Source organism: Argentina silus, assembly GCF_951799395.1.
Source record: "Argentina silus genome assembly, chromosome: X".
Lineage (NCBI taxonomy): Eukaryota > Metazoa > Chordata > Actinopteri > Argentiniformes > Argentinidae > Argentina > Argentina silus.
Window position 1 is genome coordinate 1056291 of NC_139653.1, and position 144179 is coordinate 1200469.

The 144179-nt window shown below is 42.1% G+C and overlaps 1 protein-coding gene across 1 annotated transcript; it reads left to right on the forward strand.

The window, feature by feature from the left end:
- Positions 1–36949: 36949 nt before the first annotated feature.
- On the forward strand, positions 36950–80296 carry LOC310823343 (inhibitory synaptic factor 2A-like; the record flags this gene model as incomplete). The annotated part of the gene is made up of 3 exons (XM_083696187.1): positions 36950–38175; positions 41967–42038; positions 80113–80296. 3 exons carry the CDS (start codon positions 36950–36952, stop codon positions 80294–80296), a joined length of 1482 nt encoding a protein of 493 aa, XP_083552313.1.
- Positions 80297–144179: the final 63883 nt, after the last annotated feature.

The following is a 144179-nucleotide window of genomic DNA, read 5'->3' on the forward strand; positions in this document are numbered from 1 at the left end:
TTGTAGCATTTGACTTACCACGTGGTGTGCAGGTGGGGGTCTGCAGACTAGATGATGTTATTGAACTGGAGGAGGGCTTCTGCATCTCCAAGCACACATGTTGTTGGGCAGTCCTCCATGGTCCTTAAACATATTTTAACCCAAAAAGGTGTAAAAGGAAAGGAATACCACTATCCATCTTGTCATGTTGCCATCAGTGTTTTAGGTAGACTTATGAATATGACATCTCATCACAGGTTGAGTTCCTGCTCACAGACACAAATCAGATAACCTCAAACTCCTACCCTATAGCCAGTAGTAGTCGAAGCAGCAGGAGTGAGATCCCTCACATCTGCTATCTCTTTCCCCACTCTGTTCTTCTCTTCTGGCTTTTCACCAGACTAGACGCTTTCCTGCGTATTGCTGCTTTCCACAGCCACATTTTAGGGTACATTCTCAGTCATATCCCAGCCTCACACCCGAGGTGCCATTGATAATAAATAAAGTGCCCCACGTAAGTAATGGGACAGTGAAGCATTTTTTCTTCTTTTGATTGTTCAGTCCAAAAGTTTGGATTTGAAATTAGTAGAGATTTTCATTTTTTATTTGATGGTATTTGATGATGATGGTATTTTATTCATATTAGTTTCACCATTTGGAAATGACAACACTTTTTATACATAGTCCCCTTATTTCAGTTTAGTATTTCATCTACAATTCTTTGCATGCAATAACTGCAATAAGTCTGCGACCCACTGACCCAACGAAATGCAGAGTATCTTTTCTGTTGATGCTCTGCCAGGCCTGTATTGCAGCCATCTTCAGTTGTTGTTTGTTTTGAGGTCATTGTTTTACTGTATGTATGAATGAATTTGGAGCCATTTTCTGCAGACAAGATGTTTCTGTACACTTCAGAATACATTCTGCTGCTGCCATCAGCAGTTACAGTCATCAATTAAGACAAGTTAGCCAGTTCTAGTGGCAGCTATACTGTACATGCCCAAACCATGTTTCACAGATGAGGTGGTAAATCTTGGGCAGATCCTTTTTTCTCCAAACTTTCCTCTTGCAATCACTCTGGCCCATGATAATGTTCATCTTATCTGTCCACAATAGCTTTTGCCAGACCTCTGCAGGCTTTTTAGGTACTTTATAGCAAACTGTAATCTGACCATCTGATTTGAGGTGGTGTGCACTTTGCATCTTGCAGTGAAGCGTCTGTATAGTAGGCTGGTGTTTAATACGAGTATACCAATATCGCAGCAGTGGTATACCTCAATGCCGCTGCAGCAGCAGACACACAGTGTGAAGTGCTGCCGAAAGCCGCCACAAAGGATGTTTGAAAAGAAAATGGTTTGCCTTATTAGATAGCTTGGCAAAATCTAGTTTTTTATAGTAACTCATGAATCGGTTTAAATATCTGGTTATTTTAACAAGGACCAAGCAATGGGACCAACTCTTATCTACTCTCATATCACTCCAAATACATTTTCTAAACAGCACTATGCTTTCTTAAAGCACCATCATTCCCACATGTAGTCCATAAAAACCTGGGCATTTTTTGGTTGAAGGTGGAAGTACCTCAGGGCTAGCTACTGTATGCTGCTACAGTACATTTGTCACTGAAAAGCCCGGATATTAACTTGCTCCTTACAGTCCAGCCACCCTCAAATATCAGTTTTACTCCAGAAATCTGCTCATCACACTCTAGACATCCTTACAGTCAAGTCCCAAGGTAAACTCTAGTATTTCACTGTCAATCTTCTAGAGCTACTTAGACTAACTCAGAGCCCAAGCAACTGTGAATTCTTCAAAGCTGAAACTCACTTCACCCCTATATACAACCGTGTGTACATATAAACCCCTAGGTCTCTGTTGCCACAATAACCTGTGAAGTCAAAGTACTTGCAGTAGCTAATTTTCTGTCTCCAAATTTAATGTAGAAGAATTGCTGTGAAATGAAGGATGTCGTTTTTGGAGGGAACCATCTTAATTTGTGAGATGAAAATGGCACATTTTCTTCATCTGCATGTCTTTAAATGTTCAAATGTGACAACATTGCAAATATCAGATGAAATTCTATGGATAGTGATAGCTGGCAGAAATGTATTGTATTTCATAAAAGATTAAATGATGATGATGCATTTAGTTTACACAGAGTACATAGTACCAGAAGCACTACACATGAGTATCCTTCTCAATAATCCTACTTAGTAACCCCCTGATTTCTATAGATTTCAACAGTAAGGGGATACCATTGGGATAGTGTGTGTGCCCTCCAAAGAGACAATGGATGTGTCACCACCATGCAGCTAAGCCCCAATCAACTGCCACTGCTTTAAAGCAGCTGAGAATGTAACCATGGTCCGTTTATGATTCTGATTAGGTAGAATGCAGAAATGTGAAAATGCAGAGTAAGGAAAAAAGAGAAACGAGGGAGAGGAATAAAATGAGACATGGAAATTAAGCAACAGTCTCCAGGGCTCTTCACAGATCACTCAAGACTCTGATCAAAGTTACAACACTAGTCAGATTTGTGTGTGTGTGGGGGGGTGTACTTCTAAGTAATTCTAGACAACAAAGCCAGGCGAATATGGAGCACTCTGTGAGGAATACTATATTGAATTTCATTAGTGGCCTCAGCAATGTGCTGAACACTTTGATGGGCATAAACGCAATTAACCCTGAGACATACACACCGCACGTAAACACTCTCCTCCTTCTACTCTCTTCATTAGCTAGTAATTGACAATCAGAACAGGAGAGCTTTTTCATGGACCCCCGTAATCAATGTTAGTGTATGTGTGTGTGTGTGTGTGTGTGTGTGTGTGTGTGTGTGTGTGTGTGTGTGTGTGTATCAATGATATTCAGTTTCATTGTTGCATAAGACTTATCATGTTCGAATAATGGTAACACTTTCCCTTTGTCCCTTTTGTAAATGGTTTCTAAATGGTTCATAATTAGTTAAGAAATCACTTATAACCAGTTTACCATTAGATTATAAACCATTTACAAACAGTTATAACTCTTTTAGATTGCTCGATATTCACTTGGTACTTGCCAAATAGGGAAGCTTCCGCTCCCATGAGCCTTGATGAGAATTGTTGATTTGCTACGCAGTTCTACTCAGTTGGATTCGTGCATTCGACTTTCACCGCTGACTCGTATGTGGAAACATTTCAGTATTATTATTATTTTAATTGTGGTGAAAACTGGGAGAATTTGGTAGTGAATGTTGAAAACCGGGACATTTTAGTGTTTTACAGATATTTGTCGGGACTCAGGACACCCTGCTTGAAACCAGGACAATCCTGGACAAACTGGGAAGTCTGGTCACCCTGTTGCTAGCACTATGTGATTTACATATTTCTTTCTTTTTTTAACGCAGCAGCTGTCCAGAGCCTATCGACCATTTTTAAATATTAAATATGATTTGATAGTTTTTACCAAATACTGAGTAAAGATAGCAACACGAGAGAGCTGGCAATAAACAGTTATCAAACCAAAAGTCCTTCAAAATAGGAGTTATTTTTCTCTTCAAAATAAGAGCATTGCCCTATAAAATGCTAGTCATGCTAACATAGAGTGACCTGTAAATTGTGTCCCAGTAGCAGCCATCCAAACCTAAATCCAGACCTACAGACCTTGACCATCATTGCTTCAGACTATGATTCTTAGGACAGCATTTGGCTGGCACCAAACCTCAACGCATCTTTTCATACAGTACAATGTGAAGATCTCCCAAAGTGCAGTACAGCTGTCACCATGTTTTTTGCCCCATGGCCCAGACATGAAATCCTGACGTCCTTGTCAACATGTCCACCGTGCAGGTTCACAGATGTTGTCTCATTATGTCCCTTTCATTCTATGGTAAATGGTAATTTAGACAACATAGGGCACATATTTTTCATTTATTACAGTATTAGAATTATCAAGAAATACTATTGTTGTTGTTGTGGAAGATTGTGATAATTGATAATCTGATTATTAATGCTATATTCATACTTTCAATTAATAATAGGATATATTGGATGCTGATCATTTGACCTTTATCCATCCTCTGAGTATATGGAGAGTATATTACATCTGGTTTAAAGAATGAGAGGGTAAAAGTTGGGAACAAAGAGGTAATTTGGGTATAAAAAGGCTGCCTACAGATGAGATCTTAGAATTTTTCTCTACCCTGTGTCGTGTGTAGAGTATCTCTCTCTGTGCATATGATTTCAGTGTATTGAAAAGTTCCTGTCAACTTGGCATAATAAAATGAGCTCAGAATTAACTTGGTTTAACAGGTTTCTTGATTACAGAACATGTAGTATGGTAGATTGTGACTAACCAAGGAGAACTCAAGTTTGGAGGGTTTTTCCTCCACTTTGTTAATGAATCAATTTTCTAAATGTTTTCAATTATTATAAAAGTGTACCCAGACAGGCTTGGAGAACCTGCACTGTCCTATTGTCATATTTGGGTAAACTTTGTGTTTCTCCTATTGAAAAGCAATGAAGAGAAAACTAGTCTGCTATTGCTGTTGTCCAATGAGTCCACATTGCGCCAATGAGGTCTTGCCATACTAGGAATGAATCAATAAGTGGAGGGTCTCAATAAGTGGAGGCATAGATAGATATAGTACATTAATTAAGAGTAATTACACCCATAATTACACAAAGTAAGTAAGTGTTACTAAGTGTTACCTAATGATATTAAGTCTGGACATTCAAAAGTAACATTGTTGTTATGCTTTGCTGCAGATAGGTAAATGGGACTCTTTCTCGGACCAAGCACCAAGATTAAGCTCAGTTCGTACAAATTTTGCGTTATGAATCAAGGTTGAATTTATTTAATTCAATCCTCTTGCAAGAACTTGTGCAATGTAAATATGCCCTTGCCCGTGCAGTAACGGTACCACTCTGTAACCACTGTTTGATAGTGCAACAGCAATGCTTTAACAGGGCTGCAGTGCAGCATACCCATGAGGTGAGTCTGTTACTATAAACAGCTATGATGTATTATGAAAAGCATGATGGCATGTTCATAAAAACCATTGTCGAGCATGAGAGGTTGCATCGCTTCCTGTTTTTCTTCCTCATCTCTGGGTCAGTTGACTATTGTAAATACAATATTTTTGGGTATTGTAATAAGTGTAATAGGCATACATAATAATAAATAAAATGAGCAATGCAATACAGTAATAAATAGCAGCAGTGATGGTAGTGAGTGTAAGTGTGTGTAAGTATGTGTGTGTGTACTACTCGTGTATATATATATGTGTGTGTGTGTGTGTGTGTCTGGTTGATGTGCATAGTCAGTGCAAACTGTCTTAGATGCAGGTGAGCAGCAGGTAGTGCAGGTGGGCAGCTAGGGTTAGCTGTTCAAAAGTCTTATGGCCTGAAGGTAGAAACTGTCTCATGACTGGTAGAAAATATGAAGCACAAAAAAATCATGAACTACTTGAGAATGAACTAGGTAACTGATTTATTAGTTTAATTGATTCGCAGTAAGAAGGGCACTCAAGATGCTGGAATGAGACCTGCTGTGAGACCATATATTTAAAACATATCTGACCTGGTAATCTCTCCATTTTGGACCCTTGAAGCTTCTCCAAAACAACCTGTTGGCCACCTTTGATGGTTTGGTTGAACTAACCCCCATGGTAGTCACCAAATCCATGTAAACTTCCCTAACAGCATCTGAGTACCTATCATATGCAAAAGTTATCTCTGTCCAGCTCATCTCTCTCCTCCCGGACACTCTTTCATTAACCTATTCCTGTCACCAAGTTACCTGCCTAAATCCTCAACAATCGTCAAGTCCACATTACATACATGTTCCAACAAAAGCATCAGCTATTATCACCAGTATGTCCTTCTCTTTCTACAAACTGACCCTTAAAATGCCTCCATGTCACTAGACTTCAACTTTCTAGTCTTAGACTTGGTTCTCACACATGCATACTACCCCCACTGTCTACTGCTAGATACATATACTTTAATTATTGCTATTGACTTCGTACTTGTGTTGCACCCTACTACATTGTGTATTGTTGTTATTTTTACTTCTGTGTTATTACTGCACTGTTGAGAGGAAGCTTGCAAAGTAAGTTTTCAGTTTACAACCTGTATACTGTATACATATGACCAATAGACTTGACTTGACTCAAGTGCAAACCTATCCATTTCAAACATAACCTTATTAGCCAACAGGTGTATATCCAACTTCAGTTTTCTCTACAAATACAGTTGAAGTCGGAAGTTTACATACACCTTAGCCAAATACATTTAAACTCAGTTTCTCACAATTCCTGACATTTAATCCTAGTAACCATTCCCTGTCTTAGGTCAGTTAGGATCCCTACTATATTTTAAGAATGTGAAATGTCAGAATAATAGTAGAGAGAATTACTTATTTCAGCTTTTATTTCTTTCATCACATTCCCAATGGGTCAGAAGTTTGCATACACTTAGTTAGTATTTGGTAGCATTGCCTTTAAATTGTTTAACTTGGGTCAAATGTTTTGGGTAGCCTTCCACAAGCTTCCCACAATAAGTTGGTGGAATTTTGGCCCATTCCTCCTGACAGAACTTGTGTAACTGAGTCAGATTTGTAGGCCTCCTTGCTCGCACACGCTTTTTCAGTTCTGCCCACAAATCTTCTGGAGGATTGAGGTCAGGGCTTTGTGATGGCAAATCCAATAACTTGACTTTGTTGTCCTTAAGCCATTTTGCCACAAATTTGGAAATATGCTTGGGGTCATTGTCCATTTGGAAGACTCATTTGCGACCAAGCTTTAACTTTCTGGCTGATTTCTTGAAATATTGCTTCAATATATCCACATACTTTTTCTTCCTCATGATGTCATCTATTTTGTGAAGTGAACCAGTCCCTCCTGCAGCAAAGCACCCCCACAACATGATGCTGCCACCCCCATGCTTCACGGTTGGGATGGTGTTCTTCGGCTTGCAATCCTCCCCCTTTTTCCTCCAAACTTAATGATGGTCATTATGGCCAAACAGTTCAAGTTTTGTTTCATCAGACCAGAGGACATTTCTCCAAAAAGTAAGATCTTTGTCCCCGTGTGCAGTAGCAAACTGTAGTCTGGCTTTTTCATGGCGGTTTTTGGGCAGTGGCTTCTTCCTTGCTGAGTGGCCTTTTAGGTTATGTCGATATAGGACTCGTTTTACTGTGGATATAGATACTTTTGTACCTGTTTCCTCCAGCATCTTCACAAGGTAAAGTACATTCATCTCTAGGAGACAGAACGCATCTCCTTCCTGAGTGGTATGACGGCTGCGTGGTCCCATGGTGTTTATACTTGCGTACTATTGTTTGTACAGATGAACGTGGTACCTTCAGGTGTTTGGAAATTGCTCCCAAGGATGAACCAGACTTGTGGAGGTCCACAATCTTTTTTCTGAGGTCTTGGCTGATTTCTTTTGATTTCCCCATAATGTCAAGCAAAGAGGCACTGAGTTTGAAGGTAGTCCTTAAAATGCATCCACAAGTACACCTCCAATTGACTCAAATGATGTCAATTAGCCTGTCAGAAGCTTCTAAAGCCATGACATCATTTTCTGAAAATGTTCAAGCTGTTTAAAGGCACAGTCAACTTAGTGTATGTAAACATCTGATCCACTGGAATTGTGATATAGTGAATTATAAGTGAAATAATCTGTTTGTAAACAATTGTTGGAAAAATGACTTGTGTCATGCACAAAGTAGATGTCCTAACCGACTTGCCAAAACTATAGTTTGTTAAGATGAAATCTGTGGAGTGTGTAAACTTCCGACTTCAACTGTAAATCCCTTAGTTCTATCACACTCTCTGAAAAAAAAAAAAAAAGTGCGGGTGGGGACTTTTTTATTTGAATAAGGGGAGTGACAAATATTTCTAAGGACACAACGGGCCTAGAATTCTAACAGCGTTTGTCTTGGCTGGCGCCATCGCTGCAGTGCTTTTTAAGGTTACTTGTTGACCAAAATAACCACTCTTAGATAGCGATTGACATGTAGTTCGTTTCAGTTATTTATTATGTAATAAATCACCAAATTGCTGTTTATAAATATGTGTTTATTATTCAACTTCGTATTTTGATTTGCTTGCTGCGTAAAGCACAGGCATTTATGCTTGCCAACATAGGCTACCTTCTTATACACTACTGTTTCTAAGAAGAAAACATCAACAATTTTCTGCAGTTAGTGTAATGATAACATTAATTGACAGGTAAATGTAGACTATTTAGCATTATTTGGGATATTTTTTAATGGTTTAAATAGTCCCAAAATGGCTATTTTGCTTGGTAGCTGACTGAGAACTCTTAATTTGTCCCTATTGGGATAGTATTGCGGCTAGAACTTTTGACCTGCCTAGTTATGGTTTGGACATGTATAGCTGCCACGAGACCTGGCTAACTTGTCTTAATTGATGATGTAACTGCCGATGGCCGCAGCAGAATGTATTATGAAGTGTACAGAAACATCTTGTCTGCTCCAGTACGGTAAGGAAATGCCTCCTAATTCATTGGATGGTGCTTCATCATACAGTAAGACAATGATCACAAACATACTGCCATAGCAACTAGGACGTTTTTCAGGACCTTGACTGGCCAAGTCAATCTTCAGGTTTAAATCCAATTGAACATGCATTTAATTTCCTGATGATAAGATTTTAGGCAAAAATAAATCAAAACACAAAACGAACAACTGAAGATTGTTGCAGAGCATCACCAGAGAAGATACCCAGTGTCTGGTGGGCGATCAATGGGTCGCAGACTTCAGGAAGTTATTGCATGCAAAGGACTGTTGACCAAATACTAAACAGACGGGCCGCAGCTTGTCAAAAATAGTAATATTTTCTCCGCCCATAAAAATAATAATAATACAAAATAATGATAATGATAATATCTATATATATGACAGGATTTTCAGAGCCACTGCCCAGGCGAAAATGCTCCATCAATGCCACAGCCCTCCTCTCTGTCTACTTGGCAGTGTAGGCTAAGGAGATGTGTGAGTCCCTGGTCCTAGGGGCTACGGTCGAGTGCAAGAAATAGCAGTTCATGAATTAGAGATGAAGAGTGGAAATGGTTTAAATATCAGGTTATTTTAAGGAGGACCAAGCAATGGGACCAACTCCTATCTACTCTCATACCGTCATCACACATTCTCTCACAGCGCAGAGAAGCGGGGGAAATGTTTTAGCGCAGTTATATTTCGTGAGGGGATGCTCCCTAAAATGCTGTGAGGTGGGTGATGATGTCTTTTGATGAACCTTAATTTAGAATAATGTCTTCTTGAACACTTCATAAAATGATGTCAGACATGGATATATGTGGCATTGTGTCCGTGAAATTGCATATTAATTAACTCATAGGATATAATATTTCTCAGTTGATTCTACGCATTTCAACATGGACATAACACTCAGAGCGGAGCCAGAGCGGAATGTTGAAATGTGAAAAATCACGTTTATTATAGCAGCTCATGAATTGCAGATCACACATTCTCTCACAGCACAGAGCAACACAGGAAATGTTTTAGCGCAGTCTAACATGAATATGAGGCTGGATGACTGTCATTCATATTCCATTAACCAGCTCAATGTAACATTGATAAGTAACAGTGACGCATTCAATATGTCCTGCACAACGTCCTGCATCCCAGTCCCTTTCTCTCACAAGAGAACAAGAAAAGACTACTCTCAAGAAAAGATTACCCTCCCCCATTAACGTTACATCAGCCTAACTTTGACTTTAGTCTGGAAATAGAGACGCGCCAAAATTGAGATTTGTTTCGCTCGGATCTCTGTTCTAATGACACAGATCTGTTTGATACAGTTGAGAAGGACTATCACCACTACGCTGAATCTCGATTTTTGTTAAAACATGGAGCAAATAAAATACTGTAATGTAATCTTGTTTTGTGCACACATTTTTTATCATAATGCCATTGTCTATTTGGAGGTGCCGTCAATCTTCTATGAACTGAAAACTTTTCTTGAGGAAAGCGGTAATTCAAATGATTCTTCTCTCAAATTGTGACTAGATAAATTGTCACACTTCTGTTTGTTAATGGGAAACGATTATGAATGCCAAATACGCTACAATCCGCCCCCCCCCCCCCCCCCCCCCTAATTTTATTGAAATGTATTTGAGCAGATTGGGCAGGTCTAATACAGTATGTGTTAATATTTGGAATTTGATATTAAAAGTATGTGAGGGCTATAATAACAGTCATGTAAAGAGTCAAGTCAAGTGAAAGTTTATTGGGCATACAGAGGATTGAGATTGTAAAGCACAATTGTAGACATGAAGACTGTGAAAATATAGTTACAAATTGCTAACATGCAAGGTGTTAACCTCTCACATTACATTGCTCTGTCTCACTACTGTATATGTGATCACTTTGTGTGGTGGTGCACGTTGATATACAGTAGGCTCTTGCTAGATTTTACATGGCATGTAAAGATTTGTGATTGATTCATGAAAGCTCTTATGTTTAACAGGTGATAGGCAACATTTTCGCTGGGTAGAGGTGCCCCCCCCAGACATCTTCTGACAACATGCTCTGGACAGGTGGTGACTACGAAGCCCCCCCCCCTTATACTTCAAGATCCCCGAGGCTCTGCACCCACCTTTGATAGCAGCGGTACAAGGACCAGCCCAGACTCCCCAACAGCCATGCCAGGACACACTGGGACATCGACAGCACTCTGCCTCTCACTCTGCTGGGACCTCCCCCATCCCATCGTGGGGTTCTCAGAGGAAAGAGCCACAGCCGTTCAGCCCTCCCAACCTAGACTGTTAGAATTGTCCAAATATTTCTGTATTCTATTTCCAAGTATTCATATGTGCCCCTCACCTCTGGCCTAGTAGCAACCTATCAAGTCAAATACACAATGCGAGAGACAAAATAACACCAGGTGCTAGGGAAAGGGAGTAGATTGACAAGGACCTGTATGTCCTTGTCAAGGAACGTCTGAAGAACCAAATGACGGCACACAGAGAGGGTAGTGTTTAGCCCGAAGGCATATTTAATAATAAAGAATAGGGAGAGGGGTAGGGGAGAGAGAGATATTCCAAGGGGGTCGTCGAGGTCCGGTCCGGGGGTCGATAGCAGGAGGTCCAGTGTTCGGGGGAAGGAAGAGAGCTGGGGGATAATCCAAAGGGGTAGTCGGAGTTAGGTCCAGGGGTCGTTAGCGGGAGGTCCAGTATCTGAGAGGGGTAGGGGGCCGAAGTTCAGGTCGGGGCGAGGTCCGTGGAATGGGTTGACGAGGGGGTCCGAGGAAGATGAGGGTTCTGGAGGGGCACAGGAAAACAGGGTAGGTCACAAGGAGAAAACAAGACACAAGGAATTCACTGGGATTTCTCTGGAGGGCTTAAGCGTCTGCGGGTCACGAGTAAGTTACCATTAGTCACAGTACGTTCTGGTACTGGAGTGATGACCGGGCAGGGTTCTTATAGGGTGCTGATTGGGGATGGGTCGCAGGTGCACTGCCGACTGGGAGCTGGACGCTCCAGCGATCTCAAGGTGGTGCCAGAGGGTTGGTTAGGAGGGGGAACTGTAACAGTACCCCCCTCCCTACGGGAGACACCGGGCGACTGTCTTGGAGTGTCTGGTTGGGCCCGATAGAAGTCGGCCAACAAGGAGGGGTCCGCGAAGTAGGAAGCCGGGACCCAGTCTCGATCCTCAGGCCCGTAGCCCTCCCAGTCGACGAGGTACTGGAAACCACGACCCCTACGGTGGACTGTCAGGACCTCCCTCATGGTCCACACAGGGTCGCCGTTGTCCAGTACTCGGGGCGGAGGAGGGGCTTCGACAGGGGGAGACAGGGGGCTGGAGACTGCAGGCTTGATTTGAGAGACATGAAACATGGGATTAATTGACATGGAGGCTGGGAGGATGAGATGTACCGCGGTAGGGTTGATGAGCCGGTCGACTGGGAAGGGACACGCGTAGTGGGGGATGAGCATCTGGGAGGTGGAGGGAAGGTGAAGGTCCTTGGCTCGCAACCAAACCTGTTGTCCGGGATGGTAGGATGGGGCGGGTCTGCATCTGTGGTTGGCGGTGCGCCTGGACAGCTCGGTGGCTCTCTCCAAAGCGGCCCGAGTGGTCCTCCAGACCCACCGACACCGATGGAGGTAGACCCTGGTAGATGGAACCGCCACCTCTATCTCCTGACTCGGGAACATGGGGGGTTGGTAGCCCAGGGAGCATTCGAACGGGGATGTTACCTGTGGCGTTGCTGGCCATGGAATTGTGTGCGTCCTCGATCGATGGCAGGTGTCGGGACCAGGAGGAAGGGTGACTGGAGGAGATGCAGCGGAGAGCAGCCTCTAAGCACTGGTTGGCCCGTTCAGCCTGGCCGTTGGATTGGGGGTGGTAACCGGACATGAGGCTGACCATGGCCCCAGTGCCCTGACAAAAGGCCTGCCACACCCGGGAAGTAAACTGGGGACCACGGTCAGACACGAGGTCCAGGGGGATCCTATGGAATCGCACCACATGGATAACTAGGAGGTGGGCGGTCTCAGCAGAGGAAGCGAGTTTGGGAAAGGCAATGAAGTGGGCAGACTTCGAAAACCGGTCAACGATGGTAAGTACCACGGTGTTACCCTGGGAGGCGGGGAGACCGGTCACGAAGTCCAGGGCTATGTGGGACCAAGGGCGGCTGGGGATAGGAAGGGGTTGTAGTAGTCCGGCTAGGGGTTGATGGGATGCCTTGCTCCGGGCGCAGATGGTGCACGCGGCGACATACTCCTGGGTATCCAGCTCCATGGCGGGCCACCAGAACCGTTGGCGGATGAAGGACAGTCAGGCCCACCCCCGGGTGACAGGAGAATTTGCTGGCATGCCCCTATGGTAAATTTAAAGACATATAAGGGTTGTAATCCCACACCTAGGGGAAAAGGTCACAAGAAAACAGATGGTCTTAAGAATATTTGAAGAGTGCAATTAAGGAGGGGTGAGGTTAAACCAAGGGCTGACCAGAGGGTATGAATACAATAAAGTACAATGGTTCAAAGGTGCAGAAACAGGATAGAGTGATCTAAGGACAGGATAGATGAGTAATAAACACAGTTGTAAACAGCCAGGACAAAAGGCTTTAGAAAACAGCCTAGGTCAATTGATCTTTCAACAGACTGACCGACACCAAGCCAGGTAGGTGTATCCCCATGGATGACGAAATGTAGTTCTTGAATGTCATTGGTGTATGTAGACAGGAATTAGAAGTTTGTTGAATGGAGGTCGTTGACCTGTGTGATGTTTATAAAAAGACAGGTAACGGAAGTGGAAAGGGGTTCAACTTTGCAAACCTGACCCGGCTTCTTTCTCTGTGAATAAAGTCTCTGAATGAATCAACAGCTCTGGTTAACAGTATTTTATTTCAAAATACTATGATTTAAATTCTACGACACCCCCACTCCAGGACTCGGGATCAAGCTGACGGGGGAACGAAGACACGTCCGGGGGGGCCGCCTCCTGGGCTCGGGTGAGTGCGTTAGGCAGCCTTCACCATGGAGTCGATGGCCGAGCTGACGACGCCAACCACTCGGGAGGGGGGAAGGATGGTGCCGGGGGTTGATGGAGCCACCTCCTCCGGGGCCAGACGGGAGAGTGCGTCGGCCTTGGTGTTGCTGGAGCCTGACTTGTAGGTGATCATGAACTCGAACCGGGAGTTGAGCCTCTTGGCCGACCGGATGTTTGTCAGATTCTTGTGGTCGGACCAAACCACAAATGGCTGCTGGGACAAGCCAGTGTCTCCACTCCACCAAGGCCGCATACACTGCCAGCAGCTCCCAGTTGCCTACGTCATAGTTCCTCTCCGCTGGTGTCAGACGTTGGGAGAAGTACGCACAGGGGTGGATCCCCTGGTCCTCCGCGGACACCTGGGAGAGGATGGCCTCGGGCCATGGTGGATGCATCCACCTCCACAAAGAACTGACGGGATGGGTCGGGGTGGATGAGCACCAGGGCCACCGTGAACAGACTCTTCAGGGTCGAGAAGGCGCCCCCGCCTCCGAGGTCCAGGAGTACGGGCGGAGCGTGGAGGTGAGTGCGGTTAGTGAGGTGGCCACCTGGCTGAACCCCCGGATAAACCGCCTGTAGAAGCCCAGGAAACCTCTCAGCTGTTGGAGGTTCAAGGGTTGGGGCCACTCCACCACCGCCTAGGTCTTCCTCCCATCCACCCGTAGGTGACCCTTCTCCACGATGTGGCCCAAGTAGTCCAAGGAGGCGGCATGGAATTGGCAGTTCTCTGCCTTCACAAAGAGTCTGTTCTCCAGGAGTCGTTGGAGGACCAGACAGACGTGCTGGCAGTTCTCCTCTTCGGTACTGGAGAACACCAGGATGTCATCCAGGTATACCACCACAAAGACGTTCAACATGTCACACAGCACGTCATTCACCAAAGCCTGGAAGACATCACCCGGTACTCGAAATGCCTCAGGTGGGTGTTAAAGGCCGCCTTCCATTCACCCCCCTCGTTTATGCGTACGAGGTGGTAGGCACTCCGGAGGTCCAGCTTGGTGAAGACGGCCGCGTGACTGAGAGGCTCGAAGGTCGAGCTGATGAGGGGTAGCGGATACTTTATGGTGATGTCATTGAGACTCCGGTAGTCTATACAGGGCCGGAGGTCTCCTCCTTTCTTCTTAACGAAGAAGAACCCCGCTGCCACCGAGGTCAATGGAACAGTTGTAGCGGCAGTGAGGAGGAAGGGATAGGGCACGTTCCTTGCTGAAGACCTCGGCTAGGTGGGGGTAGATGGGGGGCACGCCGGACAGGTCTGGGGACTGGGAGGTCCGGGTAGAGAGGAGGCGGAGCAGAGGAAGTTAGCATGACACCCCATACTCCATCCCAGGATCCTCCCAGTGGTCCAGCATATGTGGGGGTTGTGCCTCTCTAGCCAAGGTCTATCTAACACAAGGGGGGCCGTGGACTGGGATGACGAGAAGCCGGAGAGTCTCACGGTGGTTCCCTGACAGGGTGAGGGTGAGGGAGATAGTCCTATGGGTAATGGTACCCAGGGGTTGGCCGTCCAGAGCCTGAGCATGAATTGGGGTATTCAGGAGAAGCTGAATACCGGTCTGCCCGCAGTAGAGGCAACGCTGGTCCCGGAAACGCTGCTCGGACAGACGGGACCTGCCCACCTGCTTAGGTTCCTCCTCGACCCTGGGAACCGAGGTGGTCATGGGGGGCGCCGTGGGGACGTGAGCTTGGAGAGGTCCAGGAAGGAAGCTGAGGGGTACACGGCCGAGGGGGGGCGTCAGCCGGAGAGATGGAGTCCTGTCCTCCAAGGCCAAATTACATTGCAAATCTATATAGTTTCTCTGGGAGATGAGACTCAGAGAGAGAGACATAACCTGCTAGACAGAAACATAATGTCTTTGTAACATCGAATAAAGTACACTCTCCAAAAGATGTCGACCTTCAGATCTCTTTATTTCATCTCTTTGTAAACCTGAAAACCATTGTATTGCTGCGGAAGAAATTACACATACGTATATCTAACAGAGGACATCCTGTGACACAGGCACACTGTTTGTTTCAGGTGTAATTCACAAGCCCCCAAGCCCTGTTAGCCCCTGAGTAGGCAGGTGCACAACAAAGGTGCATGGGCCATTGGTGAAAGGAGCTTCTGCAAGAGTTTCTGCAAAAGAATAATTTGTTGCTGAACTCTCATGGGCAGGTCAGCCAGACCTTCGGGCCAGGCAGACACTGCGACCCCACCAAGGGGACTGTCACTACAGGTACCCCTTGTTCCCCATGGGGAAGGTGATGCTCTTTACGGAGTAGTGGCACATGTGCGCAGTCTCTCCCTGGGTCCTACAGTGGACCAGGGGTACTGATTACAGGCCCTCCACCGTGTTTCGCGGGTTTCGTGCAGTCCACTGCGCAAGGGAATGCGGCCCTCAGGGAATAAAGTGTTGGACAAGGGAGCTGTCTGTCCGGTGCCAAGGTGCTTCTACAGCCTTTATTGACAGGTCCCCAAGTAAGGGGAGGGTTGGTGCGCCTCCATCCTGGATATATGGTGCCTCAACGAGCACCTACAAACCCACCACTTCCAAATCCTCACGCATCACATTCTGTTGGAGTCTATTCGACCCAACGAATGGTTTACCACGATGGACCTCAAGATGCGTATTTCCACATCAGAGTTTATCCTGCACACAGGCGATTTCGGAGGTTCACCTTCCAGGGTGCTACTTACGAATATCTAAACTTACCGTTCTGTTTCTGGCCCCACAGCCATAGTCTTCTGTTACGGCCGCAGCCGATGCCTGCCCATGTCTGTCTCTTTCGCTCTGTGTTGTCAAGCAGGCTGTGTACTCCAGGGCTCGGAGGCTACGCCCACTTCCTGGTTGACGTCATCGGGGATCCTGATTGGAGCGATACATTCCATCAAGTGCACCTATCGGGACCGGGCGCCGGGAGCTTAAATGTTTGGCCAGCTTGTCAGTCAGGGGGCTGTGTGTTGTTGGGCAGTTCCCTTCTGAGACTTTGTTAGTAGACATTCAATGTTAGATGATTCGGTTCGTGTTGTGTATTGTGAACAAGGCACTAGATTATTGTTTAGAAAACTGGGCCAGGTATAATTCTGTTTTACTGATTTTCACCACACGTAGTGGATTCTTTTGTTTACACTCACGAGGAGTAGAGGTGGCTGTTTTTGAATGTATTTAAGTTTTGACCGCTGCAGTAGGACAGTGAGGTTTTATTTTCCCTTTGGTTTTGTTTAAACAATGAAAGTTTCGTTTTGCTCGCCTTATAGGAGCTCTCTTTTGATTATATTTGTTTGGTTGATTTGAACAGCACCCACAGGCCCTTTTTCCTTTGTAGTGTTGCATATTGTGTGTTACCTTTCTTACCTTTAAAAAAAAAAAAGACGTTCTAAGTTCCTTGGGTTGTACCATCTTCCTTTTCCTCACTTACATCAACTTAAGTGGGAGAATTTCAATTGTGCCCCAATCTTCTTAAGTTTACCATCCCCTAGAAAACAAATGGCTGTGACCTCTGTGAATGTCTTGAGGTGTCAAAACTGTGATGTCATCAGTTTAGATGCATGAATGATGGTTGGTGGTCTCCTTATCAACAGCTCCTAATCTAAATACTGTGGTTTTTAGGATGATATAAAAAGCAGAGGTCAGGGAAAAGCTCTCTCTCTTTTTCCTGTGTCATGTTGTAAGGTTCTCATCATGTTGTGAGTAGCATTGTTTTGTGATGACCGGTGGTCATCTCTATCTCTATTAGAATGTAACATTTTTCTATGAAGTACTTGTAATAGATGTATAAGTATACAGTATTATTAAAGCCTCATTTGATTCATTCTATTAGACCTTTCTTGCATTAAAAAAGCAGACTCAACAATTCTTTGCACATAGTGATAATTACATTGGAGTCAGATTATCAATATTAGATCTGCTTTGCTATCAACAAAATATAGCCAAAAGTCTCCGCCAAAGTTAAATGTGGAAACTGATATTAATATAAATCCGTCTACACGACTGGTTGAGATGTGCGGTCACCACGGTTCAGGCAGCAGAGCACACAACACTCCTGCTCGTCCTGGGCTTCTGGCTAAATAGTGCCAAAAGCTTGCTCACACCGACCCAAGACTCTGGTCTCGGCATCAGCTGCCCCCACGCCCTTTTCACCTATGCTTCAAGGTGTTCGTCCAGCCACGACAGTCTAGTACTGAATGTGTCTGAGGCTTCTTGGACCTCCTGATAGTGGTTGTCCCAATTGGCCTCCTTTTCGTGAGAATTCCAGCAGTGGATCGATAGCACTCCATCTGGATCCTTCTCTGCATCAGCATGGATGCCTGCTTATCTCCGAGATGTGCCTAACGACACGACAGCTGTGGAGGGGCCCCCTCCTGTCTACGGAGAGGCTGCCTCATGGGAGTCCTTTCACGCAGAGTTGTGACATCAGGTGTGTCAGTACAGGGATGGGGGGGCAGTTCACGAAGGATGTTCAATGAGAGGCATATGGTCAGACTTAATGAGCTCCGCCCATATCACATCCACCCGGATGCCACCATAGATCTTTACATTTCACAGGACTACGCGCATTGCCATCTGTCTTTAGTAAAATAAATAAAGGAACGTTCCATTGGGCTTGGATGCGCTGCCTCACTAGTAACCAGATGTGCTCCTTTATGCATTCCTCCTGTTAGCCTAATTTCTCCCACTCTGAACAGACTGGTTGCGCGGTCTATGTTTTTTTTCTGATTGAGGTATTAGCCTGGGAGACCTTGGTGGGTGGAGATAGCAAAGCTTCTTTACGCACAACTTTGACTATGCCTCCCATTGTGCCGGGACTTGCTATCCCAATCGCAGTGCCAAATATTCCACTGGCACAGAGGGCTTGGACCCCAACGTGCTTCAGCACGATTCAGGGTGCTAGAGCCCCCACCACAGCAAGTCTACACAACCTCAAGTGGAGGGCGTTTGAGGGTTGGCTTGAGAGGCGTGGTGTAGTGCCTTTTCAATGCTCAACTTCCACAGCTCTCTCCTTCTTACAGGACCTGCCATTAAGGGCTACATGGCCACCATCCAGCATGCCATGTTGGTCCTGGTCAAACGACTACTGGAGCTGAGCAGGGTGTACCGGGTACATTTCCATGTACTCAGGTTTTCTGTACAAGCTTTGGCAATCGGGGCGTCAAAATGTCCCATCGTGAGATGTCGAACCGGTTCGACTGAAAGAGAACTTTAGGTTACAGTATGTAACCTTGGTTCTCTGAAGGAGATAAGGATGACGTCTCACCAGATTGCCCCTCTTTTACGGCGTTGTGAAGAGGTGACTTGCAGAATAAAATGGCAGTGCATTGCAGCAGCCTATATAGGCTGGGCTGTTCGAGGCGTGATTGAATAGGGTTTCAGCGAATAGGGTACGCAGGGGTGCATATCCCATAGTGAGATTTCTCCCTTATCTCCTTCAGAGAAGCGGGGTTACAAACGTTTTTCTTAATTATGGTGAGCATTCAGCTTCAGTTATCCACTGCAATCTTCCTTGGCCGATTTCTGAGCTCACCAGTGCTTTCTTTTCTTTTAATGATGTTCCAAACTGTTGATTTTGGTAGGTTTAAGGTTTTGGGTATCGTGTGACGGAACACACCTATCAAACCAGAAACACCTGTTAAGCCAATTGTCCCATCATTTTTGGGTATTCTGAAATAGGGGAACTATGCATAAAAAGTGTAATTTCTGAATTGTACGCGAATAACATCAAATAAAAATACCATCAAATACCATATGTACGTGAATACCATCAAATAAAAGATGAGAATCTGTACTTTAACCTCATTGTAATTGTTTGATTTCAGCCAAGACAAAAAAAAAAAAAAAAGCTTCACTGTCCCATTACTTACGCAGGGCACTGTATATATCTGTCTATAGTTTCTTATTATTGCTTGTAATGGGCTTATAAGTGTATTGGTTAATCAATTCTGAATTCTAATTTAGATGCCCACAGATGAACCCATCTTGAAAATAAGGCATTCATCTAAGTTTGAGTAGGCCACTGTAACACTGTAATATTGAGCTCTGTGGAAGTGAGGCAAAGGCTGAGTATAGGCTGCTGTAATACCAAGTATTGTAATGATATGAGGCAGCTGTGGACATTTGTTTAGTTTTACTAACAAATGTATTCTTTTTTCCAGACCACATGAGGTTGCATTTGGTCCAATGCGCCTCCCGACCAAAACGAGTTTGACACCCCTGCTCTAGAGAGAAATTGACATTTTAAATTGATGTTTGACAGTCAATCCTGTGTGTGACCAAACTAAATTCATTAAACTGAGTACTGTGCTTTTATAAGATTGGTGTGGATCTTGGTCATCAAGAGAGATACTGTGGTCTAGAAATACTACTATGCAATTGGCATTGAAAGATAGGAGGAAAATGTAGAAGCAATACGTGGGAAATGATCACAACACACACACACACACTTTCTCTCCTGTCCTCCCTCCTCCCATTGTGAACGGTGGCCTTCAAGGCTCTTTTTTTTTTGGGGGGGGGGGAACATTCATAACTTGCTGTTGAGTTGTGCTGACAATCTGTGAAATGTTCCTTTAAGCAGTTTGTTGTATCCTGGTTTCAGACTGATGGGTGCTAGCTGTTGCTAAGAGAATGAGAGCTATGCAGCCATGCAGCAGTGTAATCCGAAGCTAGTCATAGCCTTATGAAAAGGCACAGCCAGAAGGGAAACAGACAATTAAATCAATAAGACACCAGTCAACAGATTAGCATTCTGCCTGCTCTCCTCAGCTTTCTAATTTGGAAAGCTTTTCTGCAGGTTGCTTACACAAGCAAAGCACGGCAAACTTTAGTGGCTGATGTTCTTCCCCTGGGATTTTACTGTCACAAAGAGCCCTTGTTAATCCCAAAGAGCCCATGTTAGTCCCAAAGAGCCCATGTTAGTGCATTGTACAAGAAGTGCATTGTTATCTTTTGGACTGTTTCCCAAAACCATTGTTACTAATGTTGCACTTGAAAATGGTTGCAAATTAAGGATTGCCTCAGACCACTTGTACAGCAGCAAAATCCATTAGGTGGAGTCACTTTACACCTACAACATGCCCATCAAACATATAATTCATAGGTTGGATAATTCATCCAGGTGTGGTGGGGAATTTTGTTTACACTTGTATAACCATCATGTGTGTTCATATAGTGATCTATGTAGAGTGTTAGTATATTACATGATTGTAAAGCTGATCAAATAACTAAATCATTTCTAGCTTTTGAAACGTGCAAATATGATGATGTTATGAGGATATTTTGTTTAGGCTTATATTTCAATCATGAATGTGTGGATAAATTGAAAATGTGATACTTTTACGCGATTGCAAGCTAACTAGGTCACTCCCTGCACGACTGCGTGTCAACAAAACAATGGTTGATGGTCTTCATTTGCGTGCAAAACTAATATTAATTGCAACCAAAAAGTGGCCCAAATTTTGGGGATCAGTTGGTTTCAAGAAAGAAATTCAATTTACTTTGATAGCAGATGACGTCATGTCTGAGGTTTTCTACCCCAGGCCATCTAAAGTATTAACCTCTCAGAAACCACAAAGACTACACCCCCTAAAATTTAATAAAATGAATTAACGTTAACATCTCCAATAATAATAATAAAAGTTTCTTAATTATGAAATTCACAAGGACAAAATAAGTTTAATGAATAAATATTAACCTAACATAGATCGGTTTATACAAAAGGGATTTAAATAACACCTTCATAAATGTTGTGTCAGCTTCTTATACCGTATTTATGTAACATCTATGTCATATATGATATAGATGTGGAACAGTATGTCAGATTAAATCGGGAATGGGTGTCAAAATAAAGGTCTCTCCAAACTATATATTTTTTTTTTTGTCAGAATTTGACTTTTACACACAACCAATAATTGGCATTTGCCCCTCTATCACAATGTGGGATTATTTAAATGCTTACTTGAATTAAATGTGTGTTGGATGGAGCTCTCGGATTAAAACGTTACATACAGTACTGTACATAGAGGGCCTGCATGTTAAAACCTCAGAACTGACTGTAGGCTACTGTGAAGATGCGGTTGGTAGCACAGTATTTTTGAGCATCTCAACGAAGTGGCCTGCTGCACCTATCGATATATATTTATTCATGGGATATGACTGAGGATGTTCCCTAAATGTGCCTGTGGAAGGCAGCAATGCGCAGGAAAGCGTCAGTCTGGTGAAAAGCCAGAAGAACAGCGTGGGGAAAGAGATCGTAGAGAGCCAGGACTGGTCTTCTGGAGTTGCTATCTATGCCTGTAAATTGCACGAACAACGATAACCTGTGAATAATGATACGCAGGCAAAAGTATTTGCTACATGTCTAAAATTAGTGTCGCCATTTAGCAAGGGCTACGTTTTAGCTACTTCTGCCCTGTTCTTGATAAGCAAGCATGTAGCCTTGTAGCTAGCTAACTACATAGCTGAGGTTAGCTAGCTGCAAAAATGGACATAATGAACCTCAGAACTGACAAGTTCTGACATGCTAGTTTTCTTAAGGTAAAATGGCTTTTAACAGTGGCCACCACTGTCTGTTTTTGGCTGCAGGGAAGCTATGGATCAAACATCTTTAAAACCATATAGAATCTTATGCCTATTTGTAGACAGGACAGATTACATTTTTATTATTTATTTATTTATTTATTTTTTATGACCAAATTTGGTATTTCTTTATTACTCACATGCCCGAGAATGAAGATCGGAAAAATGTATACACCTATGTTAAACCACTTTACTGTAATCTTCACTAAAGCGGGCATATTTTGGGGTAGTTATCGTCCTGGCTGCGCATATTAGTTCTATTGAGAACAGTGGTAAGGCAGAGTTAGTTGCTGTTCTACTAGAACGTCATTTTCTACGTCACAATCACAGTCTCCCAAGCGGCGCGGGAAATATGATTACTCATACTGATACTGATGGGCAACTATGGTGCTGTTCATGACCGTGTCCATCATGGTGACAATGATGTTTTTCACAATTCCATGCTATTTGGTTATGTCTGTTCTCACAATCCATAAAACAGTCACCTCCAATCCTAAATGGGCAAAGCATGCGGTTATACTAAACAATGAAGAGAGGATACCTCCTTCAAAATTCATACAACTACAAGGTTAACAGTGTTATAATTAAAAACATAGATACAGAACACATTTGTATTCGTTGTACACACTATTCTGCGTTTTTTTCTTTCTATGGCTGATCCACAAAACAATGACATAAGTTGGTTATGATATACGAAAAAAGAGTACACCAGAAAACGTTTAGGAAATCTAGTTTGAATCATGCTATATATGCAAATGTCTTGAGCTGACATTGTGTCTACTTAAAAAAACTGCAATGCAGCCTGTAGCCAAATTCGACACAGCCAAATTAAATATGTACTGTTCATAAAATGACCACTGGAAAATATGTATGAATATTATCTTTAATGTTAGTATTGCCTTTATTATTTTTGGGGGACCGGATAGTACAGTAAACATTACATTGTCATTCACAACTTGTTTGGAGTCGATTTGACCATTCAGACTTGAAACCGTCGACAATTTGGAAATGGCAAGAAGAGTAAAGCACTTTCCCTGCAGTAGGGCAACCTTGATCCGGCGCAGCCAAGGACATGAGCTTGAGCATGCTATATGGGTGGTAGCATCTTCCAAAAAATGTCACCACATTGCTACTTTAGGGGCCAGATAGTGCAGTAAACATTACACTGTTATTCACAACTTGTTTGGAGTCGATTTGATAATTTATAGTCTAAACCGTTGTTAATCCAACAGCTCTTTTTAGAGCCACCATCTTGTCAAAAAAGATTATTTTCCTGTGTAAAATCAGTGCTATTGCTGTTAATGAAGCGTATTGCAATTTAAGATGTAACCATTGACTAGTGGGAAAAAATAGAATTTTCACGACGAGACACTAGGTGCAAAAAAAAGGGGATATGACGCTGTCTATGTGTTCCTGCCATATGAGGGGATTGGTGAGGATCAACCCATCATATCTGCATGTACACCATGATACAAAGTAAAACATGTTAGAAATGGTTTAGCTGTAACCTACGTTGGGTGTGAAAGATTTAATGGGGCTTGTAACAAATGGTAAGCCAAGATATTGTTCTATGAGCATTTCGACCGATTTATAGCAACATGGGTACACACCGTGAGGGGAACTGTGCAAACTTGGATGGGGTTTAAAAGTAAACTGGTAAACTATCTAGCTTTATGTGGCTATGGGCATGTTAGTAGCGTCAGCTTATAATACATAGCATAGCATAAAGTACATGGTGCGAGTTCAGGCTACACTGGACCTCCCGCGTTACAATGCCTCTCTTGCGGAGTGAATTGCTGGTCTGACGGATCTTAGAGGTGATTATCTCAGAAGTCAATTAATTGATTTCTCTTAAAATACATCTAATGGATGCAGGACCCTTTAAGCTTTAAAAGACTGTAATATTGGATGGGGTCTTCCGGCCAATCAAAATATAACCCCGAAAAACTGACTATGGTGAATATCTTTCGTAGAATCTTGGAAAAGTCTGTTGGTTGCAATGGAAAAACCTTGCAAAGACATGACAACGTTTAAAGCTATTTATCAGAGAAGTCAATGTTTTAAATTTAACAAGCAGCACATCATTTAAACAGGACACTGTCTACTTTCAGATGAAAGTATTTATGGACGGGGTTTCAGTATCTCAATGGAAATAAATGCCGTAAAACTTTCTAACTGAATCCATATGTATGTCCTTGATATGCACGTCTTAGCTCAACTAGCAGTATGAAGGAGCTGTCTGTGTACTCTCAAATTATATTGATATTTCTTTAGTAACTTCTGAATACACCCAGTCACGTCAAAAAGAAAAGCAAGAGTGGCGAGATTTTTCAGTGCCACCAAGTGAAGTAATATTTGAGGTTGGAGAGGATGCAGTGCAAGTTCTAATTGGTTAATTTGCTTTTGACTCACTGCTGCGTTCCATGGCAGTTTCACCATCTGAGACCAAAATATTTGCGTTCTATTGTTCTGCCTACCATTTGTGCCCAGTTGTGCTGTAATATTGATGACTGATTGGACTGGACTTTGCCCTGACAGCCTGAGATGCAGAAATTATTTCTGCCATTTATACTTGATTCTCATCAACCACAAAACCCTGATTGAGATGTGAGATTGAATAAGTATATCTCGTGAATTAGTTCAAATTTCACCTGACCTATCAGAGAGTTAGATGAATGCCATATTACTTACACCCATCTGTTTCTCTCAAGTCTATGCAAGTGGCTATAGGGTAGGAGTTTGAGGTTATCTGATTTGTGTCTGTGAGCAGGAACTCAACCTGTGATGAGATGTCATATTCATAAGTCTACCTAAAACACTGATGGTAACATGACAAGATGGATAGTGGTATTCCTTTCCTTTTACACCTTTTTGGGTTAAAATATGTTTAAGGACCATGGAGGACTGCCCAACAACATGTGTGCCTGGAGATGCAGAAGTCCTTTCAATTCCATGACATCCTCTACTCTGCAGACCCCAAGTCGAATACTACAATGATCAGTTATATTATACGGTATGGAATCGCTTTTACTTGTTAAGTTAGTATGAGGACAGTGTGGAATAAGACCCTTAGAACTGTTGCATTTGAACTGTAGGACCCATTACGTCTTGCTAATTGTGTACAGTAATAATTAAGGAATTCATTTTGCATTACTTTTCTGCTTTATTTTCCTGTCGCTGTTCATGTGGCTGCTGCAGTCATGAATAAGGAGCCACAGACAATCGGTAATGAGATCGAGGGTGCCATGGTGAATCATACTGACATATATTCCTGAATTGACTCATGACTCTTTACGTCAGAAATTGTGGAGGATTAATGTGTAATTAGATCAAATTGGGTTGAAATCGAACCATTGAAACAACCTCAAAATGTCTTTTCAACTTTCACATATGCCCCTGAAATTAATGTGGCATCAATATCGGACATAGACGTCTTTTCAACGTTGAATCAACCACAACATGTTTACTGGGATGCCATGCTTCACCGATTGAAAAGGTGTCCTCATCTGTTCAGTAATGGAGGAGAAAATAACTTGCTGCATCTGTATAATGCAGTCTGTTTTGCTGGTTGTGTCTGAAAGTGAGCTTTGGTGTTTTGATTTTGTTTCATCATGGCATGTTAGAATATGAACTTGAAACTTGTTTTCTGGTGGTTTTTATTGACTCCCTTTATAGTCTTTTTTATGCTGCAACCCTGTAGTCTCAGGTCACATTCCCCTCATCTTTTGGAAGTATCCATAGATATAGAATTGTCGCTTTACTATGCAGTATCCAAAAACCTCTATAGGTATGCTATGAATTATTCATGAGTATTGCTTTACATGTCACTTTACTATAGGGGTGATACATGCTTCATATGTTTGTTATGAACAATAAATGAATAAATTGCTATAAATTATTTTGCCCTTATACAAGTGTGGTTGATGATTAATGGCCCTTAGCCTACAATCATACTAATAACAATGAACATTAAGGCCGCTTGCTGGGTTTTCACAAATGTTGAACATGCTGGCCCTCCATGTACTGTTAGTCACCTTTCAATCCAAGAGCTCCATCCAACTCGCATTTCATTAAAGTAAGTATTTATATCAATTCAGTTAATTACACAATTGTGATAGAGGGGCAAATTCTGACAAAAATTATGGTTTGTGGGGACTTTTATTTTGACATCCATTCCCGATTTAATCAGACATACTGTTCCACATCTATATCATATATGACATAGATGTTACATGAATACGTTATAAAAGGCTGACACAATGTTTATGAAGGTGTTATGAAGTGTTTGTCAGATGTTATGAATGTGTTATGCATACCCTTTTCATATAAAGTGTAACCCATTGATCCGTCGTTGGTCAAGGGATTAATTAAATAGATCATACATACATTATTGTAAAATATTTGCAGGTAGGAATGTGCATAGTAATTTGCCCCAGTGTTATCCGTCCCTGATGTGACATTAAGTAGGCAGCAAATTACAATATAGGGACGGTGTGGGGGAAGCTGAGCGAATTTGTCATCAACTGTGGGCTGATATTGTCTTATATAGCCTACTGAAGACTTTTCTATCCAGTCTCTATCTCACTGAAAACCCTTACTCCTGTCTCGCATGAAAATTCCTAACTTTATTTTGTAATCCATAGGTTGAATTATCAAAGCTGACTCGTGCTTATTCAAGTCAACTCACGCTAAAACATTTCCCCTGCTTCTCCATACGTCGGGTGTTGCTGTATGCACATATAGGGCCTATGAGAATGTGTGATGACGGTGTGAGAATAGATAAGGATATTTTAAAAACAGTTGGTCCCATTGCTAGGTCCTCGTTTAGATAACCTGATATTTATACCATTTCCTTTCTTTATCTATGTAATTCATGGGCTGCTATAATAAAATTGATTTTGCCAATCTATCTGATAAGGCAAGCTCTGATAAAGCAAACCATGACAAACCATTCTCTCTCTCATTTTCATTTGAGTTATTATTTGGAGGGAACACCAATAATGTAAGCACTGTCAGTAAATAATACCAACAGAAGGATGAATCTTTTCAAACAGATCTTGCCACCACCTTGTGGTGGCTTTCAGTGGTACTTCACACATCTTCACAACTTGTGTCTGCTGCAACAGCAGCATTGACATACATCACCATTGTGACGGCAGTTTGAACTTACTGTATGCGTCACTGCTGACTTTGAGGTGAGTCAGTTATTTCACCCTCATTCTGCTTCTCATGGACAGAATGACAGGTGTGTCTTCGTTCACTGACCTTGACAGCTGAGAAAGAACTGTACTATGCACCAAAATACAAGAAGACATATTTGAGATGTTGCTGGTATACAGTACAATGTCATTTCCAATAGACTGTGAGGAGAATGCAACTTCTAATACAGGTACCATTACTGAATAAAAGTAGTTTTGGATAGATAGGTTTGGTAGTTAGTGTAAAATCATAAGAAGACCGGGTTGGTTTTCACCTGTTTGTCTTTCTCTTACCTTATGCTCCCTCCTATTCTCATTCTCTCTATACACTCACAGAACGCTTTATTAGGAACATCTGTACACCTTCTCATGGTGGAGGTGGTGTAATGGTGTGGGGAATGTTTTCTTGGCATGCTTTGGGCCTGTTAATACCAATCAATATTCGCTTGAATGCCACAGCCTATTTGAGTATTGGTGCTGACCATGTGCCACAATTTACCCATCTTCTAATGGCTACTTCCAGCATGATAATGCACCATGTCACAAAGCAAAAGTTGTCTCAAACTGGTTTCATGAACATGACAATGAGTTCAATGTTCTTCAGTGGCCTTCCCAGTCACCAGATCTGAATCCAATAGAACACCTTTGGGATGTGGTAGAACGGGAGATTCACAGCTTGAAAGTGCACCTGAGAAATCTGCAGGAATTGCGTGATGCAATCATGTCATCATGGACCAGAATCTCAAAGGAATGTTTCCAACATCTTGTGGAATCAATGCCACGAAGAATTAAAGCTGTTTTTAGAGCAAAGGGAGGCCCTACCCAGTATTAGTATACTGCTCCTAATAAAGTGTTCGGTGAGTGTGTGTGTGTGTGTGTGTGTGTGTGTGTATGTATATATATATACAGTGGGGGAAATAATTATTTGATCCCCTGCTTATTTTGTTAGTTTGCCCGATTACAAAGAAATGAGCGGTCTATAATTTTTATGGTACTTTTATTTTAACAAATAGACACAGAATATCAACAAAAAAAGTCCAGAAAAACATATTATATAAAGTTATAAATTAATTTGCATTTGATCGAAGGACATAAGTATTTGATCCCCAAGCAAAACATGACTTAGTACTTGGTGGAGAAACCCTTGTTGGCAAGCACAGAAGTCAGACGTTTCTTGTAGTTGGTGGGATTTTGGTCCACTCCTCTTTACAGATCCTCTCCAAATCCTGAAGGTTTCAAGGCTTTTGCTTGGCAACTCGAAGCTTCAGCTCCCTCCACAGATTTTCTATAGGATTAAGGTCTGGAGACTAGCTAGGCCACTCCATGACCTTAGTGTGCTTCTTCTTAAGCCACTCCTTTGTTGCCTTGGCTGTATGTTTTGGGTCATTGTCATGCTGGAAGACCCATCCACGACCCATCCTCAGTGCTCTGGCTGAGGGAAGGAGGTTCTCGTCCAAGATCTTATGGTACATGGCCCCGTCCATTGGCCCCTCAATGCAGTGAAGTCGTCCTGTACCCTTAGCAGAGAAACAACCCCAAAGCATAATGTTTCCACCTCCGTGTTTGACGGTGGGGATGGTGTTCTTGGGATTGTAGCATTCAGCATTTCTCTCCCTCCAAACACGAAGAGTCGAATTTATGCCAAAGAGTTCAATTTTGGTCTCATCTGACCACATCACCTTCTCCCAAGCCTTCTCTGAATCATTTAGGTGTTCATTGGCAAACTTCAGATGGGCCTGTACATGTGCCTTCTTGAGCAGGGGGACCTTGCGGGCACTGCAGGATTTCAATCCGTTACGGTGTAGTGTGTTACCAATGGTTTTCTTGGTGACTGTGGTCCCAGCTGCCTTGAGATCATTAGCAAGCTCCTCCCGTGTAGTTCTGGGCTGATCCCTCACCCTTCTCATGATCATCCTTACCCCACGAGGCAAGATCTTGCATGGAGCTCCAGGCTGAGGGCGATTGATGGTTATTTTGTATTTCTTCCATTTTCTAATAATTGCACCAACAGTTGTCTCCTTCTCACCAAGCTTCTTGCTGATGGTCTTGTAGCCCATTCCAGCCTTGTGCAGGTCTACAACTCTTACCCTGATGTCCTTTGAATGTTCTTTGGTCTTGCCCGTGGTGGTGGAGAGGTTAGAATGGAAGAGATTGATTCTATTGACAGGTGTCTTTTATACCCATAACAAGCAGAGATTAGGAGTACTTTCTTAAAGTGACAGGAGTAATCTGTGTGCCTCATGGGCATATAACCGGTCTGTATGAGCTAGAATTCTTGCTGGTTTGTAGGGGATCAAATACTTATTTCCTTTGATCAAATGCAAATGAATTTATAACTTTATATAATGTGTTTTTTCTGGACTTCTTTGTTGATATTCTGTCTCTATTTGTTAAAATAAAAGTACCATAAAAATTATAGACCGCTCATTTCTTTGTAATCGGGCAAACTAACAAAATCAGCAGGGGATCAAATAATTATTTCCCCCACTGTATATATATATATATATATATATATATATATCCCCTTTCCAGTCTTCTCTCCTTCCTTCTCTCCTCTCACCAGCAGTGTCAGGTTTCTCAAAGTAACGTTGACAGGAAATATCCAATTAAAAACACAATGCATTATTATTTCACAGCTTTTCACCGACATATCGGAAGTCCCTCAGATTACATAATGTTTCAGGGACAGGAGGTGCCTCTGCAACAGCCAGTGCATGTGCTCAGAGGACGAGAACGAGATAAGGAGGTCTTTATTGTTGATGCATGAGCTCACCAGCTGTGGCGACTCTGGACTTTCCCTGGCTGCTTGTGCTCTCCCTCTCCCCCTTCCTCTCCCTCTCTCTCTCTCTCTCTCTCTCTCTCACACACACACACACACACACTCATTCACTCACAAATGCACAGGGATTGCAGCAGCAGCGCGAGATGGAGATCTCCGCTGTGTGTGTGAGTGCCTATTGCCGGTGAGCGAAGTAGTGTCAGTGATGCTTGAATGAGGTGAGAGAAAGAGAAGGGAGAGAGACAGGAGCAACACGGCAGGCTATCGCTGTGGACCTTATGGGTTCGAGGCTGGTTTATTTGATTTTTCTTTCTCGCTGATATCCTGAATCTTTTGCAATGTGCCATAACTATCCCAGCTGTCACTGCACAGGCTGCCTCTCCAGTCACCACTGCTCAGCCTCAGAGAGCTTCTCCTTCCACTGGGCAGATCCCTTCAATCCACTAAATGAATGGATATACAGCGGCTCTATGGGACATCTCGGCTTTCTTGTCCTGTCCTGTCCTGAACCTCTGATCTGTTTCTCAACGTAAGTGTCTTATAGACTGAAGTCTATTGTATCAATAGAGTTAATTTACAAAGCACACATAAACTTGTCTGTTGATGAGATGTGATTGTTCATACCTAAATGGTGTAATTTGCCAGGTACAGTGCCGTATGTGGATGTACTTTAATTGTAATATTGTCAGTTTCTCTGCTTTTTTTGTTTCCAGAGGATGATATGTGGATATATGAAGAGAATGGGGTTGCATCTTTGTACTCTTGCCTAGCAGTAAAGGGCTCATGATTAATCTGAAGCAAGCATTGACATTGTGTGTTCTGTTACAGTGCTGCGTGTTATTTGTTTTTCACTGTTGATGATTATTTATCCTGTTCCTAGTTTAGAAAGTGTAAAGAGCATATTTTTCAAAAGAAAAGGTTTGCAATCTATATAAGCTAGTAATCTAGTGATACATTTTGACTGGTAATCTTTTCAATTTAAGCCCTCTGAAACGCCTTCCTGACACTGCCTCATGCAATGCTAATTTGAACATCGAGAATGGTTTTATGAAAAGCATTGACACTAAGCGCTCATGAACATGATAATGAGATGCACTAGGGATACGGTACAGCACAGAGGGAGGCTGTGTTCCAATGCAATATCCACACTTGCATACTACTTAGAATGAATCAATGTAGTGGCCATGCATTCTAAATAGTATGGTAGTATGTATGCATGTTGGAACCTAGCCGGATACTGTATAATGTGTATCATGGGCATTAAGAGTGTTGCTCAAGGCTGCCGCTGACAGGGAGAAGAGGATCCTGTCAGGGATAAGAGACTTATCATGAATAATAACGTGTGATCTTGAAGCCACAGGGCACTACATTACATACAGGGGTGTTCATATGCTCAGTCTCTCTCTCTCTTGCATCTCTTATCTTTCTACAAAGCAATGTTCCATTCTCCACTTGCCTCAACTTCAGGGGTGCAAACTGGTGAGGGCCTAAAACGGCTCCACTTATTTTTCCCACATGAAATAATAAGAAAAATGTACTTTAAGTGGAAAACAAAGCTATACACAGTTAATCAAAATACAGGACTGCACATGTTTTATTTAGATGCCATGCAACAATAGCCTAGATGTATGTTTTTTTCTGCTCTGTTGTTGTCTGCCAAACAGGGCTAAATTAAGTACAGTATGAAGTGCAGAATATAAAAGATGGAACACAGGCTAAACAGCAATAGTGCTGTTAAATCAATATTGATCAATTCACTTATTCAGTACTGCATACACATTTACATGTTCACATGTGTATTGGCCAAAAAGGAATGAGGAATAATCAGATGTCATGCACACAATACTTTATCGGGGGCTCACAATGTAAGTGAAGAAGAGGGGATAAGTCTGAAGCGGGTGTAAGCCCCCCCTGGAAGATGGGAGCGTTTGCATTTATCAAAGATCCGAAACATGCCTCATTTTATGTCTAAAACATTTGACAAAATACAATGCTGGTTTAGGCTACACTGCATTGTCTGCTACTGCTTCATGGTGTAATGTTGCTACTGAATGTAAGCTACTGCAACATCTGTTTGCTTTTGCATTAAACCACACCAGCCTGTACTCGTAGTACACTTAATAAATTCACCTTTCAGAAGCTTATTTTTTTTATAGGTCATGTTTCTTTAACAACTCATGATGGAATATTAGGAGTTGTTGTTAGGTTGTTTTATTTTGCAAGTCACTCCCTAGTTTAAACCCAACAAAATGTAATTTAACCTTCATTTATGCAGGGGAGTCTCTTTGAGACCAGGATCTCTTTTTCAGGGGAGCCCTGCTCAGAAAGCCTAAAGAGAACGACATTTCAAACTAAATTAATAAAGAAATTATAAAATGTAAACCATACAATGAGCTATGTGAAACATATGCAGTCCCTGGAGGCACTAGAGACTACATTTTTTGAGAATCTTGGATGTTGTTCCAATATTGTGGTGCATAAAAACTAAAAGCGTTCTTTCCTAACTCAGATTCTACAAAGGGGACATCTATACATTCTTGTATATCGACAATTTGTATCTCTTAATTTCATGAGTGATGGAAGGTAGTGAGACAGCTTTTTATAGAAGCCCTTTGTAAATAAATAGGAGGCAATGCCTTTCTCTTCGGATGGTCAGTGATGGCCGGCCCACACCTTTATATAAATTACAATGATGCTCACGGAAACCGTCCCCAGTAATGAAACGAAGAGAGCTATGGTAAATTGCGTCAAGTGACTTCAGTGTAGTAGCAGCCGCGTGCATATATATCATGTCCCCGTAGTCTAGACTTGACAATTAAAACTGAAGCATGATTTATTTGTGTAGAAGAAGCCTAGCTTAATTCTTAGTTTATTTGCTTAGCTTATATATACGTTTTGAAAGATAGCTTGTCATCAATCCAGATCCCTAAGTATTTATATTAAGGAACTTGTTCAATTTGAGGGGCCATTTGACGTATATATCTGCGAGTCAGTAGAGCAATCTTTGTGGCCCCTGATAAAAAGAATATATTTAGTTTTATCGGCATTAAGTACAAGTTTAAGGTTCATCAGAGCCTTCTGTATTTCATCAAAGGCTAGCTGGAGGTTAGCTATAGCCTGTGTCACAGAGGAGCAGTATACAAAATAGTATCATCAGCATAAAAATAGACTTACAATTTCCTAATGACAGACCAATAATATTTATGTAAATGGTAAATAGCAGTGGACCTAGAATTGATCCCTTCAGGACACCTTTAATTATCTCAAGAAAGCTAGACTGCACACTCCACTCCATCAACTGAAATGCATTGTATCCTGTGCTGCAGGTAATTTTGGAACCAGTTGCAGGCTGACTGGTCTAATTCAATGCCTCTGCAGTAGCAGGGCATGATCAACGGTATCAAATGCCAGTGAATATCAGTGGTATCAATTAAGAGGGCTGCACAATCCTTTTCTTATCTAGAGTGTTCACAATATCACTGGTGACACTGCAGTAATGGTGCTATGCCCAGTCATGAAGCTTAACTGGGTTGTTCAAAATGCAATTCATTGACGAAGAAGGGCCGTAACTGAGAGTTTATCAGGATTTTTTCTCAACAGGAAAGACTTGAGATAGGGCGGTAATTATTAGAGTTGCTAGGATCACCCTTTTATGCCTAGGGATACGTTTGCTGTCTTCCATATAATATGGTAGCATGGAGAATTGTCCAAAAAATATGAGCCAAGGGTTCAGCTGTCAAGACAGCAGACAGTTTCAGAAGATATCGGTCAAGCACGTCAGCCCCTGTGGTCTTTTTACTGTCATTATCATACATAAGGCATCTAATAATCAGTGCTAGTGGACTTAAAACCTGCGAGAAAGTGACCTGCTGTTAAATGATACTGTTGTGATACCATCACTATTCTGCGAGACAATCCCATTAGAAGAGCAAAAACTAGACTTATTCATATAAATATGACAGTGGCTGACTTGTTTGGGTACAAAACACCCTAGGCATGCAACAATAGGCCGGTTGTGAGATAGCAACATAATATTATGGATTTTTATGTCCAACACAAATTGCATTAATGTTGCAGAGCATCAGCGATCGACCCAGGCAGCCAGGTTCTAAGTTTGGACTGACATGTCACCTGGAAGCTGGGGGCTGGACCACCATCTCACAAACAGCAAAACTACATTGGGAACAAGGGTTGGGACAAGAATAACCTGTTAAACCATGATCTATATACTGTACTCACAGGACAACAACCTCTGACCAGGGCACAAAGAAGAAAAAGAGAGAACTTATCCCCACTAGCCTACTGCTTTTATATCCCATAGTATTTAAATTAGGAGCTGTTTGCAAGGAGAACCAATGAGACCACATCAATTCTAATCAGATGACACCACAGTATTGACACATTCCTGAGGGCTTGTAAAACTTCACAGAGAAATCATAGTCCTTTGGCCCATCGGGGGAAGGGTCATTTGAAGAAAGGGGGGGAAGAGCTGATGTCTCCCCTTTCAACACCAGAGCAAAAAATTAACACCTGCCATCCGCCGGTAAATCTGTAAATCTTACCAGCCACTTTGGCGGATAGCCAACAAAGGTTTGTGAATACTATGCTTCAAAAACGAAACTGGTGCAATCTGCAATTATGGTGACCATTGATTCAACATACACTCACCAAGCACTTTATGAGGAACACTACACTAATACTGGGTAGGGCCTCCCTTTGCTCCCAAAACAGCCTCAATTCTTCATGGCATTGATTCCACAAGATGTTGGAAACATTCCTTTGAGATTCTGGTCCATGAATACATGATTGCATCATGCAATTACTGCAGATTTTTCAGGTGCACTTTCAAGCTGTGAATCTCCCGTTCTACCACATCCCAAAGGTGGTCTATTGGATTCTGATCCGGTGACTGGGAAGGCCACTGAAGAACACTGAACTCATTGTCATGTTCATGAAACCAGTTTGAGACAACTTTTGCTTCATGACATGGTGCATTATCATGCTGGAAGTATCCATTAGAAGATGGGTAAATTGTGGCCATGAAGGGATGCACATAGTCAGCAACAATACTCAAATAGCCTGTGACATTCAGGCGATGATTGATTGGTATTAACAGGACCAAAGTGTGCCAAGAAAACATTCCCCACACCATTACACCACCTCCACCATGAGAAGGTATACAGGTGTTCCTAATAAAGTGTCAAGTGAGTGTATGTGACAACATCCTGCTGCTCCTGCCTACTCTAGCTGACTGCACAGTAAAGTCAGACATGTTAAAGACCTGCTACCCCAGGGAAAGAGATACAATCCTATCTATATACTGTAGTCAAGACGATTAGGCTGATGGCGACTCAATCATAGTAGCCTTTCTGATCTGAATTAGTTTTTACATCTAACATTTTAGCATGAACTGAAGGGCTATTGGAACAGACAACGTGGTCTGCCAGAGTACATCAGGAGATTTAAGAGGATTACTTTTGCAATTTTAGAGTCAATGCATTATTCATAATCCTTTGGCTGGCTGGGGCCAAATCAGGGAAGGACCTCAGGTCATTAACAGAGATAGCTAGCTCTGAAAGGAGGAAGAAGACGGAAAGGATCAAGGGATTCAGAGCTGTGACAGATACTCCCACGTTGCCACTTGTCTTCAAAAAAACATATGGAAGTGAAGGGCATCTTTTACATTCTCTTTGTGTGAATTACCATTCAGATACTTTACATGCTCTGAATTGTGTCTGAGTGTGGAATGTGGTTATGGTTTCAGGGGTGTGAGATTGTTTTTTCCTGGTGTGAAATAATATGATCCCATGTGAATCAGCCTTGAAGCAATGGAAAATAATTTTCTATCTGTGGAAAGCGCGTTTCTGACAAGCAACTCAGGCTGAAACCCAAGTGTATCTGAAAGAGTTATATCATTTTCTAATGACAATGCAGTCATTCTAGCTAGCATAATGACCCATAATTTCAGCATTGTTTGATGATGCCCAAAAGCATCATGGACTGCAATTTCAGCTTCTATTATTCCCTAATATTATATGTAGTCTTCTCCCTGGATCGATTTTTTTCATAGCTCACAAGCCACGTAAGAAGCATATTAGTTTTGGGCTTTTTTTTCCCGCCAAATTAACGTCAAGCATACACGCACCTCCAAGGCACCTCTACTTCAGCAACTGACTACACCTGCGCTATCTACCTCTTTGGTCCTCATGTTGACAGACAATAGCAGACTCCAAAGACAAACACAAAGCCTAGAATCAATACTAGACATTGACAACTATCTTATGCCTGCACAAATGATATGACAGAACACACCTCACCTATCAAAAACACCTATCAAGCCAATTGTCCCATTACATTTGGTGCCCTGAAATTGGGGGACTAGTCATTTCTAAATGGTGAAACCAATATGTACACCAAATAAAGGTTGAGAATCTGTACTTTAATCTCATAGTAATTGTTTGCTTTCAAGCTTCACTGTCCCATTACTTACACAGGGTACAGTATATCAATGATGCCATCAAGGGCCTCTCTTTGTGTAGTAATAAATGAAACATTATGAAATGGCTTCTTCTGATGTTTCCTTTTAAGACTGTTGTGCATAATTTAATGTCCTTTAAATTGGCTTTCATGTTCATTATTAGTCTAATTGTTACAATGACCAAAAATCAGGTATGGTTGACTGCATCACATTTGCTTGAATTGACATTTATGCTTCTGATGTATATCATGGATATGAAAAGGAACTTGTATCATCTGTGGTAGCAATCATAAAGCTTAAATAAACAGCAAGAAAAGAAAACAGACACATCTAGGTCATCAACTCTCTTTCTCTCTCTCTGTATCCAAAACAACTGTTATTCCAGCCTCAGCATATGACATGAACTCTATATTTCTCTCCTCATCTCCCTGCAGGAACCATGGTAAGCAAGGAAGCCAGTAAATGCGTGGTTCTCTCAAACTCAGAGTCTGACTCAGAGATAGGTCTGTCGCAGGGCCTGGAGGCACATTACGGCCTGGAGGCACATTACGGCCTGGGGCCCAACAGAAAGCAGCAGGTGAAGAAGAGAAACAAGGCCTTACAAGTCCACTTCAAGGACATCTGCGAGGCCCAGAACCAGCAGAGGGCCGGAGTCAGGTCCATTTCCTGTAAGGTTGCATACAGGAAGTACATGACCATGCCCGCTCGTCGTTCCATTCCCAATGTGACGAAGAGCACAGGCGTCCAGACGTCGCCGGATCTAACCAAACGGTATCAGACATTCCCCTTCGAGCGGAAGAAAGAACATACGATAAAACACACTGCCTTGGTGGAGGACTACAAGGGCCAGAAAAATGGGTTCCTGAGTGACGTGAAAGGAGCAGAGGAGGGAGAAGGGAGTTTGGGTCCTCTCAGTGTGGCCGGGGGGGAGGTTGTGGGCCAGACGGAAGTGCTGCTCCACCACATTGACGACAGCAGTGGCTCAGACGACCTGTTCATCGCTGCCACCTGTGTAGATGGGTGCGTGTGCCCGCTGGACCCCTCTCGCCTCACAACGGAAGCTGGACACTGTCCAAGCACGCTGGATCCCAAGGGAGAGCCGGGGTACCAGGTTTGTGGTGTCATGAGCACCAAACACAAAGGATTACCCAAAGCCGAGACGGGCGCCGCTAACACCTCCACCAAACGCCAGCTGGCCGACTTTGAGGAAACGACGGTGGACACAAGGTCAAAGGTCACAACAGGGCCCGTCGCGTGGAACTCCCTGATGCAAATGGTGTGTCTGGGGAGCCCCTCGGCCTCTGTGCGGTGTAAACGCAAGAAGGCCAGGCAGCTGAATGGACAACAGTCCCAAACGCTGCCTCACAGTGCTGGCTGCTCCTCCATGCAGGCACACGGGCAGAGTCAAACCAAGCATTTATCAGCCACCACCACCACTAAACCCCAACAGGGTGTGGGCGACCAGGGGTGCTCCACCACAGGCCAGCTGGGTACAGGGGTTGCAGGTCTGGGGGCCTGCCGGCAGTTAGTGCCTCCACCTGGGGACGGGGACATCAATGGACAGCTCCAGGCTATGGAGGTCCTGATCAGCTCCAGCCAGGAGACAATCAAGGTCTTACTGGGGGTCATCCAGGAGCTGGAGAAGGGCGAGGCGCAGAGAGAAGGGTGAGTAGCCATTGTTTTTAAGGTTAATGTTCATTCAATGTCATTGTAAATAATATGGAAAGATACACAAATTGTGATGTCGTACAATTGTTTTAAAAGGCAAGTTAAAATACAAATCAGCCCAATATGTATATGGGAACTGCATTAACATATACATAAATGTCCACAATTCATTATATACAGTAGAAGAGAGTATAGAAGAGAGAAAAACGTAACCTAATAACCCAAAGTGGCACATTAACTTTAATGCTTTGGTTTAGTATACTAAGAGGGTAGCAGTGCTTAGTAGTCTCAATCCCATAAGCACATTCTGCTTCATCATGAAACAGCAGTGGGACAAGCTCTGTAAGCTAAATTGAGCATGTGAATATATGCATCATTGCCGTATGTGTCATCCCATTGCAAGAGCAAGAGGGTATGCGATAGCCTCTACTCTGATTCTACTTCAGATATTATTATGTGTATTTGCTTAGGGATAGTACCAAGCCCTAAGAAGTACCATAACACTTTCTGAGCCGTGTCCAATGGTCAGACTTCTACAGGAATGGGCTGGAGGTAAATGCCTGGGTGCTGTGCCTCAATCACTAAACAAATAACTGTGAACACATTTGCATTTAAGGCCTTATCCAGAGCCAACAGAGCAGTCCCGGTGTCACTCCCTGGAACCTGGTTTAAAAGGCCCAATTAGCACCACCCTGTCAAGCCCAGCCTTTAATCTTCTCTGAAGTGTGGGGCTCCTTTGGCACCTTCACTATGTCTCAATACTCTATTATTAGAGCCTGCATGTGTACCAGAGGAGGCTGGTGGAGGTTGAAAACGGAGGACAGGCTCATTGTTATACATAGAATCAATTTGATAGCATTTCATTCCATGCATTACAATCAGCCCACCCTCTGATTTCTACCTCCACCAGCCTTGACTGGTGTGTACTCACCCACTCAGCTACCACAAGGCTCACCGCCTCCATCTTAACTCCACTCTCTCCATCATACCTTCTACCCCCTCCAACAAGGCTCACCGCCACCATCCCACCTCCTCTAACCCTAACCCTTGAACCTTTATTTAGCCATGTAAGTCATTGAGAACAAATACTCTTTCAAAATATCAACCGAGTTTACATACAATCATAGTTTCTTATAATAAGCAATTGAATATAGGCTTATTCAAAATGCATTCACTATTTTCACCGTTTATGTAAAATCTATTTTTAAAAAGTAGATTACGAGATTAGTATAACACAAAACTCTCTATCATCCCTTTGGTAAAAGGCAATCCCACGCTTGGGGTCAACAGTGGTCTAAGACCAAATTCAAAATCCCAGGATGATTTGCTGACAGTTGTGGCTATTAGTGTGTGTAGCAGTTGTAGCCTATCCTGTTAGACACATAGTAATCCAACCCATCCTGACTCTACCTGTTTTTCACAGGTTATCAATAGAGCATAGAGCAATATCCATCTCCCCCCAGGGCAGTAAGAGGTGCAGGGACACAGTGAGGACGTCTCTCACAACACAAGCCTGGGTCTGTGCCAACAAACAGTGGCACCAGCTTAGAGCTGACTTTCAGTCTCACAGCTTAGAGAATTACTTTTCCTCCATTACAAGGCATCCGCACACACACGCATGCACGCCCGCACGCACACACGTACACACACACACACACACACACACACAGGAACATTCCTTTAAAATGTAAGTAAACACATTTCAGTTTATTACAGTACGGAAAGTATGAAGAATGCAATAACCTTGATTATGATGGTACTGCTAGATATCAGTATGTTGAAACTTTTTTAGTGTGTATGGCTTGCACTTTATTGTACAGAGCCACGATCTCTGAGGTTAGAGTGTAAAATGAACTCAATGACCTTGAATCCCCAGCTTTTTTTATCCACTCAAGGCAGGGTTCTTCCTACTATGAGGTCACTGCTTGGTGACATGGGTGAACAGATAGGGTTCAACCTCTCAGTCATCCATCAGAGTCCTAGTGACAGCAGCAATTACATTTGCTGGAGGGGGCACTCCTCTTGCCCCTTGTGCTTTGCAACTGCCCTCACACACACACACACACACACACACACACACACACACACACACACACACACACACACACACACTCCCTGAACAAAATTATTGAGACCAACGTGTGAGACATGATTGACAGGGGACTGTTAAGTCTGGGAGAGATTTATATACACAACAGTTCTAGGATTTTACAGCTTGCCCCTGTAGGAAAACCCTTTGAAGAACTGTTTTCGATTCTATGTACAACCTTTTCCTAACAGAGAGTTCTAAATAGCAATAACAACAATTGTACATTGCACCAAAAAGGGTTCTTCAAACTCAACTTTAATTAGAAAATAATGGAATTTAAAGAATAAAATACATTAAACATGATGGTTTAATGTATCGTTCTTCTTTAAATCTCATTATTTTCTAGGATGGTCAGTTTTCCTCCATTTCCTCTCATCTGCTTGAAGGCCTGTTCTACTAGCTCGCAGGGATTCAGACAGCCATGGTGCAGGAGGAGAGGATCTTGCTGGCCTAGAGGAGAGTTGACACAGAGTCAAAAGATGAGGAGAGTGTGGATATGAGGATGGAGGAGGCAGCATCAGTAGACAGAAGGGAGAAGGATTCAGTCGAGGGTAGGGACGATAGAACAGAGGAAGAGAGAGGTGGGAGAGAGGGTCCGCAGGTTGTGCCGGGTAGTAACAGAATGGGAGGGAATGGATTTGAGGAGAAGGGAGAAAGATACAAAGTGATGGTCAGAAATTGGAAGAGGGGTAACAATAAGGTTGGAGGTGGAGCAGGATCTGGTGAAGGCAAGGTCAAGCTGATTGCCTGCCTTATGAGTCAGGGGACAGTGAGACTGGGTAAGGTCACATGAGGAGATAAGGTTAAGAAATCCAGAAGAGTGAAACGAAGGACATCCATCTCATCTAGGAAGTCACCAAGCTGACCTGGGGGGTGATAAATAAAAACAATGTGAAGTTTGACAGGAAAAGTAACAGAAACAGCATGGAATTGGGGATAAATGAGGATATGGACAGTTGTGCTAGAGAAAGAACATTAGGGGAGATGAGGAGCCCTCAACCAGAGGATCTAGGGGGTGTGAGAAAAGCAGTAGGCAGCGGAGAGTGCTGCTGGAGTAGCCATGTTCTCTGATGTGATCCATGTCTCAGTGAGAGCCAGGAAGTGGAGGGATTTAAAGGAGGCACCGGATGCAATAGCCTCTGCTTTCCTGACTGCTGACTGGCTTAACCGCCAGCATCCCTTTCTCAGCTGTGTGATTGTCAGAAATTAACGCATGGTTTGGAACACAGTTTTAGCTAAGCAGATCACACCGTTTATAACTATATTTCATGTCATGATTACATGCTTCAGATTTGTGTTCAGATTTACTTGTTATCAAGCATTGCCGCTTCACATTTGACTGCAGGTTTGTTTTAGTTATGTCCATCAATATGCAAGCTCTTTAAAATACAAAATGTGGTATTCTAATGATTCTTAAGTCCTGACTAAACATAACCAGTGCATTATTGTTTGCATGGTATTGATCAAATTCAATGATTACACTGTTACACTAACATCAACAAATGAGGTCTCCAGATGTCTCCAGATGGCTACTTTTGTTAGTAATACTTTTGTTAGTAATGAGGCCCCAGGGCTTCTAGCGCTAAGCAGGATCAAAAGAGACAGAATCAAAGACCACCTTAAGGTATAAAGGCCAAAATGCAGCATAAGCCCTGAAAATCACAAGTTTGATTTCTCTCTCCCTCTCCTCTATTAGCAGGCTGTCTTACCGAACGGGCCAGGACACAGCCAACTGTGACACGTGTCGAAACAGTGCCTGCATCATTTATAGGTAGGTCCATTTACATTCTCCTTGTTGGCTGCTTTAAATGCTTTAAAAACCCATGTTCTGCCATGGCATCAAATATACACCGATGTCAAAAGAGGCGCTGAATCAGCGGATGATGAGATAGCTCTACTCTAGTGTGGCTCTCTGACCCTGAGGATGTCCTCTTGGTCTAATGGACGACGCTTGGGTCTTCTGCATTGAAGACCCATGTTAGAACCCCATCAGTCACATTTATAAAATGTATTGTAGCAAACTGCTAAGGATAAGTTCTCTCAAAAGCATGCACTGTACCCTGGGCCTTCATATTTTGCAAAGCAATCCATAGCTCTTATCTGCAAACTTGGAATAGAATACTTTATTGTTCCACTGGGATGGAAATTCATCTGACTATAAACTTTTAATGAACTGTTCAATAGCCTTGGCTCAATAGCCTCGGTTGAGGTAGATTAATGAGGATGGATAGAACACTGTTGTCAGAGAGCTAAACATTGATCGAGCATCAGTCACCTGAATCAGAGGTGGAAATAGGATATGAATGCCTGAGATCAATAATAAGGGCAATGAGGCAGAAGAGGGTAGTCATATGAGGGCTATAGGTCAGTGATATGAATAGACTATTACCATGTAATTTGAGACTATGGTGAGTGGAGAGAACATACAAATATAACATTGTCACTGTTGAGGGGTAACAAGATCAAGAAAAAAAATATCTCAGATACAACTGCAAAGCACTCTGGGCAGGGTACACCTCCTGTCAAGCTGGGAAAATAAGTAATCATATAAAGGCAAATTAATTACCCAGGAAGAGGAAATGCAAATGAGTCTGTATGAGAACAGCGGTGTATTACTGGGGCATGATATCCTGTCAGAAATAGTCACCTAATATTAGACCAGAGATCAGAATTCTTATGAATACAGGGAACAAAGACTTGACTCAACTTGACTCAACATTGAGTCTGTCCACTCGATGACTAACAAGTCCAATTTGACAAACACCCACTCAACTCAGTTGGTTTGGTACACAATGAAACAATAGATGTTCCAGTCCATCCACTTCTTCTTCAGCCCCTCCCTCCAGCTCTTCCACAGGGACGCATACTGTACATGGTTCTGATGAAGCTACTCAGACTGTGATTCTATTATTGTTTGTCATTCGTCATTGTAACACTGACTATGAATGACATTTTGACATGGAACTCCTGTTGCCTTTCTCACAGAGGTATGTTGTTTAGGATTCACACCATCTCACAAGCAGCCTAATACTTACTCTTCAGAGAGGTAATGAAAAATGGTTTGCATTTGGTTGATTAAGGTTAGAGTATAAACTAATGATAACATTACAAACTTAAATATGATCATAGCATGTGCACATTGCACAAGATACAAATAAGTAACTAAGTAAGTAAGTGTTTTTTTAACTGTGTCAGTGATACACACACACATGCACACAGGGAAACAAATAGTTTGGCTCTTATCCATTATCCTATCATTACACCACTGACTGCCCATTGTCGGTATTGCCCCGTTATCAATAGTTTATCACTGCACCTTTTACGCGCGCACACACACACACACACACACACACACACAAACAGGAGGAGACATTTAAACATAAATAGGCCTACACTGTTGTGGCTTGAGTAGATTTTTTTTAAAACAATAAGCCTGCATTTCGACAGAGTGTAATGAACGGGTTTGTGAGCTTATTAACATGTAATTGCGCAATCAGTCATGCATTTTTTTGGCGCAATTAGTCATGCAATTGTTACTGTCTTTCTGTCTATGTTGCTGACAGCCATTACGGTTGATATGTGTAAGCCATTCATACCTGTAAAGTCAGTTTTGATTCACTATGAGGGTGATGCTAGTTTCAATGGATCATTTGTCCTTGTGGATCATTTATGTATTTATTGTATTTCAGGATATTTTTTTGAACATTTCAGGGTATTTTTTTAACATGACATGAGCCACTACGATGTCAGTCGTTCTGGCACACAGATAAATCCTGCCAAACACCTTTCATTACAATGTTCTGTTTCCTGAGCTTCAAGACCCCCTGCCCATCTTCTAGACAGGGAGACTCACTGGGGGAAATGAGAGAGAGAAGCATTCAGTTGCTTGTTTTGAGTGACCACATGCAAATGTTAACGTTCAAGGACTTTTCTTATTTGTCAGATTTAAAGACGTTATTTTCATAGCTATGATACAAAAGGAAGAATGCTTTGGTAGGTGGTAGGGACACTGACGCCAGTGACGTGGGACTGGGGGCAGTCCTGTCGCAGGAGGGAGCCGGGGGTGAGAGAGTGGTGGCTTATTACAGTCGCTCCTTGTCTCGCCCTGAGCGCAACTGCTGCATCACCCGATGTGAGCTCCTGGCAGTGGTCACGGCGTTCGAACACTTTCGCCCCTACCTCTACGGCCAGCGATTCCTTCTGCGGACAGATCACGCTTCCCTGACCTGGTTGCTCAGCTTCAAGGAGCCTGAGGGTCAGGTGGCCCGGTGGATCGAGGCCCTGCAGGACTATAATTTTGAGGTCCAGCACCGAGCTGGGCGCCTGCACAGCAATGCAGATGCCCTGTCCCGATGTCCCTGTGAGGACTGTAGACACTGTGAACGCCAGGAGGAGCGAGATGGAGCGACTCTCCAGGTTGCTGCCACAGGACAAGTTGGGCCAGATGAAGGGTGGTTGACTGCAATGGAAAACCAGGAGTGGCAGGCAGCGCAGGACAGTGACCCCACTCTGGCCAGGGTGGGACAGTGGGTTGACAACCGGGCATGCCCCCCCTGGCAAGCTGTCTCTGCCTCGTCAGTGGAGACCAAGGCCTACTTCTCGCAGTGGGCCACCTTGGCACGGCGTGATGAACTGCTATACAGGGTCTGGCGTGCGCCAGGCTGGAGGTGAAATGTGTGGCAGTTACTGGTGCGCCAACGGGTGCTACACGCAGTCCACGGTTCGGTGGGGGCAGGGCACTACGGGGTGGCCAAGACCCTCAACAAGCTGCGCCAGCGTTTTAACTGGGCTGGTTGCAGGAAGGACACAGAACTTTTTGTTCACTGCTGTGACACCTGCACTGCTAAGAAGGGGCCGACTGGACGTTCCCATGCCCCTTTGCAGCGATACCAAGTGGGGGCCCCCATGGAGCGGGTTGGGGTGGACATCCTGGGCCCATTCCCCACCACAGACAGCGGGAACCGCTACGTCCTTGTGGCCATGGACTATTTCACTAAATGGCCAGAGGCGTATGCGGTCCCCGACCAGAGTGCTGTAACCACAGCCGAGCGCCTGGTGTGCGAGATGTTCTGTCGGTTCGGGGCACCTCAGGAACTGCACAATGATCAGGGGCGGAACTTTGAGGCGCAAGTGTTCGCTGAGGTGTGCAAACGCATGGGGGTAAGCAAGACCAGGACGACGCCCCTCCACCCCCAGAGCGACGGACTAGTGGAGAGGTTCAACCAGACACTTGCCACGCAACTGGCTATCATCACCTCACGACACCAGTGAGACTGGGACCGTCACCTACCCCTTGTCCTGTGGGCTTATCGATCAGCGGTGCAAGAGAGCACGGGGTGCACACCAGCCACACTCATGTTCGGCAGAGAGCTGCGGACCCCTGTGGACATAGCCTATGGCACCCCCCCTGACACTGATCTCCCCAAGATACCGGGCTTCGAGTACCTGTGGGACATCCAACAACGTCTGGCAGAGGCCCACGAGTTCGCCAGGCAGCGTCAGGAACAGGCCGGGGCACGGCAAAAGCGGGGGTATGACCTCCGTTGCCAGGGCCGCTCCTTCGCTCCTGGGGAGAGGGTGTGGGTCTACAACCCAACCCAAAAAGGGGGTCTCTCCCAAACTGACCAGCCAGTGGGTGGGGCCCTGTGAAGTGTTGGAACAGCTTTCCGATGTTGTGTATCGGGTGAAACTGTGTGTCCGTGGGCGGGTGGTGGTGTTGCACAGAGACCGCTTGGCACCCTACCGACCCTTGGCGGCCGGACTTTCTGACACATCCAGCTCACCCAGCACGGCTCAACTCACACCGACGAGCCCTCCAATTCAAACAGACAGTGGGGGGCTGGGGCATGCGACCCCACGGGCTCACAGGCGGCGGGGTAAGCTTCCCCATCGCTATAAGGACTTTTTTGTCGGCTGAGGACAGGCGACATGCTGGTGGGGGCAATGTAGCGCCGGCGAGGGGCGGGGCTATTGTTGTTTTATTGTTTAGGCTACTGCTATTGGCTGCTGCTGTGTTCCCATCATGCCTTGCAGTGTGAATGTTCGGGGTAAAACCGTAGGCTAGAGTGTTGTTGGTTTTAGTGGCCCAATGTTAGTTTTGTTGGTTAAGTTAAGTCTTTTGTATACTGTTGTATAAATTACAATAAACTCACTAAAAGCTATTAAGCCTCTGCTTCTCACGATCGCTGCATTATTATTATTATTTTTTATTACGAATGCTAATGTTTGCTAATACTGTCACCTGACAACTAACCCTTACTCTAACCACTTCGAGGCTATTCGTAACCGCTTATTTTAAATATGGAGACCAAACGCTGGTAATTTAACAGGAACCTATGGAATGACAGGACAAAAACTGTACTCACACCAGAATGGTACGGATTAGCAACTTTTCTTTCGGTTTTTCTGATCACTGAAGTGTGTAGAAACATTTCGTGCTGCCATTTGATCGTTAAAAGTAGTTGTAATTTAAAAAAAATACATGTTATTTGACTTTGTCCTAGCCTCCCGCGCTAGTCGTTAACAACGCGAGAAAGACGCGATCCTAGCAACACGAACCAAGCAACAACTGCTAATCTATAACTGCGTGTTAATTGGTCAGAAATGTATCCCCCACTTGGGACTGGCGCCATCTTCCCTGTCTCTCAGAAAACCAATAGTAAATCAAGGGAGTGGCATATCTCTAATATATACAATCTCTGGTTCAACTGTCTTACCCCATCAGAACCCAAAATATAAGCTTGTTTTACTACATTCATTGTAAACAATGTGATTGTAAACAAACACTTTATGGCTTCAACACATGGTTAAAACTATCATTTTGATCTATGATTTTGAGAGTGGTTACATTTTTCCAGCCCCATCCCTCAGCTGTTTATCTCAAAAAGTGGCGGGTGACTGCTTTGTTGTTGTTTCAATCTCAGATTTAACCCAATGAGCCATTTCCTGTTCTCTTCCAACCACGTCACCTTCTCTTCCAATGACACCCTCAGTAAAATGTTCATGTGTAAAAAATCATGCAACAGCTATGATGACAGATTAAGGTAACTGGCATGCTGCTGTAATGTAATTATACTTTCTTTATCATGTGAGGATATACACTCACTGAACACTTTATTAGGAACACATGTACACCTTCTCATGGTGGAGGTGGTGTACTGGTGTGGGGAATGTTTTCTTGGCACACTTTGGGCCCATTAATACCAATCAATCACTGCTTGAATGCCACAGCCTATTTGAGTATTGTTGCTGACCATGTGCATCCCTCCATGGCCACAATTTACCCATCTTCTAATGGCTATTTCCAGCATGATAATGCACCATGTCACAAGGCAAAAGTCGTCTCAAACTGGTTTCATGAACATGACAATGAGTTCAGTGTTCTTCAGTGGCCTTCCCAGTCACCAGATCTGAATCCAATAGAACACCTTTGGGATGTGGTAGAACGGGAGATTCACAGCTTGAAAGTGCACCTGAGAAATCTGCAGGATTGCGTGATGCAATCATGTCATCATGGACCAGAATCTCAAAGGAATGTTTCCAACATCTTGTGGAATCAATGCCACGAAGAATTGAAGCTGTTTTTAGAGCAAAGGGAGGCCCTACCCAGTATTAGTATACTGTTCCTAATAAAGTGTTCGGTGAGTGTGTGTGTGTGTGTGTGGCCCTACCCAGTATTAGTATTGTGTTCCTAATAAAGTGTTCGGTGAGTGTGTGTGTGTGTGTGTGTGGCCCTACCCAGTATTAGTATACTGTTCCTAATAAAGTGTTCGGTGAGTGTGTGTGTGTGGCCCTACCCAGTATTAGTATACTGTTCCTAATAAAGTGTTCGGTGAGTGTGTGTGTGTGTGTGTGTGTGTGTGTGTGTGTGTGTGGCCCTACCCAGTATTAGTATTGTGTTCCTAATAAAGTGTTCGGTGAGTGTATAATCAGAGTTAACTAATGTGACTAATTTGGTTGTTTCTAAATGATTACATAATGTAAATTATATGCAAAATGCTGACATGAGTCAAGTTACTTATTGTTGTCTTCCTTGTCTTCCTCATTTAGAAACTATGTAATCTAATTACTGCATGTTAGAGCAGCTTTGTGCTTTGCTCGGATTGCAGTCGTTAAAATGTTTTGAAATGATTCATTAATTAATTCGCTGTTATTCATAGGGATCCATTCATGTGATATGATTAGATTGGAATTACTGCAGTTTCCCTACTCTGCAGTCCTCATAGATTGAATTAAACTGTGTGTGTGTGTGTGTGTGTGTGTGTGTGTGTGTGTGTGTGTGTGTGTGTGTGTGTGTGTGTGAACGCAAGTGCGTATACGTGTGTTCATGCCTGCATGTGTATACAGTAATATCAACATTGCTTGTCTCATTGATTATGAATAGCTTTGCTTTAGACTCTGCTGTTCTAGAGTCATATCAAGAAAACACTGAACTGATGCTCATGTCATAACCTTGCCCAAGACTTAATCCAAATATCGTCCTCAGAGGATGAGGATGTCCTCTTGGTCGGTAGATGTTTGGGTTTGGCAGGGGGAGACCCAGGTTCCATCCCTGCCAGTTACAGAAACAAGAAACAAATGACAGAGGTCCCAGGGAGAAGGCTGCTATCCTATAGCAGAGGAGGTTCCAGGTAGGCAGGAGCACTGCCCTCATACAGGAGGTTCTAGGTTCAACAGGCAGGAACACTGCTCGCATACAGAAGGTTCCAGGTTCAGTAGGCAGGAACACTGCTCTCATACAGCAGAGGAGGTTCCAGGTTCAAGGCAGATTTAAAGCTGCTCCTGTATCAGCCGACTGATCACAGAAAGACATACATTTTACAAAAACCAAGGTCTACGGTGCAAGATAATGAGGCTCAAAACAACATCCAAACAAGCAACTATATGCCTGCCTTTTAGACAAAACAACCAACCATGCAGGACGATAATGAGTCAGCAAGGTAAATGCAGAGTCTTATTTTTGATATTAGAGAAAGGCTTGTGGAACATCCACAAAGGGGGATGATTATCATTTCCCCGTGCTTGAGAATATCTAATTGTTTTTTTTTCCAGCTCATCTTCCATGAATTGTATGCCCCAGACTATTTTTTGACTGTCCTTGAATAGAACTCACCAGCAGTTGGCAAGCAACATTGCAATTTACTGTATCAAGGCACAATCTGTCTCTGCCAAAGCAAGGTCTGTAATATGCCTACAATATATCTGTAGACTGGATACAGTGATGCATTTACAACAAATATATTTTTGAAAGTGTGCAAGATTTCCCATTCCTTCTTAGTGTTCACACTTTTCCATCTCCTAATAACTAATTTTTATCAAATTTACATTATACTGTGTCAATTAGTATAACATTTTAAATCATGTTTTTCAGTCAATGTACTGTATGCTGTCTCCACATAATAATCATTGAGTTCACTGCTACATGTTCTGTATTAAACATTAACATGAGCTTGGACTTGTGTACACAATCGTACAGCATATCCATTTACATTTATGGCATTTAGCAGACTTGAGCTACTTGAGCATATCCTCGAGGTCTTTATTATAACAACTCTATGCTCAAAGAAAAAGGGCTCTTCAGCTTGTCCCTGTAGGTCTGGATATCCCGTTGAAAAACCCTGGAACCTGTATTTCTAAGAGTGATACAGTATGTCTGCAAGGCATGTGGTGGTGACAGAAGTAAGTCCTGAGAGTGCAACAATAATCACCTTGCTGGGGAGTGGACACACACATACACACACACACACACACACACTCTCTGTGCTTGGCCTTAATGAGCTGGCCTGGGTACAGTGAGCACAATTAAAAAGAGCCAAGAACAGAGTAAGTCAGAACCAAAGGGACAATTATTCCTCAAACTTGGACAGTAACAGTTCCTTGCCGATGCGGGGCCGGGCAGCGATAGACTCGGACTACGGAGGGGCGCGACAGCTCCAATATGGCCAATAAATCCAAGTAGTCAATCTACACTACCGGCCCTACCCAGAATTCACCACCCACCTCGCCAGCCCCTCCTCCTGTATACTGCAGCATCCCATGCATCACTGCTACTGATACAAATAGGACACAAGCAGAGCTGAGAGAGGAAAGGAGGGATGGAGGGATAGAGATGGGGAGATGAAAGAGGGCAGTCCGCGCACACACACACACACACGTAGATGTAGTCACATCTCATCCCATTGAAAAACTGGCTGGAGCGGGGGAATGCAAAGTTACTGTCCGAGTTTGAGGAATAATTGGCCCTTTGGTTCTGACTTGCGCTGTTCTTGACTCTTTTTTAATTCTCAAAAAAGGAGAGAAAATCAGTCTCGTAGCTGGCCCCTGAGAAAGCATTGAGCATAGAGATAGATCGCAGCTCTCTGCTCTTCATGTTTCCCTGTCATGCTGAAGTCCTCCTGGAGCTTAAACTACTTAGTCTGGTTTAGCAGCAACCTCAAGAATAAACAGTGTGCAGTCTGTCCATATCATACTACAGTAAGAGGAGAAGCATGTTCTCTGCAACACACCAACACTGACTGGGTTGTCATACCACCATGATGCAGAGAAACTGAAACAAAAAGATGATGAGAGCTGTGCTGTTTTACACAGGGGTATTTCAGACTGATATTCAGACAGGGGTATTTCAAGACAGGGGTATTTCAAGCTTCGAAAGAAAACAGTGGTCATGAAGTGTATGTATAAGTGTCTGGTGTGTGTGCGTGGGGGGGCATGCGTGTGGACATGTGGGCATGTGTGTGTGGTATCAAACATCATTCCCCATGCATTACAATGAGCCATCCTCCGATTTCTACCTCCACCAGCCTCCCCAGGTTTGTGCGTGTGAGAGAGAGATAGCGAGAGAGAGACACTCTCAATGATGTTCAATGATGATGTCATGCAATAACTCTTAAGACATACAAGCTGCTAATTAGCACTTGTGCCCCATGCTGTGTCTGTGAAAATGCAGTTGTCTCAACAACCAGTTGTTTAGAGAGTTCTTATGTATTGTGTCTATCAATACTTTTTGTATTCAGAGTAACTGAAAGGCAGTCAACTATTTGATAGAACTGGGTTTTAGTTGGTGTGTGTGACGCTAACAATGAATGTCTCAATCAAAATGGCATGTTTTTATTTGCACTCCAGTGGTTTCAATTGAAAAGCTGGCCTTAAAAATGTAAATTCATTTTGTTGGTTGATATGTTTTGGGCTACATTGGCCCTGTATTGTAACTGTTGGTAAGGTGAATAGAGAAAATACAATTAACATAAACATAAGGTGGAGATATTGTATGCATAATACAATAAATTAGTTACGGTAACATCTTCCTCCTGTGAAGAACAACCATTGAGAGGTGCTCAGTCCTCCCACTAGGCCCACAGGTAAACAATCAGCCTCCACTGATCACAGGAACAGCTACGCACACAGCATAGCTAAAGACACAATTCAGCTGCCTCTGAATGCCTCACACAATGCTACTTACCCCTCCATCCGTCTATCTCTAGCAGAGCATTCTGTTCACGGAGAGATGAGATCTTAGATCTGGGGCCCTTGTTTACTTTAGTACCTGTTCCCTGGAGCCTCCCGCACAGCCCAGCATGTGCCTCAGGCTCCCCGCTGAGCCAATCCTCCACAGCATACAGTAATTGCAGCCGTTCTGACAAGTGACTAATTGCTTAATTAGTGCCAAGACCATTCCGTGGTGTGCTGCCGTTGTGTTCTACTCTGTTCTGTGTAGGTAAAAACTTGGCATCTGAAACCCAGACCCAGAGATGCTGAGCTTTCAAAACTGCAGGCTCTAAAAATACAGCGAAAATAAGAGGATGTCTGGAAATGCAAACCAAGCAAGGGTTGTCTTTAAAACGTATAGTTTCATCTTAGATAGAAAGAAATAAGAAACACTTTAGGAGTGTTGCTATTAGGTGATGTTAAAGTAAGACACCTGAAAACAGGCAGTTAGCATATATTTTCAGTACTGTTTTTGACTAATGTCAGGTTCATATTCATATAATCAGACAAGTATTCAACAATCAATTAAAACTTTTGTCTGGCACTCCATACCATTTTTTCTGAAGGGTTCTAATAGAGTTGAATTATTAACACTAGAAGCCCCGGGCCCAAAGTACCCATTTGGAGTGACGTCTAGAGACCTCCATTTGTTGACATTAGTGTTACAGTGTAATCATTTAATTAGATCAATACCATGCAAAAATAATGAACTGGTTGTGTTCTGTCTGTTTAGTTAGGACTTATTATTAGAATATCACATTTAGTATTTTAAAGACATACTGAATATAACATGTTGACGGACATAATGGTCTAACTGTACATAACTGTACTAGCCTAAAACAGTACTAGCCTAAAACAAGCAATCATGACATGTAATGAAATATAATTATACATATTTCTGAGAGGTTTATACACCTGTCATCCCTATAATCACTGGAGAAGTCCCTGCTTCAGACCTGGATGTACAATGAGCTAGATGTATCTGACCATAGGGCACTATGTCTTTGAGTACTCATGCACTTCAACTCCATCCTAAGTGCATTATTAAATCAATCAATTCCCATGACATGTCCCTCTTCCAGGAGTCTGTTCGCCCTGCCTTACAAGCTGCCTGCCTTGAGTTCACCCTTGACGAGATGATCGATCTGTATAATAGCATTCTAAGAAACACCTTAAACAGCCTTGCCCCTGAAGAAACACGTCAAGTATCCTTCCAGTGGTCCTCCCCATGGTTCACATGCACAGCATGAAGACCCATGGCCGCAATTTAGAGCGTCTGTGGAGAAATACTGGCCTATAAAGACCACCAGGCTTGTTGTTTCAAAGCACTAAAAGCAGCCGCTCCACTTTCTTCTTTGCCATGATAGACATTGACCGAGGAAATCCCAATAACTTTTTCCACCATCCCACAGTTTCCCACCATCAGTCACCTCCTCCACCCTATGGACTCTGGCCCTCTCACTACTACTGAACAAAGCAACATAATTGCTGAGTTTTTCAAGGCTAAAATCACCACCATGTGACAGAACATTGTATCCTCCAACGTCTACCCCACCACCCATATCTGCCCCCCGTCTACATGACTTTGCTCTGGTCTCACCTGTTGCTGTGTTAGAAATTATCTAAAAAATGAACTACCAGTGGCCACCTCGACCCTATTCCAACATCACTGTTCAAAACATGCTCAGCTGCTCTCATCCAGTTTGTTACCAACCTGTTCAACAAGTCCCTCCAGACTGGACAGGTGCCATCACTGTTCAAAATTGCTGCCATCCCCCTTAGATAATGGCAACTCACACCTCATTGCTAAGTGCGGTGCGATAGACCCCTAGCATAGCTGCTTGCAGCTATATTTATTATTATTGTTTATCGACTAGCAATTAGCTCAAGAAACCATCCCTTGATCAAGACCTTCTCTCGAACTGAGACCTTTTCTCAAACAGTTTTGGGAGAGACCGGCATTTTTGACGGAGTGTACCCAAACAGAAGAGGAGCAGATCCTATCTGACAATATGGAGAAGTGTTAAAGTGGTGAGGGGACGCTAGCCATTACCCTTATAGACTGCCAACAAAACAGTCAGCAGACAATTGTTGGCCAGAACTAGTCTTGTGGGGGCACAGGTCCAAAATGTGGGGGGTCAGTCATGGCTTAATTGGCCATTTGTTTTGGGTGAGCTCTGGTATGCAGTCAGGGCCGGCCCACTTCTGGCTCGGGGAACAAAGTTGTACCTCTGCCACATCTGGATGCCGGTAGAAAACAGACGTGGGCCAGATCAGCGCCATCATTATTCTGCTGACAGGGATGCCTCTTCTTCGGAGGCTGGGTGCACAGTGGCTTCTATTCACATGTAATCTGGCATTAATCATACAAATAAGTGTTATTGTCTTTCTGTCTGTGTGTGCAACCTATTATGGTTGAAATGAATAAGCCATTCATAACTGTAAGTTCAGCTTCAATTCACCATTATGAGAGTATGGTGAATTGAAGCTGAACTTACAGTTATGAATGGCTTATTCATTTCAACCATAATAGGTTGCACACACAGACAGAAAGACAATAACACTTATTTGTATGATTAATGCCAGATTACATGTGAATAGAAGCCTATGGTGAGGAGCAGGTGTTAATCGTGCCTCAGGATGTGACTTGGAGATGTTGGCCATCAAAACAACCTGTGGTAGTCATGAAAATACACCCTTGTGTGATTATGAAATTGTAACAACTCTATTATGTTAAAAACAGACATTTAGGAATGTCAAGGAAGGAGGAGGGCATGGGTTTCACAACAGCAGCATTTTATTAGTGTCATATTGTGCCTGTTGACGTCTGTTTGGGATGACTAATGATACAACTATATATAACTATAATTCCCTACATTTCTATTTATATTCTTCGCTATTCCATTAATCATACCACAAACGTTCTTTAAAAGAGTGTATTCTCTGATAACCTAATTTATTTGGGCTAATAAATCATGTAGGATAAAACTAAAGAGGATGAATACTAAAGAGGAACAGTGGATACATATTGAAAATCAACTTGTACGACCTCAACGTCTATCCTTACGATCCTTGAAATACATCACACTAGAACCAAAAGTAATTCCAAAAAGCACAAACATATGGAACAACCCATGCATAACTATCAAAAGTTATAAAAAAAAAAAAAAAGAATTAAAAAGTTATCGTGGGACACATGGATCTCCAAAGGAATGCATAAAATATCAGATTTATTAGAAAATGACTAGCTCATGCACTTCCCTGAACTAAAACAATGTTTGGTTTAACTAATATTCAGATATATTCAATTACTATTGCATATTGCATATTACTATTGTAATATGCAATTAAAAATAATTTTATTACAAGCAAAAGTGAGGTAGACCAAATATTTTCTGGAAAAGGGGGGAAAAGGAAGAATAGGAAGAATTTATCAGGCCTTAAATCAAAGTCAATCGAAAGTTTACTACGCAAAACATACACATGAAATGAATGTAATCTTGACGTGGTTCATGGATGCAGAATATTATTGGAAAAAAACCTGCGTCTTACACATGAAATTACAATCAATGAAAACGTTCCTAATCCTAATCTACAGTGTGTAATTGATTCCTATGTAAATCAGAGACCCTAACCCTTCTCTATTTCAATTTTCATAAATGTACTGAAATTTCAAAAATGTGTTTTCCCTTTGTCATTCTGGGGTGTTGTGTGTGGATTGATGACAAATTATTTTAATTTAATCAATTTTAAATAGAGTCTGTAAGACAACAAAATGTGGAAAAAGTGAAGGGGTCTGAATTCTTTACGAAGGCACTGTAAGCTTGTGACAATAATTTACTATTGAATACATAGATTCAACCACACCACTTCAGATACAGTATGTGTTTAAAGTGTCCAAAAGAAGATGACTCCCTTATACAATATTTCTGGGAATGTGAGAAGGTAAGAAATCTATAGAGCTACATAATTGGGTAATGCAGGTGAACAAGACGGATGTAACATTCACACCATATCTGTGTTCCAAGGCACTAAGGATCTGGATGATTCTATTTTCCTTTTTAGTTATCAAGAAATTGATCTTAAAATGGTGGAAAGATCTTTCTACAGCAACTCTTGATGAATGAAAGTATTTAATGTGTTATTTTTTTTAGTATTGAAAGAACATTATCTGAAGAAATAGTCAAGTTGATGATGTATGGGGAGATATATTTGATGCCTTCTAAGTGAAAGATGGGAAATACAATGAATAATTATTTACACTAAAACCTCTGGGCCCTCATTACCAACCAAAGCCTCCAGAGAGACACCCGGGGATGTCCATTGTTTGACGTTAGTGTTTTCAGTGTAATCATTGAATTAGATCAATACCATCCAAAAAGAATGCACTGGTTGTGTTTAGTCAGGATTTACAAATCAATAGAATACCACATTTTGTATTTTAAAAAGAGTTACAGTAGGCCAGTGTTTAAAAGCTTCATACTGCCATCGCAACGGTGGTCTACCTCAAAGCCGCTACCGCAGCAAACACAAGTTGTGAAGAAGTGTGAAGTGCTGCTGAAAGCCACCACAAGGTGGTGGCAAGAGCTGTGAAGGATGTTTGAAAAGAGAATGGTTTGCCTTATCAGCTTGCCTTATCTGATAGATTGGCAAAATCAAGATTATTACAGCAGCTCATGAATTACAGAGATGAAGAGTGGAAATGGTTTAAATATCAGGTTATTTTAACGAGGACCAATTAATGGGACCAACTCCTATCTACTCTCATCCCGTCATCACATATTCTCTCACAGCGCAGAGAAGCTGGGGAAATGTTTTAGGACATTCAGACATGAATAAGAGTCAGCTTTAATGATGTAGCGTATTGATTATAGAATGAAGTTAGGAATTTTCATGTGTGACCGGAGTAAGGATTTGGGATTTCAGTGGGATTGAGCCTGGATAGAAAAGTAGCCTACAGTTGTTAGCATTAAAAACTTCAGGGCAGCTTTCTCTCGTCCACTCAATCAAACATCTTTCTATCATCAATGGCGACATGACTTAATATTTGGGGGATATTAAATAAAAGTGTACCAGCCAGTGATTGACAAATCCACTACTGACAGTTGAAGTTCATTATTTATACTTTTTGATGCATTGCTTGTCAAACAGCAGAGAGATGCACCACTGCTAGCTGCCTAAACCACACACACACACACACACACACAAACACACACACACACACACACACACACACACACACACACAGACAGAGTGAGGGTCGCTTCACTCTTCATCAACCGCTCTTCCCGTCTTCCTGATTCCATTTTTGCAATCAACTTGTTTGTCATGGAAATTGATGTGGAGATTTGAAGTTGTCAATTTCTGCTTTTGTCCAGGAAAGGTTCCATGATTTTCGTCACCATATTCTCAGACACACACACAAGATGCATCTTTCCGCAGGTATGGAAAGCCATATTATAACTAAGGTTTTGATGGACAATACTGAGTGCAGTAACAGTTTTTTCGTAAATCTGCCAGACACACATACAGTACAGGCACACAGACATTATTCACATCATTACTCACTGATTAGCCACTTTCGGTATTGCCAAAATAAGCAGAAACAATAAGCCTGCGTTTCAACATAAGGGTGTGATGAAGGCTACCTGTCTCTTTTTCAGCACACTGGCTTTTATTCACATGTAATCGTGAATTGATCATGCAAAAAACTGTTATTGCATTTTTGCAAATGTTGCTCATCGCCATAGTTAAGAATAGGAATAGGTAAGCCATTCACAACTGTAAGGTCAGTTTTGATTTACTATCATGAGGGTAAATCTAGGATGAAATAGGGGGAAAACAACAGGTTCTAATCGCAATTATTTTATTATAAATTGTCACATGACACGCCTGTGTATGTCAGTGTTTGTGGAAGTGCGTAGGTGTGTGTGGATGCGTATGTTGTTTTACTGGGTTATGTGACTTGTGTATTTGTATTTGTCCCTGTCTTGTGTGTCTTGTGTATTGTAGGTCAGATCTACTTAGGAAGCTATGTGGGCCTGGAGCTTTTTGATGCAGCTACAACAACACTGATCTAAACAGTATAACTAGCTAGTGTGTTAGCATTCGTGGCTAATGCAAACTATTCTAGCTAGCTCAGTTTGATTAGGTTGTAGCCTCACCATGTAATGAGGTGGAGTGGTCCCTGTGCAGCAATAACGCAGGAGTCAAGGTTTACTAGGCAAACCCATAACACATACAATGGTGAAGGCTCATGACTGAACACAGGGTGATAATTGAGCCAGGCTTATATGCTGGTCAGATAACTAGACACAGCTGTAGCCAATAAGGTGAATCAAGGAAATCAGTGAGGAGTCTCTGGCGGCCACTGGTGGCCAGGAAGGAAGGATGGAGGAAGCAGCAGCAGGAGAGAGGAGGATTCCTCACAGTAACACCCCCTCTAGGAACAGCACCTGACGTTCACTCAATAACATGTGTATAAAAGAATTGAACGCCGAACTCCTCGATAAGCGCCGGTTCCAGGACCATTCCTCAGGCCCATATCCTTGCCAATCCACCAGATACTGCTGGCTGCGGCAGACCCTCGATGATGGGGGCGGACTCGCCGGAACCAGGCGACTAGAGACTGGAGAAGCTGAAGAGAGGAGTTAGGGAAGAAGCAGGTGGCATGCCAGGTAGGCCCCCATCCTATCACTGCACCAAGGGACCAGTTGATCTGGGAGTTGTGACGGGCCAGTGACGGGTAACCAAGAACCACCGGCAACTCTGGGAAGTGGATGAGATGGAACTGGATGGTTTCGTTGTGGTGATCTTCCACACAGAGGTGAAGAGGGATGGTGAGGTGGGGAACCCGTCAGGAACCCAGGGGGTCTACCGTCAAACGGTGACAGGTTGGATGAGACTGGCCAGGGGAGTCTTGAGCTATTTGGCCTGGCCGATGTCCATAAAGTTGCCAGCCGCTCCAGAGTAAATAAATGCCTCGAGAGGATGGAGGTGGTTTTCCAAGGAGATGGAGGCTGCCAACAGGTCACCAGACCTGGAGGACTTAGCAGGAGGAAGCAACAGGAAAGAGGAGGAAACACGAGAGAAGCATAGGTACATTTTATTCAACCAGTATTCTTTCTATTATAGCTAGCTACTAAAGTGGTTGAGTTTATGCTTAGCTATATCATCTCAGTTTACAACATTTGAACAGTGCTTCACTTTACCTACAGTGGTGACAATGATGTTAAACATTACTTATGAGCCAAAGCTTATGCAAAGCATTTTAATCACTGTGCTGTAACATTGACAGAGTATGTCACTTTACATACAGTGGTGAAAATTAGGTTATAGGTTGTGTTATATCAGCATCTGCATAGCTGTTTTATAATTGTACTATACATCCAAACAATGAGTCAAATACAAAAGGGAAATTGGCCATACATACATACATGTATTACATGTATACCCATACTGTATCATGCCAAATCAAAATCTGCATAGCTGTTTCATAAATGTAACCTTCATTTTCTGTATTTATAAAACACAAACAAAGAGGATCAATCAAAATGTTTAATTGCCTGAGTGGCACCAGAACAACCAACTGTAATGTACTCTGTAGATTGTTCCAGCAGTGAGGTGCACCAAAACTAAAAACGGATTTATCCAATTCGGTGGAGACCCGAGGAATCTCAAGAATTAACCTCTTAAGCTTTAGGCCCTATTTGACTAATTTCCGTCTAAAAAACATACCCAAACTAAACTGCTTATAAACATTAGAAATATGATGATCAGATGCAAAAGCAGTCATTTGATAGGTAACACCTTGAAGTTTGTGTGGATATGCTCAGATCATAGTTCAGAATAACATACTACCCATGACAAGGAGACAAATGCAAATAAAATATCTGAAATGTATTTTTTCATTTTCAAAGTCATCTTCCACAGAACATTGACAAGTCTACTATAGGTCACAATAGCTGAAAACACTTCACAGTGCCTCAGCAACTTCTCAATAACATGTGTATAAAAGAATTGTGTTGCTACTGCTAACAGAATAGAAGCTATACAGCTTTTTGTGAGTGGTTCCCTTGAAACCTCTCCAGGTGTCCCGAAATCTCTCCAAAGTGTCCAAATGCAATCCACCCAACTGTATAACAACAACACATCAACTTTATACAATAAAGCATAGTAATATGAACAATAATCAATTAACAAAAACCTTTATACCTCCTGATTTTAAGTCACCCCCCCCCCCCCCGTCTCCCCGCTACAAGCCTGTATGGTTTTGCACATTTAGAGTGCTCACACACTCAATCTGTGTCTGATAAGAGCAAACTATGCTAGATATAGCCTAATCTATATATAACAACCTAATCTATATATACATATGTATATATATATGAGAGAGAGAGAGAGAGATAAACAACCTAAAGACTTTACGGTCTCCTGTGTCTTACGGTCTCTCTCTACGTATGGTTAAAACTTACACTCACCAGCCACTTTATTAGGTACACCTTCTTAGTACCGGGTTAGACCCCCTTTTGCCTTCAGAACTGCCTTAATTCTTTGTGGCATAGATTCAACAAGGTGCTGGAAACCTCAGAGATTTTGGTCCATATTGACATGATAGCATCACGCAGTTGCTGCAGATTTGTCGGCTGCACATCCATGATGCGAATCTCCCGTTCCACCACATCCCAAAGGTGCTCTGTTGGATTGAGATCTGGATGACTGTGGAGGCCATTGGGAGTACAGTGAACTTATTGTCATGCTCAAGAAACCAGTTTGAGATGATGTGAGCTTTGTGACATGACGCATTATCCTGCTGGAAGTAGCCATCGGAAGATGGGTACACTGTGGTCATAAAGGGATGGACATGGTCAGCAACAATACTCAGGTAGGCTGTGGCGTTTAAACGATGCTCAATTGGTACTAAGGGGCCCAAAGTGTGCCAAGAAAATATCCCCCATACCATTACACCACCACCACCAGCCTGAACCATTGATACAGGGCAGGATGGATCCATGCTTTCATGTTGTTCACGCCAAATTCTGACCCTACCATCTGAATGTCGCAGCAGAAATCGAGACTCATCAGACCAGGCAACGTTTTTCCAATCTTCTATTGTCCAATTTTGGTGAGCCTGTGCGAATTGTAGCCTCAGTTTCCTGTTCTTAGCTGACAGGAGTGGCACCCGGTGTGGTCTTCTGCTGCTGTAGCCCATCTGCTTCAAGGTTCGACGTGTTGTGCGTTCAGAGATGGTCTTCTGCATACCTTGGTTGTAACGAGTGGTTATTTGAGTTACTGTTGCCTTTCTATCATCTCGAACCAGTCTGGCCATTCTCCTCTGACCTCTGGCATCTTTTTTGGACCATTCTCTGTAAACCCTAGAGATGGTTGTGTGTGAAAATCCCAGTAGATCAGCAGTTTCTGAAATACTCAGACCAGTCCGCCTGGCACCAACAACCATGCCACGTTCAAAGTAACTTAAATCACCTTTCTTCCCCATTCTGATGCTTGGTTTGAACTTCAGCAGGTCGTCAGGTCTGAAGCAGGTCGTCAGCAGGTCGTCTTGACCATGTCTACATGCCTAAATGCATTGAGTTGCTGCCATTGTAATGATATGTGTATAGCTTGGCTATACATATCATCGACCTATAGGTGTCACTATAGTTATTAAGAGTGAGCGCACTGCTGATAGAGTTCAGTTATAGTTGTACCTGCTTGGTGAGCAGAGGTAAATAAAGAGCTAGCACTGCTAGCATAAAGATACAACTTTACGAAGTCTTATTTGTGCTACAAGAAGAAACATTACAGCCATGTGATTGGCTGATTAGATATTTGCATTAACGAGCAGTTGAACAGGTGTACCTAATAGAGTGTATGTTGCTTTGAAACTCTTAAATTGGTTATTTTGTTGATATTCTATTCTCATTCTTCCTATGTGCATTAATGTGACGTTGTGCATTAGATAAAGGTTCTGTTAATACAGCACAACATAATCATGACCAGGTTCTCCCATTTAATGTCTAATGTTCACATGCATCATCAAAGAGACGTAGAGTGAGTCGTCAGCTTCAGATATTGGCCGGAGCATAAACTCCTCACAAGCCGATTTATCTTAACTTGAGGACATGGTAAAATAGCATTTTGGGTAGTCTTAATGATCTAGGATCCAATATGATCGATTGTCTGTCATACAGGGATGAGCAAAGCATTATTAATCATTATTTACCATGAAATATCTTTTGGACTCAGATATAACGTAATGTTACCTTGTGTTAGTTGGTCACGTGACCACTTGTGTTGAGTTCAATTCATCATGTTCATAACCGTTAGAAGTAAGTAGTTTCATTTTTGACCCGTCTATTCTTTCAGTGTTTTATTTCCAATTCTTCATAACAGGATGTTGCAAAAACCAGTTCCAAATGGTTGGCCTGATTAGCATGTCTTCTAACAGTCTACATCTTACATTCCACCCTTTGATGCTGTTTTCACTTAATTGAAATAGCATCACAACAATTGAAAGTTCTTCAGTTTTAGTAAATATACCTGTTCTGCTTAAGCTGGTCTCCCTCTTGCTAGGGAAATGTTACTTGTCTCTGGATTCCCTGGAGTCACTTCATTTAGCACCAAGAGCTTGCACATTTAAAATAAGGTTATACTATACAGTATATTTTGACAGGAAATATCAACCACTTGTTTTTAAACCAAATTAATAGAAATATGTCTGCCTCAGACAAAAGTAAATAAATCAGAATTGGGCAATTAGTAATCCATATATGTATACTAGTCCTTCAAGTGTAATGATCCAGCTGCTCCCTCCTGAGCTCCATGTTGTGCAACTGAACAACAGTTCATAGTCTCCAAATACCAACCTCCAGTTTCAGAATCCAATCTGAGACAATATATATACCAGTCCTTCAAGTTTGAGGCTGTGGATTCTCCTTCAGAGGTTCCATTTTGTGCAATAATGTTCATGCGATATCTCCTTAGATGTTAAATCCGGCTTCAAAACACCACCTGAGAAAATATTAAATTAGTATGTATCAACACATCCAATCCATCAGTCCATCTGATAGTGCTCTTTCTTTAAAATGTTCCTGATCATGTATGGTCATTATATTGCTGCTAAAAGTATTGCCATGTCAGTTTGGAACTCCTCTACCTTCCTCAAAATGTCCTGATAGCTTGGCCTATCACCTTGTGTTGGACTCACATTGTCTTGCAATAAGCCCAGTTTTGCCACATGCAAAACAAACAACACTTTTACACTGTCTAGCAATATGCCCTATCTTACCACGTACAAAACAGCCAACCATTCCATTGGATATCTCCCTGTAAAAGCTTTTACAATGTCGTGCCATGTGCCCACTCTCCCCACATTTAAAGCCCATCATCATGAAGTGCTTCGAGAGGCTGGTCCTAGCTCAACTCAAGACCTGTTTACCACCCACACTGGACCCCTTCCAATTCGCCTACCGTCAGAACAGGAGTACAGAGGATGCCATCTCAACGGCACTTCACTCCACCCTGTCCCACCTTGACAATAGCAACACCTATGTGAGAATGCTGTTCATTGACTTCAGTTCACACCATCATCCCCTTCATCCCCTCCAAACTGATCACCAAACTCAGTGAACTGGGCATCAATACCTCCCTCTGCAACTGGATTCTGGACTTCCTAACCAACAGGCCGTAGTCTGTTAGGCTACATAACCACACCTCCTCAACCCTCACCCTGAAGACCGGCGTTCCACAAGGCTGTGTGCTGAGCCCCCTCCTTTACTCTCTCTTCACCTACGACTGCACACCTGTACATGGCTCAAACACCATTGTTAAGTTCGCAGACGACACAACGGTGATTGGTCTCATCAACAACAACGATGAGTCGGCCTACAGCGAGGAGGTCCAGCACCTAACAGTGTGGTGTAACGACAACAACCTGGCTCTCAACACCAGGAAGACCAAAGAGCTCATTGTGGACTTCAGGAAGTCAAAAGCTGGTACACACACCCCCATCCTCATCAACGGGACTGAGGTGGAGCGAGTCACCAGCTTCAAGTTTCTCGGTGTCCACATCTCTGAGGATCTCTCCTGGACCCTCAACACCTCTACCCTGATCAAGAAGGCTCACCAGCGTCTCTTCTTCCTGAGGAGACTAAAGACGGTCCATCTGTCTCCTCAGATCCTGGTGAACTTCTACCGCTGCACCATCGAGAGCATCCTCACCAACTGTGTCACAGTATGGTATGGCAACTGCTCTGCCTCTGACTGGAAAGCACTGCAGAGGGTGGTGAAAACTGCCCAACGCATCACCGGTTCTTCACTCCCCTCCATTGAGGCTGTCCAGGGCAAGCGATGCTTGCGTAAGGCACGCAGCATCGTCAAGGACATTTCTCACCCCAACCACAGACTGTTCACCCCACTCCCCTCCGGGAGGCGCTACAGGTCTCTCCGCACCCGAACCAGCAGGTTCAGAGGAAGCTTCTTCCCTGCGGCTGTCACCCTACTGAACTCTAACTCTGCACCTCGGTGCCAACCTACCAACCCCTACACCCCCCTCCCCGGACAATTGCACTACTCTTACCCTATAGTATTACTATAAACTGTACATACTGCATCCTCACTTGTACACACTGCTCTTATACTACATACTACTGCTCTTCTGTACACATCTGTCTATACTGTTCATAATGCACATATCTTTATTTTTTTTAATGCTACTGTTAATACACTGCACATCTGTACATACTGTACATATCTGTTTATACTGTTCATACTGCATTCCATATTTATTCTGTTTATTTACTTTGCTTTAATGTTGCTGTTAATACATATATACTGCTTATACTGCACTGCCTATACAGCTCATATGCTGCTTATACTGTTCATACTGCATTCTATTTATTCTGCTTATAATGTTACTGCTAATACATATACTGCTACACTGCACTACTTATACTGCTCATATACTGCACTACCTGTACACATTGTTCACACTGCACTTTTCTGCTTTTTTGCACTTCTGGTTAGACGCTAACTGCATTTCATTGTCTCTGTACTTGTACTCTGCACAATGACAATAAAGTTGAATCTAATTGTGGGGGGACATGCAGCGTTCGGCCTGTAGAGGGAGCTACAGGACCGTGGCAAGGGTTACGGAAGCGAGGCTTCATTGCGCACCTGTTGCGAATGAAGCCTCGTTAACAAAATGGTTTATGATGTGTGTGCCTCTGCTTTGGGTGGAGGAGCTGAAAAGCTACGACTGAAAAGTCGACCAGGACGAATGAACATTATAAATAAACGGGGGTTTTCCCTTATTACCACCACCGGGTCCGCGTCTGTGTGTAGCACCTTGTTACATTAATCTAATCTAATCTAATCTAAAGCAAACAATAACTCCATCTGAGTCATATGTTGGGGTTCTCTCCCTTCTTGGCCGCTTTGTTTCAATTGGAGTATCGTAGGCTCTATACGTCCTTGATGCTCTCGTCCAAAGTGTAGACCATTTTATAATATCAGTTTCCACATAAAAGAGACTTTTGGCTATATTATGTTAATAGCAAAGCATATCTAATATTGACAATCTGACTCCAATGTAATTATCACTATGTGCTAAGAATTGTTGAGTTTGTGTTGATTTAGTGCAAGAATGGTCAAATGAGTCAAATGAGGCTTTAATAATACTGTATTCTCATACAATTATTACAAGGCATATACTTAATAGAAAAATGTTACATTCTAATAGAGAGAGACAGAGAGATAGGGAGATGACCACAGGTCATTCAAAACAATGCTACTTTACAACCTATGACGAGAACCACACGACAGGACAACCACAGTATTTAAACTAGGAGCTGTTGGCAAGGAGACCAAACCACCATTCATTTTATCCCTCCTATACTGATGACATCACAGCTCTGACACCCCTCAAAACATTCCACACAGCTCACAGCCACTTGTCTCCCCAGGGGATGGGCTCTCAATGTAGGAGGCAGAATAGCTCCCCCTTCAAAAGTGGGTGCATTGTGTATCCCCAAAAGCAGCTACAGGGTAGCTTGTAGTTGCCATTAAGTTTATCACTATGTCTGTGTACGGGGTGTTGGAATCTATGTGTAGTGCAATTGCTTGACGTGTGTTAGCATCGCTCTGTGCAATCAGTGCTGACTTGAAAAGCGGGTCTTGGTCTTGCTGAGTTAACCCAACAATGGCACTGTATGAACTGAAAGCTTCCCACAATATACATACATATCCTGCCAGATGTTCTTTAAGTGTCATTTGTACCTCTTTATCTTTTGCCAGTTTACTGAACAAGTACCCAATACAGCAAGCAAAGCCTTTTTCCTAGCTTCTGCATCTGCATTCTTAGTCTGTATATTGTGAGGAAGAGCATTGGCCAAAGAATCGGGCACACAAGCCATCAATACAACACACGTCACAATCAGTTAAGCTATGTAAATCAGCCTGGCATTCTAAAGTAGCAAAAAATTCCACAGAGTCCCGCTGACCAGTTTCAAACTTATTCCTACCTATTGAATCTGTCTCCGGGAGACATGGGTTTCACTGTTGTATAAGTGGTTGACTTATACACTGGGGCTACGGGGAACCTTACTGTATCAACAGATACAGATACAACAGATCTATCCCCCTGCCTTTGTGTGTCTGGCTGTGTTTCTCTATCCCAAAAAGTGTGTTCAGACCTCTTATTGCATGTTTCTAATAATTAATCATAAGCCGTCTGCACTTTCGCTAAAGCTGCAGATGCGTCCTCTAAGGTTGTTTGTGTAGCAGCAATGATTTCCTTTTGCCCAGAAACTTCCTTCATTAGCGATAACTGAACTTCTGCACTAACATTAGTCTGGGATTTACATATTTTGATTGCAGAAGCTTGCTGTTCGACCTGATCCTGTAGTACACTATCCTCCTTTTCTAGTGTAGATATTCTTGTCTTGAACTTTTTGTGAGAAACAAGGAGTGCTTGTTACATTTTACATTCATGGCATTGAGCAGACACTTTATCCAAAGCGACTTACAACAAATACATACATGAATCAGTCATCAGAAGATAAAGTAATCAATGCTCGGACCAGGGGCCATAGGCAGTAACAATGCTAGAAGAAGGAAGAATTATTTTATTTTTAATTTTTGTTTTATTAACAGGAGAGAAACTTGTACAGGGGGGTAGTGGGGGTGAAGAGGTCTTTAGGAGGGACCGTTAAGATGTAGCCTGAAGAGCAGTCAATTTATGTCAAGAAGATTGGTAGTGACTCTGTAGTCATGACAGCAGTGGGAAGCTTGTTCCACCAGCGGGGCGCCTGGACAGTGAAAAGCCGAGTAGTGCGGCTGCTGCATCCACGTAGAGGTGGCGGTGCCAGTGGCCAGCCGAGGTGGAAGAGCGGAGTGATCGGGCAGGTGTTTGGGGGCTGACCATTGCTTGCAAGTAGGGAGGGGCTGTTCCCTTTGCCACCCAGTAGGCAAGCACCAGGGTCTTGAATCTGATGCGAGCTGCTACCGGGAGCCGGTGAAGGGTGTGGAGGAGGGAAGTGACATGGGAGAATTTGGAGAGATTAAACACCAGATGGGCAGCAGTGTTCTGGGTGAGTTGCCGAGGCCTGATGGTGGACGCAGGGAGTCCGGCCAAGAGTGCGTTGCAGTAGTCAAGGCGAGAGATCACAAGTGTTTGGACCAAAAGTTGTGCTGCTGGTGAGGAATGGACGTATCCTTCTGATGTTGTAGAGGAAGAATCTACAGGAGCGTGCTGTCGCTGTGATGTTCGCCACACAGGATAAGTGGTTGTCAAGGATCACCCCAAGGTTCTTGGCTCTGGGAGGAGGTCACAGTAGAATTCTTTACTGTGATGGAGAAGTCTTGGAGAGGGCAGGTTTTCCCTGGGAGGAAGAGCAACTCAGTCTTGTAATGCTGTGGCCACTTTTTCTTTCTTATTCTTTAATATCTTTGGGTTACTGTTGAGCTCAGACATAGCCCATTCATAGGGCTCATCATGGCTGTCTAACTGCTGTAGTGTATATCATGTACCCCATGCTTATCAATATACTGCCCCAATCACATTGTGAAACCAATGGCACACTGAAATCTAATGAAAAACAATATGAACAACTCAAACTCTCCTCTTCTCAAAAACAAAACAAAACGACAAAGTGTTCCCAAACAGCTGTCTATCCAATTACTTTAGGATAAAACACACATCTACTGCCCCTGATCTTGGGCTTGAATGTCCTGAACCAAATACTTTAGGTCTGTTACCTTAAAAAATATGTATATTCAGCTACCCTTTAGGATGCACAATATTGTCCACACTCTGAACGATGACGTGAGACACGGAACAAAATGTACACTGGCGAGTATTTTTTATTATGCATATAATCTTGCAAATAATTCAACCTTCTGTTAGGTCCCCCAAAGAAAATACAAACAGAGTCGCTCAAGAATGGGGAACTAACAAACGATCCACTCATAACTACCTACTCAACAAAAAAGTGCAGGATAAACTGCAGGATAGAAGTGCAAAAAGCAGGATAAAAAGTTTTCTACATAGGACCCTTTTCCTACGTAGGACCTACAACCTTTTTTCAAGTCAGCCAGGAACAACATTCAAACAAATGAAACAGTGCAAAAATGCAGGATAGATAAATAATAAGAGCTGAATTAAACAACAAAAATAAAATGGGTAGTTTCACTTTAGGGATGTTTACTCCCACGTTTCAATAACAACAAAAAACGTATCACCCAGTCATGTGTGCGCATACTACTTCCATCTCTCACAGGTTATGGGTAGTGATGGCGAGATGAAGCTTCATGAAGCATTGAAGCTTTCCATCCAATTGGTTCACTCATGGGCCGAAGCTTCATGGTGCTTCATTTGCTCTACTGTGCCATCAAGTGGACAATAAATGGCTTTGGTGCGTGAAGCTTTGAATTGAATTGTGCTTAAATGATAATGCCAATAAACAAATAATATACTGTTGCCGAGGGCGAGTCTAGTATGGCCTTTCCCCGGCCTAAACACCATTCCCAACGTTACCCAGTTAAGCGAAGCAGGATTGGCCTGGGGTTTGAGAGCAACCTTGGTGAATCACCACGACACTGCGAGAAAGAGAAAAAGCTTAGCAGCTGGGGGGATGTTCCTGAAACACATTTTATCTTTGATTTATCCCTCAAATAGGTGCAACTGCATAACTGCTTATAGATGATAAAATGATTCACACATTGTGTAACTGCATAATTGCATACAGATGATGTGACTGAAGTGATAAGTTGATTCAAACATATGTAACAGCCTAAAACTGCATAGACATAACTAGAATGTGAGTGTATGACCCCGTGTCACCATATCTGCTTAGGCCTCATCGTGATGACGGCCCGCTATCAAAGAAAGTGCTAAGAATATGAGAATACCCATGTTTGATTGTGTAATCTTATTTAGAGATGATCACTGAAGTAAGGTACTATATTACTGAAAGTTGTAGTCATGGGTACAAAGATTAATCACTGCAAGAAAGGGGATATTGTGTAAGGCCTGCCGGGAGAGGCAGGTCAGGTGGTGGAAAGTCCCCAACTGAAAAGTACCATGGCGTCCAAAATTAAGTGTGAACCTGTTAAGAAATGTGTAATACTAATGATATGAAGAATAGAATGTTTTACTGGTTTTAGATCCTTTAAAAAGATTGATTATTATACGGTTATACGGTTGGAGAATGTGTTGATGTGATGGGGCCTGAAAGCCATACTTATTGAGGGACAGAGAAACTTTCCTAATTTTAGTGTTGCGAAATCTGGTGTTGCTATTCTCCCCCCCCCCCCCCCCTTGTCTAGACACTCTCTGCAAATACTTTGTAGGCCTGCTCTGCAAAACAGAGACACACACTATGCAAAACATAGACACACAATGTTCTGACATAGACACACATACACAAGGGTATAAAACAAGCTTTTCGGGGCATTTCGCTGGTCGCACCCCGCTGTGGAGCGTAATACCTGAAGCATCGGAGCAGGAGAGAGTGTGTTGGAGACCAAGCCCGGAGCTCATACTCTGATCAAATTCTGACTCACGAATTGCAACCGCTGAACAGCTTTTGAGGACAAGTTTCTTGACAGCATTTGGACATCATTTTGGTAGAATTTAGTTGGTGACTTGACCACACTCTGAAAACTCCACAGCTCCTCTCTCAGCACGGGGCACCTCCCTTAGCTGTTGAGGCTGTGGCGGTGAGGAAGACTGGGGGCTATTATTATAGGTTTTCACAAATTCCTGGATCACATTTAGACATATTATTATAGGATTTTTCGACAGTTTCACGGACAATACTTGGACACATGAGTTCAGGAACTTCAAGATTTCCGGATCATCCAGATTTCCGGATCTTCTAGATTTCCGGATTCTTCAATCAATTCAAAAGAAAATAAATTTTAGTGGATTTTCCAGGTTTTACTTGTCAGGGGCAAAGCTGAGGCCCTCCGCGGGGATTCAGAGCCTCTTGGCTGGGTAGAGGAAACTCAAGCTCTCCACCACAACCACGGCGGAAAGAGGAACCGGGTTCGAAACTGGAGCCTCTCTAAATTTCACTCACACACAGTAGAACAGGCAGAGTAGGGACAGAGGTATGGCTTTATTTACTTTTAGGATTTTTATCATGTTTCTATATTTTATCTGATTAACATTTTAGAATACTGTCTGTAACCCCATTTTATGATATTTTAGCTATGCTGTAATGCTTTGAACTATTATTAAAGATCATATCCTGCATTTAAAGCAACAGTTTCATGAAATTTAATGGTTTATTATTTTTACTTTAAATTGCGTAACTCATCACAAGTCATATATTTCCTCCTGGTAATGTGAAAGGTTATAGGTTACTGTGCATGTGTTATCATAGGATCTGAATGGTTATATCTGGCCCATTATTATTACCTCCTTTGGGTATATTATACATACCGATAAATCCTTTATCCGCAACCACACCAACTTGCACTCGTTAAGGTTAGAGCAGTCGTTCAACCATAGAGGTTGCCCGCTTCTGTGCACGGTTTTATAGGGGTGAATTTTCAGTACAACTGAAGTGGGTGAATGAAGCCAAGGGGGAACTAAGGGATTCTTAGACTGTTAACAGCGGAGTGAATCTAACCGCCACCGACCTACACCGGACCTGAGGTCCAAACCTGTTACTAGAGGGTTGGTACCAGAGCCCTGTAAGGGGCTTTGAGTTCTTTTTATTATTTTTATATTTTTAATTCGAACTCTTGCCGGGAGAACAAATAATATACTCATTAATATAGTGTCTGTTTTTCTGATAGAATGATGGCAGGGACAGAGGGGAAAGTTGAAACAAATTGGGGAGAGGGTTGTGATGTGAATGTGCTTGTGTTACTAGGGACAACATGTAACACGTAAAATAGGGACAACATTTGATTCATTTTTATTTTAAAATAACAACTTTTCCACAGTGCTGGGCCTCAGGCGTTTTTATTTTTTTTTGAGAGGACTTCACCTGCTTTAGAAAATACCCTTTCACAGGGCACAGATGAAGCAAGTACAGCAAGTGGGAACAGCAAGTTTATACAAGTTGAGATATACATTTTTCTGTCTTTCCCAATACTCCAGGGGGTTCTCCAATCTTTCAATGTTTGGTTCACCCAGGTACGTTTGGACCTCCACTGTTGTGTCCGCAGTGACATTTTGGGTCCTCGTCTGCAGGACTGTGGTGTCCAAACGATGCCACAGTTTGCTACCTAGGATAGACAAACAGGCTGTAAGTGACTAAATAGGCCTACAATAACACAATTAGAATGTATCCATTACCTTGAGTCACAGGCTGAGAAGCTTCTGATATGTGCTGTTGTGATGACGATGATGATGAGAAGGAAGACGTGCTGTTTCGTATAACAGCAGCACATTCAGAAGTGAGCCTCTTCTCGGCATCTGCTGCTTTATTGGGGCTAAAGAAGCCTATCTTTTTAAACCTGGGATCGAGCAGTGTCGTCAGTGACATGATGCTCATTGATTGCAAAGTGTATAGCTTCTCCCTTAACTGTCTCCTCAGGCTCTCAGCCATTGCTGTGCTCTCTGGAGTTTGGACAATTCCCATTTCCTCCTCCTCCAGTGCGTGGTATAGCATTGATAAAAGGGGAATGGCTTTTGATCCAGACACTCTCTTCTCCTCTCACAGCTCAACTGTGGCATCATTAAATGGGGACAGCACTTTTAGACATTCTGCGATAATTTCATACTGTTCTGATGAGAGTGGGGCAATGTCAGTGCGTAGGCCTGCCAAAGCTGCTCCTACAGGTTCCCTGAGGTCATAAACACGTTGGAGCATATGGTATGTGCTGTTCTAGCGTGTATCCACCTCTTGAATTAGCTTCAGTGCCGGCCGGCCCATTTGCTCCTGCACCTGTGTCAGCCTCTCCTATAAAATTAGCCAACAAAAAGTGATTAATTCAAGTGTCACTGCAGCAGCAACTTAAACAAAACAGCGTCATTTAGAATATTGCAATGAAATAAAGGAACTCACCTTTGCAGTGGTGCTGCTCTTGAAATAGCCCACTGTCTTCCTAGATTTTGCCCGGATGTCAGACAACAGTGTTTTGGTCAAGAGCCTTTTTAATGAGTAAATTTAAAGTATGCGCCACACAATTTGTGTGACGCAAACGAAGCTCCTTGGCACAAGCACTCATATTTGCTGCGCCATCAGTCACAAGGCAAGTAACTTTGTGTGTAATACCCCACTCTGACATAAGTGCTGCTTTTACTTTTGCCAAATTTGTATGTGCAGTATGTGCCTCAGGGAAATACAGCACCCCTAAAACAACAGAATGCAAAGAGGTGCTTGCATCTATAAAATGGCATGTCACAGCTAGATACGCATCAGTGTTAATAGACACAATAACTTTGGCTTTCTCCTTGGATTCCTTATATCTGTCCTCCACCATAGCTTTCAAAGCCTAAAGGAAAGAAGAGAACACTCTTGGAATGGCAAATATGGGGAAATGGGGAAAAATTCTTCATGTGCTCACATACGCACCTGCCTTGTAGGGTTCAAAGCTCTAACAAGCTTTCTGAACCCTTTGTCCTCCACAATAGTGAAGGGCTGGAAATCCTGATTCACCATATTGACCAAGGCCTCATCCACATCATTCTTCTCTCCTGATGACAAAAAATGCACTATTCAATTACAGATATCATTAATTAGTCACATTTAAAATATAAATTAATGTTGTCTAATACAAACGTACCATGTACGTACAAATAATACAATAATACCATAATACAAAGGTACCGTGTACCATGTTTGTATGCTGTCTTATCATTGCATCCTAAAATGGCTTACCTGAGCTTGGTCCACCTTGGTTGGTCTCCTTGTTTTCATGCAGGGCTCTATAATGCCTCAGCATAGATGAGGTGTTATTGTTGTATCCCAGTTCTTTTGAACACAACAGACACTTCACCTTTTAAAATACCAGACATTAGAATAAAGAAATTAGAACAAGGGATACGCTGTGTTGTCACATTTATTTATATTACGTATACCTTATTTGGAGAGATCAGCTCAAAATGTTTCCAGACAGGGGAAAATCTCCTCTTTCTTGCTGGTTCCATCGCAAAAAAAAAAGAAGCTCGAATAGATTGCAAACGCGCAATAAAGTTCCAAATCCACAAAATGTGAGGGGACAGGGGAGGTCCATTGCGTTTCGTTGCCCCTTATATTTCGAATCGCACGCCAAACCCGCGAACCATTTCCTGAATCAGTCACGTGGTACGGCCGGCTCGCGAGGCTTCGAACGTCACCACATACGTCATGACACAAGCTTCGATACGCGATTCACAGAAATCTTCCTGGATTACTCGACACACGCTTCGAAGCCTCGACACGGAAGGACACATCACTAGTTATGGGCCAGAAAAACTAGCGTGTCAACAGCCTCTGGTTTCATTGTTGACAACATTGCCACCAGTACTAAACTATGGCACTATTCGCGGACATGATTTATTTTGAGGTGATGGAAAAGGTTGGTCGTGTTACCTCCTTTCGTAATCACAGGCCGCCGATATAGCTTGCAGATGATAGTCTTGAGGTCGGATATTTTGAATCCAAACCAGGTTCAAATTACAGACGAAGATCCTTTTTTTTCTAAACTAATTTCTAAACTAACCAAACACAAAGCTTACATCCACCACAACCTGAAATATAATATTGGATTGGTTAGATACATTTCAGGAAATAACTACTTGTGTTATTACATTAAGTGGAACATTATCCCATAAACTATGCAGACGTTTTTAATGAGTGATTAGAATTTTGTAACTATTTTTTTTAAAAGGTATGAGGTGGTGGAAATGACTGGGTGCTGTGGAAATGACAATGAATGGACGTCCATGTAGAAAAACAGAAGACATTTATTTGAAAACCTTCTGAAGCACACAATTCCATTAAACAAATCCATTTAGTCTGTTTGGTCTCTTACCATGAACAGATGAACAGTCTTACTGTAAACAACTTTAACCAAAAATAGTCACACGAAGTTGTGATTGTAAAATTATGAATTTCCGAATACTTAAATAAAACACCTTAAACCTTTGTCATGTCAATGCATTGCAACATGAACTGTAAAGCATCTTGAGCGCCTGTAAAGCATCTTGAGCATGCACGCGCGTGTGTGTGTGTGTGTGTGAGTGAGTTTGGTATTGTAAAATTCTAATCGGTCTCTTAGATGAACATTGTTCTGAAGAGAACTTTTAAAAGGCACCTTAAACTATATCATATCAATTATCATATAACATGAACTGTAAAGCATCCTGAACACAGGGCAGAGAGAGAGAGAGAGAGTAGAAAGTAAGAAGTAAAGTATGCAGTGTGCTCTCTACTTTCTCCTTAACAGTGAGATGAACTGTGAATTTCTCTTTAGTTCCATCTTTCTTTTTCTTCTCTCTCTCCTCAGCTTTTGCCTTCCATGCGTGCCAAAATGTCTGGGCCCCAGGGTCAAAGGCTGAGGTTAGCAATTCTTTGTCCACACAGTTGGGACATTCTCTGTACATACACTCCTTGGTGTAGGGTGAACAGCACAGAGAGACAACTAAATCTTCAATTTTACTGCTGTTGATCACTTTGTGCTGCAGCAGTTTGTCTGCCATTAACTGCAGATTGGCATGCGTCTTGCATAGGCATGCGTCTCTGTCCTTAACTGTGGGCTTTATAATCCAAAAAGGACGTTTCTTGCAGAACTCACTGTAAGAAATCTGTATGTCAGGATACTCCTTCTTAAATTTCTCATGAAGTATTTCCATGGGTTCATTAAGGAATCTCTTTTGTTTTTTCATTTTTTTCTGTGTCACAGTCTCCTTCTTACCAGTTGTTGCTCGGCTGTTCTCATCTCTTTCTAAGAATTGCTTGATTTTCTCTTCTGTGTCTGTGCTGATGCTGTTTTTTTGCTTCTTCCTTGTGTATGTAAGTGCTGCAGACCTCTTTTCATTATTTCTCCTTCTCTTGGCTGAGAAGCCAAATTCTGTTCTAGCCATTTTCAGTAGGCGATACTTCTTGAGGATCTTTCCTGCCATTATCTTCGAAATAAGTTGTTTTTCTCTCTCGGAGGAGAGATTTTCATATCTGTCTCTCAGCTCAGCAAGAAGAGCATTATGGAAAACCAAAGTTCTTCTTAGTGTGTGTGGTGGTGCTGCCATCTGCTTTTTTGACTTGGCATTTGAGGAGTCAGCCTGCCTCACTTTCTTCAATAATCGATCATACCGTTTGCGGTACCTCTCGGCCTTCTGCAGAGCCTTCTCAAGCTTAGCATTGCTTTCATACAATGCTGCATACACTTTTGAACGGTTTCTTAGAACCTTTTTCCTTCCCCTTTGTTGTTGATTTAAAGGTTGGGCAGAGGATGATAGTGAGGTTGGTGAGGGTGGTGTGGGAGGTGGAGCGACATCATGTTATGGCTGCACCGAATCTGGAGAGTTTGGTGGTGTAGTGGTAGAAAGGTAGGCCTGTACCTTAAGAGCTTTGTTCATCTTCTCCCGATAATTTTTTGGATTGGTTCTCCATTGTCTCCTTCTTTTGCGTTGTTCTCCCTTTGACAAATCTGCAATTGGCTTCACAACCCCTCTTTCTTTTTTCCTCAGGTATCTCTCCCTGTCTCTTTTCAGTCGCTCTTCATATTTGACAGGGTCCTCTTTTATTCTGTCCCTATAGGCCTGAGACCTTTCTGCAGTAGAGGTCCGCGGCATCTTAAAAATAGATGAAAATGCATTTCAACAAATATACATTTGAATAAAACATTAACATTGTACATTTTAATAAATAAATTACACATATGTAGCCTCACAATCTATGAATTGCACCTTGTAAGCATAAATGTAATTTCCACCTCACCTTTGTCATTTCCACCCAAGAAGGTAATGTGTTGGAAATTACGGAGGTGGAAATGACAATCTTACAGTATTTTGTAAAAAAGTCCAAGCTAGCATCACAGATTAGCTATGAATTGGTATCTAGCATTTCATGCATGCAAAATACATCTATGTATGTTAAAAAATCGATTCATTTACAAACTCAATTGATGTTACGTCATGTTTGGAAATTACATACAATAAAAATATTTTCATTTCAAGCAATATTTACCTTGAGTTTTCTTCAAAAGTTGGTGAAGAAATCCAAAATATCGTCCATATCAGACATGTGCTGTGATGTCACTGTTCATCTCCATAGAAACTACCCAAACCATCTTTCATACAAACTTTTTAAAGGGACATTACAGTGTTGTGGTGGAAATGATGGCAATACTGTGGGACAACTACATTTTGTATATAAAATCACATAAATAGTTGTTTGACCTTAAATACCACAATTATGTTTAGATTATTTTACTGATACTTTATTCAGTCACATTTAAAAAATAAAAAAAAAAGATAAATAATTTTTTTACACTTCATTTTCATTATTGAAGATCAGAAGTCTGGGTGTGGGACAGGCACAAAACAGCAATATTTGCATCTATAACGATGTTGAAAAAGGTGAAGAAATCATCGTAGACTACCGGTAAAAAGTTCCTAAAGTACTTTAATTGTAAAGATAACTATGAAAGTGTGAATATTCCCAATTTTTATTTTCTTTTATAAAATATGATCAAAGGACATGAAAGTGCCCGTAGTCTAAGAATCGCCCATATATATCTTATTGCTTTTGAATCTTCTCTTCCGATTCCAGTATTTTAGAATCCCAATTCCATCTGCCAGTTACAGTGGGGGAAATAATTATTTGATCCCCTGCTGATTTTGTTAGTTTGCCCGATTACAAAGAAATGAGCAGTCTATAATTTTTATGGTACTTTTATTTTAACAAATAGAGACAGAATATCAACAAAGAAGTCCAGAAAATACACATTATATAAAGTTATAAATTGATTTGCATTTGAAGGTTTTGCACATATTCTGATGATGGTAGTCTCTGACACATTCACACCTACCTCCTGGAGAGTGTTCCTGATCTATGAGACACTTGTTTTGGGGGGTTTTCTTAATTATGGAGAGCATTCTTCGGTCATCCACTGTAAAAGTCTTCCCTGGCCTACCAGCCTGTTTGCAATTGCTGAGCCCAGTGCTTTTTTTCTTTTTAATAATAAAAAGGTTTTGGCCATGTTTCTGATAGTTTTACATCTTTTTGCCTAATAATTGCTTCCTTCACTTTCATTGACACCTTTTTGGCCCTCATGTTGACAGACACCAATAGCAGACTCCAAAGGCAAACGCAAAGCCTAGAATCAATACTAGACATTGACAGCTCTCTTATGCCTGCACAAATGATGTGATGGAATACACCTGTCAAGCTAGTTGTCCTATTACATTTGGTGCCATGAAATAGGAGGCCTACAAACATTTTGGAGTATAGAGCCAAAAGAAGAACAAATGCTTCACTGTCCCAATAATTACCCAGGGCACTGTATATTAATGAATGCTTTATGGATGTTACATTATCATCACTCTAAGTAGTGTTACCAAATATTTTTAGTCAGATGTATTAAATTGACAGTATGTTTCATACTTCGCTTATTTTTAAGGTAGTGTAGTAGTTTCCATATTTATTACACATGAAAATGCAGACACACACAAACACACACACACACACACACACAGAGTGAGAGCAAAGAATAAATGAATTAATAGACTGCACTAAATCAATAGCTCTAAATGGAAAATGAGTAGAGTACATGATGTTTAATAATGCGTTTGTCCTCTGCTTATGCTGCATTATATCAGGGTATGCTTGCTTGGGTTCTGAATGATTTCAATTGGTTTGGGATTAAGCTCTGTACTTCTCTCTGCACTGACAGATTTAATCTCAGATTTCAAAATCGGTGACCAAATGGAATCAGATGATGGCCAGCCAGGGATTACACCCACACATGAGGAAAGCGAAATGTCAGAAAACGACCCATATCCGATTTTTATACACAGATATATCCTCATAGGGAATACCCTGGACTAAATACTGAAACACACAGACAGATACACACATTATATAGTACATACACACTCACCGGCCACTTTATTAGGTACACCTTGCTAGTACCAGGTTGGACCCTCTTTTGCCTTCAGATCTGCCTTAATTCTTTGTGGCATAGATTCAACAAGGAGCTGGAAACATTCCTCAGAGATTTTGGTCCATATTGACATGATAGCATCACGCAGTTGCTGCAGATTTGTCGGCTGCACATCCATGATGCGAATCTCCTGTTCCACTACATCCCAAAGGTGCTCTATTGGATTGAGATCTGGTGACTGTGGAGGCCATTGGAGTACAGTGAACTCATTGTCATGTTCAAGAAACCAGTTTGAGATCATGTGAGCTTTGTGACATGGCGCGTTATCCTGCTGGAAGTAGCCATCAGAAGATGGGTACACTGTGGTCATAAAGGGATGGACATGGTCAGCAACAATACTCAGGTAGGCTGTGGTGATTAAACAATGCTCAATTGGTACTAAGGGGCCCAAAGTGTGCCAAGAAAATATCCCCCACACCATTACACCACCACCACCAACCTTTGAGTTACTGTTGCCTTTCTATCATCTCGAACCAGTCTGGCCATTCTCCTCTGACCTCTGGCATCAACAAGGCATTTTCACCCAGAGAACTGCTGCTCACTGGATATTTTCTCTTTTTCGGACCTTAGAGATGGTTGTGCGTGAAAATCCCAGTAGACCAGCAGATTCTGAAATACTCAGACCAGCCAGTCTGGCACCAACAACCATGCCACGTTCAAAGTCACTTAAATCACTTTTCTTCCCCATTCTGATGCTCGATTTGAACTTCAGCAGGTTGTCTTGACCATGTCTACATGCCTAAATGCATTGAGTTGCTGCCATGTGATTGGCTGATTAGATATTTGCGTTAACAAGCAGTTGAACAGGTGTACCTAATAAAGTGGCCGGTGGGTATATAGTACATATCTACATTTCATGATGTCACACCAAATACATTCTGGATTCATTAGTGTTGCCAGGGCGAGTGTTGGTGAAGTGATATTGTCTTTTTGCCTTCTCCCCATCCCAGAATCCATCTGAAATCCATGGCTAGTGACGGAGCTGGATTATCATCAGAGGAAAATCGAATGCTGGTGATTTGGCACAGGCTCTCCTGCACCATATCATCATCTTTAAATACTTTAAAATACAATCAAATATCATAGACTATGTGCAGAGTCATGCTTTTGAATGGCATCATTCATGTGAAATTCATGTAATACTCACTACAAAAATAGTAGGTGACCATCCACGTGATCTAATTCAGCAATAATGCCAGAGAGGCATGATTTACTGTAAATGTTGTCACGGGTCGGGGGAATTATTAGGCACAACAATATTGACAATAAATCCAGCGTCAAGGACATTATTGCTAATACAATGGTTATACAACAAATCCGTAAATTGTGAAAACAATGCTTTAAGTATTTATTTTAGAATAGATTGTGGTGGTTTCTGCCAACTGTAACTGAGAAATATATTTCCCAAAACTACTAACATTGTGAACGGAACAAATCTACTGCGGCGTAGGAATATCATAATATGTGATTTAACTGTGACATTCGAATTCAAATGCCTCGGCACCTCGATCTACAATAACAATGCTTGTTTAAATGACATTCAATCTTTTTCAATGGATGTGTAAAGTGTATTTATAAGTGTGTTTTCATAAGAAATACAGCCATTGTTACCCTACATTGATCATCATTCAAAAGTATATTGTATAGAGTTACCTTCATGTAAACTCAATACCTCTATAATCAATCATTCCTTATGCAGCCAGGAGTTACATAGTGTTGTAAGTTACTGTGTTAAAGCCTGTGTGTTGTTTGTGTTGCAGTGTGGAGCTGGACTTCAAGCAGCAGGAGGACAAGCTCATTTCCCTAATGAAGAGACTGTGCCCCATGGACGACCCACAATGCCCTGCTCTGCCTTACCCCCATGAGGTCTTCACCTCCACCCCCAAACGCAAGTCCAAGACGGACTCCAAAAAGCATGCTCGTTGGAAACTCTGGTTCCTATAAGGAAAACACTTTAGAGACTTTGTTTGGAATGGCCTTTGGAATATGTTGTTACCTGGCTCTCCTCCTCCCCTACCAAAGGATGAATGAACAAAGGAGATTATCTATCTCTTCCAGAGGATGGATAAACACATACACCAGTGGAACCACTAAGTCGAGAGCGTTTTCTGAGTTTGAACTGCAATGGGAGTCAATTGGTGATTAGAAAAACATAAAATTATATTTTGCTCAAGGAGGTTTAGCGCCTGCCTAACCTAATCAAGTTGTGGCACACTGTAACACAGTAGTGGATCGACTCACCCTGGCTGAATAACAAGGTGAGACTGGATATATATTTTTGTCTTTTTTTGTTGAGATGGAAGAAGATGGATGTTATTTATACACTTGGCATATGTCTCTCAGTTTTTATTTATGATTAAGCATTTATTTTTCCAATTGCCCCTCCCATCAGAGACATCTGCTTGAGCAGAAGAGGAATCACCCATGTTGAAGGCCTGTTCCTCTCTGGAGCTACTTCAACTGTACAAGATAGCCTCTCAGCAAAGCACAAACATTTGGATACTGAGAGCAACTTGGATAGAAGACTAAAATTAAATACAGTGCATTGTAGTATGTTAGTGCTACCTTCATAAACATATCCTTCCTCCTCTCTCTCCCTCTTTCTTTCTTTCTTTCTTTCTCTCTTTCTCTCCATCCCTCTCCTTATCTTACATGCAAACTGACAAATCCCCTCTAAGAGTACTTCAGAGAATAATTGGAATATCTACAGTAGGGTATGTTGCTCTCTCTCTGTACTAGCAGTGTGTTGCCATTATTCATCAAATTTGAATGTAATTGAAGGTCCCCCTTCTGGTAGCAGCTCCCATCCCTGAAGATGCAGAAGTATGGTTTGAATGGGTTTTTACTGCACAGATAATACAGACTAACAATATATAATACAGACTTTTCTCAGGTTTCTCGTTATGTTACACTCTTGTTCAATACCATCTGAAGCAGAGTATTTCCTACATATACTTTTAAATAGCTTTTTATTGAATTTCAGGCAAAAATAAAACATAGTTTTGAAACTTCTCTATCAATTCATACACATAAAGCTATAATTGCCTTTCAATTAAACATAGGCCATAGTGCCTGGCTAACTCACGCAATCACCCACAGCAAAGAAATGTACAGTAAAAATATGAACCCCATACTATTCTCTCTGGAATATGTATTTCACATGCTAACTCGCTTCGCTCAACAGTTCATCATCACAGCCCATATGGTCCATCTTATAATCATAATTATTGAAAATTCTGCAACTCCACAAGAATTTTGATTCATTTAGAACACTGATTATTTTTCCAAAACACATTTTATTAACTAACATCTATATGATTACATTTTGTTGGGGGGGGGGGGGGGGGGCGGGGGGGGAGATCTATTAACAGTCTAAGAAAAGCAATCCATGCACTGCGCTATGTATACATTAACGTGTAGGGCATCGGTCTCTATATTTGTATATCAGTGATAAATACTGTAGTGTAGAGGAGAAACTACTGATGTAGCCACAAAACATATGATCAAAATGCACTTAACTGCACCCACACAGTTAGCGGTAGATAATCAAAACCTCACTTTTATTGAATTACTGTATGTCTAATAATATCCAATATGTTCAATTTTGTCAAATTGAGTACAGTAGGACTATTTGAAAACATCAACATCAATTCACACACTTTTCTTGTTTACCTGGTCACACATTTCACTGTCGCAGGGTTCACAGTCTAACAAGCTTCTACTGTAGCTAGCAAGCATACTAAAAGACAGACACACAGCTATACATTAAGTAAGTGCAATTCATTGATGATGTGCAATTTTATGTATTTTGTACAGTTTTTACCTCACAATAAAAGCATTCTTAATAAAACGGATACATTTATCTGATAGTTGTTTTGAGCAGTGCAACAGTGTTGATGCGGCATAAAAGTTCAACAACCCAATGTTTAGAGCAACAGTATGATACAGTGTCCTGTGTAAGTAGCGGGACAGTGAAGCCTTTTTTTATTCTTTTGACTCTGTGTTCTAAACGTTTGGATTTGAAATCAAAGTGAAAGTAGTGAAAGTAGAGTCTCAGCTTTTATTTTGGGTTTTCTATACATGTTGCTATCACCGTGACACTGTGAAGACATTAAAACACTTTTTAGACACACTCCCTCTATATTAGGCCACCAAAAGTGATGGGACAGATTTATCAAATGTTTAAATTAAGCACTCATGTTTAGTATTTGGTCGACAATCCTTTGCACGCAATAACTGCCTGAAGTCTGCGAACTATTGACCTCACCAGAGGCTGGGTATCTTCTCTGGTGATGCTCTGCCAGGCCTGTACTACAGCCATCTTCAGTTGTTTGTTTTGAGGACGTTTTGCATGAAGTCTCCTTTTCAGCAAATTAAATGCATGTTCAATAGAATTTAAATCTGGAGATTGACTTGGCCAGTCAAAAGCTTTCCATGTTTTGGCCCTGAAAAACTCCCTTGTTGCTATGGCAGAATGTTTTGGGTATATGTCCTCATATGAAGCGCCGTCCAATGAGTTTGGAGGCATTTGCTTGTACTTGGGCAGACAAGATGTTTCTGTATACTTCAGAATTCATCCTGCTCCTGCCGTCAGTAATTACATCATCAATTAAGACAAGTGAGCCAGTTCCAGTGGCAGCCATACACGCCTAAGCCATAACACCCCCTCCAACATATTTCACAGATAAGGTGGAATGCTGTGGATATTGGGCCGTTCCTTTTTTTCTCCACACTTTACTCTTGCCACCACTCTGGTACAGTTAATCTTTGCCTCATCTGTCTACAAGACCTTTATCCAGAACAGGCTCTTTTAGGTACTTTTTAACAAACCATAAACACTCTTCTGCGGATGGTAGTCTCTGATACATTCATGCCTATCTCCTAGAGAGTGTTACTGATCTGTGGGACAGTTGTTGTTTTGGATTTTTTCTTAATCATTGTCATCCACTTTACAATACTTTCTTTCCTTTTAATTATGTTCCAAACTGTTGATTTTGGTAGGTATAAGGTTTTGGCAATGTTTCTAGTGGATTTTTTCTGATATTGTCTCTTTGGTCCTCATGTTGACAGACACCAATGGCAAATGCAAAGCCTAGAATACTGGATATTGAGTGCTTTCTTATGACTGCACAAATGATGTGATGAACCAGACCTGTCATGTCAATTGTCCTTGATTGACATTGTTTGGGTACTCTGAAATAGGGGGACTGGGAATCTCTACTTAAACCTCATAGTAGTTTGATTTCAAAGAAGAAAAAATGCTTCACTCTTCCATTATATATATAACAATTTTAGTCCTGTGCAAATAGGCAATGTCAGTACTTTTTACAGACTGTACATGAATACGGTTGTAATAATTCGGGCCTCTTTCCGCCAGTTTTATGGCCTATAAAAATATGACCTCAATTTAATTTGCAATAGGCTATATGGTGTGAGATATGTCCGCTCCACTGACTCATCAGAGACGGAGGAGGGGGTAGGCTATCAAGAGTATCATGGCTCATGGTGTGTGGCCTGCAATTATGATGCTGTAATCACTGGTAGTTGTCTGGCTGGTATAGGCCTACTGTGATCAGTGAAAATAAGCTGTCACGTGTACATGTTGTTTTATTATTCTGTAGGCTATAATGTATACAACTCGTTTCCCATTAACAAGCTGTTGCATATGTTAAAGAACTGTAATCAATTCTGTTTTTCATCATGAAAATAATGAAATAGTTGTGTTCATTAATGCATTTCAAATACATTTTTAAGCTATGCAGCTTGGAAGTGCCAGTTTTAGGAGTAGCCTATCCAGCGCAAGTTGCTATCGGCATATTAGAATTTGAAGGCATATTTCTGAGTGAGCTAAGATAGAGGGACTTAATAAATGTGTTCTGTATGACAAATGTAGTGTAACATGACAACATCCATAACATAGCCTAGTGAGGCTATATTCCCAAGTTCACTGCCTAATAGACCCCCTAGCCTCATTAGACAGATCACAGAACCATGACAAAGATCTCTGCTGCGATAAGTGAGGCAATCAGGATGATGAGGTCACTGAGATTGCAACACACCCTGTCATCATCTGGAGTTATTGTGACGTGGAAAACAATCTAAAGTCATTGCAATCTAAAGTCATTGAACTCCCACCCTCCTCATTATTATTATGAATGTTAGCTTCAGGTTTAGCTGAATCGTTGCCACACTCAAGTGTATAGGTGGCATGCTCACACAGAACAAGTCATTGTACAAATGAAATAGATCTATTTTTTTATGGCTAGTTAGTTAGTTCAGCTTGCATTGAAACCTTTTGAGGCGTACATTCTATATTAATAATGGCCCTTACTCCGTGAGTTCTTTTAGCACGCAGTTTCAGAATTCTGTGCTGCTGTTCTAGAATTTGGCCATGTCTACATTTAACACTTCTGTTATCCGAACATCATGATCAAATCATAATTCGATCACAGTACATGCATCCACACCTGGTATTACAGATTTAAAAATGCATCTCTTAACTGTCTCCACATTATGTTAAAATGTTTTTTCTCCCCTCGCTGTATTTAATAAGCTGTATGTGCTTTCAGTGGCCAGATTGCGTCTACACTCAATAGAAAGAGAGCTTGTTTTGCAAGGTGGTCAGCCAGATCCAAACACAATCAGGCGGCAATGTGAACACAATCAGACTTTTATGCATCTAGACCTGTACAGATGTATGCGACTGATGGATGTCGGATGTCAAATATCTGAATAAGGTGACAAGTGTAGACAAGGCTTTTCATTGTATGTCCATTTTCCGCTTTTGGAAGGAGTGCTTCTGGTTACTAGTGAGGAACATTGCAACCCTTTATTGCTAAAGACAGACGGCAATACGCATTCTCCTGTCATGCGTAAAGATCTATGGCGGGCAGCCCTACCATGACGTCTCCACATCTCCAGGACGACATCTGGGTGGAGACGTCATTCCCCTGCTAGGATGCCTCCACGCAACAGTAAATCCACTCCCGAATTTAGTCTTCCTGGTACATGTGTTGCTCTGAGAGACAACAGATGGTTGCTGCTCCAAAGCAGCAGTTCCCGTGCTAGAGCCAGGAGCTGCTAGGAGTGCGTCCCTCCTTGGCAGTTGACGTACGTCACTGAGGACGCGTTGTCCAACCTAACCAGGACATGAAGTCCCTGTAGGAATGGATAAAGTGCCTGAGGGCCAGTAACACGTCCCGCTGCCGTCAGAGGTGGATGCAGCGCCTTGGAGATCTTGAAGTGTGCAGCGTGGCCTCTGCCATGTACTGATACATCTGACTATGTATAAAAAGTGGTGTAATCTCAAAATGGTGAAACCAATATGTACACAAATACTGTCAAATACAAGCTTAGAATCTCTGTAACCTTATAGTGAAGAAGAAAATAACATTATTTATGCAGGGCACTGTAGGTCTTGAACAGGCTTCATGTAGATGGTTTGAAAACTATTTAACAGATAGATATATCTTCTGTATATGTATCTGTTGATGGTATTAAATCATATTTCCTGGATATAACTAAGGGTGTCAAACAAAGCTCGATTCTTGGTCTGGTCCTTTTTACTATTTACATAAACAATATTGGGACTTCTGTACAAGACTGTAACCTCTATTTGTATGCCGATGATACTGTTGTGTATTCTGTTGCCCCTACAGTTGAACAGCTTCTGGCTGCATTTACTGCTCTGAAGTTGGTACTTAATGCAAGAAAGAACAAGTATATGTTATTTTACATATCACAGAAAATGCATCTGATGATTTATGCATATACACTCACTGATAACTTTATTAGGAACACCTTCTCATGGGAATGTTTTCTTGGCACACTTTGGGCCAATCAATCACCAATCAATCATCGCTTGAATGCCACAGCCTATTTGAGTATTGTTGCTGACCATGTGCATCCCTTCATGGCCACAATTTACCCATCTTCTAATGGCTACTTCCAGCATGATAAGGCACCATGCCACAAAGCAAAAGTCGTCTCAAACTGGTTTCTTGAACATGACAATGAGTTCAGTGTTCTTCAGTGGCCTTCACAGTCACCGGATCTGAATCCAATAGAACACCTTTGGGATGTGGTAGAACGGGAGATTCACAGCTTGAAAGTGCACCTGAAAAATCTGCAGGAATTGCGTGATGCAATCAGAATCAGAATCAGAATTTTTTTTATTTGGCCAAGTATATTTGCACATACAGGAAATTGACTTGGTGAGGTTGGTGCATGGGACATACAAAATAATAGCAAATATTGACAAAGAATTTACAAAATAGCAATAACAAATTTACAAAATAGAACAATAAAACAATACATTTTGTCTGCGATGCAAGGCTAAGTGGCAATGAGGCTAGAGGCAGTGATGCAATCATGTCATCATGCAATCATGTCATCATGGAACAGAATCTCAAAGGAATGTTTCCAACATCTTGTGAAAAACTAAAAACTAGATATACCACTCATCATTCTACTCTATACCAGAAGATTATTTAAAGCACTTCTCCAGAAACCATCATACCGTACCCTACTTTTGAATTGGACAGTCACACATTATCTCAAGTCTGGCTAGTTTTAGAGGTTCCCTATGCTTCCACAGTAGCTGGGAGAACGGCTTTTAGTGTTCATGCCCCATCCTCTTGGAATGGCCTTCAGGAGGAACTAAAGCTGGTCACTTTAGGCCATTTCCAGAGAATGTTAGCGGATTTATTAATTGAAAATTGTAACTGTTTTAGCGGGTGCTTTGTTGTGTGATTCCTATTTATTGCCTTTGTCTGTTATTCACACTGTTTTTTTTAGGTTCTAGGTTGTGCTTACATCTTAAGGGTTTATATCATTGTTGTTATTATTTTCTTTTTTCCATTCATTCTTTTGTAGATTTCCATTTTTCCCCCTCTGCTTTTATTTTGTTGAAATATTGTGTGATTTTGTCTGTCTCTCTGTTTATTTTATCCCCATATACCTTGTCCTTACATCCATTCAAAACTGAGCATTTGAGGAAAAGTAGCCAGGCTAGATGTTTACATAAAAATGACTGGAAAACAACATTAACCACATTTTTCATATTTGTGTGATGCTAAAATTCAAACCAAAACACTGGAAATTACGATTTTCACTTTAGTGGGCCTTTAATAGAGCACAACCGAGACGAGTTAAACAGGTGCATGAGATGTGAGAGAAGACTATGAGAGGTGTTATCTTCATTTCACCAGAGTGGCTCACTTCAAACCCCACACGAGACACCAGACTTGTGTAGTCCTGGTTTTATGTTTCCAATCCTTTGTTTGTTATTTTAGTTCAGTCTGGAGCTGCTCTTCAGTAAAGCACATTCATTCCTTTAATGTTGAGACTGTGAGAGCTCTGACAGGTTCAGGGAAGCAGACTGAAACTATCGCACCAGACCACCATTGATAGTACACACACACACACACACACACACACACACACACACACACACACACACACACACACACACACACACACACACACACACACACACACACACCTCAGTAGCAGCCATGTGAAGAGGATACTGAGTGGTTTGGAGAAGGTTTGGCTTCTGTTTCACTTTCAACCACATCATGTTATATTATTGTCGGAATTATGTTCCTTTCTAATCTATTGTCCTCGAGTTCCGCCAGAGATGATGGCAATTTAATGTAGTAGTCAATTGATGGTTTTATGACTTTGTGTTTCATGAGGTGTTTTGTCTGCTAGACTGTCCAAGGGGGGTAAAGATATAATTTTGCCAATTTAAATGTAGTCATAACAGATTATCACATGCAGTTTAATATACGCTTGTATATCCATATGTCCAGAGAAACACAATAGAGCCATTTCATAAACAAACCAGATTCAGTATCTCAGGCTACATTAACTGCTAAGTATGTGTAAGTCACACAATATTCTCCCTCAACTCCAGTTGAGATGAATGATCATAGTTGACAGCAAGTTAAAATTCAAGCCAGCAATTGACTCGGTCAGCAATGTAGAGGACAAAGCTTGGGTGCTGTTATTCTGGCTAAAACTCCACCACTGTTTAGTGCTGTGGCCTAAGTGAGACAGTCAAGATATCGCCCTAGATGAGATTATGCTCATTCCTATTTGGGATGAGTGCTTTAAAGCACCTCCAGCATCTCTTCCTCCATGGTCCCACTGGGTACAGTAAGATGCCAGATGAGTTTTTGTCAGATCATAAAAAAGTGTTTTATACCGTGAATAGAAAGGGCATATTTCAGTCATTAATGGTTCATGGGAGCTGAAGTGTGTGTGTGTGTGCGTGTGTGTGTGTGTGTGTGTGTGTGTGTGTGTGTGTGTGTGTGTGTGTGTGTGTGTGTGTGTGTGTGTAATCAAGGTCCATGAGTTAAAGTGGATGTGCAGGGTAGCATAATACAAGGCATTGAAGTGATTCATCTTTCACACAGCAGCACACTACTGTATCTTGCCCTCTTGTCCATGGGAGATGATGGGTCTTTCACTGGGATTTCATTAGGTCAGGAGTTTAGCCCCATATCTGAACCACTTTGTCAAACACTACATCAAGGCCACAATAGAGAAGAAATAACTCCCCCTCTTTGTGAGTGAGTGGCTCTCCCTCCTCCTCCCTCCCTCCCTCCCATTGTCAACATGTGTTACTGACAATGCCAGCCATCTCTGAAGCACTCTCCACCTCCAAAGCTGCAGTGTGTGTGTGTGTGTGTGTGTGTGTGTGTGTGTGTGTATGTGTGTGTGTGTGTGTATGTGTGTGTGTGTGTGTGTGTGTGTGTGTGTGTGTGTGTGTGTGTGTGTGTGTGTGTGTGTGTGTGTGTGTGGTAAGGCAGGGCTGGTTTTAGCCTGCTATATTAGGGTGGGCTGGTAGAAATAATAGGTGGGCAACTTGGGCGGTAGGTAGCCCAGAGGTTAGAGGAGTGGACTAGTAGCCCGAAGGTATATGTACAGTATATCAGTCATATATCCATTTCTTTATTTCTTTTTATCTACCCTCCATCCATCCATCCATCCATCCATCCATCTACAACATTAGTCTCCTGTTTCCCTTGGCAAAAATTCTAACAAATTCATCCATGTCTAAGGTATTTGTTATTGATTTCTCATGGGCCAAAATCACAGAATTCCTCGTTCTTTCATGTAACATGGTGCGACGATAGGGGGTTAGGACTCCTGACAGTGTAGAGAAGGAACTCTCAAATGATGCTGAAGACACACCAATTACCAGGGCTGTTACATACAATTTATGCAACACAGGAAAAGCTTCCTTATACTCCTGTGGGTGTTTACACACAGTGGACAGGTCTGTTTCATTTGGACATTTCTTGACCAACATTGGTTTTGCAACAAGAATTTGCAAAACCAACCATCGTCTGCCGCAGTGCCAGCAAGCACATTCAGAGGGCGCAACAAGGTGGAATCTAGAAATGCACTAGATTTGGGTCTACATTCTTCTTAGAAAGTCTGTTTTCCATTTCTGAAATGGCCCTGTCAAGGATGTTGAGCAGGGATCTTTTCAGAGACTGACAGGGGGTGATGGTGGGAGAATCTGTATGACCCACAGTTGAGAGCACAACACTTTCACCAAGGTGATTACTCAATATTCTCCTTCTCTTTGGAGGATGTGAATCATCCCCAGCAGGTGCCTGAGAAAGCTCTGTCCAGCAATCATCTTTACGGATATTTTTTAAGGACTCCAGTGATGCACCAACAACCTCACAAGCAGTGCACATATCCACAGACTGAGACTGTAGAATTGCATTCGCTGGTTTCAAGACACCAAGCACCCGCTTTAGAAATTTGCCAATCTCAAAGAAATGATTAATTTGAATTAACAGGCCTGATGCCTCAGTGCACAAACGAACTGTAAAATAATCATCCTCTGAGATCTCTGACAGGATAGTGAGAAGACGGTCTTCATTCTCAAAAATGCACCTTGTCACATCATAATGGCTTATCCAGTGAATTTCAAGCAGTCTTTTGAGACAAGGAGCATCATACTTTTCTGACACATAGTGAAAGAAGTTATACAGGGAACTAGAGAGGTTGAAAAACTTTTTAGCACATGGCTCACTGTGCATGGCATGCACAACCACTAAGTATAACTGGTGGTTATAACAATAAATATATGGACTATATCTAGCAAGCCTCTTTTGAAGCAATGCTTGCATACCACCTCATACTCCACTCATCACCGATGCACCATCATAACACTGGCTAACTGTGTTGTCAGCACTGTAGCCAGCATCAGAAAGATGTCTCAATATTTCAGTGGACATGTACTCAGCATCAAGTTGATGCAAGTCAAGCAACCCAATCAGATGCTCCTCTGGCATGGGATTACATACAAACCGAATCATTATGGACAAATTCTCAACATTACACCTCTCCCTAGTCCCATCACTTTTCATGCAAAACCCTGCAGTCAAGCTTTTGCATACCTTTTCCTGACCTCTCCAAGAACCATGTTTGGCAGTGTTTCAATTATCTAGTTTTGAATATCCTTAGAGGTGTACTTGGCATTTTTAGGTATACCCTTGGAGCCCTAACTCGTTCACACACAGAAACTTAACTACACCACCAATGCTCTTGACATAATATCGGTTCTTTTGAAGCTGTGTTTTACCAACCAGCATACAGTTGAAGGTTTCCCCTGTTGCCTCTCTGCATTTGTGCTCAGACCAGGTGGCTGCAGCCTGTACATGACTGTGGCTGGATGCATGTTTCTGTAACCCCGTCACGCTCGAGTGCCGCATTCCAGTTATTAAAACCACACGAGGTTAAAAACAACATCCCTCTCATTGGCAGTGACATATTTCCAACAGGGGAAACAGAAGCATACATCCCGCAGAACAGAGTACTCCAGCCATGGTTTTGTGAGGTACCAGCCAGGATTGAATGATAGTAATATAGCACCGAATGCACACTTTGGCTAGCGAGCTAATATTGGCTGGGATGGTGCATCGCCATTCAAGTCGCTAACCATGTGAGGTGAGGCTGAGGCAGCTGAGAGAGGGAACTGCTTTGGGGCAGTGCTTGTGGAGGGTACAGGAACAGTAGCCAGAGCCTCTGATGTGCTAGCAGCAGCATCGCTAAGAGGCAGAAGCAGCACTAGGCTTGCTTATAGGCTTAAAATGATGATGCATTGCACAAGTGTTGTAAGCCACTTTGGATAAAGTAAATGAATGGAAAGGAATGTAGGTCAAACTGAGCTTTCGCTATCAGCACAGCATTTACGAACTGAGAGAATGGGTAAACTTTCTAGAAAAGTCACCGTAATTATATCTTTAAAAAGGTAGTAGTGTGGTATCTGTTAGTGTGTGGAACTAATTGGTGGGGAACTATTCTCTGCTGCTGGTGGCGGGACTGTGGGTAGGGGTCTGGCACACACAGATCATTCTCCTCAATCTGTCCTTCCCCCTTCATTGAATTTATTTGAGCTGATACAAATGGACTGCTGTCACGCCTGAGGTCCCTGTCTGGTCCCTTATTTTTTTTCCAACATAGGCCGCACATTCGCCAGGTCCTGCAACGCCTTCTCAGCCATCAACTTTATGTCAAGGCGGAGAAGTGCGTTTTTCACCAGGAGACAGTCTCCTTCCTGGGATTCATCGTTCAGCGTCCTCCCTCACGGGTCACCCAGGGGCCGCCAGGACCTTGGAATTCATCCGGAGGAGGTTCTGGTGGCCCACGGCAGAGGGGGATACGCGCGCCTTTGTGGCAGCGTGTGCGGTGTGCGCGCGCAGCAAGAACCCCCGTCTGGCCATGGTGGGTCTCCTCCGGCCCCTTCCCATTCCCAAGCGCCCCTGGTCCCACATCTCTCTGGATTTTATATCAGGCCTTCCCCCCTCTGACGGGTTCACCACTATTCTGGTAGTGGTGGACCGGTTTTCTAAGGCGGCCCACTTCATCCCACTTCCCAAGCTGCCCTCGGCCCAGGAGACCGCGGACCTGATGGTGCAGCACGTCTTCAGGACCCACGTTCTCCCCCAGGATGTGGTGTTGGATCGGGGTCCCCAGTTTGCCTCCAGGTTCTGGAAGGCGTTCGCCACCAGCCTCTGCGCCTCCGTCAGCCTCTCGTCCGGATTCCATCCTCAGTCCAACGGGCAGACGGAGCGCGTCAACCAGGACCTGGAGGGCGTGCTGAGGTGCTACGTCTCCGGGAACCCTGCGACCTGGAGCCGGCGACTGGCCTGGGCCGAGTACGCCCACAACACCCTCCTCTGCTCCTCCACTGGTCTGTCCCCCTTCCAGTGCCAGTATGGCTACCAACCCCCCCTGTTCCCTGAGCAAGAGGAGGAAGCAGAGGTGCCTTCAGTCCAGGCCCAGGTCAGTCGGTGTCGCAGGACCTGGAGACGGGTGCGGGCGGCGCTCAAGAGGGCCAAGTCCCAGCTCCAGGCCAACCGCAAGCGTCGCCCGGCCCGGGTCTTCCGCCCGGGCCAGAAGGTGTGGCTCTCGACCCGGGACCTTCCCCTCCGGGTCGAGTCCCGGAAGCTGTCCTGCTGAGGGCTGAGCCCACCCCTTGCCCATAGCCACCGCTGACCTTGTGGTAAGGTATGGTATGTGTGTGTGAAAGGTACGGTTGCTCAGATGGATTTCAAGGCCATTTACAGTACTAAGTCATGATCAGACTCTGGGAGTACAAAACGGCAGTAAATCCTGTCGGAAGCAGCTGTGACTTGGTAAAATGGGCAATAAAAGAGCTGTGCATGAGGGGCAATTTGGAGAGATGTCTCCCTCTTCTCCTTAAGAGAATCGTGGTTACATAACCTATACGTATTACGTAACCTATAGTTTTATGCCCCGATTGCTGTCAGCACATCTCATGAGAACCTGTCCATCCTTCTCAGCTTGTGTGCCGTAGGCGCTGTGAAGTCCAGAAGGTAGAACCAAACTATACATGCTAACACCACTTAGGAGATTGGATAAGCAGACTCCTTGAATAAGAATTCTGCACACAATTTATACCATCCCATACCAAATGGAATTCTACAGAAAACATCAAAGGACCCTGTATCAAATGGGGGAAACCTAGCAAATAGTAAAATTAAAATAGTATATGAATCATAAACAGTGTCCTCCACCGGCATTCAGTTGGATCCTGGGATAACAGTGTGATACCATTTACATTCCAACGACCATCTTAATAAACTAATCAGCCATTTGGCTGAATTCCTTTCCTTTAAATCACATACTGGGATTTCCTTTGGCTCGTAAACACAGGTAATCATTCACATTTCAACACATGTAAATAGAATGCAGTGGTCACAAGTTTAGCCAACAGTTGTATTTCCCACACTAATCGTAGTTCCAAACCAGTTTAATAACCAGTATGTCTTCAAATTCGCCTACAGCTTCCCCCACATGGCAACCTGCAACACAGAAACATCAAGGGTGCCAAGGACAAGAGATGTTTTAGCACTGTGGAGAGAGGAGATGAGATGTCTGAAGTAGCAGCACTGGAGGAGTGTAACAGTGAATACGAGTAGACATACCCTCAATACATCCAGTCCCACCAGGTGTAGGCATATTCGGCAGAGAGGATGGAGGCACTAGACAGAATCCCTGTAGATAGCTTGGCCAGGTTTACCTCTACCCGAGCTTGATGCAGGTGATAGTTTGTCGCCTGGACAAGCTTCTCTACGGCTGCCAAGGTGTCGGACAGACTCCTCATGCTTGCTTCGTATAAGCAAGTATAAGCTTCGTATCCTCCCACCAGAGGGAGACCTCAGTATCCAGGGGCACTCAACCCAGAGTGTTCAATTGTCCCATTGTAAAGTTCTCCTTCACTTTAAGACAGAAGGTTAGCAGGATAAGTCAGGAAAAGGAAGTAATTTCATTGATAACACACCACTGTGTGTGAGATACTTGAATAGCATCAGAATAACCATGTAGAGAATACACACTTATCAAATTAGCATAATTGAGAGAAAGTGTGTTGAGTTGAAGTGTATTGCATTTAGAAACTTTCACTGATCACAGTAGATGAGAAGGGTTGGTCTACTGTACTTGAATGATCTATTGGGGCATGCCATTTTTCATCTTTAATTTATGTGTAGAGAGGCCAATGCCACTTATTGAGCCATAACCTATGTGAGAAATCTGTTCCGACTGCCCTGGTCCCTCAGACCGCCAAACAATATAGTTTGCAGGTCTATCTGTATACTGATATTATGCCTTAACAACCATTCCTGGACCTGAATCCAAAAGTGAGCCACTGATGGACAGAATCAAAATAGATGTTCTCTTGATTCTGTTTCCTCATGGCAGAATCTGCACAAGGCTGGCCGTTCAATGCCCCAAATATTGAGCATTCTTTTTGGAGCAAGAATTTTATATAAGAGTATAAATTGACAAGAACGGATTGCTGTGTCAGCTTACTTTCACTGATCATAGTTGATGAGAAGGGTTGATCTGCTATACTCTCCCTCGCTGTCCCTCATTCTAACCCCAGCTGCTTGCTCTCATTATCGGGGGCATTACTAAATAATAAACCAATCCAAAATTTGTGTTACCAGCTCACCACTTTGAGTCTCCCAATCACGTTCTTTCCAACTAAGAGACAAGGAAGTAAAAAGACACTCGGTGCAGAGAGGTATGAAAAACCTTCACTCTCCGTCAGTGGCAGAATAACCATCATTAACAAGTGTAATGCTATCAGGTATGTACAGAATCTTTTTAGTTATATGATATGATATCAGTGATGAACTGTAAAATATCTCTCAGGTTTGAACCTGGATTGATGCAGCTAACTAACAAAACCTGCTAGTACCTGGCTAGCTAGCTAGGTTAAAATATGCAGAAGCTATGGCAATATCTATTTTCAATATTCAATCAATGTGAAAATAATTTACCTATTCTTAGTAAATTAAGAACTAGGGTGCAGTTTCATCATGCACTTGCACATTGTAATGAAACATAATGATAGGGGGGAAAGAGAGAAGATGATATGGACCTAGACTCATCATTTCCCGTCATATTATTCCATGTCTTAAAAATGTCTTAATTTCAGTGATTGCTGTTATAGTAATATTACACTTTTTCAGGCATCTGTAACTCCCAATTTGGATTTGAGGTCAGGAGATGGCTTTGAGCGGTAAGTACAAAACTAATAAGACCATCTGTCTCATTCATACTGTCACATTATCTTATAACAGATAACAGTAGTTTGTAACATAGCAGCACAGTAATGTAACCTGCTACAACAAAAACGTGTAGTGTGGATGCATAATAAATATCCTTCCAGTCTGTTTCTGCGTATAACTTCAAATTGATCATTTCCTGACGTTGAACTTTTTTATTTTGTTTTATTTTGTGAGAGCCCTGTCAAATCTGAATATCTTCCAAGTTGGGGATTGTCCTTTACCTTCACATGTAAACTGTGGGACTGTATCGGTAACAGGTACCGCTATTGTATGCATGTAGAGCTAATATCAATGTTTCTATTACATTATCATACTATGAAGCTGAGTGAATGTTTTTAAGCGTAAAAAAAACATTGAAACCTACAATTTCAGGCACTTTGCATGTGGTTTACACTGGTGGATCAGAAAAAAATAGACTCCAATCCTAATTTAAGGTTGCTGCTAGCGCAGCTGCTCAACATCTATTCTACACGCACATGTTGGTGTAGCTGGTAAGATTAACTACAATAGGAGTTTATGAATTCCATCTCATGCTTGTTACGAACATGGATTTTACGCCCATGGCGTAGACCTGTAAGAACAATAACATTAACATCTTATCTATAGCCTTGTCAATGTTTGGTGAAGGAAGATGGCAGAGCTCCCTCTATTGTAGTACAGTAGTTATGTTGCCACATTTGTATACTGCTATGACATTCATATAACTCCTCATCTCCAATGCGATATGTACAATATGAACAATATGTATGTGGGGTCCAATGAAAAATTACGTCTGGACCTTTTTACCCTGCCTCCCTGAACCTCTGTACTAGTTATTCAACCCAGCTCCTTAGCCTGTGGTAGCACCTCACCCCACATACTGCCTCAATATTTGTAGAATTATGCTTCTTCTTATGTATCAACTCCTGGCAGCATAATGCATTTCCCTACTGGGACAATAATTTATTGATTCGAGGTGCTTGGCTGAGTCTTATCATAAACTACTACTGTACTTGAAAGGATATACTGTTGGAATAGAAATATAATCAAATTGGGTGGTCAAACACTGAACATCATGGACTGAATAGGTTGGAAAACCATAATGCAAATAACAGACCTTGCATAAAAGGTAGATTAACCCTAAAATAAAAAGGTGGATTCACTGCACTAACATCATTTAACATCATTCCTCTGAACAATGAAGATTATGCACATAAAGCTCTATTTTGATTTCCTCAGCGCCTTTTACGCACTTTTGGCTACGCACATTACAACATTTGGTATTCCCATTTTGAAAACTTGGCACTTGGAAAATCACACCCTCTGCCTCAAAATCACACCCCTCTGGAGAAATCATCCATCAGTTCAATTCAAGATTGATTTGTCTAAGGAATGTCCTATGGCTACAAAACCTTTTATTTTGAAGGCAGTCCTTCTAGATAGTAAAATATAAAAACTGGAATCTCATCATTATCATAAGGCTTTGGAGTGGAATTGATTTTTGCAGAATAATGTTTGTTGTGGAAATTCTACTAACTATTATTTAAAGATACTGTGAGTTGCTAAGATCACAAGTTATTAAATTATTAACCACTAACGTACACAATGTGATGAAACAAAGTTTCCCCAGTTTATTAAGAGCTCTTAGAGAAGCAAGCACAGCAATACAGTTCTCAGTTCTGGGGTACTTCCCCATACAGCAACACTTATACTCTACAAAAAGAACTTGTCACATGTAACTTCTAGACGGGGTATAAAAAAACATTATAATACTGGCAGCTTGACCTTTTCACACAGATACAAAGTTACTTCTCTGTTCTGCAAGTAAGAAGCTACAGCACTCTTGCACTCTCAGAAATGAGAATGCTCGTAATACATTGAAACATGTGCAGAACACGTGAATAGAACAAAGACATTGAACAGAAATTACAAATCGTTTTCCTCGTGAAACTTATAATATGGGGATTAATTCTGCTTGATGGGGATCTTCAAAGCAGTGCAAAATAGTTTTTGTCCTCTCTAACTTCGGTAAACCATCAAACATGTTATTGCGAAGAGGATAACTTGCGAGTTAAGAATTTAATTGTACTGTAATAAACTCTCCTACTGTATATCTCAGTACATACAGATATTAGATCTTTGAACTGTATGTCTACCAAGGCTATGTTTTCCAATTATTTTCAGTGTCACTTCAACCATTGGCCATGCCATGAGCAATGTTCCATTACCTGATTAGCCAACTGTTCAATCCGTCATCCATAAAATACTGATAGCAAAAAAAGTGCATCAAACTCTGCCAATAGTGTTGCTGGACTTAATCCAGCCTCTCCGGCGCACAGGGAACATGGAGATTTTGAGAATGCGGGAAACTATGGTAATTCTGAGACTGCCTCTCCCAACATAAAATGAGAATAGACCACATAATTTAGAAACTATAGCCACAGCCCTTAGGATATAGGCTCTCTGCTAGCCAATTTCTCCAATCATTACTATGTAATGTAATACAATGCAACAATATAAAAAGGCTTGCACAAAGCCACTTACACCTCAACTATGACATTTCGTAATTCAAGTGCCAAAACCAAAACCAGATTTGTCATTAGCTACTGGCAACAGTATGCGCATTCCATGCTTCCACGTTGGACATTGTTCATTCTTCGTTCTGGTTTGGGGCACACGATTGGCTGCCTTTTCTATGGTGTAGTTCTGATTGGACCACTGACAAAGTTCTATGACGAAAATGCCTGAACAGACAGATAATTAAAAGATAAGTTATATGGAATATGTGCACAATAAAAAAAAAAGTTGCTCTATATTCAGTAACAGCAGGGAAATGATGAAAGGAAAAATAGTATTTTCAATGCAATGTCCAAGCAACTCATACTAATGCGGCCACCACTCTCAAACAGAAAAATAAATTATGGTTTACCGCATAATCAGCATAGTCACTGTGAATGTGTTTCGGTATCATGCCTTCATCAGCACAGAGAGTACACATTCTCAAGCCAGGACTGAACATTCCCCTGTGTGCCTGGATCCTGGACTTTCTGACGGCCAGGCCACAGGTGGTCAGGGTGGGTAGACACACCTCCAGCTCACTCACACTGAGCACAGGGTCCCCCCAGGGCTGTGTCCATAGTCCCCTCCTCTACTCCCTGTACACCCACGACTGTGTGGCTAAGTCCAGCGAAAACTCCATCATCAAGTTTGCGGACGACACGGTCGTGGTGGGGCTGATCTCAGATAACAATGAGAAAGGCTACCTGGACGAGGTGGCGGACCTGTCACTCTGGTGTCAGGAGAACAGTCTCATCCTGAATGTCTCCAAGACAAAAGAGCTGATTGTGGACTTCGGGAGAGCACAACGACTAAGGGCCTACACACCGCTGGACATCGGAGGGACTGCTGTGGACAGGGTGAGCAGTTTTAAATACCTGGGAGTCCACATCTCAGAAGACCTGACCTGGACTACCCACATCAGTTCTCTGGTGGGAAAGGCAAGGCAGCGCCTGTTCCATCTCAGGCAACTGAGGAAATTCAGAGTCTCCCGGAGGATCCTTCAGTCCTTCTACTCTGGAGCTGTGGAGAGCATCCTGGCTGGCAACATCACCGTCTGGTACGGTAACAGCACGGCCCAGGACAGGCGAGCTCTGCAAAGGGTGGTACGCCTGGCAGAAAAGACCATGGGAGCTCCAACCCCCCCTCTCCATGTCCTGTACACCAGGAGGTGTAGGACCAGAGCATACAGGATTATGAAGGACCCTCACCACCCGAAACATGGACTGTTCCAGCCGCTGCGGTCAGGAAAACGCCTCCGCTGTCATGCAGCAAAAACAGAGAGGCTAAGACTGAGTTTCTTCCCCCATGCCATCAGAATCGTCAACGATGACCCCACCAGTGCCCCCCTCAAGTCACTCACACATGCACTGTCATTCTAACACATATGCACACACATAATCATCCATCTGCTATTTATTGCTTACTTATATGCTTACTGGTTATACTGTTCATATTGTTTATACTGTTTATACTGTCCATACTGTATATTTTTTAGTACTTCTATTTTTATTTTATTGTATTTTAAAACTTATTGTGTTGTTGCACTACTCTGTGGCACTGTCACTTTTGCATTTCACTGTATACTTGTATGCACGTGACAAATAAAGAATCTTGAATCTCTTGAATCTTGAATCTATATGCTGTCATTTTCAAAGCCACAGCTGGTGATTGGATAATTAGCTAAACTAAATAATAATCATGATAATAATAATAATAATAATAATAATAATAGCTCATTGTGTAAACATGGTTGATAGACCTATAAACATTTGAATGCACATAATGTTTGCAGACATAAGACTATTATAATCCAGCACCCCAATAAAAAACAAAACATATATTTTATAAGAAACAACTCAACACAAATTCTTTGTTGAGCCCATTGGGGGCTTCTGTTCCCAAATGAACAATCCAGAAGGCTTCTCTTTGCAGTAGCTTCTGCTCTCTGTTGCCTCCGCGCTTCAAGGGAGTCATTGTTTCTAGCCCCTGAAATCTGAGGGTGCAAATGTCATGCATGGAATGAGATGACAAAAGCACTACCTTGGTGAAATTATTCTATACATTACTTTGTTGCACCTCAATGGTAGCATAAAGAACCCCTAATAACCTTTTTTTCTAAGAATTTACATTGGTTAAAATTAAAAAGGTAACAAAATAAAAGGGGGCGCTGAGAACGGAAGAGGAAAAAACAAAGGTCCCTACAATTAGATGCTACAAAAAAAGATTAGTAAAATGTTCAGTAGCATGCCTCCCAAGAAGACTTCTGCTGGTGCTATGGAAATAATGCTAACAAGCATAGTAATTCCAGTGAGCCCCCTGACCAAGGCAAGGCTGGCAAGGCTGGTAATGCAAAAGACCTAATGGGCAATAGGAATACATAATGCTAATAAACAATATGAGATTACAGAGTTAAATTATTAATTATATTAAATTATGTTACAAATTAAACAACCTATGGTCTTTAGTAGTTGTTTTTCTTCTTATTGTAATAATGTAGCTGTTCTAACAGTAAATTTACTAGATAGTTTACCTTGTCAGGCTACAAGGAAACAAGCCTATATCTTGGTAGAAATGCATTTTCTGAAGATAATATTATATACGAGCTATACTAATGGGTTGCACACATACCGCTATAACAATCACACATCCTTTCCTAAATAGGATGTGCTATACAAAACAAGGAGTGGGAACCGTGCAGCACAGTTTGACCCCTGGACTTTTTTGCAATATTTTGAAGGGATTAATATGCACACTCACAACCTGGTATATACCCCTTTAACTCATTAATTGTTAATGCTAAAGCATCAATATAGCACCATCAGAAAATACATAACAAACTCAAAATAGTATGCAATAAGATTTTTGTGTTGGGGGGGGGGGGAAAACACTCAAATCAAATCAAGACAAAATCCAAAAGTCCACCCAGTCCATACTCATAGTTCAAATCTTTAAAGTCATTCACAAAATACAGCTCAACTAAAAATGTCCTCTAAATCCAGAATCCCAAAAAATTGTTCAACTCAAAAAGTAAATCCCAAAAATAGAAATGATAATCCCACATGAGGTAAGAACAGTCAATCAGCAGTTAACACACAAGTATTGAATATTGAAGGAAGTCCTTATGTGAGAAGTTCAGTAATTCCTTTGAACCAGGCAAGTAATCCCATGGAAAAAGTAAACACTATACAGTACTGAACTAATTACTTTGCAAGAAACAAAAGCATATTCTTCCTTTGTTCTCCCACCGCAGCCATTTTGCTCTCCTCCATTACTCTTCTTCCTGTTCACCTGGACAGGAAGAGACAGGTACCATTTTGAACCTTCTATAGAATCCCACTAGGTGGGGTACAAATCACTATACTGATACACATTTACATTCCATTTCTTTTTTACATGCATGTCTTTTTTATACCCTTTTACGTATGTGGTGACGTTACACCAGGGAAGTGTACAAGTGTGGATGCAGGGAAAGGAAATGAGTGAAGGATGTAGGGAAAAGCAAACCAAAGATGGGTAAACGGTAATTAGTCTTAACGTAAGCTCAGTTAGTCAGTGCAAATTAAGTTAAAAACAACATCTACAGAGTAACATATATCACCGTGCCAAATGCTAGGAAGAAAGAGGCATTAGTTGTTGACATTACTTTGAAAGGTGTGGAGGTCTGAATTGAAAGGTGGCCACGCTTATATGATTAGGAGAGACAACGTTGGGTTCGAATTATTATGAAATCCTGATTGCTCTCGAAGAGAGATGCTGTTGCGGATGTCCTGGTCCAAACGGCAAGTTCTAGTGAAGATGATCAAAACAAGAGGAGCTTGTCTAAGTCTGATTGAGGTCGAAATGGAATCAATCAGAGTATGAAACACATACCGGGTTCCTGTCTTAGGTTCAGCATAAAGATAATTCAGAAGAGTCATTTCTTTAGATGGGTTCTTTCCTGATGGTAGTCTCGACTGACATCCAAGAGCGGTTACCCAAACTCAGAGTGTGATTGTCACATGAGCATTAAATACCTTTCATTAAGGGGAGGGTTCAAGGACTCCCGACACCAACAGGCTGAACCGATTGGTTGTAGGCAAAGAAGATGGTGGCGTTTCTGTTTGACATTCTGTTAGACCTTGGTGCTGATCTAGGCAGCAATTGGACATTTTTATAAGTGTCCATTATCTTGTGCAACATACATTGTACATTCACTGGATCGGTCTCAGAGTTTATGAAATGAGTTTAGCTTTCCATAGGCATCAAATATGCCTTTGTTACTGTATTTCTACACATGATCTACCTTTCAGACATTATTCAACACACAACCTGATAACATAAAAGATAACACAAGTCATCACAAACTATTCTGAAGTTGATCTCAACACACTGAAATGTCCATCATCTTGTGTTCTTTGTAGAAGAAGGGTTTAAATGTCACTTTGTGTTTCAGTATTGAGAATCCCAGTTATCCTGTGATTTGGTTACAGGAAACACATGATTCCTCATAAAGGCTCAGTAGGTGGTCAAGGATCATTTCCATTCTCTGAACAGCCCCCTTGGACGTTAAGGCAGCCCCCCTGGAGGTAAAAACTGCCCCGCTGGCTGTGATGCCAGCTCCCCAGGGAATGAAAGCTGCCCCCGTGGAGGTTAAGGCTGCCCCCCTGGAGGTCAAGACATCCCCCTTGGAGGTCAAGTCAGCCCTGGAGGCCAAGACATCCCTGGACGTCAAGGCTGCCTCCCTGGAGGTCAAGGCAGCCCTGGATGTTAAGGCTGCCCCCATGGAGGTGAAGACATCTCCCCTGGTTGAGAAGCCAGCACCCCTGGTTGAGAAGCCAGTCCCCCAGGACAACAAGGCAGCCCCCCTGGACGACAAGGCAGTCCCCCAGGTTAATAAAGCAGCCCCCATGGACGTCAAGACAGGTGGTAAAAGCTGCACTCCAGGGTGAGAAGCCAGTCCTCCACTCGGAAGAGCAGCCGGTCAAGAAGTCCCGCTTTGCCCGGATCTCTGAGCGTCTGGAGGAGCAGCGGGCGGCTGAGGAGGACAAGTGGAGGGCACTGCTGGCGGCCAAAGAGGCTGAACTGGAGGCAGAGAGGGCCAAGAGCGCTCGGACGAAGACAAAGATGGAGAGAGCAAGGAAGCAGGTGAAGGAGGGCAGAGGGAGAGAGAGAGGCCTCCAGAGGAATATCCACAGGCTAGAGCAGGATAACTTTGAGCTTGAGAAATAGAGGCATCAGGCCCTCTCTGACCAGAGGGACATGGAGGGGAGACTGATGCAGATCAGGGTGACCCTGCTGGAGATGACAAACACCAACAGGGAGGCGGAGGACCAGATAAGGGCCTCCCAGATTGAGATGGTCTCTCAAAAGACCAAGAACAAGGAGGCCCTGCTGGCCATGGCAACAGCGGAGGAGGCTCTGGTCCTTACCAGAGCTACCCTACTGGACCTGGAGCAGAAGACCAGTTAGGCTTCTGAGAAGTTCCAGGAAGAAAGGAACTAGTGGGAGAAGGAGAGAGCCTCCCTGAAAGCTTCCCACCTGCTGACCCTAGCAGGCCAAGCCCAGGGAGGGAGGGAGCTCACCTTGGCCATGGCGAGCTTGCTGGACCTGGAGCAGAAGACCAGAGAGGTTTCTGAGAGGTTCCAGGACAAAAGGAACCAGTGGGAGAAGGAGAGCCTCCCTGAAAGCTTCCCACCTGCTGGCCCTAGCAGGCCAAGCCCAGACAGGGAGGGAGCTCACCCTGGCCATGGCGAGCCTGCTGGAGGTTACCAAGACCAGCAAGATGGACGCCTGTAAAAGAAACGTTCTGATAGACTATCTCTACAGGCACGCCCTGACAGCCAGGGGGCTGTCCAAGCAGGAGGTGGCCCAGGCTAGGGATAGCCTGCTGCAGGTCAAACAGAGGACCAGAGAGGCTTCTGTGAAGTTCCAAGAAGGAAGGCAACAGTGGGAGAAGGAGAGAGCCTCTCTAACAACCTCCCGCCTGCAGGCCCTAGCAGGCCAAGCCCAGGCTAGGGCTAGCCTGCTGCAGGTGGAGCAGCGGAGAGCTGAAGCTGAGGCGAGGAGCAGGGTGGAGGTGGACTCTCTGAAGAGGGACCTGGTCTTCCTTCGCCATCAGCAGTGGCTCTCTGAGAACAAGCTGAAACAGCTGCAGTTCCAGTGGAAGGAGCAGGTGGACGGCCTGAAGTGGCAAATGGAGGTCGAGAGGAAGGAGTCAGAAAGAAAAGGGGAGAAGAACAAATCGAAATTTTACTTTAAACATTACACTCTGAAAAAAAGTGTATGACTGACATACACAGATAAAAAAGCATGATCAAAACTATGAGAGACTGGGTGATTTTATTACAAATGTTGGTAATAGCTCAGCCCTATCTAGCCTCAACATAAGGAGAAATTCATGTGTCTGTAACCATGACTGTAGACCTCACCCCTGCCAACAATGACTAAGACACATTAGTTCATAAGTCCATAGAAAGAAAATAAGCTCCTTTAAGATATGATTTTAAGCAGCTCTGTGAGATGTACTTTGCTCTGTTTTTAATACATGCTGAGTCTCCAAACTTTTAAATTACATTACATTACATTTATGGCATTTAGCAGACGCCTTTATCCAAAGCGACTTACAACAAATACATTTGTCTAAGTAAGTGAATCATCGATCCATCAGTCATCATAAGAAAAAGTAATCTATGCTAGGACCTGGGGCTATTGGCAGTCACAATGCTAGAAGAAGGAAGTTTTTTTTTTTAATTGATTTACAGTAGAGAAACTTGTACAGGGTGTAGTGGAGATGAAGAGGTCTTTAGGAGGGACAGTTAAGATGTAGCCTGAAGAGATGAGTCTTCAACCTACAGCGGAAGATAGGTAGTGACTCTGCAGTCATGACAGTGGGAAGCTCATTCCACCATCGGGGAATCCACATAGAGGCGGCAGTGCCAGGCGGCCAGCCGAGGTGGAAGAGTGGAGTGATCGGGCAGGGGTTTGGGGGCTGACCATTGCTTGCAAGTAGGGAGGGGCTGTTCCCTTTGCTGCCCGGTAGGCAAGCACCAGGGTCTTGAATCTGATGCGAGCTGCAACCGGGAGCCATTGGAGGGTGCGAAGGAGGGGAGATGACATGGGAGAACTTGGGGAGATTGAACACTAGACGGGAAGCAGCATTCTGGATGAGCTGCAGAGGCTTGATGGCAGAGGCGGGGAGCTTGGCCAAGAGTGCATTGCAGTAGTCAAGGCGAGAGATTACAAGTGTTTGGACCAAGAGTTGTGCTGCTTCTCTGGTGAGGAATGGACGTATCCTTCTGATGTTGTAGAGGAAGAATCTACAGGAGCGTGCTGTCACTGTGATGTTTGCCACACAGGATAAGTGGTTGTCAAGGACCACCCCAAGGTTCTTGGCTGTCTGGGAGAAGGTCACAGTAGAGTTTTCTACTGAGAAGTTTTGGTACGAGCCCTACATTTAACCCTAACAACAGCCCTAACCCTAGCCATAACCCTAACCCAAACCCTAGGCCTAACCCAAACTCTAACCCTAACCATAGCCCTAACCCTAACACCAGCTCTAACCTTAACACTAACCCTAGCCCTAAACCAATCCCAAAACCTAACCCCCAAGCCATAGCAATAACCCTAACCCTAACCATGTATATATATCCTTCCCCCTCTCTTCCTCTCCCTCTCTCTTCCTCTCCCTCCCTCCTATCCTCCTCCTTCTCCTCTCCTTCCCCCTCTCTTCCTCTCCCTCCCTCCTATCCTGCTCCTTCTCCTCTGAATAATTGGAATAATAATAATAACTAGAAAAAGAAAAAGAAGTTCCGGAAGAAACTTGCAGTCTTATTTTGACTGTGGGAAAGGTTTTAACTGAATGATATATGAGCTGGGTAGTTGAATGAAAGTGTGATAGTAGACCAATGGATAAAAGATGGTTAGAGGGTAGCATATAGGCAGATAGATGAGAGAAGGTTGGAAGATAGATAGATAGAAGAAAGGATGATGGCTGGGTAGTTTAAAGAAAGTGAGAGTAGGATGATGGTAGCCAGAGAAATAGACAGATAGAGAGGGAGTGTAAGGTGGGTAAATTGGTGAGTTCTGCAGGTCTCATGTTGTTTTTATTTAACCGAATGAGAGTTTTTGAAGTTACAAAAAAGCTTCATAGTTGTTAAAAGTTTAATAGGTATCAGAGGGTTAATTATAAGGGTTAATAATTTGAAGTTGTTGGCACATTTGACAGTTGTATTGGTGTGAATAGCTTGAAAGGTGTAAGAGCAGTGGTGGTACACGAATTGCATCTCTTGGTTTCCATAGACCTCCATGCAAACATTTAAAATAGTTTAAAAAGTATAATGAGTTTCAAAAAGTTGAAAAGTTATATACACAAGTTAGAGGTCTCTGCACATTTTAAAGTTGGATTAGTGTGAATCGTTTCAACATTGTAGGAGGAGTAGCATGCGGATGAATTGGAATAATAATTATAATATATAATAATAACAATTATTGCTGAAGCAAGTCCACTAGTAAGTATCAACAAGAACAATACTTGTACTTGCTAAAGCAAGCCCACTAAATAGTAGTGCATATTTTAGAGTATAGCCTTTTTTTTCTTTTAGAATTTTGTTTTATATGAGAGTATTATTTGAAAGCATTCCAAGTATTTGAGAGTTAATTTGGGATTAAGGAACACTGAGAGTAGGCAAATCAGATGTTTGTTTGATTTCAAGGTGCATTCTATCTTGCATTAGACTACGGCGACCAGTTATACAAATGAAATAGTTATAACTAGCGGCAACCTGTACTATGGACAGTCAAGAATCATTGCTCTAACTCAATGTTGTCAGGATACCTTATATGTTATACAGTAAGGCCATGGCATTGTCACAAAGTGAGAAAGCAGACAGTGGCAGTGGTAATGAACAACCCTCCAAAGATGTCATGTCATTCTAAGAATAGCCGCAAATGATATAGGGTGAGCAAATTTGTCGTCAACTGTGGGCTGATGTCACAGCCATCTTCTGCTGTCCTATTTAACCTACTGTCACTACTTTTCTATCCAGTCTCTATCCCACTGAAACCCCAAATCCTTACCTCTGTCTTGCATGAACATTCCAACAACTTGAACTGTTGAATCCTAGAACATCAGTCCAATGACACATGGGTAAACACATTCATTAATCACCAACCTCCACTCTGGCACCATTAAGATCTTAACATACCACACACTCTGCAAAACACATGCATAAACTAATGTGTATATATATGTACAAAACACAGACACACACATTGTGCCAACAGTTGTCAATTTGTCATTAGCTCATACATTGCTTTAGGCGTGTGTTTGACATGGTATAATTATTCAGGCCAAATCATTGTCATGCAGTTTCCTTCACTCATTAATTTTACATATTGGCTGTTGACCATTACCTCACAAGACTGATGTTAAGAGGAAGCAAAGCATGAAGGGAAATGCAGGGTGATTTGGATTGATGTTACCCTGGCTTCAAGACCTAAACAAATAATACAAAATAAAAAAGCTATAGTCTATACAACAAAAAAGTGTTCTTCAGCTCTTTTTGGTGCCATGTAGAACCATTTTTGGTTTTGTTTAGAATCCTTTGAAATCAGATTGTTCTACATGACACCAAAAATGGTTCTTCTACAAGGACAACAAGTATGCATATACATATGTGTGTACATAGTTTATAGTTTAAGCTCTTTGCTAATTGATTTAATTGCACATCCTGGCCCGGTCCACTCCTCTTTCCTCTATCCACCTGGACCCTGTTGGCTGCTGTGCTCTGCCATGTTGGCTACAGATGGACTGAGTGTGTGACTCTGCAAGGATAGGGTCCACTGGTCCCCAAGCAAAACAAGTCACAACCAATGATACAGTCTAGGAATCCCCACCTAGCAAAAATACCAAAGATGATCGACACAAGCCAAAATAATGTGAAGTCAGTTGATGTAATAACAGAGTGAATTCTATAGGTGTTTATGATGTTAGAAGCTTGTTCACTGTAGTAGATCAAACCACAGTATAAAACATGTTCACCTCCTGAGGAATCGACATTTCTGGAACACTCTCTCCATGCACAACCTACAAAATGTATTGCACAGCCTACAAAATGTATTGTTTTAGTGTTCTATTTGGTAAATTTGTTATTGCTATTTTGTTAATATTTTGCTATTTTGTAAATTGTCAATATTTGCTATTGTTTTTTATGTCCCATGTACCAACCTCACCAAGTCAATTTCCTATATGTGCAAATATACTTGGCCAAATAAAAGAATTCTGATTCTGATCTCTTTTTCTCTCTCTCTCTCTCTCTCTCTCTCTCACACACACACACACACACACACACACACACTCATCCCCAAATGCCCAGGTTTCATACTTCTGTATAATCAAGCACGCAAATATTTTATCTCATTATCTTTCTCTCTCTATCCACCACATTTACTCTCTCATGTCTCCTTACTCTGTTTCCCCCATTCCTCCATCTCCCACATTCTACACTACCACCAAGCTACCTCTGTTACAGCTTGACTATGCTGTCACATGCAAGCCTAACTGCTCTATGTTAAGATTCATACCCCTGCATCAGTGACACACAGGGGCTGATTGGATTGCTAGATGGCTTGACGATGGCTGCAGGTAAATTGTATGCTGTTCTGGAGAGCGCTTCAATGTGTCATGATGACAGTTTGAGACACCTATCTCTCTCTCAGGCCATTTGTTTTACGTCACCAGAATACAGTGAGAGCAGATGGTCCCTGGTATCATCAAACATTGTCAATGTCATGTCTACAGCTTTATTAATAAAACACAACAGAACAGCATGGAGTATCTGTCTGTCTAGTATCATGTGGTTACTGGATATTTGGCAGAAAATGGCTACTGCAATCTGTGACTCCATGTTTCATTGAAAACGCTTAGTATGGTGATTGCTCCCATTCCTATCTGGCATACTGTACTGAATATAAATTTTCACACCACAATGGCATTATGAATAACATCAACCATTGACGATCAGTGTTGGGAGTAACATGTTAGAAAAGTAACTTGTTACAGTAATATATGACTATTATGAGTAACAGACTAATATAACTTGTTTTCAAGTAATTTCAATAATTCGCGAAAGTAAACTATGAATGATGAATGAGTCCCTAATATGTAACAGATTACTTTTTCAAGTAACGAATCCCAACACAGTTGACAATGAAACTATAGCTAAATGGACAAGATACACATCATACTAAACTTCTATCGTTTAACAAGTTTCATAGTATACTCAAAGGTCAACATAGTAAACCATTAACACTGGGTTTACATTTAAAAACAAAGGCTTGATTACACAACAAGCCTTTTCATAACCAAACAATTGCAGTGCCCTGCATAAGTAATGGGTTAGTGAAACAACCTTTATGATGTTAAAGTAGAGATTCTCAGCTTTTATTTGATGGTATTTGTGTACATATTGTGTACACCATTTCGACTTTTCACTTTTCATACATAGTAGGCCTACCCCTATTTCAGGGTACCCGAAGGTTATTGGACAATTGGCTTGACAGGTATTTTTGATTCTAGGCTTTGCATTTTTTTTGGAGTCTGCTTTTGGCGTCTGTCAACATGAGGACCAAAGAGACGTCAATGATGTCAGGGAAGCAATTATGAGGCTGAAATATCGGAAAAAAATCTATCAGAAAGATAGCCAAAACCTTAAACCTACCAAAACCAACAGTTTGGAACATCATTAAAAGGAAAGAAAGCAAGGGTGAGCTCAGAAATTTTAAATGGCCTGGTAAGCCAAGGAAGAATTCTGGAGTGGATGACCGAAGAATGCTCTACATCAGGGGTGCCCAATACGTCGATCGAGGGTAGTGCGGTCGATCGCGTTTTTACGACGGACATTTGTGCTTCAGCAATCACAATTGTGCCAGTGTGAGTGCGCCACTTGATTGACGTACAATGCGGCCAGTCTGAGATCGCTTCTCTTCTACGGGTCACGTGTTACCATGCATTCGCGGTTAAACGCGCTACCTACTGCAAAACTCCAGCGAACTAAGCGACCTAGTTAGCCTTCCAATTTATATATACTCAAGAAGGGATATAAAAATGAGTGGGGGAGCTGGACCAAGTAAGAAGCCAAAAACTTACCACTTTCCCTGCAGAATGGGAGGAGGACTTTTTTTTCACCATGTCATATTCGAACTGCGTTTGTCTCATCTGTCAATCTTTCCCCAAAAAAGGGAAATTTAATTTTCGAACTGTTCACAAACAGTACGACACAGACTTCCCTCTGAAAAGCAAGCTGAGAAAAACAAAGGTGAGCAAACTAAAATCACAGTTAATCGGACAGCAGTCGTTTTTCACAAAGCCGAATTCAAAAGCAAAGGCAGCCACCGAAGCATCGTTTCGGGTGAGTCACACCACCATGAAGCATAAGAAGTCCTTCCAAGATGGAGAGATGTTCAAAGAGGCCTTCGTTGAGGCAGCGGACTCGTTGTTTCGGGATTTGAGTGTTTCTCACTGCAACTAGACGAGTCCACAGACAGGTGATACAGCCCAGTTGTGCATTTTTATTCGGATGGTGTTTACAGATATGACTGCAAAAGGGGAGCTTTTAACAATACTGCCCATGAAAGAACACATGCGGGGAGAGGACATTTTTCAGTCTTTCAAAAACTTTATTGATAAAACCCAGCTCCCGGTGTGTAAATTAATGTCAATTACCACGGGCCCGCAATGGTGGGCCGCTCGAATGGATTTATTGCCAAGTGCAGGCAGGACGATGCCTTCCCCAACTTCCTTAATTACCACTGCATAATACACCAACAAGCATTGTGTGCTAAAATGCTAAACATGAAAGAGATAATGGATGTGGCAACGAAAATCGCCTGTTCTATTCGAGCGAGACCTCTACAAAGACGACTGTTCCGTGCACATCTGGAGGAGGCGGACTGCAACTACTCTGACCTACTGCTACACATTGACGTGAGATGGCTTAGTAGGGGAAAATTCCTCCAGAGATTTCGAGAACTCTGTCCGGAGATAAAGGACTAAAGGACCTTGACAGTAAACATGCAGAATATACGCAACTTAAATGATTATATATAGCATTTTTTAATGTAGGTAGATCATTTTGACCTGGTCATTTTGAAAGTAGCTCGCAAGCCGAAAAAGTGTGGGCACCCCTGCACTACATTATTAAGAGAAAGCCCCAAAACAACTGTCCCACAGATAAAGAGCATTCCCCAGGAGGTAGGTGTGAATGTGTCAGAGACTACCATCCGCGGAATACTTTACCAACAGAACTACAGAGGCTACATTGCAAGGTGCAAGTCAGTGTGCTGTTGGTAGCTTGTGTATTTTGTTGTCAATCTCCAGTGGGAGGGCCTGACACTATCCTGCAAGGTATTTTAACTCCTGCTCGCCTTGGACCAGGACTAATACATTTGGGATTGAGTGGTGAAGCCTGTTCTCCAGTCTAAGTAAGTTAGTTTAATCTTGTTTAAAGTCAGTGTGCTGTTGGTAGTGTGTTTATTTTGCTGTGGCTATCCTGCCTTAAGCTCTGGGACATAGTTTCTTTTGAAAGCCATCTGTTTGAAGCCAATTGCTGTCAACTGCTTTCAATCTCCAGTGGGAGGGCCTGACACTATCCTGCAAGGTATTTTAACTCCTGCTCACTTTGGACCAGGACTAATACATTTGGGATTGAGTGGTGAAGCCTGTTGTCCAGTCTAAGTAAATTAGTTTAATCTTGTTTAAAGTCAGTGTGCTGTTGGTAGCATGTGTATTTTGCTGTGGCTATCCTGCCTTAAGCTCTGGGACCTAGTTTCTATTGAAAGCCATCTGTCTGTAAATCTGTCCCATCACTTTTGGTGGTCTAAAATAGGGGGACTATGTCTAGAAATGTTTGTAATTTCTGAATGATGAAACCAATATGTACAATACCATCAAATAAAAGCTAAGAATATCTACTTCAATTCCATAGTAATTGTCTGATTTCAAATCCAAACCTTTGGAGTGTAGAGCCAAAATAAGAGAAAATGCTTTACTGTCCCAGGGTGACAAATGTGGGCTTGCAGCGACTATTGAGCGACACTTAGCATGCCTGCCCAATCCATCCTCGCCAGAGGGTCTTCATTGCCTGGCCTGGTTGCTTAGAGAACCTGATGGTGTTGAGCTCAGCCAACAGAGCATCTCCTTTACACTCTTGAGCAGAGAGGTTTGGACCAGCACATCATGTGGACTGCGTGACTAGGGTTGAGGCCAATGGGGAGAAATCATGAAGGACATGAAGGTAGGGGTCAAGCAGGGGGATCCACTGTCCCTGCTGCTTGCCAGGCATTAAAAGATTTTGGGTGTGGATACTGGATTGGTGGGCAGAATGCCACCGCCCTTGCATTCGCGGATGATTATTGTTGACTGGTATAGCAAGGAACATAAAGATCTTGGATGGATTCTGCCAGCTGACAGAGTTTCAGACCAGGAAGTGTCATAGATTTAATCTATAGCCAAGTGTGCTATCACTGAAAGAAGCGCCCTCTTCCTCAATCACGTGTGCACACCACAGGTTGTATAGGACGTATTATTTGGTGGATGGGGGGCCAAGGAGGCCAGACTTATTTGCTGGGGTCGTCTAATGACTCGTGGGGTTGGAAAAATATTTATATTATTTATTTAGTTTGATATCAATCATTTTTCACAGACTGCTTCCCTGCTTCTCTTCCCTCAAGTGGGAAGGGGGGTCCAGGGGGGACTCGAAGAGTCGTGTGATCAGGCGTGGGGTATCCTGGGGCCATTCAACAATATCTGAGGGTTAAGAGGAGGTCAGATCACATGGTATGAGAGTAAGGTGGCATGGCCTACAAGCATTCCCAGAGGGGATCCCATGGCAGCTGTCTGTGATGATCAGTCTGGTCTCTGATGCACAAGTTTGACAAGAGAAGGTACGAGTTTGAATGCAGAAGGTACCCTCCTGTGTTATGTGTTATACATTTAGGCGGTGGTGCTCAGGCCACCAAGGTACTCATCCTCTGCACAGTATTGGGGTGTATCTGGAGCATGATACAACATATACTCAAGACCATTGATCGAGGTTGTGGTGGTGGTTTTTGGGCTCGACAGCAGTGCAGACGTAATGTGACGAATACATCTTTAGGGTCACTAAAGTATAAGTTATTAAAGTTGACAAACTGTATATGAACACTTTGCCTAGATGCTCCTCTCTTCATCTGCATATGCAGTAGGACTGGGAGAAGCCATGACCTTCAGTCTCAACAGAAGGTATGATTGATGGTTGCTGCAAGGTACCATTTAAAGGTGAAGCATGTAGTTTTGCACATTGCTCTCTGGCCACACTGAACACGTGAAAACTTAAATATGATATGTTTTCTAATAGCAAATATGTGCATATCCATGTAAACGAACAAAGTGTACAAAATGTACATGAAGGCACGACCTCGACACCAGATTTTAAAAAGCATTTTGTTTGGACCAAAAACCATTCTCCACTTGAACATTGTTCAGTATGAAATCTCATTCCTTGATGGCTACCCATATATCATGGTAATTAAGCACTATTTAAAATGTAAATCTACATACTGTAATGGACCTTTAAAAGCCTTTTCCCACTGAAACGACACACAGGAACATTTAGAAAAAAGTATCAGTACTTGTATGATATTAAACTGAACAGTAAATACATAACTGATCAAGGTAACAGACAGACCAGAGAGAAATTTAAAGATACTTAGAATGTGGCAGAAAGTGGCTTAGGTAATGTCGCAATCATTGAAGGTGCACAACAGTGTGTCTGTATATGTTATGCTATGATCCCTCCTCAGCTGTCTCCCTCTGTCCGACCTTTCGTCAAACTCCCATGAAAAGAAAAGATACTCAGAATAAACAAACAGTCAATGTTTACAAAACAAATATGTGTCAGCTTTGATTGATAACATTTGTGAGTTTGTCAGTTTTAATTTCCAACAAAAGTTAGTTACAAGTGCCACTTCGTCAAAAATCAAGAGGTTTTTAATGTAATGGCCATTGAAAGGCCCCCCTGCCGTGACATTGACAAGCCTTTGAAACTGTGAGAGATCAGATTGCTGTAGCGAGACACCCACACCCACACACGTGGAGGTGTATCTGTCACAGGTGAGGAGCATGAGAAGCAGCAGCAGCAGCCTCTGGCCTTCGTGCTTCAAACACTACTTTGATCTGAGAAGACATAACAGCGTTTATCCCTGTCAGCTCCTCACCATGTTGAACCTCTTCTCTGCCTAAATCAACTCTCACTGAACCATTCACAGGAGAGAATTGGGGGTTATAGCCCCTCTAATCTGGCTAATCATATCATTTATCCCCCATGAAGTTGCTTTAGAATAAAATGTAAAAGAAGTACAGAAGAGTAGAAATTACTGGAATGGAATGAGATGTAATAGAATCGAGTAGAATTTAAATGGAGCAGAGTGGGATGGGTTATAATAGAATAGAATTCAACTTTATTGTTAATCTAATGAGTGAAATGTGCCTCTGGCTTCCCTTCACAGTGTTATCTGACACTGGAAAAATACATCATAAAACTGGACCAATGGTCAGAGTAAATTAAATGATTTAACGATTTTGGCTCTGAGACCAACAGTGAAGTTAGTGGAAGGAGGGTTGCCTATACTTTCCCTTATTGACAAACGGTGGGTGAAGGGCAAAGATAATTAGTTCTCCACAGCACCATGCAGGCAGGGAGCCAGTAAAGAGGAGTGAGACAGTCATTCCTTATTCAACAGAAGCAGAGAGACAGAGAGCCATCCATGTCCAGACCAATCTCAACAACTCAGACAGATGCATTTAGACATTTGATTTGCTGGCTGTCACAACAGGATGAAGGGACTTCAGTCAACAACTTCTCGAATCTGTGTTTTTGTATGACAACAAGCAAACTTGATGGAGATATCACACACGTACAGCAGTCATCACACAGCTCTCACATCATTATAATTGAAGGTGAATGTAGTTTAATGTGAATGTATTTTTTGGTAACATGTACAGTTTAGGCACAACAACCTAACATCTGGACCCACAATGTTGTTGAGGGACAGAAAACAATCCTTCATGCTTGTGGCTCTTACACACACACACACACACACGCACACGCACACGCACACACACACACACACCTACACCTACCTGCCGGTTGAAATCAATATGTTGCTCCAGGGAGTCTCAGAACCAAACAAAATGTTGCTTTCAGTGAAGCTACAGTACAGCCTACCCTCCTCTCTACTGCTCAGATTGTCACTTGATGTCAAATGGGCTGTAACACACGAGACACAAATGGGTTTTGAAGTGATGCAGTAATCCTATATGGAGGAACCACTGAAAAAGCATAGTTTTTTTCTCATTCTCCTGTGGTTCACTTTGATTTAATACTGGAAGGCTGGTTAACAAAATTAGAAGAAAAATACATTTAATCCAAATGTCCTTGTCTAAACAGAGGCGTTAGAGATGTAGGTGTTTTGAGGTCCCAGTTACAGTATTTTACATCCATAAATACAATCCTACAAGCTTAACCAACACCAATTTTCTCCAAGTCGTGTCAGTTGTAAAAGGATCGGTGTATAAAGGGTAGATTCACACTCACTCACTGCAGTTGTCCTCCTGAAAGCCTCTGCACCAGCATCCCCCAAAGATACATTCACTGAGCAGGCAGGCTCATTTTCACCCTTCTAGCTTATTCATTTCCAGGGTTCCCATTTATTTCAAGAAATCATTTTCCTGGACATTTTATGATAAATAATAGGAAGACATTACTCACTGAGTTGCTACACAGCCTCAGTAGATATCTCATGTATAGAACATGTCACACCTCTCCTCTGCACTCTCCACTGGCCTTGAGTAGTGGGGTGCATCATATTGAAGACCCTGGTGGTTGCTTACAGGGCCACTAACGGAACAGCTCCTCCCCATCGTCTGTCCCTATACCCCAGAACAAGTAAGTTGGTGCTAATCAATCTGTACAACTAATTTTTAAACAGCAATATTGACTTTCCCTTTATTTGACTACTTTGATATCCTGAACCAGGACTTACCAATAGGCAAGTTCAAGTCAAAGAAGAAACACTTAAGTGGCATCTTTTCAGCTATAACTAGGGTATGGCACAAAATAAATAAAAACAATTATTGAGTGAGCATATAGGCACTGTTGTGCAAATATTAAATACATTTTCTTAATCTTGTTTTTTATTAAAGAAAAAAATATTTTGATTATTTAGCTTTGGCTACACAGGAACCCATGAATTGCTGCTATACCACTGCGGCCCAGAGTGTGCAGTGCTTCAACTACAGTTGCACTGATCCAATAGGCTACCCAACGTTTCTGACGACCATAGCATAGGTACGGGAGGTGAGTAGCCACACTGATTGTCTTAATTACTCACTACATAAACGTTTCTGTTATTAACAAATTGACGGAACTGAGAGTGTGGTCTAAAAGCGGTGCAGTGAATTATGCTTTCAACCTGCACTTATGAACCAACTTTCCCTGGAATCTGCCGCCACGCGCAGAAATAAACTGGCCAAACACGTTTTTAATTGATGCAGCTGCTTATTCAATTGAGTTATTGTGGCTGAGAAAAACAGTAAAGACTATGTATTTGAAATCTCTATTTGAATTTTTTTTCAAAGTTTTTCTTTTCATGTGCTTTCCAAGCATGGAAGACTATTTATTCATTTTCACGGTTTTCCAGGACACGTGGGAACCCTGTTATCTCTTTTAAAATGTTTTGCTCTTTTGTTATGATTAGATGTCTTTGATTATCAGGTTCCTGCCCCATTTGTCCATTGCTTGATAACACGTGTGTGTGTGTGTGTGTGTGTGTGTGTGTGTGTGTGTGTGTGTGTGTGTATCACTGCACATTGCAATGCACTGAGGTACAGTACATTTAGCCATCTGCTACATGAGCACACAACACAATGTTATGTGGAACTCCTCTGTTTCAACTCTCAAATGATTGCCTGAGCAATGCTATCTTAACCAGGAATTTGTCATAGGGGACTCATACTCATGACAGCATGATTAGAAGGTTCCCAGAATACAGTTGGTTTTATAGCTCAGTGTGCAACAACTATGCATTAAATACCTTTCAAATAACACTGTTACAGTAAAACAGCAAACAGAGTCTGAATAAAACACTAGTGAGCAGTACACAAACCAACTGAGGATGTGATGTTTTCATATCAAAACTTAAAAGCAAGATTGGGCGATAGGATTCCTGATGACTGGATGTGGGAGTGTTTTTTTTCACAACATGAGATAAATGAAAGAGAGTAGAGAGTCTGACTGAGGGGTAATGTTCTTGACAATTCACAGAAATTCACTCTTCACATGAATGTCCTGGATCCTGTCTCCACACAGAATTCCTCTCACCTTTAAATAAAAAAAGAAATCCAAAACAAAAAACAGCAAGAATAGACTGTCTCATCTCCATGCCTTCCACCCCAATGAGAACGCATCCCTCTGTGACTGAGCAATTAGCAGCAGGTGCTTTAAATTAATTAATATTTAAAGGCCAACTCCAGTCTAAATCCTAATTTTCCTGTCTTTTGAATATTCTTTGCACAGTGGTACAGTAGGTCAGAGTTTAAAAGGTTCATGGTTGAGCGACGGTAGTGCAGTACCACAGCAGTAGCGAATCAACTTGACTTTTTCACATGTTTCATTTGAGGTATTTCACCTCTGTAAAACAACCACCATAGCATTGTTGAGTAATTCTAATGGATAGGCTTATAATGGATAGTAATTCTAATGTCAAACATTACCGCCTGTGAACTACAGTAAACAAAATGATATCCTGATAGCAAATTCCACATTAAAATGTATCTTTTATCACTGAATACTGTGAAGTATTTTTAGTTGGTGTTATTTCAAAGACTGTACTGCCCAAATTCCACCGAAATGTCTCATGCCCCACCAGAGGAGACAGGACATTGGACCAAGTATACACCAGCATGGCTGATGCGTACAAAGCCGTTCCCCTCCCCCACCTAGGTCAATCAGACCACCTCTCATTGTTCCTACTGCAGTAGTACTCAGCACTCATCAAACGAGTGAAACCTACAGTGAGGACAGTCAAGGTCTGGCCAGAGGGAGCTGACTCAGCGCTCCAGCAGCGTTTTGGAAACACTGACTGGGGTGTGTTTGCCACTCAGGCCACCCATGACTCCCACACGGACATTGATTCATATGCCTCATCTGTTTTGGACTACATCAATTCCAACATCAGCAGTGTCACCACACTCAAGCGGATCACCACTTTCCCTAATCAGAAGCCATGGATGAACAGAGAGGTCCGACTCCTGCTGAAGGCACGCAACATTGCCTTCAGATCAGGGGATGCTCGGGCCTATAGCTCATCCAGGGCTAATCTGCAGAGGGGCATCAAAAAGGCCAAGCACAACCACAAGCTGAGGATAGAGGATCACTTCAGAAACAACTCTGACCCCCGATGCATGTGGCAGGGCATCCAGGCCATCACAGACTACAAACCAACTAACACCTCACCCCTCTCCGTTGACACCTCCCTCCCTGATGAGCTGAACCACTTCTACGGCCGCTTTGACAGGGACAACAAGGAGGTGGCCATCAAGGCTGTGCTCCCTGCGGATCACCAGCCCCTCACTCCCACCGACGTGTGTGCGGCACTGAGCAGGACTAATGCACGCAAGGCTGCTGGTCCTGATGGGATCCCCGGACGCGTCCTCAGGGCCTGCGCTGTGCAGCTGACTAAGGTTTGGACTGACATATTCAACCTGTCCCTAGCCCAAGCAGCTGTCCTCGCGTGCTTCAAAACCACCTCCATCGTGCCGGTGCCAAAACACTCCACTGCAACGAGCTTAAATGACTTCCGACCAGTGGCACTCACGCCCATCATCATGAAGTGCTTCGAGAGGCTGGTCTTAGCTCAACTCAAGACCTGCCTACCACCCACACTGGACCCCTTTCAATTCGCCTACCGGCAGAACAGGAGTACAGAGGATGCCATTTCAACGGCACTTCACTCCGCCCTGTCCCACCTCGACAAGACTAACTCTTATGTGAGAATGCTGTTCATTGACTTCAGTTCAGCATTCAACACCATCATCCCCTCCAAACTGATCTCTAAACTCAGGCAACTGGGCATCAACTCCTCCCTCTGCAACTGGATTCTGGACTTCCTAACCAACAGGCCGCAGTCTGTTAGGCTTCACAACCACACCTCCTCAACCCTCACCCTGAAGACCGGCGTTCCACAAGGCTGTGTGCTGAGCCCCCTCCTTTACTCCCTCTTCACCTACGACTGCACACCTGTACTTGGCTCAAACACCATTGTTAAGTTTGCAGACGACACAACGGTGATCGGTCTCATCAGCAACAACGATGAGTCGGCCTACAGGGAGGAGGTCCAGCACCTAACAGTGTGGTGCAACGACAATAACCTGGCTCTCAACACCAAGAAGACCAAAGAACTCATTGTGGACTTCAGGAAGTCTAAAGCTGGCGCACACACCCCCATCCTCATCAACGGGACTGAGGTGGAGCGAGTCACCAGCTTCAAGTTTCTGGGTGTCCACATCTCTGAGGACCTCTCCTGGACCCTCAACACCTCCACCCTGATAAAGAAGGCTCACCAGCGTCTCTTCTTCCTGAGGAGACTAAAGAAGGTCCATCTGTCTCCTCAGATCCTGGTGAACTTCTACCGCTGCACCATCGAGAGTGTCCTTACCAACTGTGTCACAGTATGGTATGGCAACTGCTCGGCATCGGACCGGAAAGCACTGCAGAGGGTGGTGAAAACTGCCCAACGCATCACCGGTTCCTCACTCCCCTCCATCGAGGCTGTCCAGGGCAAACGATGCTTGCGTAAGGCACGCAGCATCGTCAAGGACATTTCTCACCCCAACCATAGACTTTTCATCCCACTCCCCTCAGGGAGGCGCTACAGGTCTCTCCGCACCCGAACCAGTAGGTTCAGAGGCAGCTTCTTCCCTGCGGCTGTCACCCTACTGAACTTGAACACTGCACCGACCTGACAACCTACCAACCCCTGCAACCCCCCCCCGGACAATTGCACTATTACTCCCCTCCCCTGCTCTTACTCAATACCACTGCTCTTCTGTACATACCTGTCCATACTGTTCATACTGTTCATAATGCACATAATGCACATATCCTTATATTTTCTTTAATACTACTGCACATACTGTACATACCTGTTTATACTGTTTATACGGCATTCCATATTTATATTTATTCTGCTATCTACCTCATGTTACTGTTAATACATATATACTGCTAGACTGCATTACCCATACAGCTCATATGCTGCTACACTGTTCATACTGTAACTAATTTATTCTGCTATAATGCTACTGCTACTCATATACTGCTATACTGCACTGCTTATATTATACTGCACTACTTACTGATCATATATTGCACTACCTGTAAATACTGTTCATTGCACTTTCTGCTATTTTGCACTTCTGGTTAGACGCTAACTGCATTTCGTTGTCTCTGTACTTGTACTCTGCACAATGACAATAAAGTTGAATCTAATCTAATCTAATCTAATTCATGAGTATGTACAATATATTGAATCAACGCGACCGTTGTTGTGCAATGCTCAGATGGAATTCCGTGCTTTTATTTCCCTTATTGAAAATTTCAGCGTAGATATTTCCCGTGTTTAGTTCACATTTGACCTATGAAAAGTTAACTGTGGACTAATATTTTGTATAATGAATAACGCTTTCCTATATCAAATATTTGTCAACAAATCATAATTTCAGCTTTGCTAACAATATGTAGTCTGCAATGGGAATAACTTCGAAAGTTAAAAACAACTTATTGGAAATCTGCCACCTTTGGCCATCGTGTTGAAATTCAGTTAGAAGTTCCAAAAATTAACATCCTCCCTAATAATAATATAACCCCCTGAAATGGACTTGCAGTGCCGGATATTAGCTGTTGTGTTTCTGCATGTGTGCATGATTCAAAGAGGCTGCCACCAGAGAGAGAAAGGCAAAGATCGGTAAGTCCACTCCCCTAGAACACTCTTGGCCTTGCGCAGGCAACAACCAACACAACACAGTATGGAGAAGCGGGGGAAAAGTATAATTTTACATGAATAACCGCAAGTCGGTTGTGGTAATGCAGCCTATGGATTACAGAATAAAGTTAGGAATTTCCATGCAATTTCTTCTTCTTCTGGCTTTATACTCCAAAAGTTTGGAATTGAATTAAAACAATTAACATGAGGTTAAAGTAGAGACTTAGATTTTATTTCATGGTATTTGTGTATATATTGGTTACACCATTTAGAAATGACATCAGTACATATATATGAAATATACCTACAGTGCCTTCGGAAAGTATTCGGACCCCTTCACTTTTTCCACATTTTGTCGAGTTATAGATTTAATTTAAAATGGATTAAATAGAAAGAATTTGCCATCGATCCACACACAATACCCCAGAACGACAAAGTGAAAACAGGTTTTTAGAAATGTCAGTAAATTTATTCAAATTGAAATACAGAAATATCTCATGTACATAAATATTCAGACCCTTTGCTATGACACTCTTAAAATTAGCTAAAATGCAAAAATGTCACCAACAAATCACTCAATAAGGTCTAAATACTTTCCAAAGGCACTGTATTTCAGGGCCCCAATAGTAATGGCTTGACAGAGTGCTTGACACCAATTGGCTTGACAGAGGTTTCTGGTTAGTCAGGTGTGTTCCGTCGCATTATTTGTGCAGGCATGAGAGAGCTGTCAATGTCTAGTAGTGATTCTAGGCTTTGCGTTTGCCTTTGGAGTCTGCTATTGATGTCTCTCAACATGAGGAACAAAGAGGTGTCAATGAAAGTCAAAGAAGCCATTATTAGGCTGAAAAATCTGAAATATAGCCAAAACCTTAGGCTTGCCAAAAGCAACAGTTTGGAAGATCATTAAAAATAATAATAAATAAAAAAACACTGGTGAGCTCAGCTATCGCAAACAGGCTGGTAGACCAAGGAGGACTTCTACAAACTAACTGTCCCAGATTAAGAACACTCTCCAGGAGGTAGGCATGAATGTGTCGGAGACTACCATCTGCAGAAGACTTCACTAGTAGAACTACTGAGGCTACACTGCAAGGTGCAAACCACTAGTTAGCCACAAAAACAGGATGGCCAGGTTACAGTTAGCTAAAAATTATCTAAAAGAGCCTGACAGATGAGACAAAGCTTAAAATGTAGTAGACTGATGGCAAGAGTAAAGCGTGGAGAAAATATATAACTGCTCAATATCCACAGCATCCCACCTCACCTGTGAAATATGGTGGAGGGGGTGTTATGGCTTGGGCATGCATGGCTTCCACTGGAACTTTCTGGCTTTCACTTGTCTTCATTAATGATGTAACTGCTGTCGAAAGTCTGGCCCTCCCCCGACCTGTATCGCCACCTGAGGATGTCACTCAGAGCTTCAGAAGAGGGTTTCAACGCTTAAATCGTGGCAGGCTCCCATATGAACGGGAAGAGATGTCAATGCCACATGGGCTAGATGCACCGGTGGAGAGAAAGCGCCGATGGATTCCAGGTAGAGCACCCTGGCGTGGGGAGGCCTCAGTGACATGGATTACCTGCAGATAGATTTTGATGTCTTTTGATGTAAGTTAAGTGATTTAAGTTTGATGTAAGTTAAGTAACAAAAGATATGACATCAAATATAACCAGCAAAACATACTATATACTACTAATGATATGTACTACTAATATACTGAAATATAACCATCAAAACATACTATATACTGTTAATGATATGTACTACTAATATACTGAATGACTAAAGGCAAATATTACTATTCAAATGTAAACTGATGAAATTACATCTAATGTAATTAATCAGATTTAAGGTTGATTTATGTTGAAAGGTGTTTACCTGTTTTATATGATGAAACTAATCTGTTTAACCATGTGTAAAGAGTAAAGTTGAAATGTAATGATTTGATATGGGAAAGAAAGAAAGGAGAATTTGACAAGGCTGAGAAAAGTTGGGTTGTCCAAACAGCACATATTTTCGATATGGGAAAGGGACATAGAGGAGCCTGAAAATGTCAAGATGACCTAAGAGGGATTAAATATATTCACGTGAGAAAGTGATGCTCAGAGGAGGGCTCCAGGAGGAACTCAGGCGAGAAGGTTACACAAAACTGGATGTTAGGTGTATTTTAGTGAGCATTTTCCACAAAACTCAGAAGAGGACGGATCCCTAAAGAGACCAGGAGGTCTAGCCCGATGGGTGTATCCACGACCAAGTCCTCTATGGAGAGAGTTTAGAATCGGAAGCCCCCAGTCTGTATTGCTCTTAGTATCAGGAGTAGGCTCTCTTTTTAGCTGCCTAGATTCGGTTGAAAGGATTGCTAGAGGTTGAGTGACCGCTTCACTTGTATGGGAAGGTGGGCCATCAAAGTCCCTCGGCTGAGAGCACGGTGCTACTCCGGAGAAATCAGCTGGGCTGATAGAGGAATTGAGAGTATTTCAGCAGTCACCACTGTCCATGCTGGATGGAGTCTCTTTAAATTTATACTAAATTGGACAGATTAGGGACAGACTTATGGGTAGACTTAGGGTAAGACTTATTTCTTATTTTACTACTTTGATATCTATTAGTATTTTTTATTATTTACTTTAAATTGTGTTCTATTTACTTTTAACTTAACTTCTAACTTCTGTAATTTCTTTTTTACTTTAATATTTTGTTTATTTACGTTAAATTTTGTTAAACTTCTTATTGATATTTACTTTAGTATTTCGTTACCCCTATATATTTACTTTTACTGTAATTTCTTGATTTCTTTTTTACTTTAATTGCTTTAGTGTATTTTCATTTATTTACTTAACATTTTCATTAATTACTTTGATTTCTTTTTTACCTCATCTTTTTTTTTTTTTTTAATCCTTATATTGATATCTTGTATTGCAATGCTGTAACGCTTAACAGCTTTAATAAAGAACAAATCGGCAATTAACGGAAAAAAAGTATTTTAGTCTTTGCTTGGACTGGAGATTGAGAGTCATCAAATTCTCTCAGCTGAGGGCGCGGTGATATGCCGGAGTGAGTCATCATATCAGGTGGACAGGGGAACTTATAGCACTTGGTTGATGCTGGATGGAGCTAATCTAAATTTATACTAAGTTAGACAGAGTAGGGAAAGTTGACGGTAAGGGGTTATAATATCTATCATCTTCTTTTCCTATAAGATTATTGATTTTACCACTTAATGAATTTGTCTAGTTCATGAGTAGATTTGCTATGCTGATAGGGTAAGATTTAATTTGTTTTATTTTGTTTATTTTGTTAATTTCTTTGATTTCTTTTTTACCCTGACAACGGATGGTGGACTTACTTTAATTACTTTTTACTTTTTTTAAATCACTTTATTTATATCTTGTATTTCCATGCTGTAACACTTAATGCTTGTATAACGATCAACCCTGCATACCAAGGAAAAGTTTGATTAGATTGATACATAGTATAGTAATGATGTGTTATCCTCCTTGCTAAACATAAAAAGTTAGATTACAGTGTGCATATTACATCATAGGATCTGAATGGTTATTCTAGCCACTTTACTGAAATATCTCCTTTGGATGAATTGTCCTCATAAATCAAATTCCTGCAACCACACCAATTGGCACTCATATAAGAACAGAGCCATCGTTAAATATTGGGGCTTTCATATAATGAGTTCTGGGGTTAGGGTTAGATAATTAGATAAAAACTCTTTTAGATAATTTAATAAAATATAATATAATAATATTAAATAAGCAGTACAAGCTCCGGTAACTGTTCAGCCTACCTAAAATATGTGTACTGCCTTCAAATAAATGCAAAAAAGGAGGGCTGCTACATCATTTGTGGGGGACAACATGTTTACTGTACACTTGTTTAGAAATTAGCCTACCATCGGTTATGTAGTACTAGCCTAGTAGCAAAATACATTGGTAAAGGAGATGAATGCAATAGACTATACATATAACTTTGTTAGATAATAATATATTTCTCATACAGTATGCTTAAATCTTCCCTCTCTCACATTTTTTAACACAATATTAATGACTTCAATGTATCTATCATTGAGATACAGCAAGCCTCTCCATTAGAATTGCTCAAAGGTGCCTCCTGATTGCTGTTTTGCTGAGGTGTAATGCCCCAATTTTTTTTTTTATTGGCCAGTATACTCGCTACCATTGACATTTTAACCGCACTCTGCCATCGTTGACGAATGAATATTAAACAGTGGCCTACTGTAGATACTGTAGATTAGCTGGGTGTTCAGTGGAGTGGGTAGAGAGTTGGGTTAGAGTTAGTATAATTAAAATATTATTAATAATAATAACAACAACAAAAAAAGTTCCAGAAGAAACTTGGTGGGTTTGCAATGTCTTATTTTGGTAGTAGAAAAAGTCTAAAGATGGTTTGGACAATAGATTTGCTGGGTAGTTTAAAGGAAGTGAGTCTTATTACGGTAGGAGGATAAAGGTAAAGATAGTTTGGTTGGTGGGTTGGATGGATGAATGGTTGGTTGGTTGGATGGATTAATAGATAGATAGATAGATAGATAGATAGATAGATAGATAGATAGATAGATAGATAGATAGATAGATAGATAGTTGAAGAACAATAGTTGGACTTGCTTGAAGCGAACCCACTAATAAGTGAAAGTAAAATAAGTAATTGAAATACCAAGAGTTGGACTTGCAAGCCCACTAATAACTAGAAAAATAAATTCCTGAAGACAGTTTGTGGGCAAAGTCTTATTTTGTTAGTGGAAAACGTTTAAAGCTGGTTAGGACTATAGATATATTTGCTGGGTTGTTGAAACAAAGTCAGTTAGATAGATAGAAACACAAAACCAACGTAGTATCAAAAGTCTGTATAGAAGTTATTTAACTGGGATCAGTATCACTATACAGAACATTGTTGTATTGTCAATCTTTAAAGGTGAAAGAGGAGATGCATTTTAACATCATAGTATCATAGGTCCCAATAGAAACTCATGTTTATCAATGCAACCTAAAAATGCTAAATAATAATAATAATAATAATCAATCATACATTTTATTTATATAGCACCCTCAAAACAGTGTTACAAAGTGCTTTACAAATGTGCAGATTAACAAATATGTAAATAAAAACAAAATATCAGTCTGAAAAGTCTAAAACACAACACATTAAGGGCAGCATCAGTTAAAGGCTAATCTATAAAAATGAGTTTTAATAATAATAATGCATTTCTTTTGTATAGTGCTTTTCTCAGTACTCAAAGACACTACATTTCATGAAGAGAACAAGAATAGATAGATAAATAAAAAGTAAAACAAAAGCACAGTCAGGAAAAACAACAATAAAAATAGTTAAAGATTAAAAGAAAATTTTTAAATATGGGTTTTGAGAGATCGTTTGAATGAGGAGAGCGTGCTGGATTCTTTGATGTGGTTTAAGAAAGAAAATACTGATCTTGCGTGGCCTGTGCACTGGTGTTTAAATTTACCTCTGTGACAATACAACATTGAAACGCAGGAGGCGCTGCCACGCTCCACTTTTTTGCCGTGCTTTTAGGCTACAATACAAATAATGGAAATACTATGAGTAGCATGTTCCTGCAGTACCAGAGTATTGAATGTTATCTGCCTTTCCAAAGGTAGTTAGCATACAATGGCCAAAAAAAATAAAGTGGACAATGAATATCGACAATTTCAAGAAAGATGGGAAACAGAATATTTATTTTGGGAATTCAAACAAAAGCCAATGTGTCTCGTATGTCAAGAGTCATTGGCAGTTTTCAAAGAGTAACCTTCGGAGGCATTTTGAAACGAAGCATGAGCATTATGGAAACATGGACATGGAACAGCGGATGCAAAAAGTCAAAGAGTTAAAACTCTTTGAGTTTTGGTGGGGGGATGGATGGGTGGGGGGTGTTTTGTGTGTTTAAAAAAAAAAAAAAAAAAAAGAAAGAAGAAAATCTTATGTAACCTTGCTGATAAGTCATTGTCACTGCTCTTGGTTTTTCAATAAAAAGATTTATTAAAAATTTTTTTTTTTACAATTATTCTAATTTATAGTGTACATGCCCCACAACCATTTCACAGCCTCTAGCTTCATTGCCATTTAGTCTCACACAGCCTATTGTTCTGCTGCTCTTTTTTGTAAATTTGTAAATTTGTTATTGCTATTTTGTTAATATTTTGATATTTTGTAAATTTCTTGTCAATATTTGCTGTTTGTTTTTTTATGTCCATGCACCAACCTCACCAAGTCAGTTTCCTGTATGCAAATATACTTGGCCAAATAAAAGAATTCTGATTCTGATCAGTAAAGGCGTTTCAAATGAAACTGCGTCTATGGGAGGATCAGATGTGCCACTTGCCAGTCAGTCAGTGACAGTCACCATCCCATTCCCGACCAAAGAGTATGCTGACAAACTGAACACACTCAAAGCGGAATTCAGCAGGAGATTTGCTGATTTTGAATCACAGAAATTCAACCTTGATCTGTTCGCAAATCCATTTGCTATGGATGTTGGCACTGCCCCTGAGCACTTCAGTTGGAACTTGTTGAATTGCAATGTAACGGTGCTCTGAAGACTGAGGGCTGTTGAGTTTGAACTCTCAGAATCAATGCCACAGATTCGCCTTCACGCTGCATCATGTCTATGTTCGGAAGCACCTACTCGTGCGAACAGATGTTCAGTAATGACACTGAACAAGATATCCCACAGCCTCACAGACCAGCATCTGGTCTCGGTATTGAAAGTGGCCATAGCAAAGGACATTAAGCCTAGAATAGACAAGATCATTTCTAAGAAAAGGTGCAGAGTGTCTGGTAAAAGTTGAACTAAAAAGCAAGCACAATGCCTATTTTCCTTAGGCTTGGCCTTATAGGCCCTATTGCTGTGTCCTTTCAAGTTTCCAAAGTAAGCCATACAATTTGAGATTCAACTTGTTGCATTGACTATTTTGCTTTATCAAACAGTTTTGCTGAAAACGATGACCTTATTTGTTGTTTTGTTAAAGACAAAAGTACTGTGTTGCAAATGGGTTTTGTTAATTGTAAAGTTATTTTATACAAAACATTGTTCAGCATTTGATAAATACTATTTTGCTTTATTATCAATGCTGGTAACAAAGACCTTATTTGTTATTTTGCTACAGACAAAAGTAGGCTACTGTGATGCAAATGTCGTTTGTTTAATTGTGCAGTTATCATTTTATATAAAAACATTGTTCAGGACTATTTTGCTTGTAAGTTTTGCTGGTAAGAATTACCCACAAACATAATAAAATTATTATTATTATTATTTTTTTTAAAACATGATATTTGAACTATGCATGTATACAGTTAATAGCCTACTTATATTTCTTCAATAAAAAAATAATCATTGTAATAAATGTCTGGCCCATGATTTTATTCACAACCCTCAGCATGGCCCTCAGTAAGTTTGAATTTGACATCCCTGACCTAGAGTGCCAAGTGCTTTATGTGGTATTTACCTAGCAACAATACATTTTGCCTACAAAATGAAGCATCATCATTTATGCATTTTTGGTGAATAAAGTCACCTGTGGCACTCTAGAATGTTGTCAATTTGGACAACTTTATTCACCCTTGGCACTAATGAGTTAGAGTAAGGCGGTACTGAACCAGTGGCCAGGGAGTTATTAATAATAGACAAAATGCTGGGGTAGACTATATCTAGGGGACAAGAGGAGGATTTCATATGTAATACATCTTAATTCATCTGATACAGGAACAAATGAATCCAGGTTTTCCTCCAATTGGTAAGTAACAGTCAGGTCATGTATGGGAGGGATGATCTGGTCTCTAATATTTACAATTTTCTTAATAAAGAATTGCAAGAAGTTTTCACATTACAATTACAATTCTGTCGATAGTACTAAACAGTATTCTCGTATTATGAGAGTTCTCAGAGATCAGATTCCAGATACTTCTGTAAAGGAAGTGAGAGAAAAGTATTTAATTCAAATTCAAAGCCTTCAAATGAATGTGGAAAACGCTGAGTACAGGCCTTCCATTTTCTTTCAGCCTTTCTACACTCCCTTTTTAAGGCGCAGGTGCTTTCATTTAGCCAGGGATTGGCTCTCTCCAATCCTTTTTTCTTGGTCTTAAAGGGGGCCACAGCATCTAGGGTTACCTGACACATACTATTAAAACTATCTAACAGATCAACAGTCTGATGGGAGGGAATGGGAGCAGTTGAAGCGGAAATACTGTCCCAAAAGGACTCTGAAAATGTACTGACTGTAGCAGAGTTAAGGAAGCGAGAGCGAACAGGAATACCCTGGATAGTGGGCGCCATGGGCAAAGTTACATTAAACAGAATAGCTTGAAGGTCAGACACATGAATATCTTTTGTGTCCACACCATTAATAGTAAGACCAGAGGACATCACTTGGTCAAGGGTGTGACCTTTCAGATTTGTGGGATCTCTTACAGACTGAAAAAGATTAAATGATTCAATAAGGTTAGTGAAATCAGAGGCCAGTGCATTAGAGGGGAAACAAACATGGACATTAAAATCCCCTAATATACAAACTCTGACATACTTGGACATGATGAGGGACAAAAGCTCCGAAAACTCTACAATGAACTTACTATTCACTTTTTTTTGTCTGTATACTAAGACACAAAGCAACAGGACATTACTATTGATTGTAAAGCAGAACGATTCAAACCAATAGAAGTTACCAAAATAAATAGGAAATCACTTTTGTGGATGACTGCTACTCCACTATCATGGCCAGACAGCCTGCGTTGGTGAAAGTGAGAGAAATTCGGGGGAGTGGCTTTGACTAGAATGGCAATGTCACCCTGGCTCAACTATGTCTCAGTAAAAAAGTGTAGATTGTGAGAAGTAATTAAATAAATTAATGTTAATGTTTGACAGGGACCTTACATTCAGAAGGGTTAGGGTTAGGGTTGACAGCTTTAGTTGAAGTAATGATAGGCTGTAAAGGCATATACGGCAAAACAATTACATTATTAATATTGGCTGCAGCAGGTCTGGACAGAGAGGCTACCTTCTTGTTTTTATGGTAGGAAATTATAATATCATAAGAGAAAATACTACCAGATCCACTGGTATGCACTGTGTCATTAAAATCATGAATGGGGTAAAGTAGATCAGAAGCATTTCCTACCATACAAATGTGTCATTGTCTAAGGGAGGAGACCATATTCTCAGACAACAACCCAGCCCCCTACTATTTGGGTGGAGGCCATCCGGCTTGATAAAGGTAGCCCTCGCCCAGAACAGGTCAAAGTTGTTGACAAAGGGTATCCTGAAGGAGGCACAAGCTGTCTTTCAGCCAGTTGTGGAGGGAAAATAGCCTGGATCATCATCCCTCTGGTGGGTGGGGAGGGTGTCGATGGTTTCCCAGTGTTCAGCAAAGTCTGCCTTTAGGAGCTCTTACAGCCCAGTTCTGATGTCATTGGTGCCAGCGCGCATGATGATGTTGTCTACTTTGGTACAGCCGGCCAGGATACTGGAGTTTGTGGTGAAGGTCATGGATCCAAGCACCGGGGAAACAGTGTACCTTTGAGGGGCCAGGTGGAGGGGGAAGGTAGACATCTCTGACAAGGTTGCCAATGACAAGAGTGGAGGTGGTTGTGTCGGGTGGAAGGAGGGGGCGAGGCGAGGGGGGGTGGGCTGGGTGGAGGTGCTGGAGTGAGGGGGGGTGGGCTGGGTGGAGGTGCTGGAGTGAGGGGGGGGGGGGCTGGGTGGAGGTTTTGGAGCAAGAGGGTGGGGGCGGGCTGGGTGGCGGGGGGGTCAAGGAAGGACACACTGGGTAGAGGCCAGTGCATCAACCGGTTAGATAGCTCCAAGATAGTGTTCTTTTAGAATTGCATTGTGGTTTGAAAGGGGCTTTATCAGAGTATGAAATTCCATTACTTTTTCCTGAAGGTCAGCAATCAGGTTGCATCTGTTGCATACAAAAATCTTGATGTAATCCTCCTCGGCTGTGACTATTAAAATCATTTTGCAGAGCTCAAATCTAATAGCCTTCTCCGGACTGGTCGGAGTGTCCGGCGGTGAGCTCGGTGGCAACAAAACAACTAAAAAGTTTAAAAAACTAGCTAGAACGATGTTAGTAACTGTTGCGTTTGCTAGCTAGCAGACTGAACACACCAGAGGGAGTGATTTATTGAGGAGACGTCTGCACGCCTACCTGGCCAAACGGCACCTCGCCCCACAACACTGCACAGCCAACACTGGAGAGCTGATCGGAAAATGTATTCACGTAGCGAAGGTTCCAGATTGCAGTTGATTCCATAGGCAAGTGATAACTTGCCTATGAAATTGGATTGCAAAGGGAGGCAGGTGTAGGGCAATTTACTGCTGGCCAGAAGGGTAGCAGACCGACGAGTAGCTCCCACTCAGACTCTGGGTGTCAGTGTCACAGCGTCACAGCGTAATGCATGGAATGAGTAAATAGTACACAAAATCAGAATTTAAGTTCTTTAAGTGGAGTCACTCTACACATTTTAAAGTTGAATTGAGGTGTCAAGCTTAAAATATGAAAAAGAAGATACATTTTGTAAGACATACATACATTTTGTAAGACACTGCGTTGCCTTACTTTGTGTGCCACCAGGTAGGGCACAATTCAAATTACACTCTTATGACTACTGTTATGGAAAATACATTCATAGAACTATTTTCAGGTTATACACTTTCATATGACTGATACAACTTGTGTAACTACTGTGATTACATTTTCTCTTGCCACACCTCTAAAGTTCTATAGCCATTGTTCTGAGAAGCACTGTATAATTTACCATGTGAACAGCGGTGGTTTCGGAGGGAGTGGTCAGAGAGAGCAATAATGGGGGGACAGGCGCATCCTGCCGATAGGTGTGAAATGTTGAACGCCGATTAATCAGTAAGAAAGCGCTGATTGATCAGTAAGAGAGTCTCCCCATTGTTCGTTCTCTCCCGCCCTTTCTCACGTAAGCACAAGCCCATCAGCCGATAGCCTTGGCAGTGCCTGGCATTATGTTTAAACTGTATAAAAGACAAACCTGATCATTGTCTCTTCAGAATTGCGCTGAACGGAACCCCGGATCTACGCTGGGCTGCTGTTATGCTCTTGTCTCTTGTTTGCAAGCAATAAATACCGGACTCAGATATTGTGGCTACTAAGGATTTGTTTCTTGATTCTTACCTCCGAAGAGCTAAAGTACAGAGTGGTAAATCCTAGACTTCCACCACACTACATTTTGGGGAGGCCACACATCTGCACTTTGCTATAAATTGGCTTGAGCACTGTTATCTAGTGTTTCAGTTACAGTAAGTGTAAGTTCAGCAATTGAAGAAACACAAGTCTGGGCATTTAAAAGTTGATTTGAAGTTATTAGGTTGAATGGTTTAGGCCAGGCATGTCCAAAGTCCGGCCCGGGGGCCAATTGCGGCCCGCAGTCAAATTTCCACCGGCCCACAGTCTCTGTCATAAAATCTATAATATGCGGCCCGCCAGCACTGCGTATAAAATACGCGCGTACAAAAAAGCTATTTTATATTTCACCAGAAGATGGCAGCAGACCTATGGCGCACTCTGGTCGCTTGACCCTTGAGTGACCCTTTCCAACCAATTTCCAAAATGACGAGTGTAACTAAAAAAAGGAAAGTTGACTGTGAGGGCCGCCGCTTCCAGGACAGGTGGAAATTGGAGTATTTTTTCACTGAAATACGAAACAACTGTGTCTGCCTAATTTGTCAAGAGACTGTCTGTTTTCAAGGAATTCAATGTCAAGAGACACTACCAGACGAAAGATGCTAGCTTATATGACAAGCTAACTGGGAACGAACGCAGCGAAAAATTGAAGCAACTGGAAGCTGTTTTAACGTCACAGCAGGGCTTTTTCACAAGAGCCCGCAAGTCAAATGAAAATGCTACAAAGGCGAGCTACGAGGTGGCAACGCTGATTGCCAAGCACTGCAAACCTTTTACCGAGGGTGAATTTATCAAAGACTGCGTGATGAAAATGGTGGAGAAAATCTGTCCTGAGAAGAAGCAAGAGTTTGCCCATGTTTGCCTGGCTCGTAACACGGTGGCAAGGAGAATTGAAGACATTTCATCTGATATTAAGAGACAGCTTGGGCCAGAGGAGTGGAGTTTGACTTTTTTTCGTTAGCTTGTGACAAAAGCATGGACTCATCGGACACCGCTCAGTTACTGATTTTTTTGAGAGGAGTGGACAATGAAATGAATGTGACTGAAGAGCTACTTAACCTCCAGAGCCTTAAGGGCCAAACAAGAGGAACAGATTTATTTGTTTCTGTTTGTTCCGCCGTTGATGACATGGAACTACCATGGAATAAAGTCACTGGAATTATTACGGATGGCGCACCTGCCATGGCTGGCGACCGAAGTGGATTATCAACCCTAGTCTGTAACAAAGTCAGCGAAGAAGGAGGTAAAGCTATAAAACTCCATTGTATTATTCACCAACAAGTTCTCTGCGCCAAACATCTAAAATATGACCATGTTATGAAACCAGTGATAAAGGCTATTAATTATATTCGCTCCAAAGCCCTGTGCCACCGCCAGTTTCAACAGTTTCTGCTCGACATCCAGGCTGAATACGGAGATGTTGTGTATCACAACGACGTAAGATGGCTCAGTCGGGGGTCTGCACTGCAGCGCTACTCTCTTAGGGGGGAAATCGAACAATTCTTGGCAAATAGGGAACAACCGATGCCAGAACTACCCGATCCTGTTTGGCTGGCTGATTTGGGGTTTTCAGTTGATACAACACGGCATCTGAACACGCTGAACACTAGCCTTCAGGGGCAAAATGCAGTGGTAAGCGAACTGTATTCACACATCAAAGCCTTTGGGACCAAGCTGCAATTTTTCCAAAGGCACCTGTCACAAACGCAGCCCAATACCACACATTTCCCAGCGCTACAGGAAATAATGTCCAGTTTTCCACAGAACAATATCAGTGCGCAAACGAGGAGGTATGCAGCAGACATCTCATCTCTGGCTGAGGAGTTTCAACAACGCTTTCAGGATTTCGCAGCTATTGAAAAGGAGATCACGCTTTTTTCCTCTCCTTTCTCTGTGCAACCTGATGATGCTCCGGACCACCTGCAGCTGGAGCTCATTGAGCTGCAGTGTGACCCCGAGTGGCGCAGCCGGCACCAACAGCTCTCTCGTCAACTTTTACCGCCAGCTTGATAAAGGCAGGTTCCAAGAGATTCGGACATTTGCTAAAACGTTTGTTTGGCTCGACTTATCTGTGCGAGAAGACATTCTCGGTTAAGAACTTTAACAAGAACTGCGTGAGGACAAGACTAAGTGACTATCACCTGCGTGACATCTTGCGCATCAAAACCACTGTCTTTGAGCCAGACCTGGCCTATTTAATGCAGTCGAGATCTCAGTGTCACCCATCACATTAGTGCAGGCAAGGCAAGTTATGTGTTTTTGTCGTCTGAGATGAATACATTCCAAAATCTCAGTGAATTATTTTTTTGTGATGATCAAAGCCACAGTTTTGAATATCCACTGAGTCTTGTGGCCCTCAATGTTTTGCACTTCTGAATAAGATAACTGTTATATGTCATATGTTTTGAATTTAAAAGTTTACAGTGAACATTTAATAGTGAATAATATGTAATGTTTCAAATGAACCTAAGTTGTTCTATGTTTAAGCTTCTTGAAAGTTTTTTTTACTCAGACTGCTTTTCTTCATTTTATGTAGCCTTTAAATTTGGAAGGCAGACTGCTTTTGGTAAAACTTGTTAATTTGTGTGCCATGTGAAGAAATGAAAAGTATGACATTTCCAATAAAAATGTCATAAAATAGTTTATTTGCATTTATTGTTAATGGTTCAAAGAATTTCAGGCTGAAGGTCGGCCCTCGCACATTTTCACCTCACCAAATCTGGCCCTCTTTGCAAAAAGTTTGGACACCCCAGGTTTAGGCTGTGCACACAGCAGTACAGGCATGAATAGGATTTCAGGCACATTTTAGTAAAGCTCAACAAGTGTAAATAGTATCAAACATCTGAATGGAAGTTCATTAAGTGGAGATAGATAGATAGATAGATAGGATAGATAGATAGATAGATAGATAGATAGATAGATAGATAGATAGATAGATAGATAGATAGGATAGGATGAGCCTTGAATACAGTAGGCAGGGGTTTAATACGAGCACACCGACATTGCAGCAGTGGTCTACCTCAATGCCGCTGCTGCAGCAGACACACGGTGTGAAGTGCTGCCGAAAGCCACTTGGTGACAAGAGCTGTGAAGGATGTTTTTTTTTTTGTTTTTTTTTAAACATTTATTTATTATGGATTTTGTTCATTTAACAAACAGAGAACAATACAATAAGGCACATATATAATGAAACAGAAAAAAAACTAAAGACGGACTTGCAATAAGACATAGTAGGTATAGCATCTAGTGGTTTGCACTCACACAAAACCCACACAGTGTGCTACAATCGTAAAGATTACATTATCTATATTTCAATCAAATAAAAGAAAAAAAAAGGAAAAAACAACAATCCATATTGTTATTCTCAAGAAAATTATAGAAAATGTTCCATATTTTCCAAAACTTGTCAAGTTTGTTCTTTGTTGTGTAGCTTATCTTCTCTAAAGCAAAATAAAAGGTCATTCCCCTCAACCATTGTGCTGTGACACAAGGTGTGTTTGACTTCCAAGAGCAAGCAATACATCGTTTGGCTTCTAAAAAACAAATATTCAGTAAAGACTTTACTTTTTGGGTGGTAATGAAGCCCTCTGGGTAGAGATTTAATATACATAATTTTGGATCGAGAGGAACTTCCTCACCAATGACTTGGCTAGCCAGGTCCAACACTCTCCTCCAAAATGAAAGTATCTGTGGACATTCCCAGATACAATGAAATGAGGTACCTTTTTGGTCTTTACATTTGAGGCAAGTATCAGGTATATTAGAATTAAAGCGATGGAATTTAGCTGGAGTTATATATAGTCTAGTTAGCCATTTATACTGCAGTAGTTTTGAGTTTGTATTGATGGATTGGGTCTGAGCAAGGAGACATGCATCTGACCATTCCTCCTCTGTTAAATTCTCCTGCAAGTCTGTTCTCCACGCTTGTAGTAAGCGTTCAGATGACTCTTTAGACTTACTTACAAACAGCTTATACAACAATGAAATCTGGCCCCTGGAGTGTAAAAAATTCAGAGTGTAGTCTTCCAGAGAAGATCGGGGAGGAAGTTTCATACTATTGCTCTGTTTGGAGAGGATGAAGCTCCTAAGTTGCAAATATTTAAAAAAGTGTTTTGCAGGAATCCCATATTTTGATTTAAGCTCCTCAAATGACATAAGAACCAAGTTATCATTGTACAGGTGAGCTATCTTGGCTATACCCTTAGAAGCCCAGATTTTAAACCCTGAGTCCGCTCTACCAGGTAGGAAGTCATCATTACCAAAAATTGGGGAGAACTGAGATAGTTTAGTGATTTCTCCCAGATATGCAAGTACGTTGTGCCAAACCATTAGAGAATTTTTGAGAAAGGGGTTTTTAGTATGTTTGATTAGTTTCTGCTTGCTTGCAGAGTGTATATACAGATTTAAAGGAATGTTAACTAAATGTGATTCTATTAAGACCCAGGCTGGAGGGAGATTTCTATCAAAATAAAACATTGCTGCTCTGATTTGAGCTGCCCAGTAATACCATTCAAGATTAGGTAGTTGTAAACCACCTCTATCATATGGTAAGTACAATAGGGAAAGTCTGAGCCTGGGGCGCTTGTTGTTCCATATAAAGTTTGAAAAAAGCTTTTTAAGTAGATGAAAGAGTGAAGATGGGGGAGCAAGTGGGATAGATTGAAACAAGTACAAATATTTAGGTAAAATAGGCATTTTCAAGACATTTATTCGCCCAATCATAGAGATGGGTAGATTTGTCCATCTATTTATAAGTTGGGTAACCTTATCTGTTAAGGAATTGTAGTTATTGGGAACAATTCTGTCAATAGTAGGGGTGATCTTCACACCTAAGTAAGAGAAACCTTTTAGGGAGACCGTAAAGGGAGTGTGGATTGGAGGATTTAGTCTTTCCTTTTCATTCAAAAACAATATTTCTGATTTGGAGTAATTTATTTTGTAACCTGCAAAGCTACCAAAGTAGCTTGTTAGGTCAAGTAAAGCAGGTAAAGTCTGTTTTAAATTGGAGCAAAACAAAATTACATCGTCAGCATACAGGGCTATACGATGTTCCATATCTCCTATATTTATGCCTTTGAAATTAGCGCTATTTCTAATTGCCATGGCAAGTGGCTCAATTGCCAGGGTAAACAACAATGGAGACAAGGGGCAGCCTTGTCTTGTGCCCCTATACAACTTGAAGGGAGCTGAAGACAGACCATTTGTTAAAACTGTAGCCTGGGGGTTAGAATAAAGAAGCCTAATCCAGTTGAGAAATTTCCTCTTTATGCCATATCTTTGAAGGACCTCAAACAGGTAGTGCCACTCTACCTTGTCAAAGGCCTTCTCGGCATCCAATGACAGAATAGCAGTGTCCATACATCCATTTTTTTCAAAAACAATATTAAGAACACGTTGTATATTGTTAAAGCCTTGTCGTCCCAGAACAAAGCCGTTCTGGTCAGGGTTCACCATTTGTGGTAAAAGTATATCCGTCTAGCTAGTACCTTACATAGAACTTTAAGATCATTATTGAGGAGTGAGATTGGTCTATATGATCCACATAAGGTAGACGTTTTCCCTGGCTTTAACAACAGTGTGATTATTGCCATATTTAGAGAGGGGGGGAGGGATTCACTGTCTAGAGATTCTTTATACATTTCAAGCAAAGGTGGTATTAGTGCATCCTGAAATGTTTTATACATTTCGATGGGAATCCCATCTGGCCCTGGTGTCTTTCCCCCTTTCATTGTACCAATGGCTGCAGACAACTCCTCATTGGTTATGTCAAGGTCTAAGTCAGTCAACAAATTCTCTTCAAGAGGATTAATGTTTAATGAATCCAAAAATTCCTTTTGTTTTTGTAAAATTGAGTTTGAATAATCTGTGCTGTATACATTTTGATAGAAACCTAAAAAGGCTTTATTAATTTCCTTTGGGTCACTAGACTCCACACCATCATCTAACTGAATTGTATTTATTGTTCTTTCAGTTTCGGATTGTTTAATACGCCAAGCTAGAAGCTTACTAGCCTTTTTCCCGTGCTCATAATAGGACTGTTTCAGTTTCAGCAGGCTTTTAGTTGCCTTATTTACAGACATAACATTATATTTAGCTCTGAGTCCATTAAGTTCCTTAAATGACTGTTGAGAGGGATTTTTGAAATGGTCTGTTTCAATATCTTTAATCTTTTTTTCTAACTGCTCCATCTCCAACCTCCAGGATCTGTGTTTAGAACTTATGAAACTTATCATCTGGCCTCTCAGGAAGGCTTTAAATGCTTCCCATCGTATAGCAGCTGATGTTTGGGTTGTATTAATTTCAAAGTAATAGTCAATTTGTGCTCCAATAAACTCCATAAATTCTGGGTCTTTGAGCCAAAATGACTGAATTACCCTGTGGGGTAATTCAGAGGCTGTGGCGTGTTCAAACTAAATGAAACTGAAGCATGGTCTGAAATGATGATGCTGTCATACCAGCTTCTGGGGATTATGGATGCTAAAGAAGCAGAGACCAAAAAGTAGTCAATTCTGGAGAATGTCTGACAGGTGGCAGAATAACATGAGAAGGTTGACTGCTTAGGGTGAGCTTTCCTCCATACATCAATTAAGTTTAACTCTCTAATAAATTGCAACAATTCCTTTCTTGTCTGGGTATGGGAGGTATCTATCCCTGTAAATCTATCGATCTCAGGCTGGAGGGTGCAGTTAAAATCCCCACCTATGATGAAGCTTCCAGGCAAATCAGCCATTGACAGAAACAGGTTTCTGAAAAATGAGGGGTTGTCATCATTGGGTCCATATAAATTGACAAGATTTAACCTTACTGAAAGAATTTCACACTGGATAACAAGGTATCTCCCAAATCGGTCTTCATCAACATTAATGAGACAAAATGGTAGTGAGTTATGTATTAGAGTGATGACCCCACGTGAGTGGGAACTAAAAGAGGCTGAGAATACTCGGCCAGGCCATCTCCTCCTCACCTTCACTACATCTTCAGGAGTAAGATGCGACTCTTGCAGAAAGGCTATCTTAGCTTTCAATTGTTTAATCCTACTCATTACTTGCTTTAGCTTGACAAGTTTGTTTAAACCTCTTACATTCCAAGAGGTGAACTGAAGTTCAGATGACATACTGTGATACTATAATGTAAATGTGTGTTGGAGTTGAGTGTTGAACAAAAAGGAAACTTAATAAAGAGCAAAAAATATATGTGCCTTAAAACATGAACATGAACATAACAATGTGTACTTCCCCTAATGAAATACACACACCCCTCCCCTGATTCACACATCCAATAGGCCAGCATTTCCCAACCGCTGTGCCGAAATCGTTGGGTGTGCCGTGAGAAATTATCCAATTTCACTTTTTTTAAATTAACATTTATTCATTATTATCTGCAAATAATATGCCATTGTCGAGTGTCTGTGCTGTAATATAGTGACTGGCAGAGTAATGTAATATTCGTCCGGGTGGCAGCAGGTAGCTAATTGCCTCGTTCCTTCTTAGAGACAAGAGAATTAGTGACGCGTGCGACAGGTCGTGGTGACAATGATGGATACGTTTTTAAAAAGGAAAAATGCGAACTCCGAACTGGGCCCTGGACAAGATTCTGACCCAGGTGAAGTACCAGGCCCATAGTATTAGTGGTGGTAAAAAGAAAGCAAAGACGGTGAGGGGCTCGAGGCAATACAGCGAAAGCTATCTTTCGCTCGGGATTTACTTTCACCGGGAATGAGACGACACCGACTCCATTATGCTTGGTGTGTGGCGAGAAGCTGTCCAACCGCGCCATGGTGCCAAACAAGCTTCTCCGCCATCTCCAAACGAAACACCCGTCGCGTCAAAACAAACCGATGGACTATTTTGTTCGCCTGCGTGAAAACACCGAGAAACAGGCAACTTTTATGAGGAAAAACCACAAAGGTAAATGAGAAAGCCCTCCAAGCTAGTTACCTAGTTGCTGAACTCGTAGCTAAATCAAAAAAAGTCCCACTCTTGTGGCAGAGACGTTAATACTACCTGCCTGCAAAGCCATTGTCAACGAGATGCTCGGCCCTGACGCGGTTAAAGACATCGCTAAAGTCCCGCTCTCAGATAACACAATCGCCAGGCGTATTAATGACATGTCTACAGACATCGAAAGTCATGTTTTGGGAAAGATACGCATCAGTAGGAAATTTGCGTTGCAACTTGATGAGTCTACGGATATTATTGTATCAGGCTACAGAGTGTCATTTTGTAACATTTTTGGTTGGTGGTGTGCCGCAAGATTCTTTCAATGTAAAAAATGTGCCGTGGCTCAAAAAAGGTTGAAAAACACTGCAATAGGCCCCTGAACAGAGCCTGACTATGGAGCGGTGCTGGTCCACCCATGCCCACATGAAGAGGAACAGCATGCCTAGCGATCATGACAGAGCCCCATGTAGAATATCAAATTTGAACATAATAGTATATTGCAATCAGATATAGCTACTTTGCCGTATAGAATCGCACATTATTTTAACAGTCCACGAACAGTTACCTGTAGCCTAAATGTGTCCGCATTCTCTAATCAGTCCAAGAAAGTATTACCTGTATTGCGTCCACGTTTATTACAGCTACTAGCTACTCAGTGTCCACTGTTGTCTCACTTGCTTCAGACTTAAATTTTCGCACAAAAGCCTCCGCTTCCAATGCTGTGTCGAAAGTGTGCCGTCTTCCCTTGACCGTCACCAGAAGAGTTGCAGGATGGATTATTCTGTAACGTAGGTCGCGGATAGAGAGGGAGGACAGTTCTTTCTTTGCCGAATCAAAGACTTTTCCCCGTTTAAGCAGATCAGCAGAAACGTCAGGAAAAAACATTACCTTCTTATCGTCGACTAGTATTCTTCCATTGGTCCTGGCAGCTTACTTTGCTTACTTACAGCTTACTTACTTTGTCTGCGTAATTCAGGAACTTCATCACCATCACTCTAGGTCGCACAACGACTTGCGGGTCCCCCTCCTTGTTAATTCTGCCCTCTCTATGAGCACTGGCCCAGGAAAGTTGCGTTCACCAAGCACTTTAGGAATCCATTTTTCCAAATAAGCACACGTCACCTCCTTCTGTTGACTCGGGCAGACCCACCAAGCGAAGATTCGAGCGGCGTGCACGATTTTCTAAATCATCCACTTTTAGCACTAGCTCTTCCATAGCCGTTTTCATGCTAGTGGTCTGTATTTTCAGAGATGTTAAGTCGTCTTCATTGGTGCTAATTCGGTCTTCTGCTTCGGTCATTCGGCCAGTCAGTGCCTTTAGTTCACTCTGCACTCCCTGGATAGCAATCAGTAGTCCATCAAACCTTGAAGCAAAATCCTCCTTCATTGAGTGAATAGCATCAAGAATTTGGTCAGAGCTAACAGCATCGTCATTGTTAGCATCTGAGTGTGCTAGTGGCACAGAGGTATCCGTTGATTTAGTGGTTTTTGGAGCTTTGGCTTTCAGTTTCGTTGTCATTTTAGTTATTTCTGTACTTTAAGAGACAAATAGTAACTGTTCATTAATTAAAAGAAGCTGTCTGATAGTTATTATATTAATTCCACATGGGAGCTCTCTGTCACACATCCGCCTAGCAGTGCGCCATAACCGGAAGTCTCTGTGAAGGATGTTTGAAAAGACAATGGTTTGCCTTATCAGCTTTCCTTATCAGATAGATTGGCAAAATCAAGTTTATTATAGCAGCTCATGAATTGCAGAGATGAAGAGTGGATATGGTTTAAATATCAGGTTATTTTAAAAGAGGACCAAGCAATGGGAAAAACTCCTATTTACTCTCATTACACATTCTCTCACAGCGCCGAAAAATTAGGAAATGTTTTAGCGCAGTCTGACATGAATAAGTGCAAGTAGTCTTTAATAATGTAACGTATTGATTGCAGAATTAAGTTAGGAATTTTCATGTGAGACAGAAGTAAGGATTTTGGGTTTCAGTGGGATTGAGACTGGATAGAAAAGTAGCCTAGAGTTGTTATCATTAAAACTGTCATAATAAGAACAACCAGATTTTCAGCAAGGGCAGCCTTCTCTCGTTTACACAATTATTATTATTATTATTATTATTATTATTATTATTATTATTATTATTTATTTATTTAATATTGCACTTTTTGAGGGATCCAGACCCAACCAAGCCTTAAAAGTGATCAGTAAAATCTTAAAATCAATTCGAAAACTAACAGGTAACCAGTGTAGGGAGGCTAAAATTGGTGTGATGTGGTCTCTAAGTGGGGGAAGGTGAGCAAATTTGTCAGCAAATGTGGGCTGATGTCATCTTCTGCTGCCCTATATAGGTTGTTATCATTAAGCATCACAATAGGCTCTGCCAAATCCATGCACACTTTATGCTTCTGACGTTTTTGCCTGCCTACGGTGTCTCGTCTCCCAAAACCTGGCCACCTGGAGCTATGGTAAATTTATAGAGCAAATAAAGAGAGAAGTTAGGTAAGGACAGGACAAAGAGGCCAAGAGTGAGTTATGGGAAATTGAGAAAAACAATTATAAACATTCCATAAGACAGAGAGAGTAACATCAAGAGGCCTATTCTGTTTCATGTACTTAGATCTGGACTCATAATCTTGCACTCGCATACTCTATTTTGTGTACTCAGAGTACGCAAGTATGCATATTGAGAAACATCCTCTGTTTTTTAAATGCTGTGTTTTTTCCATTCCATTCATCTTCAGTCCCAGATATGACATCACACCACTCAGTCTCCTTTGGTGTTGTACAATTGGCATGGAAATGTATTTCAGGGGCTTCTGAAATGAAGACCACCAGGACAGACAACACTGGTTCTGCTGGTAAGAAATATGAGCTGATGGTATAATAGATACTGTCCCAATACTCCGGGGAACACCGGTCAGGTCGGGAGCTGGGAAGGTAGGTGGAAGTGGGCGTGAGACGTCGGCCAGCCTCGTGCCCTGACACCACCCGGGAAGTGTTGAATACCTTACGGATCTCCCGGATGAAAAGATGGACGTCAGAGCAGGCCAGCGTCTGACATTCCCACTCTGCCGTAGCCCACGACAGAGCACGGCGCGTCAACAGGGTGATGATATATGCCACTCTGGAGTGCTCCGTTGGAAAGGATGAGGGCTGCAGACTGAACACCAGTCTACGTCCGTCGTAGTGTTCAGGTGGTGGTAGGCGCGGCTCCCGTGCTGTGGTCTGGGGAGCTGGAGCTGGTGGTGTCAGAGCTGGTGCAACGATGGACTCCCGAGCCTTCGACATGTTCAGCTGTTGCAGGGTCTCGGGCCACCTGCTGCATCCCTTGCTCATACTGAGCCAGCACTTTGCCCTGGGTCTCGAATCCTTTGCGTAGTCGAAGTATCTCCCCTGGGTCCATGGTGGTCGGAGATTCTGTTAGGATTGGTGGTGAGGTGAACCCAAGTGTGGATGAATACTCAGACGGTAGATGTAGTACATAATAAATAATCTCTTTAATTAGAGGGTTGGCGCGCAAGGCACAAAAACATATACTGTAATAAAGGGTAAAATAAAGGTGGAGAAATCCAGGCTCCATCATCAGAGGTACACACTTAATAAGTGGAATAAAGTTTGAGCTAAGAAATAATAATAACGGATCAAAACAGGTATAGGGTAATGGGGTAAACAACTAGGTTACACAGACGCAACCTGGCAGACAGGATAACTCACGTACGGACAGAGAGAATCTCTGACAAAGACATAGGGAACACCCGGGCTATATATAACAAACACAGGACAGGACAAACAGGTGATAGGAATCCTGGTGATTGGAGAGCATTGGCACCCGACCACCAGAGGACGGCACCAGAGTCACCAGAACAGCAACCTCAGGCGTGACAGCTTCCTCCACATGCGAGACTTCCAGCGATGGGTGTCATCACTCCACCTGGATCCGTCTCACCATATGCAACGACGAGTGCTCG